Source organism: Microcebus murinus, chromosome 9 (genome assembly GCF_040939455.1).
Source record: "Microcebus murinus isolate Inina chromosome 9, M.murinus_Inina_mat1.0, whole genome shotgun sequence".
Taxonomy (NCBI): Eukaryota; Metazoa; Chordata; class Mammalia; order Primates; family Cheirogaleidae; genus Microcebus; species Microcebus murinus.
In genome coordinates, this window is record NC_134112.1 from 87,812,922 (window position 1) to 87,934,817 (window position 121,896).

A 121,896-nucleotide genomic window follows, 5' to 3' on the forward strand; every position below is an offset into this window, starting at 1 on the left:
TATCTAGAAATTAGATTCCTGCTAAGGAACTCTTATAATACTTCAAGGTTCAAATGTGAACTGATGGTATGAACTGTATGGTGAGAAAAATATCCCCAACTGTCTCATGCACAAGAGAATGTTTCTTTCTAGCCAGCCACCAGCCTCTGCGCATCCTTCTCTGCTAAGGATCAGATGGCTCTGCCTGAGACGCCTTCCTGGACTTTCTGTCAGCCTAGTGATTGATTATCCATCTTCATTACCTAATCAATTTGTGCACTGAAAGTAGGATGGATTCAGCAGTCAAAGGAAGAAGTGGAAACAAGTGGAACAAGGCCATCATCACTGGGGATGTGATATGACCTAGGTATAGGCTCTGTTTTAAGCAGCAGCATCCTAAGCCTATAGCAACCCCACTTGGCTGACCAAGTAGAGGGGCTTCTCTTCCTTTACTTCTACATACAGAGTGCTCTCAAACTCTAGAAACATTCTTTGCAAAGATGCAGAGAGAGAGATCAGCAGTCAAGTCATCCCCTCCTCTCAGATGCCTCCCCCCAAAAATAAAATAAAATGGTTTCATTAACACAAACAGCTATTTTTCCTTTGTCCCTTCCCAAATTGGATGATGTGGTGCTGTCCCCATGACTGAACACCTAGCGGGGCAGCAGTCTGAGAGGAAGGGTAGGGCTGAATGTCTATAAAACTGGGAAATAAAGCTTGAAAACTACGTCTGGTTGTGTTTCTCCAAAGAGCCAAAGCAACTGTAGAATGTTCAAGTCCAGTCAAAATGGAAGCTGAGAACTCAGCCCGGAGAAGGAGACTATTTTAATGCCACATAATTGGAAGAAACTATTGTCAAAAGAAAAGATTTGGGACCTCAATCATAGGTACTAAGGCTATTCCTTACTCTTAACAAATAACGACACTTGGTCTGTTTAAGGGGAAGAAAAAAAGAGAAAACAGAATGTAGAGAACATGCTGTGTTGTCCCTTATACTGCCCTAGAAATATTAGGAGGGGAAACTTAAAAGAGGAAGAGTCTAGGAAGGATGTGGGAGAGAGAAATGGACAGAAAGCCAGAATAGGATTTGGGAGAAGAAAACTTGTTGCAAGCCATTAAATACTCAAAGTGATTCTGTTTTAATTTTAAGGGTGATATTTCAAATAAGAACAAAAATAAGCAATGAGGCAAAAGAAATCTTAACAGATAGGTAAATTGTGGCTATATCAGGCATTCTTCCTTCATTCTGCTTTAGTGCATCACACTCGTCCCTTAGCCAGTTGTAATGGAACTGTTTGAGCATGTGTGTGTTTCTATTAGACTCAGACGCTCAGAAGCAGGTCACCTGCCCATCTGTCTCTCAGTTGTGCAGTGCCCGGCACCAGTAACTGCATGTTGTAGGAATAAATGACATGGCTATATAGAGGAGAATTAGTGTGCATACATCATCAAAGCTCCACCTGACGGCAAGAGTCTCCTGAGCTAGGAACTCAGACTCCTTTGAATAGCTTCAGTGACAAAGAGCTCATTACCTATAAAGACAATTTAAATTGTTGGGTAATTTAATTGGCTAATTTAACTACTCTCTTGGATAATTTAAATTACTAGAATATATTAAATTAAAATTCCCTTTCTTGAATCAGTTTTATCATATGAAACCAAATGGAATATGTCTACTGTGCAATCCCTATTTATAATCTAACTTCTGCCAGCATGTATTCTTTTTGTCATTATTATCATAAGCAATTTACAGATGCAGAAATTGAGGTTCAAATACATTAAATAACTTGCCCAAGGTCAGGCTGCCATGGCTATTCTGGGACTGGAACTCAGTTCTCTTTAATGTCATAATTTATGAGCATAACTGCTATGTTGTATTGAAAATAATTACAATTCCTTAAATAGGACCTTTTTACAAGTGGCTTATACAGCATTTACCATCTCAGAATTCTAACTGCATATACCATTTACTTTGTCAGTATGTCTCTCAAAATGCAGCACAAGAATCAACACAATGTTGTCCAGTTAGCATAGAGTACAGGAGACTATCATGAAATTTGATTTGGTCCTAAAAGGTCCAATTTCAGTAAACTAAAATTCTGTGGGTGTTATCAAACTTATATTTTGTGGTAAACAAAATTTCCAGATTATTTTTATATAAATTGCTTCAAAGAAATGTCTTCTCAATCCAGTCGTAACATGTATTATTTAAACGAAAATGCAGGATCATTTATCTTTGTTAAATGTTATCATTTTGGATTAGACCTGTCACAATCATTTCAAAACTTGATTCTGGCATCTATCATATTAGCTAGACTCCAAATTTTATGTCATCTGCAAATTTGATAGCCATGTTTTCTAAGCATTTAGTCATGTCATTGCTAAAATATTTAAAGGACAAATCACCAAGTTTAGCAATATTCTATTAGAAATGCCCTTGAATATAGAAAGAACTAAACATCTCTGAAGAAATTGCTCAACAGCTTGCAGGATAATAATTCTGACTATATTTCACCATATTACTAACCAGGAAATAAGACTAGCCTTTGTTTAAATGCCATGTAGAAATCATTATACTCTGCGTGTCAACCCTATCTAAACAGGCTAATTTGTTCTGACATATTCTTAATTGATGAATCTTATTGGCTCCTGATAATCACTTAATCTTTTCTACAGGTTCTGAAAGCATATAGTTAATAAGCCCTGGAGTTTCCAGGGAGCAAATGTCAGTGTGCTGGAGGAAAAGGAGAACATGAGTCTTTCAGTGGAAGAAATGATAAAAACACACGGCGATGTACTTTGTGGTACCTGTTTTTGACATTACATAATTGTCTCATTTTTCTCAGCAGGACATCCTGACCATTTCATCAACCTCACGACAAAATGTGCCTACATTTTATATGTTTAAATATTTTTGAAATTTTCTTATTATATAATGCATCATGTTGCAGTGCTTTGAAACTAGAAGATAGACTATGTGTAGAATTGTCATAGAAATAGTCTAAGTTCCTTGATATTGCCGAAGCCATTTGCCATTTGAAAGACATCTTGTCACTTCAAACCTTCCCGATAACTATCAGGTGTGATTATTCTCCAAAAAGATTAGCCTATCATCCTGTAGTAGCACTTGCTTTATTTAAAAATCTTTGTTATCTCTTACAATAAAGATTTTTTTTGAAGTTTCCTGTTGAAAAGGGTAAATTTAACCCAATATTTTACTTGACCCTTTACCAAGTAAAACTTGGTTTCAGCAGGCAGAGATTTGTATAAGTCCCCATTTTACATTTTATGGTTTAATTGATTTTAATCACATATGATTTAGCTATTTCAATCTGGTTTTTGATTCTTTTTAAACAGGCATTGGCCTTCTCTGAATCTCCTCCAGTCTCCAGGTTTACTGTACATTTCCTATGTTGACAAGGCATTCTTGAAGTGTTCTCCCGGTGGGGATGCACTGATAACTCGATATTTGCGTTTTCGCCCATGCAAGGGGAACGTGAATCTCAGTGCAGTTCCGTCAGGTTCCACATGATGGTGGCCTTGTCTCCACAAACCGGACTTCAGGTCCCTTTTATTAACCTCAATTTCAAGCCCGGTAATAAAGCAGCTGTCAACTTGCCAGAGCCCCTGTGAAATGTCTGAGGTTCCCAGCTTGGGCTCCACTCACCACCTGTGGCTGAGATGCAAGGATTGTGAGTATGAGGCCTGCAGAAGAGCAGTGGGAATACCTGAGCATTTTCAAATGCTTCTTATTTACCCAAATGTGTTTTGGTTTTGAGTTTTATTTTTCTGTTGAATATTTTTCCAACACAATTCAAATTCTGAAGATGAAGAATGGAGATGCATAGTGAAAATATAAATAATGTAAATGCTGTGTTCTATGTTATGTTGATAAGCCTTTACTTCTAATCATTTACATCTGTCTAGACCTGTGCTTTCCAATATAGTAGCCAACAAGCCACATGCTCTTGAGTACTTAAGATCTATAAGTACTGTGTAAGGTCTCTAAGCAATAAGAGTAAAATATACATGAGATTTCAAAGATTTAATATGAAAAAATAATATAAAATTATTTATACTTTAATATAAAAGGATAGAGCTTTGGGTTTTTGGGTCAAATATTTTATTAAAATTGATTTTGCCTATTACTTATTACTTTTTTAAAAAGTGGCTACCAGAAAATTTAAAATTATGTTACTTGTCTTTGTGATTCACATTATACTTCTACTGGACTGAGCTTGTACAGAAGAAGGCTAAACGATAGTGACTAAGCACTGATAATTTGTACATTCCTTTGCAATATTTCCTCACAAAATCTCTCAATTGTTCAGCATAGTTTTCAGAAATCTCAGGAAGCACTGGAGGCCTTGATATGGCTGTGACACAGACACATTTTAGTGGGGTTTAAAAGAAGAGCTTCCCGATCATCAGAATTTTGTGGAGAAAAATTTTTAATAGATCTCTGATTCCCTCTACAGATATTGATTCAATAAATATGGAATGACTGACATTTTATTCTTCTCAATTTTATTTTTCTTCATTTTTTCCTTCCTCTCCAATTTCACTTACCTATCACTGAAGAAGGGCAGATAGGGGAATGCCATGTTGTAAATACACTGATGTGAAAGAGACATAATTACTGGATAGCTAGAGCGAGATACGGGTTGAACGAGAGAGGATTGCAGGTTTCGATCTTTGGTCTTATTCCAGAGTTGCTCTGGCATTTCAGAGTAAGGCATATCCGATGGTCTGATCAGAATGGGGACATAACTAAAGAAACCAGCCAATTGAACGTAAGGTATAAGAGCTTGCTATATAACTATTAAAATTATATAAAATTTCTACTCACTATTTTGTTATCCTGGAAGTGATTATAAAATCAAGTACATTGGACACACTTTAGATTGGGGAGCCATCAAGTCCTTCCCCCCATTACTTAAACACATCTTTTCTACATTTTGAAGCTGATGAAGCTTCATTTGAGTTAAGCGTGCTTTCTTAGGAAAGACAGATGTCCTTGAAAAAGTAAAAGGAATTAATCTGAAGCAGCCAACAGACTATCACCTGTGGAAAAGAGGTGCCGGAATTCATTAGAGAATAGGAAGAATTAATAGGAAAATATAAAAGTTTAGCAGAATTGATCCACTTACTACCTGACATAGCCATTCACAATAGGGGTGCCTACTTCACATGTGCCAGACCTGTGCCAGATGTCAAGGCTAATATGAGAAAGAAAACAGTCTCTGCCTACTAGATGAGCCAAGTCACACACACACACACACACACACACACACACACACTGCTCTTTAACAGAAGATCACCAGATGACTGATGTTCAGAACACCATTTCTATTACTGTTGAACTTCATAACTTCTGAAAACATAATGAAAAGCAAATAATAACTATACCAATACTTTTTAAGCACCTACTATGCGTCACAAATAATGCTAACTGCTTTTCATAGGTTATTTCACAGGAATCCTTTGGGAGAGGTAATATTATTGTCACTATTATAGCTATGGAGAAACAGGTTCATTAAGCTTAAGTTCAAAGTCACACAAGAATTGCAAGGGATATGAGATATTAATTCAAGTTGTCTAGTGTCACTATTCCCAAATCCGTTGAAGATCATACAAAGAAAATACGTTTTCTTAGCTTCACAAAAAGCAAAATATCTTAATTACCCAAAATATAATCTCACTAAGCCTCTGAACAAATGGATCCTTACCTTGATAAATAATTGAATTGACTTCACAAAAAAATGAAAAAGAAAAACTCATCATCATTGTTTGCATATATTTGTCAGGTATGAGTTACTTCCAAATTATATGTCATTGGACCAAGTGCCACTTTACAATATATGTATCCCACAACTTTAGTCTAAAGACAAAGGTGTTAAGTTAACAAAGTTTTCTCCATTCCCTTACCTTTCTTTCTCTGCACCTGTATTCCTTCATTTGTATCATTTTCTGCTTCGAGAGGGGAAAATCACAATTGTAGGCTAGTCCAAGAACCCTGGCAAAAAAAGTAAATGTATTCAGCACTGGAATCTGGTAGGTACATAATAATACAACACAGAATGAGTAGGATAGTAACAATGGAAGGATGTACATCTCCTAGCTACAGAGACTGTGGTGTCTGAGACTGTGTGTGTGCACTTGATTCAGAGAACATCCTTTATTCCAGGCACAAGCCATTGCATCATCTATATTCTTCTAACTCTGCTTCATGAACTGTGGTAGGAGAAACCAAATGCATGGAAGGCAAGTGCTCTCTAAGAAAATGACACTCTTAATTTTTAATATATAGCTGATATGGACAGGGTGATATTCTTTATCCATCATGCTGGGCTTATATCTACCTTACTAGCTATAAGTATAATTAGATATTTTCACAATCACAGATGTCCATAGAACATCCCTGACACAAAACCCCATTTGTTCTAAAATAATTGTCCTCAAATAACAAAATTGAATTTATAGCTACTAATTCTCTTTTGATTCAATTATTCCAAGATAGGCCAGGACATCAATATTTTTTTGATTGAAATACTTGCTTGTTTGTGTTCTCTACATAATTACAATGACAATTATGCTTAAAGGCCTCAGGTTAAGACGAAAAAGAAAAATACACTTAATAAAACTCCAAAAAGTTATTTAGATGAAAATTAATTTTCTATTGCCTGAGGACCTCCAGTTTACATGGCAAACTAGGAACATATATAGTTGATCTTTATTATTCATGGGTTCTATAATTGTGAATTTGTCTACTTCCTGAAATTTATTTGTAAACCCCAAATAAATAATCACATAACTTTCACAGTCATGTCATAGATGTGCATGCTTAATGCAGTGAAAAATTTGGAAGACCCGACAGGCATGTCCCAAGCTGAGATAAGAAAAGGTGACACTTTGCCTTCTTGTTTTAACTCTTATGATAAAAAACAACTATCCTTTTCACAGTGCAGTTAGTGTCACATTTTTCACATATTTGTGTTTTTTCTTGGTGGTTTCACCATTTAAATGCCCCCTCCCACAGTGTTGAAGGGCTGTCTAGTGCTCTTAAGTATAAGAAGCGGTGGTGTGCCTTATGGAGAAAATATGTATGTCAGACAAGCTTTGTTCAAGCATGATAGTGCTCATTGAATCTGAGTTCAATGTTAATGAATCCCAATCCATATTGACTAAGGTGTCTTTGAAAAGAAACACATACAAAACAAGGTTATTTATTTATTGGCTGATAAAAATGTTGTGAACAGTGTCTCACTATAATCCAACTATATTTCCCCTAGGAGCAATGGTTTAGTAACTAATTCAGTGTCCATGGCAATAGTAGTATATAACTACCACAAATAATAAGAATTGACTGTATTTATCTCCCCATAGAAATCCAAATTTCCTTTAAAACAATAGAAAAATATACTTAAAAAACAAATTGAAGACGTCTAGGTATCTGAAGACATTGGCGGCTGGTTAGGTCCCCATCTCCTAATATTTCATCCACAAACCATATAGAAAAAAAAAAGGAGAAAAAAACTATACAATAAAATCTCTCAGCATAATTTGATCAAGATAATGCTCAAACTTAAAAATAATTGTAGGTAAAATATAACCAAATACCAACTCCCATAACCAATTTGTCATGTTCTTATCCTGCTGAAAGCTTTTTGTGTATCAGAGGCAGGCTAAGGAACACTATAGGGAAAAAAGGGACCTACTGGTGGACCTAAGCTTGAAGTAAGTCCACACTAACTTGAAAATATTTTTCAAAAAACATTCTGGTAGGTCAGGACAAGTTTACAAGGAAGAGACTTAAAAGTTGAAAAGAAGCAAAAGGGGACATTTTAGGGTATGGAAAGATAAAAGAATGTCAAACAACTAAAGAGCATGGAATCACTTTGCCACTAATACAAAATAAAATATCTATAAAAGAATTAGGACTTTGTTAAACTAAAAGATCACAGTGATCAAGAATGTTCTGAGGTTAAAATATACATGGGTGGCAAAGCTATAGCCAGAAGAAAATTATCTACACTAATACACAGTACCATTTGTCAAATGAGATGGGGAAGACAGAAAACAAACACACAAAAAAAGATGAGTAAAAGAGTCCACACGCATACATGGAAATTGTGTCTCCCACATTGGATTAACCACTTCGGTATGGCGCTCACCAGCCACAAAACCTTGCCCACAGCCGGCACTCATAGTCCACACAATAGTTTGTGCTGTGCATTGACCACGAACCCCTTTTGCTCTTATGTGATGAGGAAAGCTTTAAAGCACTGAAAGCTTGTTTTACTTTACAGGCAGCTTTACTTGTAATGTAAATCAGAATAGGTAACATATACATATATGTTTTCATTACGTTATTTTTAAATGTTCACAATTTTATTTTGATAAGTGAAAAATTAGAAAAGTCATATATCACAGCTGTCAGCTAAAGTCGACGCTCGGCTGTGCACCTTCATATCAAGGCTGTCGGCTAAAGTCGCTGTGCGCATTCATCTGTGGCTATCGGCTATAGTCGACACTCGTGCTGAAGTGGTTAAGAGACTGAGATCTGGGATGATTGTCTAAGCAAGTGGCTTCCCAATCATTCTTCATGTGTGAGTAAGTGAATGAAATTTTTCAAGCAAATCAATTCAATGTGGGGTGCCTGCATGAATAATTCCATTGTAAAAAAATCATGATGAACCTTCCTCATCTATCAACCTTATCTCAGAGCTTCCTACAGGCACACTGCAATCCCCAGTTAAACTCCATCTCTTGTTAATACCAGTCTTCTCTCTCTTTCTATTTCCCCACTTTTTGATCTCAGCATGCGAGACAAAGAAGTGTTAACCTGCTTGTTAAAAGTCAGGTCATGATTTCCCAGTAAGCCATGTTTCTTTTGTAAATTCAAAATTACAGACAAATTAAAAGTAATAGAAATAATTCTTTAAAATTTGCTTCCCAAGAACTTTGTGTGTTATTCAGGTTTTGTCTGACTAAGGTAAATTATAGTGGAAATTTATCACCCATAAACAGACCATGCATTTCTATTAGATCCAACAAAGACTCTACTATAGATTTTTCAGAAATCTTTTAATATTTTTAATTCATATTGAACTTGTTTTCATTTAAAATCCCTAGGGTTCTAATTAATTTTTATATATCAGTAGCTGTTAGAGCTAGATTTTCTATTTTATACTCATGAAATTGATTTTTTTAGAAATAATAAATGCTTTTCTATTTATTTGCAGTGTTCACTTACATAATTTCTTGACTCTGCCTAAACTGACAGGCAGTTTGCATTCCTACCTGCATTATTTTCCTACCTGGTATCTCTTCCTTCACACATCACTGACAGATCAATTTTTCTAAAACTCCCACTTTGATCATGCCATTCCCCTGCTTACAATTATTATACTTAATAACATTCTACTGTTTAGTGCATGGTATCTACACTCCTCAGGCGACACATCAAAACACTCCATAATCAGTTAAAGTCTAATTTTCTAATGCTATTTTCCATTTCTCCTCTGCAAAAATTTTGTGCTCTGGACAAACTAGCTTGAATATGATCACCAAAATACATCTTTTTGCCTCTGCTGAACTCTGCTCTTCTATTTTGTTGCTTTTTTTTTAAATTTTTTGCTATTTTTAATGTTTTAATTGGGAAAAAATTTTAAAAGTTTAGAAAAGTTGTAAGAGTGGTACTAAGAACACTAATACAGCCTTTAGCCTAGATTTATCTATTGTTAATAATTTTCTGTATTTACTTTTTCATTTTTCTCAATAAATCTGACCCACTTTCTGTTTTTATAAATAAAAAGAAATGCTTCTTATTCAATTGAATTTTTTTACTTTGAGAAAATTATAGATTCATATGAACTTTTAAGAAATTATACAAGGATATACATGTACCCTTTACCTTGGTTTCCTCAACAGTAACATCTTGCAAATCTATACTATAATACAGCAAACATGATACTAACTCTGCTATAGTCAAGATGCAGAATACTGCATCACCACAAAGATCCCTCATATTGACTTTCTATAGCCATGACCATTTCCCATGTGCTGCTACCTCCTCCTTAACCAATTCATACTATCGTTTGCCTTCTTTTTCTATAATTTTGTCTTTACCAGAATGTTTACAAATAGACTTATACAGTATACAAACTTTTGGTGTTGGCTGTTTTCCCTCAACATAACTCACTGGAGATTCATCAAGGTTGAATTATTGCATGTAGCAATAATTTATTATGCTTAACTTCTGAGTAGTATTTGACGGTATGAGGGTACAGCCATTTATTGATTCACCTGTTGAAAAACATCTGGATTGCTTCCGGTTTGAGCTATTACAAATGAAGCACCTATGAACATTCATATACAAGTTTTTATGTGAATATAGGTCTTAATTCCTCTATAATAAATAGTTAGAAATGTAATTGCTGGGTTGCAGGGTAGTTTCATATTTAGTTTTTTTAAACAACTGCCTGTTTTCCAGAGTGGTTGTAACATTTATTACAATTTTATTAACAATGTATGAATGATCCAGTTTCTCTGCTTTCTTACTAGCATTTAGTATTATCACTATTTTCTATTTTAGTCATTCTGATAAGTGTGTAATGATATCTCATTTGTGATTTCAACTTATATTTCCCTGATGCCTAGTGATGAATATTTTTCATGTGCTTATTTACCATCTGTAAAAATCCTCTGTAGTGAAATCTCTTCATTTCTTTTGTCCATTGTCTAATTGGATTGTTTGCTTCTTCATTGTTGACTTTTGAAAGTTTTTAAAAAATATATTACAGATGTTAGAAATAAGATAAACACAAAGAGATCTACACCTAGACATAGTATAATTAAAATTGCTGAAAGCCAAATCAAAGAGAAAATATTGAAAAGCAGCAAAAGAAAAATGACTTGTTATATACAAAGGAATCCTAATAAAATTAACAGCAGACTCCTCATATTCAAAATACTAAAAGAAAAAACTGTCAACCAACAATTTTACATTTAGCAACATTTTCAAAAATGAAAGCAAAATAAAGACAATCGCAGATAAACAAGAACCAAGAGAATTTGTTGTTAGCAGAACTATCTCTTAAGAAATACTGAAGAAAGTTGTTTAAACTAAAAGCACGCAACACCAGGCAGTAATTCAAATCCATAGAGGAAAAAACAGAGTAAACTGGTAAAGATAATTATGTAATTAAAAGAAAGTATATTCTCCTGCCTCAACAGTATTAAATTAGAAATTAATTCCAGAAAGAAATCTGAGTAATTTATAAACACGTGAAACTTAAACTCCTACATAACAAATGGACCAAAGAAAAAGTCAAAAAGAATTTAGAAAATACTCTGAAATGAAAGAAAATGAAGACATAGGACCAGAAACTTAAGGGATGGGACAGAAGCAGTGCTTGGAGTGAAATCTATGAATCTATACTTAAGTCACAAAAGACCATATACTGTATAATTACATTTTATAAAATGTCCCAAATCTAGATTAGTGGCTGCCTATGGCTGGGAGAGTGGGAATATTGTGAGTAATTGGTGAATGACTGTTTATGGGTATATGGTTTCAATATTTTGGGGTGATGGAGATATTCTAAACTTTGTGTTAGTGTTTTCACAACCCTGTGAACATACCAAAAAAAACTAAGTTGATTCATACATTTTAAATGAATAAATTATAATAGTAATACTTATATTTTAATGAAACTCTTATGTACAAAAAATAATTTGGGCATATATTTGTGAGTTTATTTCTGGGTTTTCTGTTCATCTTCTCTTCCATTGATCTATATGTCTATTTACCAATACCATATAGTCTTGATTACTGTAGATTAATAATATATCCTTAAATTGGGTGGAGTGATTCTTCTCATTTTATTCTTCTTTGCCACAAAAAAAAAAATTTTACCTAATCTAATTGCTTTGTCTTTCCATATACATTTTAAGATAATCTTGCCTATATCTACAAAAAATATTTCTGGAACTTTGATGAAAATTTCATTAAACATGCATATTAATTTGGGAAGAATTAATATCTTTACTATATTGAATTCTCCATTCCATAAATACAGTATGTTTCTCCATTTATTTCTTATTTTATTTCTTTCGTCATTGTTTTATGACACATACAAGTTTGCAGCATACAGGTCTTATATATCCTTTGTTAGATTTATACCTAAGAATTTCATTTTGCTAAGTTATTGCAAATGATATTGTAGGATGCAGGTTGGTATACTTTGTTAGCAGCCTTGCAAGCATGCAAGTCAGTGCTCCCCACTTATTTGCTTGTATGAGTGAGGAGTGTGGTAGGGCCAGAGTGTTTTCAGTGGTGTTTGACTAGAGTAGAGCTGTTACTGTCCAAAAGTTTTCTGTTTGGTTAGGCCTCCCTGCTCCTGGTCCTTTAGCTATAGAGAGCAAGCTTTTGGTGGATTTTTTTTTAATCTACACTCACTGGTGCTTCCAGATTGCTGGCTTCATTAGCTCCAAGTCTAGAATATACAAGAAAATAGAAAACCCACAAAAGTCACCACTGTGTTGTTCTTCAAATGCTGAGGTTTGCTTTCTCTCCATTTTTCAAAGTCTTCTTATATTTGTTTTATGTATCATTTTCTTATTTTTTCATTTTACTTAGTTAGGGGATTAGGAGAAAGTACATCTAATCCAGCTTCCCAGAATTGGAAGTAAAATATAAGGCTTTATTAGAACAACACTGCTCATTCATTTACATATTTTCTATGACTTTTCACAGTACAAGGCAGAGTACATCAAGAGCAACAGAGATCATAAGACCTGAAAATCCAAAATATTTATCCTTTTTTCCTTTATAGAAAATAATTGTCAATTCCTACTTTATGCAATAGTTTTCATGTATGTTACATCTACATTTATTACAAGCTCTATAAGACAATGTTTTTTTATTTTAAAAATAATATATTTTTTAATTAAGAGGAATAATAGTCCTTTATATTTCCCCCAATATTTATCATTCCTAATGCTTTTTATTCCTTTTTTCTTCCTTCATGAAGATCCAGATTTTGATATGGTATCATTTTATTTCATCCTGAAGTCCTTCCTTTAGCATAGTTTATGGTGAAATCACCCCCCTCTCTCTCTCCTTTCCTAACTTGAATATCTATTTATTTTATTTCTACTCTTGAAGGATACTTTTGACAATTATAATATTCTGGGTTATATTTTTCTTTCTGTCAGCATTTTAAAAATGTTTTCCACTGTCTTCTGGCCTCCATGTAGTCAGATGGGAAGCCAGTGGACATTGGAATACTTATTTCCCTGTATGTAACATTATTTTCCTCTGCCTGCTATCAATGTGTTCTGTCATTGGGTTTCCCTAGATTTAATATAATGTACTTAGCAGTGGTTTTCTTCATCTTCATCCTGACTGGAGTTCACTCAACTTCTAAAATTAGAACAAGAAATCACAAAAAATAAATTTGTAACAACAAATTGCAGAATTTTTACAGCAATTTAAAATTTTGTTTCTTCATTATTCTTTTTCTCTTCCCTTTCTAGAACTTCAATTTAATATATGTTAGGCATTTGATGTTGTCCCACAAATGCTGGACAATCTTTTTTCCTTAGTTTTTCAGATAATTTATAATGATCTGTCTTCAAAGCACAATCTCTTTGCTCTATTTTCTCCATATTTTTGTTAATCCTATACAGTAAAATTTTTATTTCAATGAATGCATTTTTAAGTTATATTTTTCCACATTCTATTTTATTGCAAACATTTCCCTTTATAACCATGAGTTAGTCATAATCACCTTGAAATCTGTCTCTTTCTGAGAAAGACAAATATCACATATTCTCACTCACATATGGGAGAATATTACATATATTATAATATATAATATATATTAATAAAAATTAAAAATCTGTTTAGTGCTATTAATAATTCCAATATTTGGGTGGTATTGATACTGTTCTCTGTTGATGGTCTTTTTGTTTGAGAATGAGTCATAATTTTTTCCATTCTTTGAATATCAAGTAATTTTAAAATTCTTTTCCTGGGCATTGTGTTATGAAAAGATTCTGTTATATTGCCCCAATAACTGTTTTTTGTTGTCGTTTATAAACTTTTGTAGACAATTTTTTGTAGACAATTATCCTGATTGGACTCAAACTGCCAACTCTTGGGTGGCATGTGACATCCTAGTACAGTTATTTGAAAGTTTTGATGGGCTTTTAGTCTATCCAATACATGTATGAGTCAAGTGTCAGGGATTTGGGCAGATTTTACACAAAGCTTGGAATCTGCTTTCACTGTTTCTCTCTTTTCTAGGATTCTTCCCTCATTATCTATCCATTGGCTGTGGTTCCCCTTAACTCCTTAGACTAAAACGACTTTAGATTTTCTAGCAAAGATCTTGCCATTCTGCATGGTAAAGACATGACCTAACCTAAGGCTAGAAACCATAAAAAATTGTTAGCTAGTGATTTATCTATTTTGATTATTTTTAAAAACAGGATTTTATTTATTAATTTGATTTGAAGTTTTTCTGTTCTCCACTCTTTTTTTTTTTTTTTCTTTTTGCCCCAGACAAGGTCTCCCTCTGTTACCCAGGCTAGAGTGTAATAATAGCTTAATGTAACCTCAACCTCCTGGGCTCCAGCTATCCTTTTGCCTCAGCCTCCTGAGAAGCTGGGACTACAGGCATGCACCACCATGCCCAGCTAATTTTTTAATTTTCTATAGAGACAGGGTCTCACTAAGTTGCTCAGGCTGGTCTCAAACTCCTGGCCTAAAGTGTGTCTCCTGGCTTGACTTCCCAAAGTGCTGGGATTATTTATAGGCATGAGCTACCATGCCTAACCTCACTCTTTTTTTTATTGTTTAATTTTTCCTTCCTTGTGCTTTCTTTTGTTTTATTTTTGTTTTTTTAAGTATTGATAATTTATTTTTACTTTTTTTACTTTTATTGCTATAATTTGACATTGTTATGCATTTTCCTTTGATTGCCACTTTCACAGTATCCCATAGAGTTTGATATATAGGATTCTTATTTTCATTATTTTTTGAAATAACTTAAAATTCTGACATTTGTATCCTTTCATTCAAGAGTTGTTTCATAAAAAGTTGAATTTCCATGTAGGAGGATGTTTTTAATTTTTAGTTTGTAATATTCCTATTTTATAAAAACTAATGATGATTTTTGTTATATGAGCAATTTTTAAAAATGTTCCAACTGTTTCTAAGAGGATATTTTCTCTATTATCATTATATAACATCTATATGTTTGTACATATCTGAAAAATTCTACTTTATTGATTGTATTATTTAGATGATTTTTATAACCTCGTTTATTTTTATGTCCACTTGTCTTCTTTTATATTGAGAATGGAGTATTGAATCCCAAATTTATTAATGAGTTTTTATCTATGAACCCTTTCATCTCATGTTGTGTCTGTTTTATATTTTGGTTGTTCTGGTTTTTGGCAGATAAGTATTTATAATAGCTGTTATATCTGTGGTTCTTTGAAATGTGGATTTTAGTATTAAATATATATTGTGAAATTTGTTTTTAACATTTAAAATATGTTATTCTTTGTCTTCTTTAATACGTTTTAATTTAAGTTCTACCTTGTTATCAGGATTGCAAAAGCACTGCTGTCTTATTTTTTCCTTTTTCTGTCAAATCTTTGTACACACATTTAGTACTAACCTTTTGGAAACACTGTGATTTAGGTGTATTTCCTGTATAGAACATAGGGTAGAATTTGGATTTGTGTGCCAATTCTGTATTATTTTTTTTAAGGACTGAAAAAATATAACTATAAATACATTTCACTATGGAAAAATCCAGTTTTCCTAGCACCATTTTGAAGAGACTGTCCTTTCCCCACTGCATGTCCTTGGCAACTTTTTGAAGATAAGTTTGCTATAAATGTATAAATATTTCTGGGTTCTCCATTCTGTTCCATTGGTCTACATGTTTGTTTTTATGCCAATCCATGCTGTTTTGGTTACTACAGGTCTCTAATATAAAGTCAGGTAATGTGATGCTTCCAGTTTCATTCTTTTTGCTCAGGATGGCTTTGGAGTTTGGTATTTATTCTAATCTTCGTAGTCTGGGCTTGTTTGAACCCATCCTTCTTGAGAAGGCTTTCCAAATATTCAAAGGGAATTGAGTGTTATGATCTAAGTGTTTGATCACTTTGGTATCAGCCCTGGGGGTACCCCAAGCCCAGAAGTGCTGTGACTCCTGGAGACTCCTGGTGGAACTTGGGTAAGATACAGGCGAATTACCTGGATTACCAGGCCAAGTCTCTCTCTTCCCTCACTCTCTGTACTGCACTGCTGGAGTTGGGGAAGGAATGACATGGGCACTCCCTCATGGCCACCACAGCTGGGAGTGTGTCAGGTTACACCTGAAGCCAGCCCAGCCTCTCTCAAAGTCTGTGGTGACTGGGGATGCCCAGCTACCTCTCATATTTATTCAAAGCCCAAGGACTCTTTAACCAGCAGGTAGTGAATCTGGCCTGGACTGTGTCCTTTCCTTCAAAACCTTCTACCCAAGGGTGGGTCTGTAAGCAATACCTAGAAACTAAAGCCTGGAACCGGGGGCTTCAGGAGTCTGCTTGGTACTTTATTTTATTGTGGCTGAATTGCTATCCAAGCTGCCAAACAAAGTCCCCTGAACTCTTTTCCTTTTCCCACGTGGGAGACGGGTCTCCCAGAGCTGTACTGCCTGGAGTTGGGGGAGGGGTGACACAGGCACTGACTTGATCTCAGCTGCTGGTGTTTCACCGGGTGTTGTGCACCCCACTGGTTCGGAGCACCCACCTGCTCCAAGCCAGCACAGCTGCAGAACTTGACCAAGGATTGTAGTCTCTGTGGCTCCACTGCGCTATGAATTTATTCCTGGCCCCAGGCCACTTTCTGTCAGCCGGTGGCAAGGCTGCCTGGATCTCTGGTTTCTAGCGCTAAGGTAGAGGGTTTCCCTCTGGCCAGGCTGGTCTAAACGCTTTCTCCATAGGCACCGGCAGAATTCTGCCCTAAGCTGTGATCCCCTGTGACAGGGAGGCCCTGAGTCCCGCCGCCAAGTCCCACAGTCACTTCGCTGTCCCCTCCCCCACACACGCATTCTCTCTTCACCTGGCGCTGGGGCCATGACGCAGCTGGGGGTGGGGGAGGGGGGCGTAGGCGACACAAGACTGTCTTCCTGCCCTCTTCAGTGTCTCTTTCCTTCGTAAAATGTTAAAACCAGGTACTGTGATCACTTACGTGATTTTTGGTTCTTCTGCGGGAGCTTTCTTGCATAGATAGTTGTTTAATTTGGTGTTTACGCAGAGAGCTCAACGCAGGAGGCTTCTATTCCGCCATCTTGCCTTGCCCCCTCTCGCGAGCACCTGTATTCTTTAACAATTCTTCAGGTGCTTAGTACGTATGGAAGGATCTCCGAAATTGTGTCCATCGGGCAACAAAAGGTAAAAGGAAATAAATCTGCCTGTGCTACACATTCTCCATCTCTTTTCTACTAATTTTTCCTTCTCAAATTGAAATTTAAGGTAGCCCAAAAATGGTCAGATACTTTGATAACGACACAGTCCATTCACATATTTTCTGTGAACCTTTCTAAAATTCATATAAATACTACAAGAAGTATCATTCCAGTCTTGAAGATTTTTCTTGGTATATAAGAAATCTCCTCCTCTTATTTATCATCTTGTAGTCTGTCTTTTCTCTGTATTCTCATAAAATGTTAGAAGTGGGGCTTCTTTCAGAAGGTTATTAAAGTTTGTTTTTGCTGTCCACTTGCCGGTAATGAGATTTCCTGGCGATTTAATTTTGATGTGTTTCCTAATTTGGATTTAATTCTCTTCATCCCAATGGATATCAGAATAAAGAACTACAGATTACTGTGAATGTGTACTGTAACTATGAAACTGATGATATTTTAAATAATTTAATATAGAGCACTTTCTACTCTGGTAATTTTAATGACCTATATCAACTGTAGGAATTTCAAAAATAGTTCCATGAAACAGAATTATTGCTTGGAAAAGGCAAGCTGTGTGCTATAAATTATCCCTTGGGCAGCATTACATTGGTTAGTATTCCATGACCCCAGCTGGCTCAAAGTTTGAATTATCAGCATACAAATATTGGACACATACAGCAGGTAAATTCACATTAATCTGTTACAGAGCTGACATGTAAAACCATGATCTCTGTGTATTAATTTATAGTAAATAAAAATAACTGTATTTGGGCCTGCAATGCTCACTTAGAGAAGGCATTGATTTTCTTCCTATGTAGAGACCTAAACGGGGTATACATATATTCTCCTTGAGATCAGTACCGTCAAGTCAGAGGGTATGAATGAGCAGGTGTTTTGCTGAAGACTCTCTTGAGCATGCTCATGTTTGTGCTGCAATATGGGCTACTACAACTCTCCCTTCCCTAAACTCACATCCTTTCTCCCCTCCCTCTCATACTCTAGCCCACCACCACCCCTGTTCCTAGTTCTAATTGGCACATCCCTGTTTGGTAATTCTGTGACATTAATACCTTGTACCACTCAATTCCTTGATCTAACAGCCATTCTTCCTTTTAAGTTGCATTTTCATGTGACCTATTAAGCATTGATTTTGTAGATTCACTTTCAAAAGGTAATCCATTTCCTGTTAAAATGTACTTCCAGACTCTTGGAGATAGCCTCTCTGTAGACTCCAACTACTGACAATAGGTAAAAATCAAACTTAATTAATCAGAAATTGAAATGTGGTAACTTTAAATCTGAAAAGAGAAACATATTTATGAATTGTGAAGTGGAGTTTATTATGATAGTTGGCCATTAAAGGAGCTGAGTTCAAGGCAGATGTCAAAGAAAACATCTTGATGACTCTTGTGAATAACCTGACTACTTTTTAAGTACCACACACATATTATCAACACAAAACAAGAAACAGTAGAGTATAAAAAGTGAGAAAGCAATGTTAGAAAAAAATTTCCCACAAGAGTGTTAATTTATAATGAGAAAATAATGATATCTCAGGCAGGAATAATTATTTTGGCATAAAATTAATTTTCTCTCTCCTATAGAGATTAATATCTACTTTTTCAGACTAATCTTACTCAACACAGAGACAGTATCTGTGGACTCCTTAAAGTCTCATTGGTACCATGGGCCATCAGAGCCTGGGAGAATATCTGTGACTTCTGTTTCAGAGAAGAAAGATTCCTAAGTGGGAGAATCTCAGCAACAGGAATTGGATGTTAAATACAAAAACACACATTGAGGAGAAAAGTAAAAAATGGGACTATTTACTTATTATTCCATTTAATATTTCAATAGAATTTTTACTATTTCTTTGGACTTCTAGCATCCTCTAGACTTAAAAATCTCATAGACCTAGTCAAATACATGAACATGGGGCAAGTAATCTTTAATAGTCCTAAATGTCCTGAATGTCCAACTCAGCTACCTAAGTTTATTATTATTTATTTGCATACATATTTTTTATTTCTTTATTTTTCCAATTTTACTACTTTAATCTCAATGTGATACTATTGTATATTTTGAGAAACCTGGGATGGGAGTAATCACACAATATAGAAAAAGAAATAATTGTAAAGTATGACTTGATGTAAAGGTTATGAAAACTTCTGAAACTTCTTTCCTTTCATATTATAAAAAAACACATTTCCCCAATTTCTAAAAATTATTATTTTGAGTGGAAATAATCTTGGATCTTAGCTATTAATACTTTGCCTCTATCTTATAAAAGACTATCTACAAGATGCAAAGAGGCTTGGAAAATAAGTTTATTTTTTATTTTTTCCATATCAATAGTATGAAATAGTGTAAAAATTAGTCAAGTCTATACTTATATCTTAGGAAAATTTAGAAGTTTAACAACAGCAAGCATTGAAAAATACAAGGGATAATGGAAATTGCCATATTTTATCAGTGGAGATGTAAATTTTGTACAACAAATCTGTATGAATTTATGGCAATTTGTTTTACTTTAGAGTGGTAGATATCCTCACAAGCCCCTTACCATTAGATCCCTAGAAATCTTCACTGAAGTGTCAGTTCCCTGAATTTCCATAGGGTTTACCTTCCACTCTCTGGATTACAAGTGTCTTACCAAGGTTTCTCACATCCTAGCCACCTTTTGTTCATCCTGCCTGATTTGCTTGATATCATTGATATAATAGTTTGGGTTTGATGTTCTGTTGGATATCTAGGTAGTCCAAATTTCTTCATGCTGTGACAAAGAGTGAGGCAAAACTATAAGAGTGTCTATTCCACAAACCCAAACTGTCTCTGATCCTTTATTCTAATTGAAATCAAAAAGAGCACATTTGCCAAATCAGTGGCTGGTATAATGTAGCTGAGGCATCATTAATCTTCTCTACCTATGATACCGGGTCTGGCACTGTAGCTGCAATTGGGGCTTCTTGCAGTACTCTACAGTAATGTTTCAAAATGCTTTCATTCTGTAGCAGGGCAGACTGTCAAATTAAAGAGACAGGCTTGGGACCACTAACACATCTTTCAGGTTTATAATGGCGGTGGTAATCTCCAACCATCCACCCTAAGAATGTGACTCTGGTCTTGATTAGCTGTGTTGGTTGTGGTGGGAGGGTAGTTTCAGAGGTTTCCTATAATAACTTTTACTTGAGGCTAATGACCCAAATGGGGGTTACTCTAATTGCTAAGGATATTGATTTCTCCATTCTGGGACTGAGAAAGTGACCACTGGGTTGGTCTGTAGATGGAATAAGCCATCTGTGACCTGGACTTTATCCAGGGCACCATTTTTTACTGGTTCTTGTTTGTCCCAACTTAAGCAGGAGGCCGTGATGATGTTGGGTCTCAAGCTATCCATGCCAAGTCAGACATTTTATTCACTGTTTCCCAAATGCCTATGTATTCTTTTTTCTCCAGAATGTAGTCACCTTTTTGAGTGTCTATAGATCCATCTGGGAAAGGATTAAAGGAATCACTATAGTCTCTTCTTGCAAAGTCTTTCCTTCCAGTGACCTGAACACCTTTTTCAGTCATTGGATTTCAAACTTAAAAAGTAGTTCAGATTTAGGAATTGAGCAAGGAATCATAACTATTTTGGGGGGACAGGGGGGACAAACACCTCAGCTTCCTGGTCTTCTATTCTTACCTTTTCCGGTTGTAAATGTTCAGCATCGCTGATATTGGCTGCTTTGCCTTACTCTTTTGTCTCTAGTAACACCAGACTCCATTAACCATTTGCTAACCTCTCTGAAGGTAGAGTCCAATTGTCCGATCCTCACACCCTCCTGGTCACTAAGGAAATTGCAGCCTCCGAGCTTTGGCTTTTGAGCATGAACACTAGCTGAATTTTTCAGTGAAGCTGGTGTTCATCTTACCAGTACATTCCTGATGGCCTTGGTGAATGGCATGTCCCCTGGGCCCAAAGTGTAACATAATCTCCTGGTGGATTTTCCGGTCTCATGCAGCAGACCCATTTCAGCATGCCCACTTCTCTATGCCTTCCAATATTTTCTTTACCGTTTGACTGAAAATGCAGCCATTTTTACTCCACTCAATGTGAATCATTTCTTTCTGCAGCTTTCTAAGAGCCCCATTTAACAGCGGGTTTGGTTCATGTGATTCTTGCCAGAATGTTAAATCCTGTGTCCCAAGAAAGTGCCCCCAAGTCAAAGACTTGAAATCTTGTTTATCTAGTGTTACCTTAAAACACAGTATCTGAGCAGAACATTTTCACACATAGCACCATATACAGACCATTGTTTCAATTTATATATCACATCCTACGGTTGCCAGGTAAAATGTAGGACGTGCAGTTAAGTTTAAATTTTGGCTAATCAATGAATATTTTCTTGAGTATAAGTATATTCATGCAACATTTGAGACATATTTATACTGAAATGCTCATTCATTATTTCTCTGAAATCAAAATTTAACGGGGAATCCCATACTTTATTTGCTAAATCTGGTACCTTATGTTTCCTAGAATTCAGTGCTAAAATTCCACAGGTATGATTCCTTAGCTAAGCTTTTAAAAAGCCATCCCAAATGTTTATTGGGCCAGCAGCTTCAGATAATACTATATAGGACCAGTGTATCCTGTAGTGATTTCCCTATTACAATGCCTTTTTTACTGAAAATTGGGTCCCCTGTTTGAGGTAATAATCTAAGAATTGTCAGTAAATCTGGTACTCTGTGATCCCTTGCATAACGGAGGGTGACAGCACAGGTAAGTTCATATCTAGAATATGAATCAACCTGAATAAGGATGACTTTGCTGCGTTCTCCAGAATGCCCTGTTGCAATATGATCTGGCTGGATATATATGTCCATGGAGAATATTTTGGGAAAATGCATATAAAAATGTTAACATTGACTCAAAAATATTAAAAGGTTGTTAATTTTTTTCCTAATATATTTTCATTTTGTTAGATTCATTAAAAATAAATGAGAGCAGAGCTTCCACTAAGAATCTAATTCATGTCTATAATTTTTTAGGGAGTTTTTCTTTATCTTGTTTCCCTAGTCTACAATTCCTGAATTAACAAGGTGAAACAAAAGATGGTTGTTATTTTATTGTAATAAGAATTTCATGGTTTTTGCCTCATCATTGAAGCAAAGACAATTTATTTTTAGAAAAAGAAAACTTTTCATAATAAAGCATAAACTTTTAATACAATAAAAAACATAATGCTCCAAAATTCATAGCTGCTATTAATATATTATATGCATTAATGTGTGTTAATGTATAAGTTACTTCCAAGGTATAATTGATGGCTGACACTTATACATTTCACCTGCAGAAGTGTGTGGAGGTTTCATAGTCTTATTTTGTGTTATTGCTATTACTCAACTTAATAACTTCCAATGTAAATTTACATGTGAATAGCAGAATAGAGCCCAGTGGTCTTTATTTAAGAATGGCTAAATACTAAGTATTTATATAGCTTTCAGTTTATATAGCTTTTATTTCACATAATAGTGAGTGAAAAAGTGACTAAAATGTAATTATTGATACAGTTCTTATGTTGTTCAGTATTGAGTATCTTTGGACAAGTTACTTTATCTCTGCATTTTAATTTACTTAATTAGAAAATGAAGCTGTTAATAGCCCTCATCTCTTAGAATTACGAGAATTAAAGAGATAATCCACAATAAGTACTTATAACAGAGTTTTGAAAATAATAGGCACTCTATAAAGCTGTTATTATAAATATTATTTCTTTCTAAGTGTTCTAAATTTTTAAAATCCATTATAGAATTTGATTTATAGAAAAGGAAAAATATTGTTATTAACAATATTAATTAACAATATCTTATTTAGTTTATTTAATATTATCAATATCCATCTGGGAAAAATTGTCACATCTGTGAATATACATAATATATAATTGTAACTCACTTTCTATATATTTTAAAAGGCTGAGCATGGAAAATGTTATCAGAAGTGAAAATTAAGCAACAAGATAGTGAAGTCTAAGAACTGTCAGATGGGGAATGGAGTTTGGAATCTAGTTCTATCGACCCCTAAATTAGAACCAGAATTTTGGTTTTAGCATTCCTCACTATTTTTTCCATCAAATTAGTTCTTCAACAATTTCCAGGTAGCTCCATGCATTAGCTAGGAGCATTAGCTAGGATTCATGCATTAGCTAGGATTCTTAAGTAATTGGTGTCTAGGACAGTTCCTATTGTTGTATGTATGAATAAGATTAAGAATTTTTACATCCCCTTTTTCTATTGTTTTCTTTACTCTCTCTTTTTGTCCATATTCATGTCACTAAAAGGAAGTCCCCTATCTCAGCACATACCTGAAGATGAAGGTGGCAACTTCAAGAAGGTAGGGAAGATTCAGAATGGCTGAAATCTGGAAGCAGAGATCTCCACATGTAGACAAGAGTTGCCAAAAGGAAGGAAAGGAAAGGTAGGTAATGGAGGAAAGACAGAGCTTCAGAAGGTACTGTGGGAGGAAAGACCAGCAGAGCAGACAAAACCCCGAACCCAGCAGCCAAAAAATACAGGAGGAGTAGGCCAGAGTTTAGCCAGAACCTGATATGAAGAAAGTGCAGCAGAAAGTGAAAATGTTTGCTGAAATGTAGTCAGGAGACATGGCAGCAGGTATTCTAAGATGAGGCAAAAAGGAGTGGAGATATACTCTGGCCTAGAGATTTGATTTGCATCACACAAGTCTGCCCAGGTGTGATAAGGGATTCAGAGAAAGATTGCACCTGGGATGGTGATTGTGTGTTGGTGGAGGATGGATTGAAAGAAGATGAACAGAGCCCAGTCTTAAAGTGGCTAGAATATTGGGCCGACTAGGAAAAAGTTAATTAAGAACAGGGTAGTAAAGGGTAACAAGCTGGAAACTTTATCTCAGGTAGAAGACATGACCCTAATTCTTACTCCTGGAGCATAACGTGAACATGGCAGAAGGCTGACTTGGTACTCAATTTCCTATCAAATTAGATCACCTTAACTAGCGGAGGAGAGAATGGCTCACAAAGCCCATATTGGGACTGAGTCTGCTAGTCTAGGTGACCTGATTTATGTTAATAAGAATGAAGGGGTGTGAAGGCAGGGAACCAGGAAGTGTATGACAACTTGTCAACTCTCTGAATCGGCTTCACTCTCTGAGCAATAGTCACTCAACACATGAAGCAAAATGTGTTATTAAGTCAGACCTCTTTGGATCACAAAGAAGATAGTAAGGCAACAGTAATAGAAGCAGAGAAAAAGCAATAATCAAGTGAAAAAATAATTGGGTTGCCTGAGGCAAATTATATGACAGATCCAAATGGCCCTCATTATTTCTCAGCTGGAAAATTCCAATAATTTCCTAAATTGCCTTCCCATCTTAAGTGCCACACTATTCAAATTTATATTATAAGCCATTTCCAGGTGACAGACTAAAATGTTTCAAGTGTAAACATTGTCACTCACTTCAGTCTTCTTGGTGGAAATACTAACAACTCTTCATTGCTTAATAAGCTCTTTCTCTTTGCATTCAAATTTCTGTACAGTTTAGTTCCAAACCATGCCAATGCTTCTTTCCTGGTACTTATTTTTCAATATTTTAATATTGAACATTTAAAATAATTAAAATATTTAATATTTGAATACTTTGTTTTGAATATTTCCTTCTTATTTCTAACAAGTATGCCCTTCTTCAAGGACTTGCTTATTTAACTGTCCATGTGATTCTGGTGGGCCGCCAATCTGAAGACCATGAATTTTTAACAACAGGGGTGCCACATAGCCCAAGTTAGGCCAACCAGAGTCCCTTTCCCTTTCCCAGGAGGAATGTCCCAAGAATGCAAGGACGCACAGGGATCAAAATTGGTTGGAACTGGGTTGTGTGAGAAACGCTTGTGATCCTCAGATGTTCAGAGAACCTGTGTCTTTCATCATTCTTAATGTTCTGAATCTTCTATCTTTCCCTGGGCTCTTCTACTCAACACTTAGAGCTACCTAATATCCTTTTAAGAAAATCCTTTACACACACACACACACACACACACATACACACACACACACACACACACTGTTAGGTTTAAGAATAGTAGTAGTTTCTATTGTTCACAACCAAAGAATGCTAACCTAATAGTAAAGGGCTGATAGGTGAAGAAGATTAGGAAAAGATTAGAAAAATCCTCGGGAATTATTAGCATATGTACAATTAATCATCAAGCTAAAATGTCGTAAAATGCAATAGGACATTAATATTTTAAATTAGGAAATTAAGAGGCCAGAATACACAGTGGAAAGCTGATAAATAAGGTTGTTGACTGGGCCACCTGGAATTCTGAGGATGAAATTCTTAGAACTAGTAGGTATAGCAATAGATGGATAAATTAAACTGAAGTTGCTCCTCTTTGTAGGTTATATATGGACTTTCTATCTAATATTGAAAAATTCATATTTTCACTGATAGGGCATTACCTATTAGAGAAATTTTACTATGATCACTAATAAAAATTTGCATATATTCTCAAAATGATTAATCCTAAGTAGTGCTCCTCCATACCCAGTCAACATGTGAAATACAAGGGAGATAGAATGGAGATTGAAAAAGACAAAGATTGTTCATAACACTGGTAGTTACTGATATAGAAATAAGAGATAGTGATTGAATATAACTGACAAGTCCAAGGATAAGGACACCAAGGATTATTTTTTCTACAAGGCAAGAAAAAAAAATGTTTAGGAGTAGTTTGTTTAATTCTGAAATTCACTTGTAAAATTTTATATGAAAGTCACCATGTTACATTATCCTATAGGTCAGGGAGTAGCGTACACTTCATTTTATCGTCATTAAAAAGAGACAAAATTTCCATATTCATTGAATCCTATGACCCATGGGCATCATATGAGAAAAATATTTACAATTACAGCTTCCATGGTAGAAAAAAATAATAATGGTGACAAGAATAAAGTCTTCAAGAGCAGCTCAATTTACATTTTTCATTTTCTTTTAAAAAAGTAGTGTGGTACCTGTTTTTTTCTTTTTTTTTCAGAACGATTATCAGGCAAAAATGACTACATTCAAAGCATAGAACTTTATAACTTAGAAGTCTGAAATTTGTGTCACTCATTGCAAATATCTCAATCTGTTAATCATTCACAGTAAGAGAGGCATTCATGTAATTCTTTAAGAACCAAGATATTTGAAGCTTTCCCCATATTTGATGGATGTGACAATCAAAAAAGAAAAAATCACTCTGAGGTTAGTTTATTTCATGCAACATTTGTAACTCCACTAAGAGCAAATAGAGTGTGTGTGGATACAATCTCTATATCTGTGCATTCCCTAAGGCATTCCTCTATCCCCAGGAGTTGAGAGATATGATGTCAGGATTTTCCATGTTTTTGTTCTCTAACAAGGTATATGGCTCATACTGCATTTTCAAAGAACAAAAGAAAATATATGGTGATAATCTAGATATATAATATCCTTAGACAACCCCACGACTAACTTAATACAATAGTTGTAATGGATATATGCATAAGAAATGCATCAATGTTATACTCGTTAAGATTTTGTTCTTTTAAAAAATATCACTTTATAGAAGTTAGATATTGGGGCTAATTGTTTTTCCTTTTTAAATAATAATGATTTTCAAAGTAAGTCTGCTTTCCTCATTTACGTTGAAATATTCCTAAATTACATTATTTTACCTGTGATTCCAACCGGATGGAGCTTTTTTACTTTACTTTTGGTGTTTTGCTTAGAAGAACAAAAGATTGGGAAAAGCAGATATGGCAGGGGATGGGAGGAGTGATTTCTAAGATTAAAATATGTTTTTCTCTGTTTAAAAATACTCCATATCTTTTATTTCTAGGGGAATTAGAATCCACATAAGTCTGAAGTAGGTATTACCTGCTGGATGCTTAGAATAGCATTCTGCCCCTTTCTCCTCGTATTAATGTATTCCAAGGCTACGTAACGTTTTAAAAGTAGATTGAATACTTTGACGTTCTATATCCAAGGATGGTGATCTGCCTTATTATTTTTGGAGAGGATTGAGAGGAAAAGCCTCTTTATTTTACTCTGTTAAAAAAACTCCATGACTAAAGGTTTATAAAGTTATAATTTTTTATATTTAGGAACTACTTTAAAATAATTCAAGTTGTAAAAGATGGTGATTCCTCTTACCTCATTCAGTGCTTCCTAAGGCATACTTACCTCTGTTCTTCATTTAAAGAAGTTGTAAAATGATTAAGACTTTCAGGACTATGGAGCCAGAAATTAAATATGGAAAAAAGATGTGTAACTCTTACTCTCAGAGAGATGTCTGTCTCTCCAAAGAGGAGACTGTAGCCTTTCCTTTCTCAATAAGACTTCTTATGGTCAAATGAAAATTATTTAACTTTTTTGTTCCTACATCTTCCTACCTACCCAATTTGGTAGAATTTCCCTTGATAAATATTCAGAGCATTGAACTCTGAGTTCCACTTCTACAGAGTTAGCAAGATGTTAGGAGTCATTGCAGGAACATATGAAGTCAAAATGTCTTTATCCAATGTCCTCTTCTTCACAACCTATGCAGGAGAATGTGACAGCTTCATTTATTCAAGATAAACTGGAAAGTCTATCAGAGTACAAGTGTGAGGGACGCAACACTGAGGAGAACAAGGACACTTTCTAATCAGTGAAGGTTTTTTCTTGCCTGCGTCTTGGTGAGGTAGCTTTGCATCCCTCTAATTATTAGATGGAAAGTTTGTCTTTACTCCAAGGCCATTTAAAGAAATACAGGTGAGTTCTTTGCATTTTTCTTCCCTTCCTCAGGATTTAATGAACTTGGGGTAAGCTTAATAAAATCCTGAACACCTGGGAAGAGACAGTTTGCTCGGGTACACTATGAAGTGTCTGGTGACAATCTGTTTATTTCCTATTTGTGAGAATCAGTGATTTTTTGAACTTGTCCTTTTGCATTTACGTTTCAATGCTTTCATGTGATTTAGCAAGAGATGTTTGGGCAAGATCTTTAAGAGACTTAGAGGAAGTTGAATTTCATACCGTATGCAAGGAAGATTAGCATTCCAATCTTTGCTTTAAAGGAGAATCACAGAGTTATTATAGAGTTTGCTAAGTATCACAGGTGACACACAGAGAAATCTTGCACTTTTGGCTTCCTGCCATGTCCTATGAATAAGGAAGTATGTCATGGTTATTTACAGGACTTTATCCTTTGAGAGATTTTATTCTAGTTCACCTTAACTTATTACTGATTCATGGGCTGATGTTTTGGGCTAAATGATGATGGAGGAGCAATATTAGCTGTGAGGCTGGCAAAATCTGCTGCACACTCTTCCATCATCTCACCCTTTTGGAACTTTGCTGTCAAAAAATCCACTCAAGACACTGCCTTTCTTTTATCTCTTCCATCCATTCCCATGAGTACTTTTTCCTATTAAGGTCAGCTGGTAAAAGGACTGCATCTACTATTCATGTGCAAAAGTGCACATGAATGTCATTTGCACTTTACAAGGTACTGTGTTTTTATTAAATACCAGTCCATCAAATGCCTTGAAGTTCATCTCTTTTTCTATTCCCGACTGGCAGTTGGCTTCAACTTAGAGGGTAGAAATGGACCTACTCAGCATTCCTGGCTCAAGGAGTCTTAGACTAGACGGCAAAAGTAGTTTAGCTGCCAAGACCCTTTGGCCACTTCGTCAGAACAGCATGTAATTATCTACTTAAGAGCTACCCCGGGGTATGTTGAAACCATCATTTCTAAATGTGGACTTATAATTATCTCGGTAGATAGGTGTTTATTTATTGAGTCTTACCCCTTTAGAATTTGAGGTGACTATGCAAGTGAAATACTTTGAAGCTAATTCCAGCCAATTTCCTGAGACTTTATTTCTCTGAATAATAGAAGCACAGACTTGTTTAAAGACTGTGCATAGAGTCCAGCAGATAAGAAAGTTGTACAGATAGATAGTCTTTAGTATGCATAGTATAAAAACAAAGTGGGAATTCTTGGTTTATGGAAACTAAACACAAACTACCATTTGCATATTGTTACTATGATCCTGACTTGGACTGCTGCTAGCCCAAACTTCTTCAATATAAGAAGAGCATTTTCCCATGAAACCCTAGACTACTTTGGAACTTTTGTTGAATTCAGTAGCAGCAGCCTAGCCTACTAAATACCAATAGAAAGTACAAACAAACATACAAAAACTGTGTGTAACATTTGTGTCAGAGTGATTTAACTAGTTTGTATGATAAATTCTCACTGCTTATATGTTGAATGGCTGAGAGTAGGTAATAGAAGGAAGAGGGTTACACTATCAAATTATTACACACAAAAGCAACTTTTTTTCAACATCACCTTGATTTATTTTCCTAGTATTTTTTTTCCCTCAGATGGAAAAATAATTTCATCAAGAAAACAAATGTTTCTGCCAACGTGAAGGAATTTCATGTTTTAATGCTTTCATTTAAAAAAAATCGACATTAAACTAGGGCATGCTCTGCCTCCTCCCCCCACCCACCCCACCATTTTGTTGACAACATTTTTTTTAATCCATTGGCAGAAAACAAGATATTTTTTCTCAAATAGAGTGATAATATTTTATTGCTGCTTGGTTTAGTAGATATTTTTCTCAATTGGGAAAAAAATTCTAGGTGAAAAAATGTACTTAACAAGAAGTAGTTTACATGGTCATAACATTTAAATTGCTGCCAAAAGAAACAAATGTAAAAAAAAAAAAAAAGTAAATGTAAAATATCACATAACTTCAAAAAACTTACCTCAATTGTCTATCATTTATCATGTGCTATAAGTCAACTTCCTAAATAAGATTACAGTCCTTTATTATAAGCCTCTAGTGATACTATGGTATACATTTAAAAAATGCTACTACAAAAATTTTCTTTTCTTTTTGTTTTTGCCTATTGTGTACTTAGCTATCGATAATTTTTGAATAAAAAGCCTACAGTGGTATAAATGCAATAGTTAAGTGATCCTGTTTGCTGATGTCCTTTTCATGCTCCACAGAGGTGGCATCTTTAATCCAGCATCTTCTCCTGTTTCTTGCCTTCCTTTTTCTTCTTCTTAGATTCTGCTACAATTAAAAAGAAAGAGAAAGAGAAAAATAAATGTTAAGTTCTAAGCTGCAGGGAGGAAATAGCCACTTTTCTCATAATTGGCCAGGAATGAAAAGATTAGATGGATAGGCAAGTTGCTTGCTATTGGCAGTTCTGTTGGTAAGTTGAGAAAAAACTGTGTGCCTGTGTGTGTGTGTGTGTGTGTGTGTGTGTGTGTGTGTGTCTGCTTTTGCCAAGAGAGTGCCCATGAGAGTAGGCAGGAGGAACACATTCTACCTGTGCGAATATCAATAAATGCCTGGTATCTTATTGGTTGCCTTCATTTGATGTGCAAAATATTGTCTTGGGGTCCTACTTAGAGCAGAACTACAACAGGCATTCCTTAGAGAGTTACTCAGATCATTGCTCAGTGGAGAGCTACAAGAGCTTTGCTTGCCCCCTCACTTCCCACATTCCCGTTCCATGAGACTGCTTATTAGCATATTTTCTGAGCAAACAATTTCATAGTCTTCCATGCTGGGTCTGCCTCTGCTTATGTATCTGGGCAGCTATTTATCTTGGGAGGACTGGTTACGAACCACATGCGCTCTGTCTGGAACTTTACCTAGACGGACTCCTAGTCTTGGGTGAAGCAAATGGAATATGCCAACCTGGGCTAAACTAGATAAATAAATCACTGAAGATTTAATTCAAAAGACTCCATTCTTTTCCATTCAATCATCTTGCTGCCTCTACTTTCCTAATAGGAGAATGAAATAAATAATAGGACACATCTAATTTGGCTCAAAGATGACAACGATTAGAATCGCTGGGCTGGCAAGTGAGAGAATATTGTTAAATATTTCTAACCACTTCCTCCATTTGGTTGATAGGAGTGGTAGAAACATACAGGTTAAGTACAGCCTCTGGAGCCAGTCTGCCAAAGTTTTAATCCTGCCTGCATCACTAAATTACCAGGAGACTTTGGAAAAGCTAATTAATGTATTTGTGTCTCATATTACTCGCTTTTAAATGGGCATATAAATAGTAACCTATCATATCATAGTAACCATACAGTTTATTTCCAAATAAAATGAGTTCTATAAAATCCACTGAGAACAGAATGTGATACAATAGAATGTACTTAAGAAAGGTTATCAGTTATCATTAGTGTGATAACAGGCGAAGAACAAGAGGTCATTAATCTCTATAATTAAAATTGTTTATCATCACCAAGACATTGACTGAGCAGGTCAACTAATGTGCTAAGCAACAGAGGATCACTGGGACATGAACAATGACCAACAAGGATCAGGGCATTGCTCGTTGGAGCATGGCGCCTGTGTCCAAGAGGGCCGTAAGACCTGTGATGAGAGAAGACGTGATATGATGCCAACCAGAAATGTTGTATTAACACATTCCCAGCTCATATTCAAACAGAGCTGGAAACTTTTCCATTCTTATACACTATCCTCAGTAACTCTTAAAGTAGGTCTCAAAGTCCATGACACACTAGGCAAAGTAGTATTTCTGTTTACTGAAATTTTCCTAAGCTTCCTTTACTCAAGTTTTGAGGGTGTATCATATGTAATTGGGTCAGCAGTTTCTAAGCTTCTGCTAAATTTTTGTCCCAAAATTTATTCATTCTGTTCATGCCTATCCTCAGCTTTCCTCATTTCTATACTGAAAGATTTAATCATGTTTTCATAAATGTCCCTTTCTTTCAACCTATGAAAGGGGAGATAACACAGAATTTCCAAATCAAAGATACCTGTAAGGTCAAAGAAGATATTCTGTTTAATTTCTCAACAAATAGCCAGTGTCTGAACATTTAATAATTCCCAGACTTTGGTTGACATTATAAGCAATAGCTGTATATTAGGATGGAATCCTCAGGGAACAATCCAGGAGGTCAACTGAGACGGACCTACCTCTGGCTTCTCTGGTCTCAGTTTCCTCATATCCCTTACAGGGGAACCCTCAGTATTTGTAAACTTTAGATCTCCAGTAGTGCAAATGTTTGTGGCAGTAATTTTCTTACTTTGACTAGCATGTCCCTATTTCATACATAAGTCTGAGTAGATGCCATACTAATCAGGTTTTTGTATCCATTTATTTCATAAAAATTAAAGTTATTCTGAATATTGGACACTATTTGATCTATCAAAAGTAGATTTGTCCATTTCAAGGAACACTTCAGGTAATGGGCATCTTTCCCCAAATTCTCCTCGATAAAGGTAAGAATACACCCTCTCTCTGTTACTGGAGCCTGACATTTATTCTTTCTTTATTAATTGACAGCATTCCAAATACCAGGAAATCAACCACTGGCCTATTAATCTGCCCAATGACAATCAACTGAATTTCCTGACACTACCAGCCAGTCATCACAGCATTGCAGACACGCTGCAGGCCTTGAGTCCACTCTGGGGTCAGTCTAAATAGAAATATGGGGAGTCTTCAGTAAACAGCAATGGAAAGAGGGAAGAATTTGCATTTGTAATAAGGTCAATTTGATTTGTCACATAAAAAGTGTCTGAATTTTTGCAAATAAAATCAGGTCAGTAATACTGCTTCCCATCTGAAGCAGTTTTTTTCTGACTTTTATGTACATTTAACTGACAGAATAAATGAACTTTGTCACTGCTTTCTCCGTGGCTTCAAAAATATAACAACCTCTCAATCTTTACCTAGTATACATGAAGCATTTAAAAGAGTATTTGGAATCTATGCTCTAGAAAGAACCTGGACCAACTCCGTTATGTAACAGATGAATAAAGAGAAACATTCAGATCACCTCCCTTTACTTCAGTCTTCATACTTAACGCTCATTTCAATTACCCAAGAACATCCTTTTCTCTCTCTCTCTCTAGTCTTTGGCCTTTAAACCCACTCTTCATTCCATCGACCCCACACTTTCACTACTACCTTTGTCCTGGTAGTGCCTCCCATCCTTCAGGTACCAGCTTTGACATCACTCCTTATTTGTTGACCTCTCGGTTGAGTTAGCTTTTCCCTTTACTTCTCTTATGAGAACCCTTAGCTCTACTATTGTAACTGCCACCAAAGTATAAGCTGTGAGAGCGCAGAATCTCTACTCAGTGTTGTATCTCCAACCCATAACACAGTGCCTTGTGTATAGTAACTAATGAGTAAATCTTTAGCGAAATAAATGGATCCATAACATGACAAGAACACATCTCGCCCATCTTCCTTATGGAGGTTCCTTGAAACCCTCTTTGCTTCTTTTCTTCTCAGCCTTTACACATTATGTTCTCTCTGCCTGCCTGAGTGTTTTTCCTCCTGCCATCCCAACTTTGCTCAACAAACACCTACCCATCCTTAAGATTTAGGCTCAATTTTACTTCCCCAGGGAAGCCCTCCCAGAACTCCCAGACTAAGCAGGTTCCACTCACAGACTCTCCCATTGTGCCTCTCATTGTATTTTCCAAAATTATAACTGAACTTTAATTTTGTTCCTGATTATTTAAGATACATCTTCCCCTTCCTACGAGGGTGGAGACCATATCTGTCTTTTGCATCTGTATTTTCAGTGCCTGATACATGACAAGTGCTTATGAAATACTGGTTGCATGCAGAGTAAATAAATACTTGAATGGGAAATAAAAATAGTTAACTATTACTGTATAGAAAAGTAGTATCTCTCAAGGAAAGTAAGGAGTGAAAATTCAATCAGAATCTTGCCATATTTAAGTCTACCTTTAAAAACGAAAATTTTATGAAGAAATTACTAACACACATACATGAAATTTATCTACATTTCTTACCAATTGTTTTTATCTTTAAAATAAAGGTCTGAATGAACTCTGTAGGTAAAACTAATGTCCCATTTTAGTGGCCTTTCAAGGTTACAGGGAAAGGAATGTTTACAATGAGCATGAGATTACAAATTGGCCGGGTGCTATCACTGGGTAAAACCAAGTGCTTTGTGTTGAAGTCACAGAGCAGCTACTATGGAAGGTTTTGAGCACAACAGAATCCCCACCCTGATGTGAAACAGCAGGGCACCTTAGTTCACACTGAACAGAGCAGAACTAGGGAAGGAAGTATACACATGCCACACATCAAATAACACCCCAGGCTACAGGTCCTTCTTCCCCACCTGGATCGAGACTGCAAAGCAGAAATGGCTGCAAACAGGAAAGGAACCATTGTCAAAACATGACAGCAAAGGGCACCTGCCTGAGAGGTGCCTTGTTCTGTTCCTACCAGGACATCTTACTACACTGGAATCTTACAGCTGTGCCTTTGGTATGTTTTAACTTCCCAGGTTTGCAAACATTCATCTTTTCTTTGGCCCATTTTTGAGTTGATAGAGGATAGTATTCTTTATTATTGGGATATAAAGATCAGAGAGGATGTTAGGTGTGAAAAACTTTGTATTATTTGAATAGAAATAGATTGTTTTGCTTAAGATAGGTTTGAAAGTGTTTGGAAAGTCCTAAGACTTTCCTAAGAAAAAAATACCCTGGAAAGGATTCAGGCTTCTATCTTATTTTAGAATATTACAGGGATATAAATGTTTAGGTTATATATTGCCTTTGCCCCACCTGAGACAGAGCTACAAGTATGTCCATCCCCCAGACAGTGCACACTGCACCCATTAGGTGTGAATATACCCATCTCCTCCTCCCCTCACCCACCTGCCTGACACCCAATGAATGTTACTACCATATGTGCACATATGTGATCAATTAGTACCAATTTGATGGTGAATATATGTGGTGCTTGTTTTTCCATTCTTATGAAACTTCACTTAGTAGAATGGGCTCCAGCTCTATGCAGGATAACACAACAGGTGCTAGTTCACCATTGCTTTTTGTGGCTGATTAGTACTCCATGGCAGGAGTCCTCAAACTACGGCCCTCGGGCCACATGCGGCCCTCTGAGGACATTTATCCAGCCCACCAGGTGTTTTTGCCACTGCTGCCTGTCCTGCTTAGCAGCCAACTCATCTCAGGCCCACAGTGCGCATGTGTGGAATGTGCGCCACACTCTCCAACTGTCTGAGGGACAGTGAACTAGCCCCTGTTTAAAAAGTTTGAGGACCCCTGCTCCATGGTATACAATACCACATTTTATTAATCCACTTATGCGTTGATAGGCACTTGGGTTGTTTCCACATCTTTGCAATTGTTAATTGTGCTTCTATAAACAATTGGGTGCAGATGTCTTTTTTATAGAATTTCTTTTTTTCCTTTTGGTAGATGCTCAGTAATGGGATTGCTGGATCAAATGGTAGATCTACTTTTAGCTGCTCCAAATCAGGACATTTTTAAAGCTCCAGATATGTATTGGCAAATTTATTTCTTGAACGGAAGTACTAATTTAAATTTTTTTTAGTAATTTATATGAGAGTCTATCACAGCAAACTTACTCTCAAAAGGCAAATAATCAAACAACATGCAACATCTTTTTTCCATCTTTTCAGAGGCCTTTTACGAACAGGATTGCCATGCAGTTGGTACAAGTAAACATCTACTCCCATTCTCAATATTAGGAAAATCTGGGAGAAATAGGGTTGAGACAAAGACATCAATTTAAAATTTTTTCAAAGACCTTGAAGGGAGATTTTTTCCCAAGAAGTAGAAGGGTTGAAAATTCTGGAATAAGCTTGTCTCTTTCTCTTAGTAAAAGGTATTGCTTTGATTACTTGTTTTTAGATTGTCTGTTGCTGTGTATACAGAAAAACTAAAAAGAAAATTAGGAGATCAAATGATTGAGGATTAAGGGGATCCCAGATTTTAAATAAAGTGAGTCAGTCTCTGCTTGCTACTAACTTAAATAAAGTAACTTTGGGTCATTAAAGCAATGGGAAGCAACACTGATTAGAATAGTAATATGAGATTTGCCCCTTCTAAGAGGTAGAATTTATATTAGAAGGAGGCTAAAAACACTCAGAAATGCACATTGCAGATTCAGAGGTCAAAGAAGCCAGCAGGACAGAAACAGCTGGAGGCATGCCGTAGAGATAACTCAAAGTTCACTTTTGGAAACTTGTTTAAGTAAATCACAAGAACTCATTAAAGGAAAAGGATTATATCACTGTCAAACAGTACTATCACAACGTAAATATGTCCAAAAGCCTGGATATCACCAAGATCCTTTTAATGCTTTGTGAACCTATTTAAAAGTAACTCGCTTGTGCTTAAGAATTAGCTGCCTAGATACCTAGAAATACCCAATCCCTCAACCCAAGCCAGCTGTGCCTCAGAACTGATAATAAGCCTTGTCAAATTGTGAAATGTACAACTCAGTGATCCAGGTATTAGGATCCAGGTACAAGTTGGCTAGCTTCCTAACATGGCACCATTCATTCAATTTCCAAGTATTTCCATTTAAATTGGAGTAGCATATATTCAGTGCACAATGCAAGAAGACATTTCTATTTAAAAATCCAAAGTATAATCTTTTAAAAATTTGCTCAAAATATTAACAGATAAAGTTCAGTCCAATACTTATGTAATAATTTTGTTGTCTCTTCTTTGACTTTTTAATTATAGTACCACTTGCTCCATTTCATCAGTTATGGACTGGATGCATTGACATCATGTATGGAATTCATATACACATACATGCACACACAGAACTTCCCCTCAGTGCTACCCACATGCTGGTACCTCTCTGTCTCCATACCTGTTCTTTCCCTCACTGTCCACCTTCCTTTTCACTCACCAACTCTCTATTTCATAACAGTACCTCCTGCTAGTGCTTAACTATCTGCCCTTCTGCACCCGTTTGCTTTCTGACGCCAAGTATATGTGAATAAAAGACTGTGTACATCTGTGTCTAGACATAGACTAAACACGTCTGGACCCTTTCAGGAACCTCTGTTTTGCCCCCCTTCGTTTGGGGGTTGGTCCAGCATTTAACTGCATGTCCTCAAAATAGGAAGTTCAGCTGTAAAAGCGCTAGTGAATAAAGTTGGTTTAAGTGAAGATTTAGTGGAGGAGAGGAGGAAATTATTTCATCAACCACACAGAGAAAAATTAATAAAAGTCCCAAATATGTCAGTTATTTTTCAAAGCAACTCACCCAACATCAGTAGACTAATTCCTCTCCCCACTCCTCCCTATCCACTTTTCAGCCTCTTTCCCCTCCTGTCTCTCCATTTCCCCTTCTTTTGGGGAACTGGACACAAGTGAGTGTGTTGGGGTCTCTTAGTGATCTGCCCTCTCTATATACATGTGTGTACATACATATATACATGTGTATGTACATGTGTGTACACACATACACACATACATATATATGTATACTAGGTACTATTTTTAGCTCAATACATCTGTGTCATCCTTATTTATTAGCTACACCTATTTAGACACATACACATACAGACACATACACTGAAAGCCATAGATGGGAAATTAATACTTGGGTTCCTTCTTTTCAGCAAAATCTTCTGCCCTTCCTCAATCTGTAGGCCACTCTCAAGACCTTGCACTTCTTGACTATGACATCCCCACACCACACAGATTCACTGACTTCTTCCACTCCCAAACAGGAAAGAATAACAACTATCTCCAGGACATTCAAATGTTTAAGCGCTTATTCCTGCAGTAATTAGGGCACAGGTAGAAAATATGCCTTAGTATGAAATATTATGAATTATATCATTAGCTTTTGTCATAATTGAAATATATTATTATAATCAGTAATAAGTAATTCGCACTTAACACATCATTATTTTCTACTATATCTGATGTTTACTGTAATATAGTATGACCATGCTACTGGGAAATCAAATTATGATTTATAGAAAAGGAGGACAGCTTGAACTCTAGAATATTTAAAATTTCAGTAGATATACCTTCATAAATCTTTCTTGTTTGCTCCCGAGTGAATTTTTTTTTTTTTTGCTTCAAAAAAGACAGAAATAGAGATAGAATCAATGGGTTAAAATGTGTCTCTCCTAAATATTCATGCTGAAGTCCTATCCCCATACTTCAGAGTGTGAACATATTTGGAGGTAAAGTCTTTACAAAGACGATTAAGTTAAAATGCACTCATCAAGGTGGGCCCTAATCCAGTCTGATTGGCGTTCTTACAAAAACAGGAAATTTGAACACAGGCACATACAGTGAGGACATAAGGAGAAGACAACCCTCCATAAGCCAAGAAGAGAGGCCTCACAAGATAACAACCCTGCCCACACCTTGATCTCGAACTCCCAGCCTCCTGAGCTGTGAGAAAATAAGTTTCTGTTCTTTAAGCTACTGAATCTGTAGTACTTTGGTGAGGGCATCCCTAGCAAACTAATACATCCATGAATTAGATTGCAGTCTATATTTCACTTTTGTAGATTTTTTCAAAGCATCCCCATCAGCTATAGAAGTGTAAAATGCATTTGAGTTTTTTATTTGTCCTCCAGAATTAAAGAAAAGTTTTAAATTTTAAATCACTTAATGATGTGACTTTGGTACTATGTAGGATTTTACATGTCCTAATGGTTTCACAAATGCTGATTGCATTAATCCTTTCACACACCTCCACACCTGTCCTCCCAGTCCTAAGCAGGTGAGCTAGGTTTCCCCACCACGTGATTCCCCACCACCTAATGCTTTCTCCCACCCCCACAGGCCCAGAGCTCTGTCTACAGTAGCAGCAGCAAAGGGTAGATCCAAAGACCTTTCCCTGTACTTCTCTACATTTCCTTTTTAGTTGTGGGGTTTTTTTTTAGGTTTACTGCAGAGTATTATGGGGGTACAAAAGTTTTGGTTACATAAATTGCTTTTGTACAATTTAAGTCAAAGTTATAAGTGTGCCCATCACCCAGATACTGTGCATTGTACCAATTAGGTGTGAATTTACTCATCCCCTCTTCTGCCCTCCCACCTGCTTGATTTCCAATGAGTTTTATTTCCATATGTGCACAGAAGTGTTGTTTAATTAGTTCTAATTTAATGGTGAGTACATGTGGTGTTTGTTTTTCCATTCTGGTGATACTTCACTTACAAGAATGGTCTTCAGTTCCATCCAGGTTAGTACAAGCGGTATTAGTTCACCATGGCACAAGAATAGAGACATAGACCAATGGAACAGAACTGAAAACCCAGATATAAAACCATCCTCGTATAGCCATCTGATCTTTGGCAAAGCAGACAAAAACATATGCTAGAGAAAGAATCCCTGTTCAATAAATGATGCTGGGAAAACTGGATAGCCACATGTAGAAGACTGAAACCAGGACCCACACATCTCACCACTCACAAAAATTAATTCATGATGGATAAGACTCTTAAACCTAAGGCATGAAACTATAAGAATTCTAGAAGAAAATGTTGGAAAAACTCTTATAGACATCAGCCTGACAAAGAATTTATGAAGAAGATCCCAAAAGCAGTCACAGCAACAACAAAAATAAATAAATGGGACCTGATCAAATTCTCTACATATTTTAGACGGCAGTCTTCATAGCAGCTTAATTTATTATTCTTGTGCATCTGGGTGAATATCTGAAAATAATGTTTTCTGTTTTCTATAGAATGAAAATGATTTCAAAAGCCTCACGAGAGAGTGCTGTGAATGCGTTAACCTGCAGTAACTATCTAGGCCTTGCCTCCTGAGTGCACGAGCGATAGGACACCAGGAAGATGTGCACCTGCTTCTTGCCTTTCGGATTCCTGATGAGTACAAGTATCATTTACTACTCTAGAAAAAACCTTTGTTTTTTCTTTTCATGGCTTCTGTGCACTGAGCAACAGCCAGCCTGCTCTGATTTCCCTGTAGGTTCCCAGAGGCTTTGCATCAGTGCTGAACTGGGTGGAGTCACTGGGACTGTGCCCAGTGTTCCCACCGGCAGTGCCTGTTACCAGGACAGCCATAGCTTGGATGCTGGAGCAGGACCGGAGTCACTATGAATCTCCCAGCGGAGAGAAGACAATCCTGAATCCAGCACAGGGTCCAGCCCGGGAGGTCAATGGGTATAACAGGGTCCTTGGCACTGCTCCCTCTTACTCTCAAGGAATGTAGCCCCATGAAAGGACCCCAGCTTGGGAAATGCAGCACCAAAATGTATCACTCGATTTCAATGCAATTATTTATAAAAAAGACAAGCTTGGGCCAGAAATTATCTGACAAGGACACAATCACAAATTACCCCAAATATGTTTGTATGAATGTTTTAGGATTATCATGGAAACAAAAAACAAATTATTCATTTCTTTTTCAATAGTGAAAGAGATCCTTCAGGGTGCACTCAGTTTGGGAAGCACTGGTGTAATAGAAAACAACTCTGGAAAGGGACTGCCCTGATTTCAAGTTCAAGTCTGACCACCAACTAGCTGGGTGACCTTGTGTAAGTTGCCACGTTAGTGTCCTAGTTTGCAAAATGTGAATAAAACTTCCTCAGGCTGCTGTGAGGAGTCAGTGAGATAATGCATTCTAAGGGATTAGTATAATGTCTATCATATCATAAATAATAGGCTACTTTTACAATGCTTAATAAATGACAATAGCTACATCTTTAAACACAAGTAGAAATCCTCAATTCAGAAGTTAGAAGGGGAAAATGCAAAAGCTTCAGGAGGTAAAAGAAAAAAGTGCGTCCCTCAACCCAGTAACTAATTAGTGTGAACACTGTTCTATTATGCAGCCTTCCTTAATACTAATTATTATATAGATGTTTTGTGTGTGCACAGCTAATGAGCCTCAGAGCTTGGAATTTACCCACGGAGATGAAAGCAGGCACACAGTGTGAAGTAAGCCCTACAAATATTTATAGTTCCTAGTTCTCACATCTGCCCTGGCAATTAGGACCCCAAATTCCTTAATAGGGATAGGAGTAAAACACCCACATGACTCATATTCCAGGTGAGCTCCTTGTACTTTAACAGAGATTTCTCTGTACGTTTTTGAAGCCAGTGAATGAATGATGAGTCCTGGTGAACCAGACAAAGACAATTTAGTTGGATACATCATTTATAAATTCATTCAAGTCAGTATTCTTCACTGAGTTTCTCTCATGGACTAGGGACTGTGAGATTTAGTAATTTTCAAAGGTGAATAAGACGTGACTTGCAAAGTTTCCCTGTGAGGAGAGGCAGCCTGGCATAATGAAAGCCTTATCAGAGGCGTGAAACCTCTTACAGAAAGCAGTGACTTAATACTTGGGAAGGGATTCTGGCGTGTTTTAACACTGATCTCTTTTCTAGTCCTTGAGCAAAACAAGCTCTTTCCAGTCTCGGGGACTTTGCACTTCATTCATTTGGAACACTAGTATGGCTAGCCCCTTCTCTCCCTCCGAGACCAACATCAAAAGTTAACTTCTCCAGGATGCTTTCTCTAGTCACTCTGACTTCCTCTCCAAATCACTCTATCACTTGACTTTGTTTAGTTTTTCAAGTTGTTTATTCCAATATGTACTTACCATTTTCATTATTATTTATTTCTTTTGGTCTTCATTGTCAACCCACCACCATTCCCCCTGGAACATAGCAGCAAGAAGGAAGGAAATGCCTTTGTCTAAAATCACTAGCACTTAACATACTGTGTGATCCACTGCATGCTCTTAACAGATTTTATAAATAAATGGATGAATTAGAAATTGTGCCAAAGGTCTCTCCACTTCTCTTTTCCATAGCATTTATCACTTTGTGTGGTACATTGGGATTTATCCCTCTGCTTCTCCTAATGCACTCACTATAAGACCATTAAGGTCACTCACTTATCCCTAGTGCTAACTCTAGCATTTAATACCTGCTCAGTAAATATTTGTTGAATGAACAAGCTAGGTTTTACAGAAAGAGCAAGAATATATGAAGAATAGAAGAAGGAAAACAGTTCCAGGTTTCAAGGACTACTGGTGCAGAGAAAAGGACACATAAGAAATCCCAGCCCACTCAGCTATCTCTGGGAGTTTGGTGTATCTGGGGCAGAGTCTATGAGCAATGTCTGGAGCAAGGGTCAGTCAAGAGCCTAGTCAGGATGGTACATGAGCAAGATACCCCACTAAAGAGTCAGGATAGCTCTGAAATTCACTACCTTTCCTGGATAAAAAACGTACATAAGCTGCAAGGTACAGATGCAGGGGAAGGAGCTCTGTGTACCACAAAAGATCTAGAGTCAGACTGCCTTGGATTCAAGTGCTGGCCCCCTGCTTATTAGCTGTGTTACCTATATAGGCATCTAACTTATCTAAAGCCTCAGTTTCCTCATATGTAAAATTAGGGATGATAATAGTAACTATTTCATAGAGTTTTTGTGAATATTAAATAACACCATGTATAAGCAATGTCCTAAACTTCACTCAAAACACACTGGGCTCTCAACAAACATGAAGTGTAATTACTATTGCTGTAATCACCATAATTCTTTTGCCTGAAAAGGTGCTAAAAGAAACACTCACTTTAAAAAATTCATTTGGAAGGAAGGAAATAGTCTTTAAAATACTGCATAATTACCAAGTATTTTTACCTATAGTTCTTCATTTTGTCTTTGCAAAGACACTGTGATATATTCATTGTCAACTCTAATTTAGAGAAGACAAAACAGGTTATCGTTCTAATAAGAAAAGGGCAGAATTAGATCTTCCCACTTCAAGTTCAGTATCATGGATACAAAATAAAATATAGGTGTTAAAAGACATTTCCACAAGCAGGAAAAAAAAAAAAAAGAAAGAAAGAAAGCTCTTGAGACCAAACTGAGTAGGATTGTTTCTCTCTGATCAAGAAGAACAGAATTCCCACAAGGCACCCCATGCTGCCTCGGCTGGTCAAATGCAAGGGCGGTAATCTGCAACCTTGTCAGGGGGTCTCCGCGGGGAGGGAGCCTGTCTTGGACCAGCCTGTGGTGGGATTCTGCCCCTTCACCTCTCTCAACACAGTTAAAAGTCTCCCAGCCTCGCAAAGCCCATCCACACAGTGTTGCCATGCTCATGCCTAAAGGATGTCAGCGCCCAGAACACAGAAAGAAATGTTGGGGAACTTCTTTTATCTTTAAAAGAACTAACAAAAGAATCCATTTAGCAGGGGAGAGAATTGAGAATGCTGGGAATATCACTTTACTGACCCCATTTTCCCATTTAATAATCAGCTGCCAAAAGCTGTGTCCTGCACACAGTTGAGTCTTGCACTTCAACAGTTGCCGTCCTTTTGATCTTTAAAGATGAATTGTCAAACTTAAGAGAGGGCTAGGCAACTTTCCAAAAAAGAGCAGCAAGACGGCAAAACTTTTCGAAATAGCTGGGAAGAAAGAAAAGCAATTGGGGTTATCATGAGGGGGAAACTTAACAAGGGTCTGGTAATAGAGTATAGACGGGTATGCACAGCAGGAGGGGCTGACATTCATTCCCTGAACCTCCTGTAGCTCAGACATCCCTCTGTGTGTTTCTACCTCTGCCTGTCCCAGAAATCATGCGAGAATGTCCCTCGTATAGACAAACTTTTAGATAAATGTGAAAACCATGCTGGCTTATCAGTACCAAAAGGAGCTTGACAATATCTCTTCTTTAAGCAATGTATTTAAAAAGCAACAACTAATAATTGACAGGTGAACTATAACCCAAGATCCTAGAATGTTCCAAGATGATCATTGGGCAATGTGACCTGTGGCCCCAGGGAAAATCTCAGCTCATGCTGGAGCCTCCTGCACAAGCCCCAGCTTCAGCCAAGTCCAGCAACTCCCAGAAGCCTGCTCCACGGGCTGCACCCCCTCACACAGATGGGACTGCTATAGCACCCCCAAAGATGGGCCTGTCCTGGCAGGACCACCTGTCCCAGTTGTCTTCTAATTCTAGTGTGCCCATTGTCTAAGGAGACCACTGAGAAACATTCATTTGGGGCTTGGAGGGGAGTTATTTGCCCCCTAAAGAGTTCTCCACTCTGACATTTTATACAGTGCTAGCAGTAGAGACTGACTCTCATTTCCCCTTTCCTCATGGTTCACTGAACAATTATCCCTGTAGGAAAAAAAGGAAAAAGAAAAAGACTGGTAGCTCCAAAAAGGAGAGACCTAACTCTCTCTACAGTGGGGTAGTCACTGTCCCAACATACGATTACTCTTGGCAACTTTTCCTCCAGGGAGTAGCACCAATGCCTCGTCCAGCTCCCTAGCAGAGGGGGGTGAGTCCAACACTGCACTCCATCCCGTGCCGACATTCCTGCACACTCGGTGGCAGTTAGCTCTCTACATACCAATTCAAGACCCTTTCAGCTTCCTTCTTGTGTCTAGAGGTAGAGTCTGGGAAGTCAAAGACACGTTTCCCAGACTCCCTTGCGGCAGGATCAATCTGAGACTTAGCTTCTATCAAGCAATCACACCTAAAAGAGACAGGGAGGTAGAAGTGACAAACTAGAAATAGGTGCCAAATTTGAGGAGAATGACCACTTCCACAAGAAAGGAGATGGAAGTGTCTGTTTTTGGGGAGACATCTGTGGTGGTGTTTCCAGTGTTCGATTTTTAGCATTTTATATGCTGAGCAGTGGGCAATTTCGGCAGAAGGATTTCTGCCAGATGAGTAACATGTGTGTGATTAGATATTTCTCCTGGATCTGTTGCCTTTGGCTGCATTATTCCTGGCCTTGCAGAATCCAAGCCAGATCCTCTGGCCTCCTGGAGATTCTTTGAACCATATAATATCTTGAATAAAACTTTCTGCTTAACTAGCTAGAGTGGATCTTGCTGCATCCAAATACCCTGACAGATACACAGTTTTAATTAATTAAATCAATCTTACTTAATTAAACTCTTAATCTCTTCTTCTAAGAAATTAAAATCACAAGTGTCCAACACAATTGTTCACCAATTTATTATTCCTGCTACACTCAGGTCACTGTCAAGCAAATTGGTCAAGCAATGATCCTTCCCCAGAGTAACACTGCCTCTATCCTATGTTCCAAATATGCACCCTTCACTTCTTATGTCTCTATAAGAATAACAATACTTCCTCTTCTTCCCAGTATATAATACAGAAGTGGATGGCTACAAGCTCTCCTCAATTGAAGTGGGTTCCGACACAAGAGAATCTTCAGGTAAGGATTTCCAACTTGACATCCATTATCATTGAAATTGTGGACTGAGGCTAGAGTGTAGAATTTGCACAATATAGACATAGTAATAGGGAGAACTGCTTCTATGCCTCTAGAGCTAATGCTATTAGACTGGACTGTGATGAATTTTAAGGCCATTTTAAAACAAAGTAAGTGAGATATTTAGTAATTTCCCAGCATTTGGATGGCAACGCCAGCTATTAAGCCTCCCTCCACCTCCTAGCCAAGTCTTTTAATCTGTTAGCCTCATTATTAGTAATCAAGTCACAAAGATATTCTCCAGCCTCCCCTCAATTTATCACTGGATAACCACAGCCTTACTAACATCTTTATGCTCCATTCTAAAATTTAAGGAGCATATTTTTCATACTGAAAATCAGGCAGTTTGCATATTAATTCACTATCATTTTCCAAAACAAATGAGGTCAGAAACCTAGCAAAGGAGTTCTATAAAACAAATAAACAAACAAAACCCAAACAAATGAACAAGAGAGCCTGATCTTCTATTTGATAAGAATCACAGTGAAAGAAGAATAAGGTACTTTCTGGCTCTGAGCTCAGTGCCCAGGTTATATGAAATGCAGTCATGTGCCCCAGGCAACGTTTTAGTCAGTGAAGGATCTGTGGTCCCATAAAAATATAATGGAGGTGACAAACTCCTATCACTTATTGATGTTTTAGGGCAACCCATTACTCACATGTTTACAGTGATGCTTATGTAAACAAATCTGTGCTGGCAGTCATATGAAAGTGTAGCACACACACTGTAGCATACAGTATAAACATACAATTGGTATGAAAATAAATGTTACTGGTTTATGTATTTACTATACTATAATTTTACTGTCATTTTAGAATATACTCCTTCTACTTACTAAAAAGAAAATTAACCATAAAATACCCTCAGGCAGGCCCTTCAGGAGGCATTCCAGAAGAAGGCATTGTTATCACAGAAGATGACAGCTCCATGCAGGTCATTGCCCCTGAAGACCTTCCAGTGGGACAAGATGTGGAGGTGGAAGACAGTGATATTGACGATCCTGACTCTGTGTAGGCCTACGCTAATGTGTGTGTTTGTGTCTTACTTTTTAACAAAAAGTTATAAAAGTAAAAAATAAAAATTGAAAAATTGTAATAGAAAAAAGCTTATAGAACCAGAATATAGAGAAAGAAAACATATTTTGGTACTGCTGTATGATGCATTAGTGTTTAAGCTAAGTGTTACTACAAAGAAGTAAAAAAAAAATTAAAATTTATAATGTAAAAAAGGTTACAATAAGCGAAGGTTAATGTATTATTGAAGAAAGAAAAATATTTTTTCACAAATTTAGTGAAGCCTAAGTGTACAGTATTTATAAAGTTTATGATAGTGAACAGTATAATGTCCTAGACCTTCACATTCACTCACCACTCACTCAGTGATTTACCTAGAGCAACTTGCAGTTTTGCAAGCTCCATTCTTGGGAAGTGTCCATTTTTTTCTTTTATACCATATTTTTATTGTACCTTTCTATGTTTAGATACACAAATACTGTTGTGTTGCAGTTGGCTGCAATATTCAGTACAGTAACATGATGTACAGGTTTATAGCCTAGGATCCAAAGGCTATATACCACATCCACAGCCTCCGTGTGCAGTAGGCTATACCACCTAGGTTTATGTGAGTACACTCTACAATGTTCACATAATGACTAAGTCATGCAAGGATGTATTTCTCAGAAGTATTCCCTTCATCAAGCGACTCATGACTGTAATTAAACTTATATTTGAATAATTACTAAATTTCCTCAAGACCACAATAGCCTATTCTGTTTTTGTTGTTTTTTGTTTTTGGAAACTCTAACAGCTATAAATAGTCTCTTTCCTATAATTCTGTTTGAAATAAGGCAAAATCATAGCATCAAAAGAGAACAAAACCTGGAACTGACTCCACTACTATACAACAGGATGGACATGGATAAGTCATAGATTTTTTTTTTGTCTCATTTGTTACATGAAGGTCAGTTCAGATAATAGGCAAGGTCCCCAAAAAGCTCTACCATTTAAAGATTCTAGACATAAAAATGTATCTAATTTGACCAAAATTTCATGAGTTTATAATACCAAGAAGCAGCATGGTGCACTTGGAAAGGCAATGGGTCTTTAGTGTCAGTCTGGCTTTGAATTAGAATTCTGGTTCTACCACTTACAAGCTGTGAAACCTACCGAAAGTTGCTTAACCTTTCTCAGCCTATGCTTTTTTATATATCAAGTAGGATAAATAAAATTTACTGCATAGAGTTGCTCTGATACTTAAATTAACTGATGAGGAGCTCCAATCCCAATTCAAAATTAGTGAGTTCCCTACTTCTCTCTATCCTCTTCATGCACTGAATTAAAATGAGAAAGCATTGATGACTTATTCTTTCCTGAATGAGGGAAGGAAAACAATTTATGATTGTATCACTTTGAGACAAGTTTAGTTAAATGACTTCTTTACTGTGGTTTCCACCAGTCTTTGGTGGATTTAGTTAGGAAAATCTTTTTCCATTTAGCATTTATTTATTACACAAATATTTATTCTGCGCCCACTATGTGCTACTCCTTGTTCTGTGCACAGGGGATAGAGTAGAGAACAGAATAGGCCAGGTCCCTGTGCTCCTGGAATGTATAATCTGGTGGACATCTTCCAGAACAGTCTTAGAAATAATGTTGTAGAAAATGTCTTCTCCCATTCAGCCTATCAGTATTGGGCTTTCCAGAGTTCACCTTTTCCCATTTCAAAGGAAAATAAAACCCATGGAGGTTAATTCATACCCATATGTGATTTAGGTGAAGATTCACCAGAGTACAAAAGTGAACATGGGTTTAGAGTTAGCCAAATCTTGACTCTGATAGTTATTAGAGATATGCCATTGGGCAAAGAAATTAACCAGTGTTCCTCAGTTTCCCTTATAGTAATATTTACCTGCAAAAATATACAGGTGTTATGATTTACTATAAGTAAAACACCTAGAGCAATGCATAAGAGTAGAAACAGAATGATGATAATGATGACACAGATTCCATTTTATTATTATTTGCTTTTCCATTGATCAGAGGAAAATGAGCTATCCTAAGGTTAGTGACTCACAAAGGAAAAGCTATTATATCCATTCTGGATTATGTGGAAAAAAATAAGACAGAAATGTATACAACTCACATATGATACTTATTATATTTTATTTAAACTATGAAAAATATGTGATGAAACATGTGTCTGTTCCATTAAGAAAATCTCTCCAACACATTTTCCTGGCTCAACTCCTACAATAAGATTAGCCTTTATGCAGAGTGTCTAGTGTCAAAATAGCATTTATAAAACCATCCACTGTTGAGATGGCAAAGATGGGATAGTTTTAACAAAGGTATGATATGCATAAAGAGAAGTCTTCATTTTAATGACCTATAAATTGCATAACTGGTAGTTTGAAATATAGAGCTCACTTGGGGTAATCCCATTTCCAATTAATTCTATACCTTAATTCTTTATATGCATAAAAGTACAGAATGCCTATCCACTTGAAATATTTTTACTGCCATTTAAAAAGCTGAAAGTCTGAAACAAACTTTTAACCTTCATTAAATATTATTAGATAAGAAAATGTGAAAAAGTGAAATATTCACCAGTCCAATTAAAAGGAAGACTCCACTTAATGTATCTACCGAATATACTTAGGGATCTTTCTTAATCAAGTCTCCTGATTTGCCCTATTTATTCTAAACTTTTCGACATTTTCCATATTCACCCAGCCCCATTCTTTCCCACCTAATCACTTTCCCATTTTTTTATCTGAATTCATTAAGCTGCTGCTTCTCTCTTTCATAGAAGATAACAAGGACAGTGCATGTGTGTGTGTATGTGTGTTTTATGTGCATGCGTGCGTTGTCTCTTTCCAATGGATTTCACACCAGAGCAGTAGTTCTCAATTTTGGCTGCATCTTGAAACCCTCTAAGGAGAATTTAAAATTTTAAAACTACTGATACCAATTTAGTTGGTCTGGGTTATGCCTGAGCACCGGGATTTTTTTAAGTTCCCACCGAATATTCTAATGTGAAGCCCAACTTGAGCACTCCTGTGCTAGAATGTGGAAACTTCCTTAATTTCTTTTCCTTTCCATTCTATATTTATGCTGAATATTTTGGTTCTACAGCTCAGTTAAAAATAAATTATTCTAAAGACTGTATCTCTGAGTTCTTCCATTTTTGGAAATGTTTCACTTAGTAGATATGGCTACTGATCTTGGCTAGATCCATGTGGTTGTCTCAGGACAAGTGACATTTGCAAAGCTGGCACAAGCACTCAAGTGCAGGCCCACTCATGCCTTCCAAAAACACACTACAACAAGCAGAGGTTTCGGTGATCTGGAAAGGGCAGCCTAAATCCTAGATCCATCATCTGCAGTCCAGCCCATACCTGACCATCCTTAAGTTGGCATTTCCATGGATGACTCCATCAGAGCCCAAAAGGCAGGGCCTGTGAAAAGAGTCCTGTCTGACCACCAGCAGCAAACCAGCCAATCCTTGGCCTCTGGGGATATATATATATATATTTTCCTATTTTCAACTATCATGAGAATTTACTACATGGTTATTTTCCTGAGTTTCTCCTCATAATTTCTCTGGCAATGTTAATTTTCATGTCCATTTTAGACCTCAAATATTAGTACAGGTCAAATGGGTATTTTAATTTAGAGTTCACTGAGTCCCATTGTAATAGTTGGCTATGGCTGCCATAACAAAGTACCACAGAGTTGGTGGCTTAAGCAAGAGAATTGATTTTCTCACAGTTCTGGAAGCTAGAAGTGTGAGATCCAGGTGTCAACAGGGCTGATTTCTTCTGAGGCCTTCTTTTTGGCTTGTAGATGGCCATCTTGTCCCTGTCTCTATAAGGTCCTCCCTCGATGTGTGCCTGTGTCCTAATCTTCTCTTGTGATAAGGACACCAGCCATGCTGGATTAGGGCCCTCCTATATCACTGCATTTTACCTTAATTACCTCTTTATAGACCCAGTCTCCACATTCTGAGGTAGTAGGGGTTAGGACTTAAACATATGAATTTGGGGGAACACAACTCAGCCCATAACACCCATGAAATAAAAGAATTTAATCCCTCCTTGACTTCCCTTAGCTTGGATCCTTGACTTCCCTTAGCTTGGATTCTATTTGTATATAAAAAAAAACTATAGCCATGACAGATCTCCACAATTTTAAAATTATGTGATGAACGTAGTTGGTAAGCTAATCCAACTCAAAAAATATCAAGACTCTGAAAGAAGTATAAGAAATACAGAACCTATCAAGTTATGCAGTAGAGAAAGGGACAATGTAAAATAACTTTCCTGATTTTGTGAAAACTATATTTCATATAATCAGTGAGAGGCTTGACTTAAAATTTTCTGCTTCATAAACATTATAAGTTTGTTTATCTTGTCAGCATGTAGCTCCAACTTAGAGTTTGGAATATACAGTTGCCCTAGAATAATTGTCTTAATTGGCATATTTTGCTAAATTATTAGTGTTAGGAGTCTGTCCCAATTCCCCCATCTATGCAGAGGATTTCAATTTGAACTCATAGCTTACCTGCTTAAAGGTACTTTTGTGATGCTGAATATATGGAACTTCTCAATTGCTTTCTTAAGGTAATTCACCTAAGATTTCCTTCTGGAAAATGTGGGTTTCCACGTGTGAAGATCTTGCCTGATTCTATCAATTTATTAAAATTGTGGTGTAACAGCAGGGACCTACCTTGAGGTTTGGGCTTGGTCACTTTGCCACAGGGCTTGGAAATGGTGACAGTCTTCTGGCAGTCAGCATTGTGGAGGGCTCGCTTCAGACTTCCGGTTCTAGTCTTCAAGGCCGTATTCAGGTCACATTCTCCCCAGGCCTGGAACTGGTATTTGCACTCCGCTAAAGGCAGGGTAGAACCAAACAGAAATTTTTTTAAAGATCCTATTGTACTGCCATGATAATAAAGGCATGCTTTTATTTTTAAGTTTTTCCATTGATATATTATTAATTGTAAATTCATGTGAAGTTATAAGAAATAATACGAAGAGTGCATGTCTGTGTGTATTTTATTTTGTGCAATTTTATCACATGTGCAGATGCATATGACCATGATCGGTATTAAAACACAGAGCAGTTCCAGCACAAGGGTCACTTGGATCATCTTTTATAACCATGGCCTCGCCACCTTCCTCCCTTTCTACCCCCTTAGTCTCTGGCAATCCCTAGTCAGTTCTCCAGCTCTGTGATTTTGCCATCTTAAGCATGTTACATAAATGGAATTATAGAATATGTAAACTTCTGAGATCAGCTTTTTTTACTTAGCATAATTTCCTGGAGATCCATCCAAGTTGTGTGTATCAATAGTCTGTTTCTTTTTACTGCCGAGTAGAAGTCCATGGTATGGATATAGCACATTCATCAGTTGAAGGAAATCTGGGTGGTTTCCAGTTTGGGGCTATTACAAATAAAACTGCTATATATATTCATGTACATATTTTTGTGGAAACATAAGTTTTTATTTCTCTGGGATAAATGCCCAACAAACTGCTGGGTTCCATGGTAAACACATGTTTAATTTAGTAAAAAAAAAAACAAAAAACCTGCCATACTTTTATCCAGAGTGGCTGTACCACTTTACATTTCCACTAGCAATGCATGAGTGATCTAGTTTCTCTGCATCCTTGCATCATTTTGGTATTATGACTAGTTTTTATTCTAGCCACTTTGATAGGTATATAGTGATATCTCATTATGATTTTAACTTCCATTTACCTAATGAGGAAAAGACATTAAATGTATTGTAAGGTATGTATGTGCCACCTATCTACCTCTTGATAAAATAACTAATAATGTCTTTCCCCACTTTCATATTGGATTGTCAGTTTTTTCACTATAGAGTTTTGATAGCTCTTTAATAGTCTAGATGTGAATCCTTTAAGATAGACCTTTTAAGCTTTTTGTAAGTATATCTTTAAGGTGCACCTATACAATTTAAAATCAAATGTATCTGAACTCCATCATGCCTCCATAGAACTTATCTCCATTAAAAAATGGAGATATACCCAAAAGGTTATAGAGGAGGAAAAAAGATACATGTGTGTATATTTACTGTTCTTCACTTGCCTACAGACCATACTGCATTTCTGCAGAATGCAGATAGGACACTAGGAGTATCATGTCTTACCATGGCTAAGAAAGACCAGAAAGTCTGGCATATGGAAGAAAGAGGTTATCTGGGGCTTTAACAGTAGGTTTAAAATTGAAAATGTTAAGAAATCCTGTCTCAAATAGATCAATCAGGCCAGCATGAGGCTAACAGTAATAACTGAGAGAAAAATCTATAAAAAGTGGCTGTGAGCAGCTGTGCTGGATCCAATAAGTAAATCTGTGAACCTGTGCAGGGGGTAGGAGGGATCAAAAGGCAAAAACAGGGACATGGAAAAGGAGGAGAATGAATAAGAAAAGGGGAGAGGAAAATAAAAGGAACATAGAAGTAGAAGAAGGAAAGGAGAGAAGATAGATCAATGAACATTATTAGGAGGAATCAAGAGTATATTTTATGTCCCTCCTGGTATGAGAATGGTATGAAATCATTCTCAACCAGGAATGATTTTGACCCTCAGGGAACACTTGGCCATAAATATCTGGAGACATTTTTAGTTTACACAACTGGTGGGAATGAGGAGTGCCACAGGAAACTAGGGAGTAGAAGCCAGGGAATGCTGCTAAGTACCCTACAATGAGGAAGACATCCTTCACAACAAAGAATTCCCTGTCCTGAAATGTCACCAGTGCCGAGGTTGAGAAACCCTGGGGTTAGGCAAGATGTCTGGCAGCTTTGTGTCTGATAAAGTAAATTTATTTAAAACATAAAGTACTCAACCTTGAAAAGACATTTGGTTGAACATTGGAGAATTACTTCAGAGTAGGACATTAAATCAGTAGAACAACAGAATGAGACTTACCTCCAAATTGCTTTTTCCAGTTGCAAGGGATCTTACACCTCTGGGTCTTCATGGTTTGTTTGCACTCAGCTCCAGTCCGGGTGCCCTCCCGTGTGCCCAGCCCACAATCCCCGCTGGTGGGCACACACACACTCCACTGCCATTCTCCACAGTCAGACTTCTTCGCTTTTTTTTCTACAAGGAAGAAAGAAAAAACAACACTCAGAAAATTCCGGAACTCCTAGTTCATCCCTGAGCACTTTAATTGTAGGGCCTGTGCTTTTTACCTCTATCCTTTCTGTCCAGTAAATAGTAGGAACATGGCAGATGTTAGCCAAATGTTTGAGTCAGTGAATAATCAAGAGAGGAGAGAAAGAAAACAGAGGAAGGAGCTAGAATGAACATTAACTTAGTTCTTACTATGTGCTAGAGACTATGCTAAACGATTGACTGGCATCTCTTAGAAGCAAACATTTCTGCAAAAAAACAGATGGTCAAAAACAATTAAGCCTTTGAAAGGAGAAAACACTCTACTGGAGGTAACAGTTGTCAGACTGGCCATTTCAATACAAGGTGATATTCCTTCTGTCTTGTAGATGGAAGGGCATAATTGAAATATGGTGGATCACGGACTTAAACAGACTCCCAGTTCCACAGCCTACTTAGGACTTTGGGAGTGGCATGGGGAAGGTGCTTTGTCCTCTCCAGGCTTCAGTTTCCCCCTTTATAAATCTGAGATTTAAAAACAAAAAACAAACAAACAAAAAAACTTGCACTGAGGAAGAAAGATAACATAAGTAAAGCATCCGATTTCTGGTGAATGTTCTATATATAGTAGCCACTAACTTGATCATTATGTTAATGACCACCATCATCTCAACTCCAGGACTTATATTGGGAGAAAAATATGAGGGGATTTCTCTTAGGTCTCTCTAAATAATTAGGGGGGAAATGGAGGGAGGGAGGGAGAGAAGCAAGGAAGGAAGGAAGAGGTAGTTGGGATAGATGGACATAAATCAAGAAGCATTTTGCCTTCTCAGTCCTACTGCTTACCTGGTTTCTCCTTCTTCCCTGCTTCAGCAGTGTCCACAGCTGCCAAAATGAAAATGAATGCCAAGAAGGCAGCTGCGAATTTCCGTCGCTGCTGCTGGTACTGTTGAGACAGCATTCTAGGAATAAACAGAGAAAGAAAAGAAGGTTGCATTAACCTAAGTCTGGGAGCAAGACTCATTGAACTCCCTGATGAAGGGTTCTAGTTTCCATTTCTGGAATGTTAGATTTCAGCAAGATTCATATCAATTGTCTTGGGCAGAATTTTATCTTTTCTCACCAACAGCCACTGAAACACTCAAACAAGCTTTTCTGTAATCAGTCACATATTCACAGTTCTCCACATAAGATTTTGCAACCATTTGCCAAGTACGACTCGGGAATAATGGAAGTGAAAGAATTTTGAAGGCACATATTTGAGCACACTCCTAGAGGAGTGAAGCTGACAGCATCACTTGGTAATAACAACTACAGCCATCTTCAAAATTCACGACGATTCCTAGAAACAACCATGATGTTGCAGCCCACAGGGTTAATTTGAATGGATATGATGAATAGAGTATCCATACAAGTATATGTTTATTGTTTATCTTTAGATGCATTCATAATGACCAATATCTCTGGTTTTCTAATCATTTCCCATGATCGTTACTATCATTTTATCATTATTCTATTATTTATCAATCTACAGGAGAGTGAAGCCCAGAATAGAGCTGGCACGCTTGTGATATATATCAAATGCACTTAGACATTCACATGTGCTAAAGATCCTCTAATTCTAGTGTACAAAAGCCTTTACACTCACTCATAATTTGAAATTTTCTGTATTTGATGTGAATTGAAATCCCAAGACAGCACTAGAGAGATTCTCCTAGAACTGGAATCCACTCAGGACAGCCTAGTGCCATGGTTGGACCATTGGCTTAGATCCCTACAGTCTCACAGAAGCAGGCATTATGTTATGATGGAATCTGTTGCTAAATCAGCAACTCACTTTGGCCTTTTTGAGCAGCTTTGTTTGAACACCAAGCCGAGAAATGAAGAAGTCCCAAGTACATGTGTATATAACCTCAGGTGTGCCCTGCTTAGAACACAGAAATGAATTCAACAGTGTTCCATCTCTGATTTTCACAAAGTATGTATCAATTAATCAAGTAGGGAATTTATTTAAGTTTGGATGACTCAATGTCTCAAAAAAAGGGAACTTTCAGGCTGAAATATGCCAGGTGCATTGTGGCACCTGCTCGAGAAGTGTGATACTCTAGGACATTTGCCCTAGGCCTTCATTGACCAATTTTTAGAGTCTATACTTATAGCTGGGTCTGTACTGGGGAATGGGAATATGAGAAATGGATGTGATACAGCCCTCTCCCTAAAAGCTCTTGGTCTGATTTGGAAAAAAACAGATAAAAGTATTATGATTCACTGTGGCAAATATGAAAAATTATACACCCAGTGCTATCTGAGTACGTAAGCCCAAGTGATAATTTTCCTTAGCAGGATTGAAAGTGATAAAGGGTTGGAAAATATTTTTTATCAGCTTTTTGAAAATAAAAAGCAGTTGAAGTCTTCTGAGTGAAAAAGGGAGGCAATGAAGGAAACTTCAGGCAGAAGGGACCACCATGTAAGCAAATAGGTGGAAGTGGTGTTTACAAAATATTTAGTGACAAAATGTTGTTGGCGTATACAGTGTACAGTAACAAGTGACAGTGGATGGACCTCAACAGAACGAGGAAATGAGCTAATCCTGGGAGCTGTAAGGGAGAGAGACAAAGCCACTAAGTAGGGTGGTGAAGAGGCAACAAAAGACCATGAAGAGTGTAAAAGGCGACACACACGTTGTGTCAACATGGCTAAAACTGGACTTCCCCACCAAGGGGTCAGCCGCCATAGTCAATAGTTCTTCGAGATATCCTTTATATAGTACTTTAGTTATTATTTGTTTGCTTTTGCTTTTATTTTTATCAGTTTTGTGGGTGTTGGGTATTTCAGTTCACTTTTGGATGTTTATTATAAAAATACTACAATTAGGAGCTCTAAGACTCCAAAATTTCAGACACACACACACACACACACAAATTCCCTCTGATTTTCACTAGAAAATCAAAATTGTGTTAAAGCAGTGATTTGTAGAGCACTGGTATTTCCACACGGGGCATCAAGGGCTGCCGCGCTGCACTGGGAGGGTCCTGAGCGGGGCGCCTACATCCCCTCCAGGGTTCTCCTGTCCTTACCTCAGCTGCCACCAGACCAGCTCCTCTTTAATTATGGTGCTTATTGACTTCCTTGTAATATCTTATTTACGAAAAAAGAAAAATAAGTTTAAAAGCCACTGATCCAGCTAATATCAGAATCTATCCAGTAGGGAATATGCAATAACATACAACAATATCTCTTAAAAAGGTAGAAGAGGGAAAATGCCCCAAGGCTGGTGATATAAACATGAGATATATTTTGAGTATGCAAAATGCCTTGCTATGATAGGTACTCGATATTTGTAGAATTCTATTTTAAAATATGAATTGTATAAGTGCATATTTTAAGTACTCTATATTTTACAATAGAGTCTGAAATGATATTATTCTCTTATCAAAGATCAAACACATAGCCTGACGAGTATGATTATAATTATGAGGAATATAGGACATAAAATATAAAGTATTAGAAATAAATATTAGCACTGTAGAAAGAGAAAAGGGTTTGAAGTCAGTCAAAATTTTTCCACATTGGCTTCATCACTTATATCTCTGATCTTGACAAAGTAGTCAATCTCTTTTACTGTCGGTAACCTCCTCCATGAAAACTTGGAGTTTTATTATGCAGGCTCACATTTGTTTAAAAATGACAATGAGATAACATATAAAATGCCCGGCATCTTGCCAGGAACATATTAGGTCCTCCTTTAGTGGCAGCTCATGTGGTTCCTAAAGGAAGACAGTAGAGGTGGAAGAGTGAATATCTTTCTGAAAAAATACTGGAGGCAGTCTCATAAAGAGGATGGTGGCAATGCAACCTTTTCAGATGGTTTGGATTTGGATAATTAAGTCTTGAGTCACAAGTATTTCCGATGGAAGAAACAGAATTAGCCAAATTTTGAGGTGCAAGATCAAGAGACCAATTTGAAGTAAATAGTTCAATTTAGTAGTAAAAGGAGAAAGTGTAGTATGGATAAGCTGAAGCCACAGCAGGCAAAGCTTTGAAATCATGATCAGTATCAGTGAATATTTAGCAACCACCTACTATATGCAAGATAATATCCTAAGTTATAAGGAAGACTCAAATGGGAATTATATATAATATTGTGAACTGTGCAAGACTACAGACACATTAAGGAGACCAAGGCAATGAGAGTATACACCGTATTTTTATGTGAGATATAAAAACACTGTAACTAAAAATGTTTATGATAAAAAAGAGTCTAATATTCTTGCCAAAATCTCTTGTGGAAAATTAAAAGGAGACTTCTCAATTTTTGGCAGTAAAAACTAAAAGAAACCTTCTGTATTGGCAAACTGAACTAGTTTCTCAAAGCAAAAACCTCTGGTATTAACAAGTCATGGATAAATGCCTGATCTTGACTAAAACACAAACCCCTGCTCATTCAGCCTAGCTCAGTAAGAAACCACATTTAAAACTGTATAGCTCTCAGCTTCAAATAAAAAGGTATTTCTGTCAATATTGCGTACACTTCTAAAACAAATCACATCTTTATACACTTCTGAAACAAATCAGTACAGCTTTATTAACTACTGAGTTTAGATGGCATTTCTAATAACTGGTGGTTTATTTGTTTAGATGAAGTGACTCGGTTAAAAATATAATTAACAAAGCAGCATGCAGATTTTCAGGTTCACTGGCATACCACTAAGCAAATAGAGAGAGTCCCACATGTTATGTAGCTGGGGGGAGGTAAAGGATAGATAATGTATGGCTGCCCCTGGCTATGTGTGGGAGGGAGGGATGTCTCAGAGCAGCTTCAAGCACCAATTCAGAGAGGCAGATCTCCAACCTTTGCCAGAGGTCCAACTCCTAATGAAAGTGCCCCATCTGGGAAGTAAGAATTTTGAAGAGGGACTAAATTTGTTGATTGGCCTATTACAAAGGATTAAATTTGTACCAGAAAAGACATTGATTATTGCAGGACGATTCCCTGGATGGCCTTAAAAACACAGCCCTCACACCTTTCTCTATTTGTAGTCCAGAAATAACTGTGCTGGGAATAATAATAAATGTGCTGGGAATGCAACATCCTGAGTTAAAAAGGAACTGATCAGAACAGCCCAGGCTCTGTTCCCATCTCTCCTGGAACAGGATGTCCTACAACACCTTCGCCCAGAGGTTCCAGCTGCCCATGGGTATACAACCATTCTCGGGTGGTCTTTTGGGGTCCCTCTGCTCCCATGCAACATGGGCACATGTAGATGACACACCATCTGCCTTGGGTAGCTATTTCGTGAGCTTTGGGGGCCTGGCTTGCCATGAACTCTAGGGTTCTGTTGTCTCTTGATCCCTCTGTGAGTAGGATAGCTGCTTTGCTTAACCTGTGTGAGTGTTCTGTCTCACCAGACTCGGGCAAATTGATTGACGCTGGTGCATGATATTGGTGAATTGTTTCGTGTCCTCTGATGAGACATGTACCGGCACACAGTGAACCCGATTCACAATTATTGCTTTCAACAGTGAAAAAAATCACAGAACACCTTTACCCAGTAAAATTTGATTATGTCCAAAAGTCTGAAAGTCTGTACCAGTTTTCTATATTTGATACTTAGAATTAATAAAGAGCCTTCAAGGAATAGGATTCTATTTACAATTCAATGGAATCCTCAAAAAATTACCAGAATTAATAAGTGAGTTTAGTAATGCCATAGGAACAAAATCAGTATATAAATATCAATTATATAAGTGTATATTTGCAAAATGTCATCTACTGAGAGTTCGATCAGTTCCATCTGTAGTTCTTTAGGTGCCTTCATGATATCAACTAGGTGAGGCTGAAGTGCTAATTTGAGTGTGATGTCAATGATTCTCAAAGTCAGTGAACCTTTCATTGTATTCTCCAATTAACAGGTCTATAATAGCTGCGTATTCTTCAAATGATTTGCATATAACATCCTGCTAATCAATGATCTTTGTTAACTGGGGAAAATGTTCATCTGAAATTTTCTTTTGAAGAAGTATTTTGAAAAAAGATAGCTTCTTTTGAAATGCTTGGATTTTTACTACATATAATATATAGACTTAGTTTTACCTTGCAAAGAAATAAAAATATTCAAGTCATTTTTGGTTGACATATCACACAGAAATGCTGCATTCCTACAGAAATCTTCTTTCAATAATACACATTGCTGATTCAGTTCTTCATAAAATTTAACTATGTGTTCTCACAGAGATAAAATTTTGGCTAACACCTGTCCCTAAAGTGTAGCCAATACACTTTAGAATGAATGATATGGGAAATCCACGCTGAAAACCTCATTGTTCAACTTTAGCATGTTATGAACTAATGATGCCATGTTGCATTTGCATGAATAATTTGTTGCAAAGTGTCACTTAAAATACTAGCTTTAGCACAGAGATTTTGCTGACGCGAGATACAACGAAAAGAAGTGAGAGTATCTGGATCTGTTAATACTTTTTTTTATCCTGTGCAATAAACCCTTCACATTTTCCTGTCATGGAAGGTACACTATCTGTACATACACCCACTAGATTTACCAAATTCAGTCCAACGTCATATTTATCTTGAAAGTTGTTGAAGATATCTATTCCTCATGTTCAGTTTGCAAGAGTGCCCAAAGCGAGTAACTCTTTATAGCAAAAAAAAAAAAAAAAAAAAATCTTTTGTTATGACCTAAATGAAGTATAAAACTTGTACCAAGTTAGTAGTATTAGTTGATTCATCCAAAGTGATTGAATAATATTAATATATATTTTCCTTTTGAAGTATTGTATGAAGTTTTTCTGTTAAGTTGAAGGCTAATTCATGTTGCTAATCAGTTATGGCTCTCCTTGAAAGAAGCAGTTGTTTGTACTTTATGTGTCGTCCGGGTCTACAACTTTGACAATGCATTCTTTCACAATTTCTACAACACTGAATGGCTTCCCCTTTTGCTCAAGTTGCTTCAGTGGCATTATTTCCAGGTCTTATTGCTGCTTAAAAGAATTGTCTTTGCTTTTGCTTTTCATCTTTTAATTTCTGTAATACAATCATTTGCATCTCTCCCTCTAATCAATATTTGTGGTCCTTATGAGTGTCACAATGCTGATGAGGATTGAATTTGTTTGATGTTGATATTTCAGTATCACAAAGCAAGCAAATTGTCTTATCTTTAGCAAAAATAAGATATTATAATTCTCAATCCTCATTAAAAAATCTATTTTCTTCCTTCACTGTTCTCTTGGTTTTATTTGATACAATGGGCTGTTAAGCAAACAGAATTAAAAAGCACTAGACAGAAACAATTACTAATTTAAGATAGCACTGGTGTAAAATCTTTCTGGCCAAGGGATATCCTGTGTGACCCAGCCAACTTATTATGTTAGAAGAGTCTCATAAATATTGCGTGTGAAATAATAAAAGGCTTTGGGAGTGGATACAGTGTAAGGGACAAGACTCTGTCCAAGAGTCAACAGCCTGCTGGTATCACTCGAAAGGATGCAATTACAATGACACTTCTCAGAAATAGAATACCACGTGACTCTTTCGGATAATTTGGGTTAGAATATCGAAGCTTTTATTCATAAAAGAAAAATAAATAAGAGACCATCTCATTGCTCTTGATTGTGATTCATGGAGTTCTAGGAACTAGCTACTGTGGATTTTTATAAAGCTCTAAATATGACACATATACCTGTCATTGGAACCCCTTGCTATATAGAGTGCTGCTCTGAGGACCAGCAGCATCTGCATCACCTAGGTGCTTCTTAGAAACGTAGACTGTCATTCAATCCAGCAATCCCACCACTGGAGATCTACTCAAAGGAAAAGAAGTCAACTTATAAAAATGACGTCTGTACCCATATGTGTGTGCCAGCAAAATTCACAGATATGAAAAGCAAAGATATGAAAGCAAACCAAGTGCCAACCAACGAAAGATGGGATAAAGTATGATATATATATATATATATATATATATATACACTCACACATCATATATATATGATATATACCATATATATCCACATACCATATATCATATAGTATATATATATCATAGAATACTACTCAGCCATCAAAAAGAATGAAATAATGTCTCTTGCAACAATTTGGATGGAACTGGGGGACATTATTCTAGGGAAGTAACCTAGGAACAAGGAACCAAGTATTGCATGTTCTCACTACTATTATTACTACTATTACTTAGCTCTAAGTGGGAGCTAAGCAATGGGTATATATAGCCATATAGAGTGACTTAACGGACACTGGAGGCTCAGAAGGCAGCGGGGATACAGGATGAAAAACTATCTCTTGGGTACAATGTACACTATTTAGGTGATGGGTGTATTAAAATCCTAGACTTTTCCACCATACATTTCAGCCATGTAACAAAAAACCACTTGTACTCTTTAAATTCTATTTAAATAGAGAATGAGAAAGAGAGAGAGAAAGAAATGCAGATTCTCAAGCTGTACCCTAGAACTTTTGAACTAATATTTACATTTTTACATGATTAAGATCCCCAGGCAAACTCTGATGCACACAAAAGATTAAGAAACACTTCTCAACTGCAATGTCTCTAAAAATAAAAAATTAAATATTTGGTAATTATTATTTGATTACTTATTTGATTTACATATAGTCCAACTTCTTCTGGTAAGTGTTTAAGGCAGCTTTTAAAGATACACACTCTAGAAAAATTAAAAAGTAAAAATTTAAAAAAAAACAAGGGAAAATAAGAGTAGAGAAACACAATAACCATCATGTATTAAAGGCTTTGTGTATGCTAAGAGCTTTAACAACTTTAGAAGGCAGTCAATATTATTCTAATTTTTCAGGTGAGGAAAATATAAGAAAATTGAGATACATTGTCCAAGATCACACAGTGTTAGAAGTAGGGTTTGAACCCAGACCTGCTTAACACCAAAGTAGAACTGTGCTCTTAATCACAAAGTTAAAAAGTAAGGTTAAAATATAAAATGCCTGTTACATATTTAAATATATTTACCCTACATTTGGCTCTAAACTTTCTAGAAGCTGATGTGAAGAGAGAATATAAGTGAATGTAACATTCAGAGGTCTGTTTTTAATTCTCTATCGTAATTTTATTTATGTGGTAGAAAAGAGCTATCACTTTTTTTTTTAGAGAGCTATAAACATCCTTGTGAAAGTATGAGTTTTGTAAAAGCTCAACAAACTGAAATGTATAGCATGGGTTCAAGGTCCTGTTTCTCAGCTAGTATGTTTATGAAGTCTATTCAGAGAGTTCTTAATATCATAGTATAATCTTATAGACACTTCAAGTGGATGACTGATAATTTATTATTCTGATGTAGAAAATGTGGAGAGGGGTAGGTGGACAAGTGGTAGCACTGAAGTAAAAAAGAGGGTCAGGAACTAATCCCTTTCATTGACCGCTATTTTATCACTGGCCATTGGGAAGAGTGTCTAGTACCATAGGCTTTTGGGAGGTCTTTAAAAATCTTTGAAATATGAAAAAAAAAAAAAAAAAGATGTGACTAAAAAAAGAAAATAGAAGCAATCGAAATTACTGTTTAATAATGGCTACATAACAAAGCATTATCTCAATTTCATAAGTATTTAATATTTTTGAAATTCACTATATTTGAAAGCCATCTTTAGATTAGATTGTCTCACTTTGCAAGAATCCTTCAAAATGCTTAGTGACGCTCCACAAATGAGTCACTTGAAGACAAATAATTTTCAAAAGCAAAATTACAAATAATTTTTACCCCACAAATGTGTGTGTGTGTGTAGATGGAGATATATATATATAAAAAACCTGAAAAAAATATTAGAAGTCCCTGCCCTTAACAAAGGTATCCAAGGTAGACAGAGCTCCTAGTTTCTCCTCTATCGTTTGGGCCCCATCCTACTGTAGAGCACAGCAGGAACTACCAAATGGCCTGAAGGCTACCCCCTTCAACCCCCCCCTCCAATGATGTAAAATCCCTTCCCACACAGTTCCCACACAGTTCCCACACTGCTAAGAAGTGTGCAGATTGGGGGGGGGGGCACTGCAAGGTAAAGATGAGATGTGTATTTTCTTGGTTTAGCTGGCAAAAGCTGGGTTATTAATGCCTGGTTCCATACCAGGAACAAAACCCTAGAATAATCAAACAATTGCCCAGGAAGCCATTTGGACTGAAGTTAGCCTCTCCTTCAAGAACGGAAGAGCTGAACTTGCCAGCTTTGATTTGCACGGCTTTCAGCTACTATTTCCAGCCAATTCAGTTCATACAACTCCAGCTTTCATTTAGGGCTGAGCTCATTGACTAAAAAAATAAAGAAGAACTGAAAAAAGAAGAAAAAAACCAAGAAAAGGAATCAAGGAAAGGCTTCATTGGTTATGCAGAGTGTTGCTTTGGGAAAGAGGAAAATGTTGTTAGAAGCCTGGCAAACTTACTTCATTAAGGGACCTAGTGACATCTTCTAAAACCAGAACATTACATCAGGTTAGTTTGAAACATCAAGTGGCCTTGAAATTTGGTCAGGCTACCCCATCCCTATCCATGTGGTTGCCACATTCTTTGCATTCCTCATCATACTTTTAACAATGGTGAAAACTTCCTTACTAAAAAAATATGCTAAAAGAAATGTTACTTATTAGAAATTAGAAACCCTGGAATCAGGGATGGTGATTCCAACCACTCACCCTGTCCTCTAAGAGCCCATTTTCTTTTTCTGCCTATATCATCAATTGAACCTCATTTCCACCATACTCCTCTCTCTTAGATATAGTCCCAATCTCCTTTCACTTAGTGATCCACTGAACATGGTATCAATAAATGAATGTGAATATGAACATTAGATTTCACAGTGGTGTGTGACAATCAATTGCTTCTTATCCTTCAAAGATCTTCTAAAGTTCTGCAGAGTTTCTATGTCAAAGAGAGAGGTTGTTCAATTCGCTTTTCCTTCCTTTCTTTAGGAGCACCAAATGCCCTCAACTCACTGACCTTCCTCTCCATTCTAGAATTAATTAGCCTAAGAACTAAAACTACCATTGAAATGTATCAGTGAAACTAAGAGATCAAAATGGTTTGGTCGTGCCAAACAAACCTTATTTAGTTCTGTGAGAAAAAAATGGCTAATAATCGTGATTTTATTGACATAGATTATCTTGGTTTCAGGAAATTATTTGACAAATATTCTGAAAACATACTGCTAACAAGGTGAAGTTTGAGCTAGACAATAACATTAGGAGGTGAATACACTGTTAGATGACTACATTTCAGAGAAGTCAACTTGGAGAGATGCCTGTAAGAAATAAACAGAAGATTCCCTCCCTAACCTGTTCTATAAAATACATTATTAATAATTAGAATAAAAACATCTAAAGGATTCTAGTTCAACGTACAGGCTACTTAAAATTGAAATAAATGTGAAATTATATTGGTGATAGAATCAAGATTCATTATATTCTCAATGGAACACAATATTGACTTGAAATAAATTAATTAGAATTTTACAATAACTGTAAACATCTTGCATTCGAATGCATTTAAATCAATAAGTTAAAATAAGTAATAGAAGATAACTTGTTTCATAGTAGTTCATAGGATACAGTGAATATTTTACTTGACCACAAGCTTAATATATATAAATGGTAAATATAATTTTTAAAAAAGTAATGAAAAAATTAGAACATTCCATTTTTGAGAAGCTCAAATTGTCAGAAAATTTTTCCTTATAGTGAGCTGGAATCTCAATGTAGGTTTCATTTAGTTTTTCTCAGAGAGAAATGGGGTTGAATTCCTGGCAACTCATACCTAGACAATAGGATACAGAATTAACTCTGATTATAATGTGTCTGATGCAACGATGACAGCAGGGAGCAACAATCAAATAGATTAGAGACTTACTTTGAAGTTGCAAATTTTAACTGGATTTAAAGTAGTTGCTAACCTAGATCATATTTTCTTAAGACCATACAATAACATCTTTTTTAAATGAGAGTATAAATCCAGCAATTTCACATATCTTAAAAACTGTATCCTATGTAATCTTTCTACCTCTATGTCCAGTAAAGTGCCTAGTCACCTGGCAAATAAGGCATGAATGAATGGATAAATAAAATTGAAAAGACTGACCGCCAAACCCAATCAAACAATACCTCACAGTTGATACCCTTAGGATATTAGCCATTATCTTTTGAATTTGATGTATAATTCTGCAGTCTTGGCTATCGGGTTTTCAAGTCTATAGGAAATTGGAAGAAAAAGAAGTGTTATGGCCAAATATATTTGTATCAGCATAAAAATAAAGGAAAATACAGGGAAGTTATTTTTTAAGCCATATGCATATAGTTTAGAGTCATTTATGGTAGAGTCAAATAACACCCAATAACTCAGTTTACCCTGATGGGAGCACCCACAGACTTCACAGTATTGGTATGCACCAAGATAGCTAAGATCATCAAGTTATATTTCTATGGTATTATGTGATCATCAATATAGGAAAGTATGTGCAATATCTTTTATAAGACTATATGTATAAAGTTTATTAATTGAAAAAAAGTTCAATTAATTGAAAATAGGATTCCCTCATGTCATCAGCTTCCAGCAAGAGATCTTTTCTTATGAGGGAATCCTATTTTCACCTCAATCGTCCTAACACCTCATGGTGGCAGAATATCATATCCAATTTATGACTATATAAACCAAATTAACACACAAATGGTAACCAGGATAAAAGTGAGCCAGTCTACTCTTCAAGCCAGTCTACTCTTTTGTTTTGTCACATAATTATTCATTTAGAATGAACAAATTTATGGTGTGAAGTCATACTAAATAACAGGTACTAGGCTTGGTGACACAAATGTAGACATAAGCAATTCTCTTGAGAAAACAAGACACATAAACATTTAGGAGAGTTTTAGAATGAGTTACAAATCAGAAGGTACCATGCATATGGTACTAAACTTTCTTCATTTGAGTGTATTTCCATACTTAGTTGGACTAAATAAGCCTTAACTACTTTTCAACCCCCAAATGGTATGATTCTATCTTGCTCAATTCCCCAAAATCACTGTGAAATAAACATGGCAGGAATTGTTAATTTGCAGTTAATAGACTATGAAATTGAAGATTTAATAGATTACATAACTTGCTCCAAACCACAGAGCTAGTTAATAGTGAAGCCAGATAAGAAGTTAACTTTGAGTCCTAATTAATTATTCTATTAATTATATAATGCCTCTCATTCATGTTTTATGATAGGAAATCATCAGCTATCCCATTTCATAGGTTAAAATCTCATTTTGGTGGTATGTTTTTACAAAGCAGCACATTGAATAAATGAGACTTATTCCCCAAATGATGTAATATTTGGTGTTTGACTAGTTAATTTTTTTTTCTGCTGCTTCTCTTGGCATTTCACATGCACAATTTATGAGCTATTTCACTGTTACCTCTACTTATAAGTACTTCTTTCACATAACTGCTGTTTTCAGAAGACTTGTAAAAAGTAATTTAAGTGGCTCAAACCTGATTACTATGTATATTTAAAGCTTATCAGCTATTGTTGGTATGACATGGAATTCTTTTCTGCTTAAGATCACTCAGGATGTGATCTAAGTACAATCTATACATGTTTTCAGAGAATTTTAGAAAAGGGAATGAACTTAAATTGGTCCCTAAGTTCCTAATCCATCAAGCAGAATTTATTTAGTTCTGGTTTATGTACAAGACCATATGGATAAATGAAATAAATATAATATATGACCCCCTCATCCATAAAGAACTTAAACTAAAACTTGAAAGTTTTCATAAAAATTTAAATGATGGTGTCTATGCTCGACATGACAAAATGTTCCATAAAATTAAAAGTCTTACAAATCCATGATGATCTCGCCTCAGTTTGAACTCTCTCACTGATTACTTGATGACAATAAAAGATCTGATATTCTCTGTCCAAAAAAAGAAAAGAAAAAGCTTACATTGTACATGCTCTCAAAAGATATATAAGTGCAGTTCATTCTGAAGCCAGGTTGATCTATTAAATTACTTCTTTTCTTTAATAAAGATTTTTCCAGATATAAAAAGTACATATGATAATTATTGTCAACTGTTGATTTCCCCCTGGAAGACCAGTCAGAAAACTCTATTGACTAAGCAAAGCTAATGTTACTAAACTACTGCAATAAGGAAGAGTATTACTTGATTGCATTGTAGTGTCTCGAAGGAGTAGTTTGAGCAGAATATTTACAGGGCTTTGGGGTCAGGTCTCAAGTGATATAAGGCGTATCTTTCAAGGTAGGGAATTGATTGGGATTCAGCAAAGTTTATATTAGTTTAGTGAGGCAAAGGTCTTAAAGTTAGTCTTGGTAAGTGGACTGCTGTTTACCCAGGAAAGCAATCGATTGTTCTAATAGGAGAACAATTTACCCTGATGAGTTAATTGGTTTGGATATATTAGCTTTCAGGAATTTTATGAAGCAACAAACTTATGCTTTGGTTTTACCGCCTTATCTTCCTGGCCAAATATTTCCTAGAATAATGAGAGAAACTTGGGAGCTCTAACTGGATTTAATCTCGGTGTTGCTCCTCAGGTGCCACGTGACATGGAGCATGCCTTGACCACCTGCTTCTCTCACATGTTAAACGTGATTTGTGATTATTGTTTATGCTTTCAAGGATATCTGACCACATTCTAAGGGCATCCAGTGAAATTATCACACCCTTCTGTTATCATATGTATTTATTTAATTTTATCTAAAGGTAAACGTGTTTTTAAATTTCACATTGGGACTTAAAATCAAAGAATAAATATTTGCATAGAGATGGAAAGACATTTATTTGGAGGGAAAAACTGTTATCTGGAGTTCGGAAAGTTCTTGAAAACTAAAATTATATATACTTTATTCATTAATAATGACATTATTATGGTATATCGCTTTCAGTAAAAGTAATAGAAGAGCAGAATTAGCTCTTCTCCTGGATAGTAGACTTAATTTTAAAAGGCCAAGAGGAGAAAATATTATAAATCTGAAAATAACATAAACCTCCCCACCTAATAATAATATAACCTCCCCGTTGAAACAATATTAAGATTACTATTTATTTTGCATTTTCATGAAGGTGCGTATATATGCACTTATATTCTTATTTAATAGTCACAATGATCTTATAAAATGGGTGGTATTATCACCATTTCACAGGTAGAAAAACAGAATAAAACAAGTGAAGCATGTTGCTCAACTCATATAGGTAGTGGTAAAAGCAAGATTTGAACTTGGTGTATCTGATTTCTCAGCCTCTTCTCTTAGGATTGATACGAGGAGGAAGCCTGGCTGTTATCATGAAATGAGAACCTTGGTATTGACATGTGATCTCCCAGCTCCCTAGAGCTTGAACTTAATGACTCTCACACTGGAGGTCTCTTTTTTTCATAGGGAGTGTACAGTTCTGTGAATCACTGGAAGAGAACAACCTTGGCTTTCATGTGTGTGGTATGCAGAATTCTAAGATGCCCCCAAGAACACACACTTAGTCATTCACTTAGTCTCCTAGTCATTCACACAACCACGAATCTAAGTGTGGCTGTAAAGGGTTCACAGATGCAATTAATGACCCAAATAGTCAGAGTTAAAACAGGGAGATCATCTGAGTGGGCCTGACCTAATTACATGAGGCTATTTAATCTGAGTCTTGTGGTCAGAGACAGAAGAAATCAGAAATATGAAATGTGGGAGGGATTTTGGCCTAAGAAAACTTTTTCTACTTGCTTTGAGATGCAGGGATCACACAGCAAGGAACACCAACAGTCCCTGGGAACTGAGTGGCCCCAACCAGAGAGCCAGTAAGGAAACAGGGACCTCGTCCCTACAAGTGTAAGGAACAGAATATGATTGACAATCTGAATTATCTTGGAAGGGGATTCTTCCCCAAAATCTCCAGAAAGAAACAACCCAGCCAACATCCTAACTTCAGTTTCTAGAACCCTAGGAGAGAACCAAACTGCATCATACTCGACCTTCTCATTTGTAGAACTGTGAACTAATAAGTGGGTATTGTTTTAAGCCATTATGTTTATAGTAAATTATTATATGGCAATAGAAAACAAGGGGGAGTCTAAATACTTTTATAAAACAAGACTGTTAACCTTTTATTATGACTTTAATGGATTGCTTCAGTTTAACTTGAAAATGAGCTTGCATTATCTGTAAATAGTGTAATCAATTCTCCACAAACATACACTTGCAAGAAAATATCAATGGTGTATAAATAAGTAGCAGGTCTATCAAATCCCTCTGGTCATACGATCATGTGAACTTTAAAAAAAATAATGATTGTATTAAAAATGGTATGTAAATACTGTTTTAGAGTGTTCAATGTACTTATACATTGTATCATTTTAAAACTTTTAAAACCTATTAAAATAGACAAATAATAATTATTATCTCTCTTTACAGCATAAGAAATGAATATGTAGAGAAGACAAGTGATTAACTCAAGACCAACCACAAGAATTTGGGGGATTTGGTGGGGTGTCTCATAGATGACAATCGAGGTCTTTTGATTTCTCTCGAAACCACATTTCATTTTTAGGGCTGACCTAAAATATTCTGGTAAAACATGAAATTATGTTTCCCTTTCCTCCTCTCTTCCTATTTCAAGAAATAAAAAAATAACTAGAATGTATTATACTTGGAATAATTTTTTTTCTTTTTACATCAAACATTTCCATCCCTTACACAATGTGGAAAATTTTTAAAGTTATTTTTTTTAAAAAAAGCATTCAAACTGGTTGTGTGAAAGTTTGAACTTAATTTCAAAATAATTGAAGCTATATGATGATATATAATAAATCCCATAACCAACGTGGGATTTATTAAATACATCTATAAAATAGAATTCTATATAGGCTTTAAAGTGTGATTTATAGGTATCCACATAAAAAGTTGTGATATATATTTATTCATATGAGAAGTTAATTCTATTTGTATACTGCAAACCCATTTTGTAAAAAAAAAATACATATGCATATATAACATACTCACACACATGTAAATACCATTTTTTTGACAGAGGTTATCTGTGGAAAGTGGGGCTTTTTAATTTCCTTTTAATATTTTTCTAAATTTTCTGCATTTTTATAAATACCATATTCTATAGTATATGTTTATTGTCAGAAAAACTGACACTCAAGTCATTGTTCACAAAATAATTATGTTGAAACTGTCCCTCAGTCTAGTTCTATCAAACCAATGTGGTTATTATTAAATATGCAAGAGTCTATATGAAGGTTGAGAATGAAACAGAGGGAGGCTTTCATCTCTATCACATCACTATTTCTTCCCATGAAGGTGGCTGGGCACCTGGACATCACATGTGGACATTTGCAGCTTTCATGACCAGTGCTTACAGGTCTCTCACTGTCCTCAACCACCAGGTAGTTTTGACGTAAGTAACAGTACCAATTAACATCCCCATCAGCATCTCAGATTTCATCATGTCCTCGGGGCACCAAGGTAAGCCTCAGAGAACACTTAGTTCCTCTACATAAGTGCTGACGCCATGTTTTCAAAAGCCCAGCTGAAGTCAGTTGAGGGGAATTTTCTTGCCTCACTTTCTACTTCATGGACTGTAAAAATGCCAGACTCAATTTTTAAGTCCAGAGTTGTTGAAACCTATAAAGTTCTAGCCAGAGGCAGTAAGATAAAAATGACTGTGGGTTCTTTTGACACATTTAAGAAGTATGTAGGTGTAACCTGGCCAGCCGTTCAACCGCCCAGCCTTATTGGGGGTACGTCCTTTGCCATCCTCTACTAGTAACCCAAGGTCATTCACTCCCTGTGTTCCTTTATGGCTGAAGAAGAAAACTAGGATTTGGATAAAGCATGAGAAAACTTCAGTCTTTGACCTGAACCAATGAAAGTACACATGAATTTTGTAGGTTCAAGTCCACTGCCACTGATGGAAAATACAGGTGACCCTCAGTATTCATGGGGGATTGGTTCCAGGACCCATGGATACCAAAACCCAGGAATGTTCAAGTCCCTTATATAGAAATGATATAGTATTTGCATATAACCCATGCATATCCTCACATATACTCCAAATCATCTCTAGATTGTTTAGAATATCTGACACAATGTAAATGCTATATAAATAGTAGTTAATATTATACTAGTTTAGGGAAAAATGAGAGGGAAAAAATGTCTGTACATGTTTGGTGCAGATGCAGCCATCCATTTTTATTTCTTAATTATTTTCAATCTGCTGTTGGTTGAATCCATACATGTGGAACCCACAAACAGGGAAGGTCAACTGTATCCCATTTGGGGTCAAATGGGTGGGTGAGTTCTGGAATGTTGGTGGGGTCATCTTCAAAAAGGAAAAAAGTGTAATAGAATGTGGAATAAAAAATATTTAAACATTTGAAAAAGAAAAAACTTAATCCTTAGTCCTAACACCTTATCAAAAATGTTTTAATTTCTAATTACCTTCAATCCTTTACTCACGTGCATATTTGTTAGTGCATAGTTGCCATCTCATGATACTCATCATTTTGCATTCTTCTTCTCAAACTTTAACAAGCCTTAATTATTTCCCCATGCTTTTATGCAGTGTCTAATTTCTATTTTAATTGGCTGCATAATTCCTACCAAGCAGATGTACTACAATTTGGCATGCCCATTGTTCCTTCCCCTTTCACCAACTTCCAAAAATTAACATTCTTGCCTAAACATTAGACAAAGTAGGCGGCACAGCCATATTGCTCAGCGCATGTGCTTCGAACTAGTTCTACATACCACATTCCACACCCCTGGATGGTTTTATTTTCCTAGAGCTATTCTTGGTCTTCTTCTTCTTTTTTTTTTTTTTTTTTTTTGAGACAAAGACTTTGTCACTCAGGTTAGAGTGCAGTGGCACCCTCATAGCTCACTGCAACTTTAAACTCTTGGGCTCAAGCAATCCTCCTGCCTTAGCATCCAAAATAGCTGAGACTACAAGGCACATGCCACCACACCTGGCTAATTTTTCTATTTTGTGTGGAGACAGGACCTCACTCTTGCGCAGGCTGGTCTTAAACTGCTGGCCTCAAATGATCCTCCCGCCTCGGCCTCCCAGAATGCTAGGATTACAGGCGTGAGCCACTGCACCAGCCCCATTCCTGGTCTTCCAAATAAGTTAATATAAACTGGGTCTTGTGATGAAGCTAAATGCCAGAGTTTGCTTAGACCTAAGATTGCTTAATGTTCAAGTTGGTACACAAGAAAGAAGAGGTGGAACCCATAAATAGATGGAGTGGAACCAGCTCCTACTTCCTGACTCATGGGACTAGAAATAGGGACATGAAACTAGTGTGCGCTGGTGTGGGGAAGGCATTCTTCCACCTCCCAGCAGAGCAACTATATACTGAGAAAGAATCAAAACCCAAGCATCCGTAAATACCTTTAGAAGCCATTCATCATTCAATTAATAAAGTTTCTGGGCTAGCATACTTGAAATGCCAGTAATTAGGGTGGAATTACTAGTGCAAGGTGCTGAGGAAGACAGGCCTATTTTATCTTGGGAAGTGAAGTTCTGGATGATTCTCCCATACACAGCATCACGAAGGTGGAAAACTGATGTCCTGACTTTACCTTTTTTAAAAATAAGCTTTTTTTTTTTTTTAGAACAGTTTTAGATTCACAGCAAAACTGAGTGGAAAGTACAGAGATTTCCCATATGCCCCCACAGATGAATAGCTTCCATCCTTACCAACATGCCCGGCCGGTGTGGTACATTTGTTACAATTGACGAACCTGCACTAACACATTATTATCACCCAGAGTCCATAGTTTATACTGGGGTTCACTCTTGGTGTTGTACATTTCTACTGGTTTGGACAAATGTGCAATGACATGTATCTATAAAGTTCTGTATAGCACCACACGGAATAGCTTACTGCCCTGAACATTCTTTGTGTTATAACCTTACTTTTTAAAGTGAAAGATTTATTATGGAAGTAGAGATTACGTTAAGAAAGGGTAGAACACTGAATCTTATTAGTTGTAACTATCATCTTGTAGTTATAACAGTTAAAAAGCTTTCATCTTAGAATTTACAGATAAAACAACAAAATGCTTAGGATTTGTTTTAAAATACTTAAGGAAAAGAAAAGTTTTGGTGTACCATAAAAGCAAAACATGTTGACAGAGTATTACAAATATAGTTTGCATCTACTCTTATACATTTACTTACAGTTTTCCTGCCTTCCCCCTCTTTATTTCACTTCCTAGAAATAAATAACCCTCATATTTAGATACAAATTCAGATATATAAGGGCTTCCATATTTGTAGACTAGGTGCAAATTGATTTTTTAAATTGTTGCTGTCATTATTTTTACAGCTTAGTTGAAGGGAGTTCTTCCTTCTAGCTATGAGTTTGGGTGTTGAACACAGTCTGCTTAGGTCCTAAAAAGGGCTGTTTATGGCCAATAGTGTCCTTACACAAAATTTAAGATGGTACCTCTTCCTCCAGATGAACACAAGCCCATAGTAAGTATTAGTGAGCGTATATTTTTCTCCTTATTCTCCCCCTGGCTTGGTACCTTTGTACCAAGACTATGGCAAGTCATGATGTGAATTGCCAAGATTCACATCATGACTTGCCATAGTCTTAGTCCTGAACTTTTAAATTTCCTTTTAAAATTTAGACTCTGGCTGTTTTGCTTGGCAGCCAAGTATCTAGTCAGAAGCCAAATTAAGATCACTTGCTCCCTCCGGGGACATCTCCTGTCCCACCAAGAGTTTGGCCTGTTAGCAAATTCCTCTGCCGTCCACCTCAGCCACCAGAAAGCAGGCCAAGCTGCAGTTTCTGAACAGCCCAGTGTCTACTGCGTCTTGAACTTCTCCTCTCGGTGCTTCTAGCTGTGCGCCCTTGTGGCGCTGTGCATTTGTACATTTGTGGGAAGGTAAGCAGGGCAGATCAAAATGGATGCCATTCCCATTAGCCAAGTTGCTTGGGGTGGTGATAAAAGTAACCGTTTTGATTAAGTAAGTACGGGATTAGATGTGGATGTAAGATCCCTCTGCTGTTTCATTTTTTTAATAAGGTGACCAGCAGAATTTTAAATCAGAACTCAAGCTTTCAGAGAGCTTACAAAACAATAACAAAAGAAATAAAATGAGTGTTCCAGGTCATCTATCTGGTGGTTTACGTTGGTGACAGAGTCAGTCTTGTATCCCAACAATCCAGACCTCTTCTGTCTGACACAGTAGCCGCCAGCCACTGTGGCTATTGAGCAAAGGAAATGTGAGTAGTCGGGATTGAGATGTGCTGTAAGTATGAAATGCTTAGGTCTTAGTGTGAACAGAAAGAGTATAAAAATATATCAAATATCGTAATCTCATTGATTCAATCAGCCATTACAAATAGAGCAATGAGTCACATGGCCTTGGCCTTCGTAGAACTTTGACTTTCACATGAATACTTTGACTATATATTTGATACACTCAGAGCAGACGTCACTGTAGCTCTGATGCAACATCAAAGCCACGATGTGAGCTACAGGTACATTACCAGTTACTGCCTGGAAAAGGTCAGAGCCTCGTTGTTCAATAAAATAGCCGCTAGTCCCACGTGACTAGTGAACACCTGAAATATAGCCAGTCTGAATTGAGATGTGCTGTCAGTATAAAATACACACAGAATTTCAAAGATAGTATAAAAAACATATAAAGTATCTAATTTGTATTTTTATAGTGATTACATAGTGAAATATTTTGTATATACTGGATTATATTTAATATATTATTAAAATTAATTTTATGTTTATTTTTACTTTTTTTCATGTGGCTATAAGAAAGCTAAGATTACATATGTGGCACACAGTATATTTATATTGGCCAGACCTTCTCTAGACTAGTTTTTTCCACTTCATTGGTGCCAATAGCCACACCGAATGGAGCTTTTCCCTCCAGGAAGCTGTGAAGCAAATTGATGAGGGACTTAAATCTGGCTGGGGAGCTAGAAGGTGCCTCAGTCCCTGTCCCCCACCTTTTCTGTTTGAAGGGTCACTGTACCTTGAGTGATTCAAACTCTAGGTAGCATGACGCTGTGGAGACGCAGTAGATGTTAACAGGAAACCTGATTCCTCTGGTCTCAGAGTTCTTACTTCATGAAAAATCAAGAACAAATCATGAGATCTTGTGGAAGTTCCATCTCTTTAAGTATAAATAGAAAAAGAATATGTCTTCTCTAGTTCATATAATATTGTAGCAAGTAAAATAAATACATGTGAAATCGCTTGATAAACTGTAAACCATATTGCCACTGTCATCATTTATAATAATCATCAAATACTTCTATAAGCAATCAAGGAAAATTGTGAGAGGTAAACAATTAAAACACCATCATCCTAGGGAAATTCCAAAATCAACAATTCAAACAGAAATATTAAAATACTAATGTATAAAAAGGAAGGTTAGAGTAGAGGCATGTTAAAGAGTAGAGACAATTGGTTTTAGAGCTCATATCTCCAAAGGAGATCACTTTGATATTACTTGCCTTTCCAGTGAATATTCTCTTATAAGATCCATTAAAACACTACTGGTTAAGCATAAAAGCTTCACCCCATTTATATTGTGGTCAATTGTTTGAGTACTTCTGTGGTGACAGGGGTTGGTGGGTAGGACTCTGATTTCATACTGCGTAAGTTGACACTTGTTGAAACAGAGGGGACTCTGTACAATCTCCGGTTTAGCGATACCAGGCACCACACCACTTAGCCCGTAATTCCTATTGGCCGAACACAGAGGCATGATTATTTTTCTGGGTATCTAAACTGATGCTAACTTTCCTGGTTCTCCATCAGACCCCGAAAATCAAGGCAGATCAGATGGCCTCAGTAGTCTTAATTTGGTGGTGCTTGTATTATAGTAGGGGAAGCTTGTTATAGGGTAGAAAGTTGAGCTATTTTATGCTTACTTGACTATACAAAAGATGCAAAAAATATTCCAAGTCAGTGCTAATTTAAGTCAGCAAATATATTTTCCAATGTGCTTGACAAAGAGGCTGATGCCACAGGGAAATGCATAGAATTGAAAGAAATAGACTTTGCCCAAAGAAGCTTCCATAAAAGGCAGACAGATAAAATAATATTGAATTTTTTTTAAATAACGCACGTTATAAAACAGAGCAGGACCATTTTCCCCAAAGAATCTGCACGCATCACTTCCTGCATGTGAGCATGGTTAGGTTTGGTTTGGGTGTGGCTTTGTGGCATAAAAGGGCATGGGGCCTTCCACAGGTGGAGGTGGGAAAACCACAGCAGAGACTGCAGACAGGGTGAGTGAATCTTTCTGAATGGAGGGGATCTCTCATTAGCAGCACAGGGAGAAGAATCTCAGCAGGAAGCAGATGGCATCCTCACACGGATTCCTTGAGGAGAGTTTAACGAATGCATTATTTAAAGACATGTGAGGAGAGCTAAGGAACACCACGGAGAGATGGGGAAGCATCCTAAGATGAGCAATGGGTGAAAGGTTTTGCTGTCTTTAGGTATGAGGTGGAAGATGGAAGGGGTGATTGTCAGAACCCAGAGCGAGGAGGAGAGAGCAGCCTGAAGAACCACCTTTAAAAGCAGTCAGGGTGGGAGGGACATGAACAGCCCAACACGTTTGTTTCCAGCACTTGGTCTCCTGCTAGTGCCTCCACTGGCTAAAGCCAAGCAGAAGCCAGATGGCAAAGAAATCTATTGCTTTCCATAAGGTTCAGCTTCCCAGTACTCAGGGCAGAATAGAGGAGCCAGGAGAGCTGAGCTGGGAATGTGAACAGAATATATCCAGAAGAGCTGATGAGTTAGGGCAACAGGATACCCAAGGGGCCAGAAGCTTGCCAATGGTGGGCAAGAACAGGGAAATGCTTACAAGAGCTGTTTGCTGTCTACACCCACAAACACTGTCACAAACTTGCTCTGAATCTACCTCCTATCGTCCAACGGCGGAGATAGCGCACACTGCAGAAAGCAAAGAACTGTCCCAAGCAGCTAACCTACTGAGTTCCCACATGAAGAACCTAAATCAAGGATTAAGGAGCAGGAATGGATATGACAGAGGTCCACGTGCAATGTTCAGAGTGCACAGAATTCTTAAAAATAAAAACATTATTGTTTCTAATCTTGAATTTTCTACAATCCTGAGATTTGTGTTAATCCAAATTTTGATTAAATTTTGATTGAACTAATCTCCAAGTCTGTATTCATTAGCGGAGTAAATATGCTTTTGATTGTCTTTTTCTTGACTCAGCCAGGTATTGACCTGAACTGTCCAAAAGCTTATTTAGTCTCTGATTAGACATTAAACAGAAAAAAAGTATCCTAGTCATTTAATATAGTAGTTTCTTTAACATGGAAAATTATTTTTTTTTTCAAATTTCCTGATGCTTCCATATGTTTTAATATAAAAGCACTGATAATTAAAGAATTATAAACCCCTTATTAAAATTCATGTTTTTATGTTTTTATTCATGTTTTAAAATGCATAGCCACTGAGCGGCAGATCGCTGAGACACAGGGAGATTTGGTCAAGATTCTGTACACACTCTCGGGGGCTCAGCACCCCGTATTGAGAACAGATTGTTTCCATAGAGGCCCTACTTTATTCCTAGCTCTGTTGCCTGTAACTATTGTAAAGCGGGACTATTTCCTGCCTTCCTGCCCCAAATAGCAGGAAGCATCCAGCTCTGTCAACTGGCTTTGCTCATGGCACCAACTCTCAGCAGGGGTTAGAGTTCCCTGCCAGGAATTTCGGAAAAAGTAACTCTGTTTTGGTTTCTTATTCAGAGCTCAGCTTGTGAGCAAAGAAACGGAGCAAGATCTATAATATATCCAGGCATTCAGGAGAAATGACATGACTTCAGTTCAGGTTAACAGCACCGGAGCCCAGGCAAGACAACGGACATTTCTCTCCGTGTGCTCTGTCCGAGTCATTGTGGGATCAGTTCTAGGTACGTCTCGGTGAGCCTCGGACTAATCAGAAGCAACTGGGGGACTCTAGAGAGTGTCTTATTCGGTACTGATGGCAAAGAGAGTATTCACTGCCCTGGGGCTTAATAAAAACTTGCACTGAGCCTTCCTGCATGTTTCCTATATGGGTCCATACGACTTGCTGTGGGCATTTCCAGTCAGAACACTATTTACCCACAATATGTCTATCCCTGCTCCAAGCTTTGGAAGCCCCTGCCGTATTCAGGCATCCTGTGCCCAAAGTGGATGCCTTCTAACTATAAGAAAACTTCCAATTATTATAGCTAACATTAAATGGATTTTTTTGTTGTTATTTATTGTTTTGTTGTTTTTTTGTGTTTTGTTTTTGGCTCTGGACATACTACTAAACGCTGTGTGTGCTGCTAGTTCAGTTAATCTTTACCATAACCCCACCAGGGGGTGACTGTTTGCATATGGGAAAACCGAGTTTTCAAAAGACCAAGTCATCAAGCAATGTTCATAAGGAGCAGAGCCAGGGCCCGAAGTTGGGAATGCCACATTATCCCCCCACAAGGTCCACCGTAGCCCTCCATGCAGGACAAAGAGAAGTGTTCCCGATGACACCACCAAATGTGATGGACAGTTAATTCCAAAAGGGAGGCAGAAAACGTTGGTGCTACTAAAAACCATGCTCTCGTGTGAAAATAACACTTCCATCCAACACACAATCGATTGTTAACCTTTAACGGAGAATCTGACTCCTCATCCCTGTTCCTGCCCTTGTGAAAGGACAAATATCAAAGAAATGGGACACTTCTGTTTTTTGCTTCGCTGCCTGAGAATCAGCCCTGAAGCATTAACTCTTTCACCAGAGACCCTGTCCTCCCCTCCTAGAATCATGGTGGCCCCCAAGTCAAAGGTATCTCTCATTAAAAAGGCCAGGGAAGCCCCAAATTCTATCACACATGCCAAATCCTCAAAAGTCCTCTTCATTGAGTCTAAGTTTAAAATCCTCATGGACAGCCCAAGATGAGGTAACTGCCACATGTGTGGGAACAATGTCACTTCTACTTTTAAAACACCAGTCCCCTGTCTTTCTCAACAGAAAGACAGATGATTGGAAGATGGAATGAACATTGGGATTACATTAAAATTCATGATTTAACATTGTTATATCTTTTACCCGGTCTGACTCAGAATTTTGTGAGCATCAGAGTAGCCTTAGGGCCTAAGGACAGGTGTTTGATCCCAGCAGTATAATTTGAAAAGCATAAAAATTCATCAGCTCTTTCAAATGAACTTATTTTTTTTCTTTCATTTCTTCATGCATTCATTCTTATGAATATGTATCAAGTGCATCATAGGTGTCAGCCAAGGTGCCAGAGACCAGAGTCACAGAGCAAAACATGGCATGGCACGTGTCCTCAAGATCATCACAGCCTAGTAGAGGAACCTGAAAAACAAGGTGACAATGGTGTAGAGGATATTGGGGCACTATGGGAAAAGACAAGAGCAAGGACTTAACTCTTCCTTGGGATTCAGGGGTGGGTTCGGGAAGGATTTTCAGATAAAATTTTCAGGAAGGCCTGGTGGAACTTGGAGGCAGTGAGCCGGCCTCAGTTGATCTAACTGCAGAGACAGAGGCATTTGGGTGTCAAGGACCTACCCAGTCCAGCGGGTCCCCCAACCAGTAAGGGGGGACTATGGAGTTTTGGAAAAGAATGTTGCAAAGAGCACAAAGGCAGATCTGTGTCTCAAATTCTCTGCACAGGCCTTTGATTTTCCCCTGAATCCACCCTGCTTCTGCCCTGAGGAACTCTAACTCCAATTTCTGAGCACTGTCTTGTCCAGCTGAAGCTTCCATTTTCAAAATCCCACTCTGAATATGGTATGAAGTTTATTCAGCCTACTCTGCCATCTTACTAGGGATTAGGCTTTTTATGTTTTAATCCTTCCACCTACACCTTAAGTTGAACTCTCATTCATTCCCTATTCTTAATGTCACACAAACAGGCTTCTAAAGAATGTGTTGGATAATTACAAAGAAGTCAGGCCTGGGTTCTAGAGAGAGAAAATATAAAGGATACGGTACAATATTTGGTAAAACATGGCTTTTGAAAGCAACATTCTTATATGACTGGGGTCTCCTAAACAATAACATGAAGATTCACAATACGTATCAGAAAAAAAAAAAATGAATCAAGGCAATTCAGGGCATAGAGTCGACACATGAAACTAAAGCAGAAATCCAGGAGAAGACTGCCATGGGGGGGGGGCACTCAGGAGCTGCTCATGGACCTTCACTAGAAATGCCCACAAGTCCATCTGGAAGGAGACAGCAATGAGAGATGTCATAGTGCTGAAGTTGAACCAGCCTACAGCAAGATTGGACTAGATGTTTAAAAAGAGAGAGGAGTAACGAGCATATTTGGTCAATTCAGATAGAGAAGTAACACTTGGAAGGGAAGCTTCCCCCTAGGATGCCAAGACAGACTGAGAATTGTGTATATAAAGTCGACAAAAATGTACAGCAACCCTATTTGGTGCGGAACATTGAAGTTTGAGTTCTGGATTCCCATGGTAAAGAACCAATAAGCTCCTTTACAGATGCCGAATTGGAAGAACTCTAGGACCTCAGATTAAGGTCAACAAATGAACAAATAACCATACTAACAGTTTTCTTGTCCTCTGGACTCAATAGAAAAAGTATGTTTTATCCTTTTTTAAAAATTAACATCATAATTTAAAAATGTATCCTAGCATTCCTGTGAAGATTAAGATCTACCAAGGTTGAGATAACCCCAAACCTCGTTATTCTTGCATGTCAAAACTTCAGGATAATAATTACAATGTTAATATTTGTCTTTTAAAAGTTCTAGTACTTTATTATTTTTGTTGTTTAATTTTTCAAATATTAAATACAAAGGCATCTTTTTATGAAGTAAATATTATAAAACTTATGTCTGTGTAAAATAAAAAATTACGTGGAGATTTAAGAGAAGTATGTATGATAAAGAAAAAAAAGTAAAGCCTAAAAATCTTCAAATTTAGATAGTAATTTATGGTTTACAAAGAACATTGTACATAATTTCTTATTTGATCCCAACCATTTTTTGAAGCAAGCAGAGTCATTGGTGTTATCCCCATTTTCCAGAAGTGAAACCCAATCCTCAGAGATGCTGAATGCCATCAAGAATGTGACACAGCTAATAAGAAACAAAACAGAGACAATAAACCATGTCCTCTGATTCCTAATTACCAAACTGCTGGAATGTTGTCATTATGGTAACATAATATTTAAGCACTGGTAAATGGAAGAATTTGGTTGTTTTTAAAATGAAAATACAAAGTTCTCGGCATCAAGTAAAATTCCATAAAAAAAAAATGCATATAGAAAGGCCAGATAAAGCAAAGGAAGGAAATCAAAGAATGGATGCCAAGGAGTTGGGTTTCCCACCGACGTTGACCAAATATCACAGGGAGTTTTACTAGGCAGTCAGCACCCTCCTCCTCAACTTGCTCTGGGGTGTTCTCCAGGTTAACATTTGTGACAAGGAATGTCAGGAGTTATCTGATATTTTTGTTGCTGTTGTGTAATGAAATTTGGTTAAGAAAAATGCAATTGTGGACTCCAGCTTATACTCACCTGATGATTTTTATCATTTTAAGGCATTTCCATTTGAATTATCTCATTTTATTGTGTAGGTAGATGGTTGGAACAAATAGGATGTGCCATGTAATGGGAGGATACAGTTGCATTTATAACTCAAAATAACTCAAAAACGAATCAGTTCAGCTCTGCTCTTCTTGTACTAAATGTATAAATGTAAACTGTGTGTGATTTAGTTCCTTCATGAAACAATAAGTATTACTTGTATGGTCTCAAAGAGAAAGCACTTGATGTTCATGTTTATTCATTGTATAGCATTTATTGTAATCATATCAATAAGGCACTGTTTCTATGGGCCAGCTGCATGAGGCATGGAAATGCTTTGTTTTGTAACACTTTCACTGTATTTTTTTTCTATTGTCATAATGGAATTTTGTTATATATGGCTCTGAATTCTACTAAGTGTTTCAGAGTTGGAGAGCTTATTTGCAAGACTTATTCCCCCTTTACTTTCTCTGTCCAATGACATTAGTTTACAAAACAAGTTGCAAACCAGAATCACCAGTTATGGAAGCCAGGAAGAAAAATTTTTGATTCTCAGATGATTCTGATGAGCTATCGAATTTTAAAAGGACTGTTCTATGTAACATTCTTTTATGTTATTGTAGACTCGGGTTGGACTATTATCATATTATTAAAATAGAAACCTGTTGTCAGATAAAACTAGAAGCCTAATCACATGAAAACTTCTCTCAGTATGACTTTCAAGTTGTATGGGAATCATGTGATATAAATCAAGTAATACATAGCATATAAAAGTGCTTAAGATGCTTGAAAAACTTTTAAATTCCCTTTTTTTCATCATGCATCCTTTGTACATACAATTATTAAACACTACAGAGGTCTGTGATATGGGCATAAAGGCAAATAAAATGGAGAAGAAGCCCTTAAAAATTCAGTAGGAAAATTATAATTTGGTTTTAATGTTAATCCATTCCTCATCAAAATTATATTTAGGGTGTTAAAACAGCACATATGAGTGGAAAAACAAGCATATCTCATTCATTGACTTTCTATAGAAACTTTTAAAACTTTTAAACTATTTCTATAGAACTTTTAAACTTTAGTTATGAGACAATCACTAAGATCAGCTAAGCATAAGTGCATATATAATGGTATAAAAGGATACAAATAACCTCCTGAGTACTGGTCTTGCAAAGTCTCTAAGAAGTGACAATAAATTTCACATGTAGCATACTCCACCAAAAAAAAAGCTTTGATGTTGCACAATAGTTTTCCACCTAATTAAATTGTTTTAAGTAATGTTGCCTATAAGGTAGGGAAGCTGTAATCTTCTGTACGTAGACTGCATGATCTATCCCTAGTCCGACACTTTAGAAAATATGCAAAGTGGTTCAAAGCATAAAGATTGTCATATGGAGTCACCAAACACTACCTTAAAGAACACTGCAAACATCAACTGACCCCAAGATTTGCATTCCTCCCCTTTTCTCTGATCTTTTCCTCCTTTTTCTCCTCCTTCCCTTTGCTTTCAGATTTCTGACAGCCAAGTACTTGCACAGTTACTTTGGGTTACAATATGTTATCCCCGGTGGAAATCAGAAGCTTTAATTCAAAAGGTGGCCACTCTTGACCTCTGACCCTGGTGCCTCCCACCCTGCTGCTCTCTTCCACTCTCTGTCTCCATGGAACTGAATAGCCAAGTGGAAAAATGGGAGCAGGCAAAGTCTATAGCTATTCATAGACCACCCCACAACCCCTCCCCATCAAAAACAGAAGAGAGAGAGAGAGAGAGATGAATGAAACTCATTCATCAATAAGCAGGAGATGAAGAAGAAAGCCCTAGTGGCTGAAAGACAAACTAAGAAACGGGAAGGGCAAAAGAAAAGGAATGCCAGGGAAAGAACTGAGAGGAGTAAGGAAGTTAGTGTGGAGTGCAAGTTGCAAGCTCTCAAACATAAAAACTCAGAAGATGAAAAAAAAAAAAAAAAAAGCAACATTGTACATCTTCCCAAATTGGGTTATCTATAAGGGACAACTGTTTCAAAAACAAATGCCTATTACTTGTATCACAACTTCCTAAGACAAAAGAGTGCACCTAGAAGAGAATCAAAAGGAAAAGATGTAGAGCCTCTGGGATCGTCCCTTCTTTAACCATCTTGGTGGCACAGTTTGGGATCTGAGACAAGCAAACAAGGCACTTGCTCAGAGAGTCAGGACCTGGAACTCCTGTAGAATCCAACACTCATCCAGAGGAAATGTTTGTACACACCAGAGAGAAAGTTATAGTGGAAATGTTATTTAGACCACTCATATAGTCACTCTGTATGTCAACAAGCACGGTTGAGCAATCTGATGTGCCCAGAATCAAACCACAACAGAAGAAAGTGACTCAAATCAGAATGGACAATGTTGTCATGGTCAACCACCCTGGTAAAACAGAGCCGGACACACAAAGGGTATTTCCTCTCAGTTTAAAAACATCAGATATGGAGGGAAAATCAGCATTAAATTCAGATCAACCTCAAACTGAGTAGAGTTCAATAATTCCATGGCATGCACCATATATTCCCCTACCCTACAAGATGTAAACGTTCTCTAATGTATTAAACATATATGTAAAAATCTGTTTTGTTTTTATCATATGAATGCCCTGAGATCTCCAATGAGTTTTCATTCCATGTGAATCAAAGTAACCACCACGTTTCAGATCAAATATGCAGGGGCAGGAAGATGTCAGTATCACCTTTCAGACCATTCCTCTGTCACCAAGAGGACATCACCTACACCATTATAGCTGATGAAGACTGATCTTGCAGGAAATAAAGTCCCCCTACTTCCTCACTGACATATTTCAGCTACTTTCAAATAGAATTCTAAATTATTTCACCAGGAAATGTGGCATTAGTCCCAAATATCTGTTGGTACTTTCCCTTTTATTCATTTCTACTGATACTTTCTGACTACATTTTCTAGAACTGTCAGATTTCAAGCATAAGAACATGTGTGAAGGAGGTGATTTATTATGATTGAAAAAAAAAATAAAGAAGCTGCCAGATTGGCAAATTCACATGAGCTCGAGTCAAGTGGAAACCTCATGGACTTCAAGCATACACAGTTACCACCATCTGGGGCAGCGACCTTGAGCATCTCTTGAATTCACAAAATGGGATACAGAAAAGAGTGTGGAAGAATCCCTCACAGAAGAAATAATCAGAGACTCCATCCATTGTCACCATGCTATAAGAAGGAAACTAATATGAACCTGCAGCAATATGTTTGTGATTACACTGTCCCTACACTGCTTCCTCACCTCCTCCCCATGTAATTCTACAAATTCCCATGAAAAGAACCAAAACAGGGGACTCAAATGTAGAGGCAAGGTGGATTCAACTCCTTCTGGGGCTCTGCCAGACTCTCATTAGGTCCTGGACATGTGAGCCAATGCTGATTTCCATGGCTGATCTACCCTAAATCTGCCCTTCCTGAAACACTAGCCTTTGTCCTTCTAGTCACCATCTTTAAATGGGGATTTGGGTGAAAGCAATACCAAAGGGACCGTCATTATTCACCCATTATTATGAAATTGATGGGCTCTAAGTCTTTCTGGCTAAAAGCTCTGACAGGGTGAGGTCACATTGGATTGCAGAATCATTGCTTTCCCTGGTAAATCGGGTTACAAATGAGAACTGGAGTTGGGAGGGAGGGTAGGAAGGAGGATAAAGAAAGAGTGTTTTTCCTCAAATTCACCTCACTTTATGCTAGAGTGAGAGGCCATCCATACTCACGAAAGGCTAATTATATAAATCAGATGCCCTGGCTGAGTTTCCAACCCCCTGGGAGCAGGGAGAGCTAGGAATAAATGAGGTCTTCTAAGAAATGAAAGAAACCCTTTGAAAAAATGCCAAAGCCAATACAGCTTAACTCACCAATTTTTTTTTTTATAGGAATAGAAAAATCTGGGCCAAGGATAACAAAAATAGCTGAGTTTTCATCTTCTAGCAGATTTGGAAATGTATTCACAATTTATTTATCTCCTTGCTAGTATTTACTTATCTTTACTTTGCATCACTAAATATGACAACTCTTGAGCTAAATACATTCTCAAAATGAAATCTGACTTACTGTTTTAGAAAGATCACATCCACGTTAGGACAGCATGATAGTAAGCCATTGTTAGGGAGCCAGGGCTAAATGCAGTGGGGAAAATTACAGCACTGGAAACAGGGATATATGTCCCCCTCTAGAGCTGGCTTTACCACTCCCTGGCACACAACCCTGGACAGTCACTTCACTTTCCAGGGCTTCAGACTCCTCATATGAAAATAATGGGTTTGATGCACGCTAGCAACTAGCACCCCTTGGCGTGTTCCAATTTTCCATACATGCCACAAGCAGTCAATGCTCAATTGAAACACTAAAATGTAATCCAGATATCAGTGGTGTACGTGGCAGCTACTTGGAATATCAGATCTAAAGTTTGGGCTTTGGTCCATTTTGACATTGTATCTTCCCTGTGGATAGTCTCAGCCTCCATGAAAGTTCACTCTTGTCCTTGTTCCTCCTCGCTAACAGTGCCTCATGCTGGGCCCACTGAGGTGCAGCATCTGAGAGCTGTCGAATTCCTGACAATGCAAGTGCCTTTTCAGGGCAGGACAGGAAAGGCACTTATTTATATCGTGCTAGTAAACAGACCACTCAGGGAATTCCTGGTACCCATTTGCTAGAATAAATCATCACACGCATTTTTGAATGAAATGGCCACTTATAGTTGTTTTAAGAATGCCTCTAATTGGATGGGGAGCTGACTTATTCATACTGATTTTTTCATTCCAACAATCCATTTTTTGTAATTTTTATTTCTGACCACAACCAGCTCATTAAAATTCATTCTTGCTGGATTAAGAACTCAGACTAAATACATCTATGACTCTCTATAGACATATGTATTATATATGTATATATATTTTATGTGGGTAATTCTGGTTGGTGTTTTCTGTAGGTGATATGGCTTATAATTCTGAGATTAGAGCTGATGGTATACTTTAACATATGCAAACCAATACCACCAGCACTGCCCAATAGAAAGGAATGCTGAAAAATTTGCCCAAAGTCACTAATGAGGGGCAGAGGCAGAAGGTAGCCTTGAACACCTCTGCCAACCCCCACAGCTGTTCCTACTGCTGCCCTTGTTTCATGCAGAATGCCATGGGTTGGAGTAGAAGGATATTATAAGATTCCCCATGTTCTTTGGAATTGAGAAACAGTTTCGTCTGTCCATGGAATCTCTAAAGCATCTAGAATTATATTTTCTGTCCTCTTTCATCCAAAGAAAAGGATACAGAATCCCTACTGAGGGACACACCTGTGTCTTTGCAATCTTGCTCCCTCTAACTTGCTTTTCTTACAGCCTGTAACTTTACCTAGTCTAGGAGGAGGAAGAATCACCTCTCACTGAGCCGATTCATTGTTTATTATTATGAATTTTGTGCTCTGAGTCCCCTATGGCTTTGGAGGCTCCGAAATTGATTGCTACTCAAAAGTCATGAATTTTTTTCTCTTTTCCTGTGCTCCACTATAATCATTCTCTCTTGAGAGGTACATTATGGTTTTGTCTACTTGCTCAGAGGAAGAAAGGTTATAGGAAAACTGGATTTACTAGTAGGAAAACAAAATCAGTACAGAATGAACCCTACCATTTAACATCACTATGTCACAGAAATATAAACATACATACCTACTACCAGCGGTGACTAGTTTCTCAATTCAGATGACCAAAATTTATTAAGACCACTTGAGGGATTAGCTATCTGCCTTATGGTAGATTATGCAGGGTGCTGGGGTTCAGAGCTTGATAGGGCAAATTTTTGGTACAGATATCATGGTAAGGACTACACTGAGGTGATCTGGTAATAATCATAGTCTATAGCCTAAGATATGGTGAGGATTAAAACCTTTATGTAGGCAAATAATGACAAGATGGATGTTTTGGGCCCAATCTTCATCTTGTCACCTCTCTCCAGCACATTGGCTCTCAGTAAGTTCCCTGAAGCATAAATACTTCTAGGAATTGTAAAGATTAAGCAGAAGCAAAAAGATTTTTTTTTTTTTTTTTTTTGTAGAGCCAGGGTCTCACTATGTTGCTCAGGCTGGTCTCGAACTCTGGGATTCAAGTGATCCTCCTGCCTTAGCTTCCCAAAGCACTGGGATTACAGGCGTGAGCTGCTGCACCCAGCCAGAGCAAGAAGATTTGAATCAAGTAGATAAATCCAAACATACTGGATTGCTCTGAATTTTCTGAGATTGACTTTTTGACACCTGAGGAGCTTAAATGAGAGTTAAGTTACCTCTAGACCTAAGAGGCTGACTTATTCTAACAGTTCAAATGACCATATGAAGCAGGGACTGAAAGAGAAAATGAGAAGGATGTGATCTGAAGTACACACTGGAATTGATCCTAGAGCAAGTGTGAGGGTTGAGTTCCAGACCACAGCAATAAAATAAATAATTTCAATATAGCAAGGCCACACAAATGTGTTTGGTTTCCCAGTGCATATAAAAGTTATGTTTACACTATACAGTAGTCTATTCAGTGTGCAATAGCATTATGTCTAAAAAAATGTATATACCTTCATTTAAAAATAACTTATTAGTAAAAAATGCTAATGATCATCTGAGCTTTTGGCAAGTTGCAATGTTTTTTGCTGGCAGAAGGTTGTGCCTTAATGTTGACAGCTGCTGATTGATCGGGGTGGTGGTTGCTGAGGCTGGAATGGCTGAGACAATTGCTTAACATAAGACAACAATGAAGTTTGCCACATTGATCTATTCTTCCTTTCATAAAAGATTTCTCCGTGACCAGGTGATGCTGTTTGATATCATCTTACCCACAGTGGAACTTCCTTCACAAGTGGAATCAAGCCTCTCAAACCCTACTGCTGCTTTATCAGCTGAATGTACGTAACATTCCAAATCCTTTGTTGCCATTTCAACAATGTTCACAGCATCTTCCCCAGGAGTTGATTCCATCTTAAGAAACCACTTTCTTTGTTCATCCATAAAAAGCAACTCTTCATCTATTCAAGTTTTATTACAAGATTGCAGCAATTCAGTCCCATCTTCAGGCTCCACTTCTAATTCTAGTTCTCTTGCTATTTCCACCAAATCTGCAGTTACTTCCACTACTTAAATCTTGAACCCCTCGAAGTCATCCATGAAGGTTGGAATCAACTTCTTTCAAACTGTTAATGTTGATATTTTGATGTCTTCCCATAAATCATGTATGTTCTTAATGGTATGTGGAATAGTAAATACTTTCCAGAAGGTTTTTGATTTATTTTGTCCATATCCATCAGAGAAATCACTGTCTACAGCAGATATAGCCTTACAAAATGTATTTCTTAAGTGAGTAACACTTCAAAGTTGAATTCTTCCTTAATCCATGGGCTATAGAATGAAGGCATGGAAACAGTATTAATCTCCTGATACACTTCCATCATATCTCTTCAGTGACCAGGTACATAGGTGCAGCCTAAGTGAGCAGTAATATTTTGAAAGAAATCTTTTTTCCTGAGCAGTAGGTCTCAAAGTGAGCTTAAAATATAGATAAACCATGTTCTAAACAGATATGCTCTTATCCAGGCTTTGTTGTTCCATTTATAGAGCACGGATAAAATAGATTTAGCGTAATTTTCAAGGGCTCTGGGATGTTTAGAATGGTTATAAGCATTAGCTTCAAATTAAGGTCACCAGCTGCATTAGCCCCAAAGAAGGAAGTCATCTTGTCCTTTGAGAGGCCAGGCAATGACGACTTCTCTCTAGCATGGCATCTTCTTCCAACAGAAGACTGTTTAGTCTACATTGAAAATCTGTTGTGTAGTGCAGCCATCTTCATCAATGATCTGAGCTAGATCCTTTGGACAACCAGCTGCAGTTTCTGCATCAGCACTTGCTGCTTCACCTTGCACTTTTACGTTATAGAGACAGCTTCTTTTCTTAAACCTCATGAATCAACTTCTAGTAGCTTCAAACTTTTCTTCTGCAGCTTCTTCACCTTTCTCAGCCTTCACAGAATTGAAGAGTGTTAGAGCCTTACCCTGTTTCAGGCTTTGGTTTAGGGAATGTTGTGGCTGGTTTGATCTTCTATCCAGACCACTCAAACTTTCTTTATGTCAGCAATAAGGCTATTTCACTTTCTTATCACTCATGTGTTTACTACAGTAGCACTTTTGATTTCCTTCAAGAACTATTTCTTTGCATTCACAACTTGGCTGTTTGGCACAAAAGGCCCAACTTTCACCCTATCTCAGTTTTTGACATGCCTTCCTCACCAAGCTTAGTCATTTCTAGCTTTTGATTTAAAGCAAGAGATATGTGACTCTTCCTTTCACTTGAACACTTAGAAGGCAATGTAGGGTTATTAATTTGGCCTAATTTTAATATTGTTGTGTATTAGGGAATAAGGATACCTGAGGAGAGGGAGAGAAACGGCAGAATGGCAGATCAATGGAGCAGTCAGAGCACACACATTTATAGATTAAGTTCGCATATGGCGGGGTTCATGGCACCCCAAAACAATTGCAATAGTAACATTAAAGATCACTGATCACAGATCACCATAGCAGATATAATAATAATGAAAAAGTTTGAAATATTGAGAAAATTACCAAAATGTTACACAGAGACATGAAGTGAGCACATGCTGTTTGAAAAAAATGGTACTGATAGACTTGCTCCGCACAGAGTTGCCACAAAGCTTCAATTTGTAGATAACACAGTATCTGAGAAGTGCAGTTAAGCAAAGTGCAATAAAATGAGGAATGCCCGTATACCATCAATGGGCCATGTTGTACAAGGGTGGATGGACCAGGTTTTAGGACACAGGTGGCAATTCCTAAGCTCTAAGGAATCTGTAAACCCTATCTGTCATTGCCAATATGGGAGAATTATGATGTCTTGCCATTTAAAGGACAGGATATTAATTATTGTTGCATTTTAGTGCCAATAACAAAGCCAATTTTTTAATTATACGCTTGTAATCATTCTCCAGCAAAAATGAATATAAATGGGGATGTGCAGCAATGAGGCAGCCAAATGAATCCATTCATTGCTCTTTTGGGAGTTTCCATAGCGCACATTTCTTAGAGCAATTTTGCTTAAGGGGGCTTTATTTGCTTTTCTGCCAGTGACAGAGAGCAGGTGAGAGAGACAAGGAGATAAGCAGTGGAAACCTGCTAAAATGAGAAATAGAAGATGCTCAAAGACAAACTACCTGGCTGGATCATTTGTCTAGGAGGTTTATTCCGCCCATTTGCTTCCTTTATCTGATGCTTAGTTGCAATCTCCTCAGTTTCTGAGCCACACTCTTTAACTCAGCTTTGAGATTCTATTTAATTATCTATCTTTTGGAAAATTGTTGCTATTTATTTTTTTACCACTCCTCCACCCCTCCCTCAAACCTATTAAAAAATATGAAGCTATTAACCACTGGAGAGATTTTCAATATCCAAGAGTAGAGAAAAAATTAAGAGAAGGAGAAGGCTAGAAAATACCATTTTTTAATGAAAATTGAAAAATCTTGCATTTTGAATAGAGTTATATTCTATTTAAAATAACTTACTGTAAAGCAAATGTATAAAACATATAAATTGGGAAGTGAAAGGATAAGTTGATATTAAAAGTACTTCAAACTAATTCACTACTCTTTATCTACCACACAGGACTGTTGCGTTCATCAAATGAAAAAATATTGAACATAATAAAAACCATGAAATAATTTTATATATTTCTATAAATGTTTATATAATATAGTTAATATTTTACATACTGTGTAAAGTGTCATTTATAATGTGATACTGTTACAAAATACTTCTAGGTGCTTCCCTGTACCTGGTAACCTGTCTTTTTCTCCCTTCTGGTTCCCCATCCCTAACCCACCTCACTGAAGCTGAGCCCTCCAGGTTGGCCCCACTCCCCACATATGTCTCCAAAGAGACATTTTGCTGAGAGCCTCTGACTGCCCCATCTCCATGTCTATGTCATGTTTTGGCTGCCTCAACATCCACCCCAACTCTCTTTTAGCAAGTGGAAAATGGAAAGCAAAAAGCAGAAAGAAAAACAAAACACATTTTTAAGACAACAACAACTAAATAACAAGTGTATTCCCCAGCCTACCTTAGAGCTATTTTGGAGCTGAGTTAGGGGATTGCCAGTCGGAAAAACTCATAAGAGATCTGAGTCATTAGGGGACACAGGCAGGCTGTGTGGCATTAGGTATGCAGGTGAGGAGTGTGGCTGGTGACAGCAGCTGTGTTAGTGGCCTTCTGATTCCCCCAGGTTTCCTGATTCCCTTCCTCCCGGTTCACAATAGAAATGGCAGGGCGCTGGAGCCAGCAGCTACTCAGCAGCTCCCTGGATCTAAACTTTCTCTTCGTGGCAGAGGCAGCAACTCCCATAGTCACCCAGCTCTGTAGTGCGTTTTAGGAGCCGTTCCTAGAAGTTCAGCATAGAATTCATTCATTCAGCTACGCCAGTAATTGGGTGAGCTATCTCTGTCCCTTAATCAATCTCTCACTGCTTAATCTAGCCAGAGAGGATTTTGTTGTTTGGAAAAAACAAAACAAAACAAAAAAAACCTATACTAACTACTCACTCTTTCTCTTATTATCAAATGCTCTCTCAGCCCAGCCCCTTTCATAACTGTCAAAGAATGAAATAAAGTCTCACTAACATTTTTTTTATTTCAATTCATACATGAGTAACTATTCCGAAAATTATGAGGCAAGGTCCTCTCTATCTCCTACAAGGTTATGAAATCTAATGTACTAAAGTTATCGTATCTGTTGGATTAAGAAGCTTCATTTCATCCACTTAGGAACGCAAAAGAACCTCTACTCTCTCGGAATTTAATATCTCCCCGGTACCGGATATTCACATGCATAGCCCGCCTGGACGGGGCCAGAGGCAGCTTTACTATTCAGCCTTTTTAATCAGCTACTGGGTTATGAGCAGGAGCTGAGAAATCACATTTGGAAAGAAGAGTAAAGTTTCACTTATTTATTTTTATGTATTCATTATTTTATTTTCATCTGTTCTTCTATTATTGAGAGAGAGATCCATTAGTTAGCTTCTAGGCAATGAGCAGGACTGGACTATCCCATTAGAAAGGCAGAATAAAGTACCTTTGGGACTCACTAAAGCTCATTTTTAAACCATGAAGAACAGCCAAAATGTTCAGAGGATGGTATAACGCCCTAAAAGATGCAACTCCAAGGCAGGCTCTCCAGCACTGGGTGCACGTGGAGTACTCTATTAATTGAAGCAGATTCAGCAGTATCTTGGCTCATTATTCTTTTCTATGTGTATTAATCTACTTTGCTTCATGCATGGGACATGACTAAGAGTCACCAATGGCGTACCCACAGTTAATGTAATGTGGACATGTATAAAAATATTTATAGCACAATGCAAAATACACATTCCAGAAGGAAGTGAAAAGTGCTGTACAAGTACAGACTGTCTCACAAGATTGGGTAGGATTATACATCAAGGGAAATTTTATATATATGCAGTATACATTATACCTATTTTGAAGTTATTACCTCTCAGGTCCAAACCCATCCTTCTATATGCCACTGCTTTGGGATGCTAGATGATCCCTCAGTGTTTTATTTTAGTTACTTAATAACTTTATATATTGTTAATTTGTGTTCAGGCTCTCTGTTAAAATAATCAGTGTGGTTTATTTTTTGGCTGTTCCTGACTTACAGAAATTGGTAGCAGGCATGAGGTCAGGAATCAGATCCTTCTAGATGAAACTGAGGAATTGGTTTTGTTGTGTCCTTGGACGTGAACACGGTGATGGGCTCCTTGCCAGTGGAAAATAGAATGCTAATAATTATGCAATGCAATGGTATCACCATTAATCAAATGAACACCTGCGGTTGATTGTGATAAATTACCTACTGAGGAAAGTGCCTTAAGAGCCCAGATGGCTGCTGTCCTAGACCATTATGGAAGTGATGATGACTATGAAGACTGTGGTGTAGGGTAGATTCTTCTAAATACCCTGGGAAGCTCATAGTAAGAACTAGCAAACTGAAGTCTAAATTCTTATCACAAATCACAGAAGAGAACTTATGAGGCAGCCCTAAATGAATCTCATCTCTTGTGACCTCTGAGCTGATATTGTTGAATATCAAGTATGGCACTTAAGAGCATGTGTTGCAGAATTAAAAACTAAGTTGACGGTATAGTTTCAACCAATTCTCTCACATCCAAGTGAGGACATTGTTTGGAAAGAGAGTTCCTGAAACTTGGAAAGGAGAGACCTTGTTGGATTTCAACAGCACTTGGGCTCTGAAGCCTCTGAGTTTCCCTCTAGTACTCTTAATTGACAGCCTAACCTGGAGCCAATTGGCAACAGAAATGTGATCTGCAGTGTCCCACGCCAGCATTACAGGGTAGAGTACAGAAGGGTGGGTTTGGAGCTGAGATCAAGACTGTAGTATCTAGCACATGCATGCATCTAAATTGTACAGGTTCTGGGAAGCAGCATTATGTGCTGGAATGACCTAGTTATGCAGATCTGTGATCCTTAGTCCCCGCCCTTGTTTCCATGTTTGCATATTGAAAATGCAATACTATACTAGATTGGTAGCCTCATTTTAAGTAGCAAAAACTTCCTATCAAATAAAACCATGTATAAAACTCCAATATATAAAACAGATAAAAATAAGCTGCTATGATTATATCTTGTACCAAATTGGGGGACCTCTTCTTGCCTACTGCATCTACTTTGAGGCACCTCTTCAAGGTTCTGAGGCTCTACTGAATGTAGTCGGCACACCTCACTGATTCTGAGATTCTCTCTTCATGTCTAAAGTACTTGTCCTCTGACCACCAGCATCACCATCATCTGGGGACTTGTTAGAATGTAAAATTCTCAGGACTCTGAACTCCAACTGCATCAGCTCAACTCTCAATCTCATCACTCCTTGCTATGTAAGCCTGGAGCAAGGTGCTGAACCTACACCTCAATTTCCACCCTGAAATTTTGATCTTGAGGGCATCCTCCATATTAAGGGAACACAAATCTTATTAGAAAGTCCCTTTGGAGGACAAACAAGTGTTCCTGAGAAATTAAGAGTGAAGCATTTTCCATGACTATGTATGTCAAATGATGCAATGGAAGAGAATTTTATAAAGAGAGACCAAGGTCACTGTTCATTAATAATAAGGGCCTCACGTCTTTCGAACAGGAGGGGGCTGATTTTGAAAATGACCAGCATCAGATACCAGGGAATCAAGTGGTCCCAAAAGAGAGCAGAGGGCACTTTCTTTGCCATAGAAAATGGCCAGGCAATTCAGCAAGAACATAAGCAGGGGAGGGAAGGCCTCCTGGGGAGTGTCGGGTTGCAGACTGGGCTCCTAGAGTGTTATGTTTCCAGCAAATGAGCCAGCTGCCAAGTTTGGCAAGCATCATAAATCTCTAAGAACAGGGCTGCACTCATGAGGTAGCCCAGGTGTTTGGCCATCAAGGGTGTGGAAATATGCAAGGCCAGCAGTGCCTGTGCCAAATGGGTCACAGCCGCTCCTCTGTGCTGGAGTTTCCCAGGCCCCTGAGTGGAACTGCTCACAATTACCTTCTTCGTCTGTCCCCAAGCCTGGCCTGCCTTTGGAGGTAGGGTTCCTCTCAGGTTGGCGGGCTCTCGCTTTCTCTCCTTCTCTCTCGCCCTTTCATTTTCACACATGTGCGCAATCTCAATCAGAAATCACACCAGTCTCCCAGAGCGTTTCCGAGACTGTGTTAGTGAATCCATCACTCGGGCTGTCAGGCTTGGTGAACAGAGGCCTGGGGAGTCGGGGAGAGCAGGGGTTGGGCATGCCCGTCCAGGCTCTGCTTCCTCTCCTCCTTGTAGCTGTCTCCAGATTAGGGGAGCTTTTGTCATTCTATCTTTTGAAATCCTCAGTGCAGAAATCAGAAGACAAGTTTCAGGGTTTTTTTTTCTTATGCAGTTAGTGAGGGTCAACTTTAAATATCAAGAATTTTATACATGGTCAAGCATCTCAAGAATCATAATTTCTTCTTTAAATTTTCTAACTGAGCAGTGGGTGTGAGCATGTGGGTAAAGAGCATGGGAGAAAGCCCAGAGGACCCAATGTGGCAATCCCAGTTCCGCTAGCCTCCTGACCACATGCATGGGAGCCCCATCTTTGGGAAACCCTCTAGACTTTAGAAATTTACTGCCTTCCTGTTCATCTCAGAAACTTCAAAATGTTCCAATCCCACATCAAAAAACATACTGTGATGAGAAAGCATGTGTTTATTTTCTTTCTGTCTCTGGATTTTATAGGGCCTTCTGGAGAGAATACCTTACTTAAATATGGAGAAATAATTATAGATAGGACACTCAATATGCAAACAATGCTGCCTTGCAGGGTATCGTGCTATATTCAGGGGAAAAGGCACAGTCCCTCCCTCAAATAGTTTATAGCCTTCCCAGGAAGAAGGTGAATCCACTGAGACAGGAGTGACCAGGACATACGAATGAGGGTCAGGATAAGCAAGGGCCCTGGGAACTCAAGAACTGGATGTCTGGATGAACAGAGGGCTTAAGGGAGGTTTTCTGAACCAGATGGACTTGAGCCTTTCTTCAAAAAACTGATCTAGTGGTAGAGAAACCACTGGAAAAGAAGCTATGAGATAGACCAAGTATGTCAGCATTTGGTCCTTCCCATGCTGGGCCCTGATAGTAACTCCAGCAATTCCAGAGACTTCTAAGGATAGGGAAGTCAGATAGAATTCTACAGATTCTTCCATGTAGTATTTTATCATCTGTGGCTCACGTTCAATATTAACTTTCTGTGTTCTTTGGGTCCATCATATGTAGCTTTAAGAGAACAAATGGTAGGCTCTAAGTTTCATTTAACTTCGTATTCCCAGGCCTTTCAGACCAGATACAGCAGTGTCTGTGCTATGAATGAATAAGTAAGTGAACAACGACCATGGGCCTTTTGGGAAAGGTGTGATCCTGCTCTCCCATCTTTCTGGGTGTTTGCCTTCATGCACTGTGAGGTTATAAACAGAGCACGGGTTTTACAGTCAGACAACCTGAGTTCAAATCTTGCCTTTGTCAATTACCACCTGGACTTTGAGAAATCAGCTTAACCTGCCTGAGACTTCAGTTTCCTTATTTGTAAAATGGGATAGTAATGCTTCAGGTGAGATAAGGGATGAGAAAGCAGTAAGCAAAGCACTCAACACAATACGCAGAATTAACACCCTCCCAACACCCACATTTCCTCATTTTCTCACTGGCATTTCAGAGACTTGTGTTATGTGTCTCTCCCTTTCTACATTACCATAGAAAGAAAGTCTCTGATCTATCTATCTACCAGCTGTTCTCCTTAGATCAGTCCACCCCAATAGTATCGAAGTTACTAATTTCTAGTAATATTTCATAACTGCTGAATATGTTCTAGAGTAATATAAACACTTGCTTTCAAAATGTTTATCTTTGAAACCCAAAGACCTCCAGCAATTTATTTAACATCCCTCGACCTCAATTTCCTCATCTGTAAAATGGAATTAATTAGTTTCTACACCTTACAGATTTCTTATGAGTATTGAGTCATACACACAAAGCATTTGTCAGAGTTTCTAGCTTTGAAAATGTTAGATAGTACAAAAGAGTGGCTTTTATTCCCTTCCATATGTTCTCAGGAAGCTTAAGTCTCCAAAGAGGGCACGACTTTAACTCCCACAACCTGAGAGTTCTTTGGGGAGTATTTCCTTAAAACTTGACATTGAATCAAGGCGCTCCAAGGGACTGAAAGCAAACATCTCTGTCATTTCACCAAGACCACAATCCTCCCCATTCAGCTCCGAGATCTCTCTTGACTGTTCAAATTCGTCCGTAGGCACTGAATTGGAGAACCCAAGACTCCTCCCCTGTGGAGTTTTGTTTCCCATTTTATCAGAATCTGACTGAGTCTCAGAGTGTTCACAAAGGTATTCAAACCTGAGCAGATGAGGAGCAGGACTGACTGCCAAGACTTGGGGCCCAGAGGCTGGGGACAAGACCCGTGCTGTCTGTTGCTGGAATGGCCGGGCAGGCTGCCGACTCTCCATTTCACACAGTTTTGCTGGGACTCCTTGGCACTGTGGTTTTGCACACTTAGGACAGCATTTAAGTAGCTTACAGTGTGACATGCAAGGGCCGAAGGGGATAAGTGGTCTAGGTCAGTCTTTCAAGCCCATGGTCAATACCACTGCTCTTCTCAGAAGCCCTCTCTGTACACAGCCCACTAATTAGGGGTCTGCAAGTCTTTAATCTGTTCCCACCATGTTACAAAAGGCAGGAAGCAAATCCCTCCCTCTTTCTTGCTGCAAAACTCCCTTCAACAATATGTATCTGCTCAATAAGTGCTTTCTAGTTTTGAAGACATACACATACGCACGTCTATTTAAATGGCAACCATTGAGCACTCTCAATTTTGTTATTACTACTTTATACCAGGGGAAAATAAAAGTCTTCCTACTTTTTCTCTTTCTACTCATCTTTTACCATAATCCACTCACACATTCCCATGCATCCCTCTTCCTATTGCTTACACTCACTCCTTACCTGGTAGAAGGAATAAGAACCACATGTGGGACTATAAAATCTTTCCCTAAATACAATATTTTAGTGTCAAATGTAAAATGAAGAGTACATTTTCTAACTATCCTATCCACTATAGTCCTAATGCAACCATGACTTGATCATTTCACATTTACAGGAAATTTAATGCTGCTGTTTTTCTCTTAAAATTTAATAAATGTCCTTGCATGTAATACCTTTCCTACACATATGTAGTGATTGTATTTATTGTAGAGATTAGGAATACTTTTACACCAAGGTAAACTTAAAGCTATTGTTGAGGGAGATTAAGGGGTGGGGTGGGGAGAAATTCCCTGAAAGGTGTTTAAACAGGAGACAGAGAACTAAAGCAGGATTCAGAATTATAGAAATTATAAAAAAATTATAGAAAAAAATTAGAGAATTATAGAAATTATAGAAAAAAATTATAGAAAAAAATTATAGAAAATTATAGAATTATAGAATTATAGAAAAAAATTATAGAAATTATAGAAAAAAAATTATAGAAAAAAAAATATATATATAGCTCTGGCTACTGAATACAGAAAAAAATAAACTTTATAACACTGTAGAGGTTTTTTTCCAAGTTTGCATTCTGTGCTTTCCCTTGATGTTCTGACATTAACTTATCAACTGCATTTATTCCTAACAACAGTTGCCTTACAGAAACCAGACCTCTGCCTTCTCTGCTCCTGTAGCTCACTGTCAACCTGCCCCACAGGACACCTTGTTATTCCTCTTCACACATCTTGGTGTGGTGGCTATTCATCTCACAGAGCAAGCTGGGATTGGGAGAGCCCTCTGTGTTATCACTTCTGGATTTATTTTCACAGCCTCAAAGTGAGCTTTGGGGTAAACTGTATGTGCTATAATGAATATTCAGTAATGTGCTTTGTGCCCACAGGTGTCCCATTCAGAGCATCCGGGCTAACGGACAGTTAAGGGAACAACCCGACAGCCCGACAGCTGTCAGGGCTCCCTTGCTATTGCCAACTTGTTTCCATGCTCCGGGCTGTGCTGAATTATAAAACACATGCAACAGCTAAACAAGCAAAGGAGCTGCGTGTTCACCAAACTCTCTCTCCTCTAAACTCTAAGGTTAATACCATTTATCAAACTTGCTCGTGGGCAGGTTTTATACCTGCTCACAGCCTGGCGAAGAATCAAAGAGATGTTTGCTTTGTAAGAATAAAATCCTTTAAAAAACCAAATATGGTTTGGATTTGTCTTTGGCTTTAAAAATAGCTTTTAAAACAAATACTTTTACATAAATTTCTCTCCCATACAGTTCACATTTCATATTTCATCACTTAAAATGGTAATCTAATGTCTTTATTCATGCTCACATGCTAATTGCAAAATTAATTAGTGACACTGATGCCCAGTTCTCAAATGGGTGATCAAAGATACTTTGTATATGGATTTACAATTTCTCTATAACAATGTTATTTTTGCTTGGTACTGACTAAAGCTCAAATGGCTTTCCTTTTGTTTAATCAACACCAGAACATGGTTTCCCCTTCTAATCCCAATACTCTTTGATATTCATTTCTCAGTTGAGCTATGGCCACAGTCTTTGGAATTCAAACATATGGCTCCATAGTTAAATACATGTAAATGACAAAAACAAAATATTGTTTAATGCTTAAATTATGGAAGAAAAGTTCTCATGGCCTTGAATCAAAATTCTATTTATAAATTATTAGCTTATTTGTTTTACTTAAAAATAGGGTATGTGACTAGAATAAGTAAAATGTTATGTTTAATATTAACAATGATTTAATTTTTATAAATATGTTGTACTACAAGTCACAAAATAAGAAATTTTGACCTAATCACTGAACGTGTATGACATAGGCTTAGTTGTTTTATCCCAGCCCAAGAACAAAAACATGTTTGGTTGAAAGCCAGACGTCTTTCCTGACACCCTCTTCCTAAACCACCCCCCCCACACATACACAATCATTTTCCATCCCCTTGCCCTCTTTTACATTCTTCATAACCTTTACTACTAAAATTTCATCTGCTTATTTGCTTTCCATTTGTTGAGAATGAAAGCTCAATGGAAGCAGATATTTTTTAGGTTTTTACCCATTTGTTGTCAGAGTTTAAAAGAATAGTATATGGACATTCCATAATATTCAATGAGTAAATAAATGGATAGATGTTTTCAATTGGTGACCTCTAAGCCTACTTTAAAAGTGCAAAACATATAATCTCACATAGCTATTTTTCATGAGTTATGTATGGACAGATATTTATAGGCAGCCCTTATTTTGCACAGAAGTTTAGAACCATAAAAATGGCCCTATCAGCTGAAACCATGGAAAGCAACCTTAATAATCAATGGGGAAAAGTATGATCATTCCATGACCTTTTAAAATTGTTGTCCAATCATTATAAACTCTCTTACACTCATTTATAAATGTATAGGGAAATTAAAACATAGCAAAACTGATATGTACTTAGTATATTCTCATATAAAACATTAGATGTTTTGAGGTTTAAAGTGTTGTTTGGCATTTCTTTTAAAATACTTAGCAAGAGTAGTTTTAACAGCCTGCTTTCTTTCTTATAGTACATAATACAATACAGAACAAGCACCTTTTCTATGCCTTGGCAAATTGTCATACACCTTTCTAGGTTTGAATTAGCTTCAAACATTTTAGTCTTCTTTCCATGTTGTAAAATAGATCTGAGAATGCCATTAAAGAGAGTCAATTCCAATGGAACAGCTTTACCCTTTTTGTCATATCTGCTTCCCTCATCTATGTTGATGAATTTGCCTTCACTTAGTGCCTTTGGCTGCACATGAAGAGTCTCTCAAGAGGGAGCAGCATCAATGTCCCCACCTTCATTTACTTGTTCTCTGATTCCATTTGTGTTTGATTTGAGTTTCACTTCCAGTGTTAATTTACTTCCCATTTCTTGCCTGCACTTTCATCTTTGTTGGCTTTCTTCTTTGGATTACCTAGTTTTGAAAAATATCTTGTGGGTTTATCACTGTGATACAAGGAGTCTTGTCAACAAAACTGTATGCCTTGGTGTCTGTGCCTAGAGTGAACAACACATTCCCAGTGACCATCGACAGACAGACTATGAAGAAGCAATATGGTTGGTCACTGGCTATAAAGTGCATCTGTCACGTATATAGTGATTTGAAGACTGAGTAGCCAGCAAATGAAATTTGTACATTACTTTTAGTTAATGTACTAAATTTTAAACCATGTTGTCAGGGCACTGGTATTAATTTAACTGGGGTAAAGTGAAGACTTCTGGTAATTAAAAATTTCATTTCTCTGCCAGACTTTCATATGCCCTCTGAATACCTTTATGTATGCAGAAGCTACTTTCAAAACATGGAAAACTGGCTTTTCACCCTTGGAAGTCGCATATTAAAAATAAAGAGAAACTGCACTTTCTTAATGTTTTCCCCTTGGAAATAATATGCTGTCTCTTAGACAGCAGATTCTTAGCCACAGCCATAACGTGGGTTTAGGAAAACAAAATACTATACTTGTATAGTTTTAAACTTAACATTTACTAGCCAGGATCAGAAATGCTTAAATCAATGGCTTCAAACTTCATCATGTATTAGAGTCAGCACAAGGGCTTGTTAGGACACAGACTACTGGCCCGCCCTCAGAGTCTGAGGTGCTAAACTGAGAATTTACATTTCTAATGAGCTCCTAGGTGAAGCTGATGCTGAAGATGCAGGAACCACATTTTGAGAAGCAACAAATTCAACACAATCAGAAGAGTATTCCATAGGAGAGAGGAAAGAATCCAGAGCTCAAAATCTGGCAAGTGCACAGACACTGAATCAAAGGGCCCAGCTGGATCTTAGAGATCTTTTAGTGTAGCCCCCTGTTTTACAAGCGAGGAAATTAGAAATTGATTATTAAAATTGCAAGTGATTTGATTAAAATATATAGTTATCCAGTTGTAGAGTCTAGCCCAGAATCTAGACTCTATTCCAACAAACTCTGGAAGACTGCTAGTGTCATAACAGACTCTATTTTCAATAGATATATGCTGAATATATTACACACACACACACACACACACACGGATGTGCACACTTCATAATGCATGAAAGTAGTCCTGTGGCCTCCTGAAAAATTAACATCCCTATGCTTGGGGCTGTGGCACTCAGTAGTCCCGTAGACCTGTAGTCCCAGCTACAAAAGAGACTGAGGCAGAAGGCTTGCTTGAGCCCAGGAGTGTGAGACTGTAGTGCACTATGGTGGTGCCTGTGAACAGCCACTGCACTCGAACCTGGGCAACACAATGGGGCCCCCATCTCTAATAAACAAAAATAAAAATTTTCAAGCCATTATCCAAAAATTCTGATTGCATGGGTGGAAGATGAGGCAATTTTAGACTGCAGCCCCATGAGATTCCAAAGAATAGGTAAACTGTTATTAAGGGACAATGCTCTAGAATTATGTAAGCCAAAATTTTAAGCCACAGAATGTATACACAGGAAAGAACAGAATGACAGCCCTTTTTAGAATTTCTTTTACAAAACACTTTCACAGGCTATGACAATTCCCCTAAAAAATCCTATGCAGTAGCTGAGGCAACTGTCACTCTCCCTTCTTGAAGAAACCTTGGGCAAGTCTCCTCCATTCTTGGAACCTCCTCGTCACCTGTAGTGAGGGCAGTAATATTAAAATGGATCTCATAGAATTGTTTTGAGGATCGAATAAGGTAACAGTATGAATGCAATTTGCAAATAGTAAATATTACATGCATATTAGTTAATGTTATTACAGAAAACCCTAAACAGAGTAAGATTTGTTTTTTTTTTAATGTCAAGAGGTTTACCTGCACATAAAGGAGTTTTATTTGTATTGTAATAGGTTCATCCTGGTAGAACCTTCCTGATTGGTCAAAGGAACCAAAGGCGGAAAAGCCTCAATGAAATCACAAGATTTTACTCTCCCAGGCCCCAAATTACCTGGGCCAGGAATTGCTGCCCAAACCCTAATCTGGAGCAACATTAAACATAGTATATCCTGAGTTAAATGGCGTTCTTAGAAAATTATCTTGTCTAATCTCTGCCCCCAAGACATTTCCTGCCTCTTCTGACTTACAGTTAAATTGGGAATTGGAAGCCAGACAATTTTTACTTCCTGAGTTTTCTTTTCTTTTAGCAAAGCTGAAAAAATAATTTTTAAGCAACAAAAATGAAAATGATCCATTTATCCTCAACTCTGCCCTCACTATGAAGGAGGATCCCTGGAGCGGGATAAAGAAAATACAGAGAAGGAAGGGAGGGTCTTCACATCCCAGCAGGGCACCAGGAGGAGGACGTGCTGATCAGAGGTGGCAAGAAGCAACCCTGTTACCAAATACCTTCCCAGGACAGGACCCCTTTCAACAATGAGCAAAGACACTGTTTCTGTCTCTAATGGTGGCCCAGTACTCTGTTTTTCTCTGCATATTTTAATCAAGATTTATGCACCCATAACAATCTGGCTTTCACTGTCTCTCTGGCCTTGAGCTTCATCTCTTCCACTGGCCGTAGAAGCAATGACTCTGCGTATGACTGGCAGGTCATTCATTTGAGCATAGGAAAATGAGTAGTTACAAAGAGCCGGCATCTGTATGTGGGTAAACCAGTACACAGCTAAAATGAGGTTGCTCAAACCACAGAAGGCTCTTCTAGGCCAACTGGCATTCTTCAAAGATGTGGTTTCAAACCATTCCATGTGCATGTGAAATGTCTAGAACTGATTCTGGAGGTTTCTTGAAAGCTGATGCAAAGGTTCCAAGGAACCCTTAAGGTAAAAAGCAAAGTAATAAAAAATATTTCCCAGAACAAAACATTATTAACTTGATCTTAACCACATTCTAGTGAAAGTATATTGCAAAAGCTCCTGGGGAGGAAGGTAGAGTAATGGGCCTGGAAATTTAGCCTCCAGATGGGAGCCAGATTACCACTGACCAAGGGCCACCCACATGCCTACTGCTCTTTGAAGGGCTTCCCAGGCACTGGGCATGCCCGGAGGTCAGAGAGAGATCTCAGAAGCCTGCACCTAGCTCATGCTCAATTCTGAGGATAATGCTGTCTCTCCACAATTCCTTCAGGCCTGGAACACCCACTTCTTCCTCCAAATCAGCTCTTCCTCTAGTTTCCCCTTTCTATTAATGGCACTAGAATTCTTCCAAATAGATGGATTCCAATATCTCATCTTTCACTCACTCTCATGCACCCACCCTTCATCATAATGTCTGGACTCCAGATAGCTTTTATTTTCACTCATAGCATCTCCAGAAAGGATCCCTCCTAACTATCTATTTAGGCATCAGCAATTCATTCACCCATTCATTTGTTATTGTGCAAAGCACTGGACTAAGAGATCCCTAGTAAAGTAGGGAGAGAGTCATTTAAAGTACTTGTTATGTGACAAAAATGAAGGATTCGCATCGCTGCCTCTACCTAGAACTCATACTTTCTTCCTCATATTCTTCAATCATAAAACACAAGTCAGAGACACTTCCTCCTGAAAGCCTCTCCTGAATCCACCCTCAGCTGGCTTGGGTGTCTCTTCTACAGGCTTTCAAAAATGCCCATCCTGACCATTGCACCGATGAGCTGTGTATGTGGCAGCTGCTCTCCCCGGCTGGACTGTGCGACTTGGGGAAGGGACTGTGTCATATTCATCCTGTATTCTTGGTACTGAACATAGAGCCTGGCATATCGTGTCCACTGCACATTTTTAAATGCATATATGAATGAATGAATGAATGAATGAATGAATGAATGAATGAATAACTATAAAAGCAAAACCAGGCAAAGTTGTGGAACAGAAAAAGGGGTAAGTATTCATTTTAACTAGGGAAATAAAGACAATTTTCATGGAGGAGATGGTATTTAAGCAAAGCATTGAAGCGTGAACAGGATTTCCAGAATTTAAAAAGATCAAGGGCTTGGGAGGAGGGGTGGTACACAGAGGATTACTTTTTAAAACCTAACTGATTCTCTCCACCTCTAATCTGTTACTTCTCTAAAAAATGATCTTTTGTATACCTTACTTTTACTGACTTTTTTCTTCCCTGTTGTGGAGAACCTTCAGCAATTCCTTACTATCTAACACAATAAAATTTAGGCAGGTTAACTAGTGCTGAAAGGGTCTTGCTATTATTCCCAACTTTTTTCCCTATAACCCTAACTTCCACCTTCTGGTCACTTGCTCTCAGCACAGATCAGCCCATCTGTTCTCTGGCCTCCGATGTCTTGTTTTACATCCTCTCTTTGACTTTCCTCTTTTCTCATCCCTCACCTGGGATGCTTCTCTCCTGCCTTTCTGCCACACACAGCACAACCCTGTCTGCGAAAATCCACCTCCTACATGCGACTTCCCTTTTGCACTCCACGTCTTCCTTCCCTGCAAAACTTGACTGAACCCCTCTTATATCATTTCATCACATTTTCTAACTGCGAGTTTACTTCGATCCTCTTATGGGGACCCAACTAAGGTACCCACAGGCCAGGATCACGGACAGTGTCCTGATGCCACATGCACAGTGTCTCAGACAAATATTCTGGCAAATAAAACCCTTGAGAGCTGAAGCACTCCCCTAAGGATATATGAGGGGTTCCTTGCTCTGGGCAGACACCTTGTTATTCAGCTACCAGAGGATAGAAAGTACTTACAGATTTAATATTTAATTCAGTGACAAGAACTAAAATGTCTATTATCAGTTTGGTCAAGAAATCACTGGCTTTGTTTATGTCATGAAATAAAAACATCCTACTTCCCTGTTTCATCGATAGAATTATAGTTATAATTCTTTTCACCACTTCCATGCATCCAGACTTATTTTTTTAACTGCGTGACCAGCCCTTTAAGATAGATGCATTGCTTTCACTGCTTTTGCTCCTGTGACCGAGGGGTTCCTGCATGTCTTCCAGCCTTCCAGGTTTTGCCCCCCATTGAACCACATCAATAAGGGGCTCAAACCTGAATCATAAAAAGACCTTTCGAGGGACAGAGGCTCCGCGCTCCATGTAAAGGAGTGACCTCCGCCCGCACAACAGGCTGCAGGGCATGGAGAATCCACCACCTAACCTTTCCCAGCCGCTGCTCTTCTGCGTCCCACTGTTGGATGTCCAAGCTTGACAGCGAATGCTTTCCAATGGGAAACTGTAGCAGGAGTTTTTTTTCCCCATCCTTTGGTCCCTATTGTATGTTCAGCTGCGCTGGAGCTAGCTGCTAATCAAAGCCAGAGACTCTCATACACAAACAAACCCCTCATTGTGGCCTCCCCCAGAGCTGGGACACAGCAAGCCAACAAACAATTTAGTCAGGTGATAGCAGGCTGGAGGAACAGACAGAGCCGCCCCTAGACCCCCTCCCTCCTGCTTGCACGCTGGCCGGTCCCCTTCCCCAGCCCGGGCACGTTGAACCACCAGGCCAGGCAATCTGATGCTTGAAAAAACAACGGGAATGAAACAATACACAGTAATATGCAATCACGGCGGGATAGTCTAACAACGGCATTCTTTATCCAAGGGGCCGTATTCTTCTGATTGTAATGAGGTAGAAATAGATGGCTTAGTGTGAGAGCGTATTCCTCCATGCTGGCTGGGGGAAAGAAAGGAATGAACCAAAGTATCTTCAAAGACTCACTGGGCCCTTGTGTCGGATACGGGGATAGAGGTAGAAGAGCATGTTGTTGTTGAGCTTTGTGTTTAGAAATATCTGGGCTGCAGTCTCAATTCTACTTCTTGCTGGTTTGTAATCCTGGGCAAGTTACTATTTGAGACTCAGTTCCCTCATTTAGGATAGGGCCGTTGGCAGCATTTAACCCAGCAGAGAATATAAAGTTCTAGTACTGCGCTGCCCACCACATAGAAAGCACTTGATAAATGTTAGCTATTATTAGTAATGTTGGTGAATTGTGCTCAGGAAAAAAAGAAGGATAAAAATAGTAAGAAAAGCAAGCAGGACTTCAGCTTCTAGAAGTAGCTAGTGATAAGGGACAAAGTCTCCTCCTTGCCCCTGGCAGCTCCCAGGAGCAATACCTTGGAAGGGCTACCGGGTCTTGGATTCTGACTCCCTGCCGTGGATCCTCAGAACACAGCAAGGGAAGTGGGGATGCCAATGGCTAGCGTGAAGGTGGGGTAGAAGACATGTCTTCATACGATAGCAGGAGACTGGGCTCCAGGTACCAAAGCACTGATGATGGGAATATCCTCTAAGTACAAAGGATAGAACAGAAAAAAAAAAAAAGCTGGACATGCCAAAAAAAGTGATTTCTCACGTCTCATGGCACAAGTTTGGCTAGGGCAGCCAGTTAATAGCAAATCTTGCTGGGGTTGGTGGAGGACTAGAGGTGGGAGGAGGGAGGGGTAGAAGCTAGGTACAATTTATTCCAGTGTTATGCAACAACAAACATGGATTGAGCGCATACTACCAGCCAGTTGCTATTCAGGCAGTTGTAAAGTGAAAGAACTAAACACAACTAGGTAGCAATACAGTAGGAGCAATGAGGTTCAGCAGCAAGATACGTGGACACTAAAACTCATAATCAATACAGTGATTTCCTTCAAATATAAAAGGCCGGTGATGCAAGATGACTTAGCAATTGAAGTAGCTTTCTATGGACCTCCAAATGGAAATCATGCCAGTAGATGTGATCTTGAAAGATGCATTATAAGACCTAAAGATTTCTTTAGAAAACACCAGTTAATATTTCTACGCCTATTCTTTCTAATATGTACCTTAAATGTCCCTCAGTTGCACATGATCCTCCTTACTGGGTATTCCCTCATCTTCATTTCAGTAGAAGTCACAGTTATTGGATATACCACATGATTAGTCCATACTTCTTTGCCAGATTTCTCTCCTCTTCCAGTTCAAAGACTTCGTGGCTTCTCTGTGGGTCTAAATGACACTCCAATCTCACTGCAGTATTATGGGACATAATATTAATAGATATAAACATCTAAACATTCTCAAGAAACAAAGTGTGATTTTGCTAAAATGCCAAGAATAGAGATAAACAATCCCATGGCACGTTAGATGAGCAACAAAATCTATTCCTGTTTATGGAAAACAGCCTCTAATACTAAGGCTGTCCTCACTGGAGAATCATTAAAACTGCTTTAAGAAGAGAAGTTATGTCTTTTCCTGTCCTATACTTCTTCTCAATTTCTGTTGCTCAAGTTCTAACGGATGACAAAGATGAAACTGCCTATACCTTGGCATGAACTTGGAAATCAGCTAAGGAAGGAGATGAGAAGAAGAAAAGAGAATGATGTTCTTCAAAATAAAATTGGACTTTTTTTTTCCCCAGGGGCTCAATAAAACTTTTAATTACACTACACAGACTTCGTACAGTGTAACAGTGAACGTTCACTGTTATATTCACAAAGAAGAGTCCATTTTATCGAATGTGAAGAGAGTCTGCATTTTCATTCCCCTGTCCCTTAATACTCGAATCAGTTTTCCTGTCTTGCCCAATGTTCAGGAGTTTCTTGTGGTTTTGGTTACCGACCAATACATCAAACATTCTGGCTGCTTTGGCCTCCAGTTTTGGGAGAACACAAGTCCACTGTCCCATCCACACCAAGAAATGTTCTAATCAAACACAATCCCAATCCCTAAACTATCAGATGGGAAAGTAGGAGCCAAGAGTCTTTAATTATACACACATCATAATTTAAAACTATGTGTGTCCACTCTGTTTTGAGGGGTCAAAATAAAATAAATAAAACTGTTTAGAAATACCCAAGGCTAAACTTTTTCTAAATTGAAACAAGATGTTCGATGTTACATATTACAGCGGGTAAACAGCAGTTAAGGCAGAAAACCAACCCAGGAAGCTAGAAGGCATGAGTGCAGCTAAACTCTGGGCTGATGGGACCCCGTTGTGCTCCAGCCATGAAGGGAGCCTCTTCCGGGTGGGGAGGACACTGATGGAAACAATGAGCGAGAGGGTGGGCAGCCCAGCCCGATGAAAGAGTTGACTCCAGGAACCAGACTGCCCAACTTAGGGGCCTGCATCCAGGATTGCTCAGGTCCTATTTCAGGCAGGAACTCTTCACTCTCAGCTGATAGTGCTTTGATCTTCAAACACTTCTCTTAAGAAGAGCAAGGAGGGGACAGGGTTGCCCCACAGAGCCAGATTGACTACATGGGATTATTATGGCAAGAGGCACCTGGACCCCAGGAGATGTAGAAAGCCAACAAGGCAAATCCACCCCAGAGAAATCCCCTAAGGAACATGACCACTGCCAGGTGGCCCAAAGGACCCAGTAGCCCCTTCATGGTGGAGGAAACCCTGATGCTATCTCATAGAATTTTCTATGAGGTCTGAAGTTTCCCTTTCCAGGTATGGGGCTGCTTTTCTTGGATGTTTTCCCTAAGGCCTCAGTTCAAGTTCGCTGCTATTTTTCGTCTTCTTGGTCCTGCTGTCTTTGAAGTTAAAGGCTCTCTTGTTTAACCTCTTGCAAGAGAACATCACTGGATGAGAAGTTACGAACCCACTGAGTTAGCCTGCTTTTAGGAAATGTAGATCCATTTAGATAGAAATTGGTAGAAATCCACCTCTACCCATTTATTCCTACCAAATTGCTTTCAGTCTACTTCTCCAAACCAAATTCATTTATGACAGCCTTGAAGTGCATCTTTCAAAATCCCCAGATATCACATATCAGAAGGCAAACTCTGTGGTTCCCTAACCATCAGACTAAACCCACTATTGGAAAAGGCTAAAAATCACTTCAGGCTAAACTTGGTGGGAATACTAATACTGGCATGGACGCCAAAAGCGTTTGACTCTCACCCCTGCTCTGTGATCAGAAATGTGGGTCTCAAACCCACATTGGATCTGACTCACTTTAAACTAGAGCCAATTGTTCACTAGTCATTCCAAATAATAATAGAATAAATAACTCCCCGAAGGGTGCCAATTCCTGGAGCAACATGCATCAAAGAGGTTCGCTGGTCCTGCAGTGTGGCAGGCCCATTCCCCTGGGTCCCAGAGCAGCTCACAAGTTTCCTTGCCTCCTGGGACCAGCAACGGGGTTAGATCAGACCTGGGTGGGACCAGGCAGCTGTGTCTTCCCAGGGGAGGCCTTTACCCCTGGATATATGGAAGGGTCCTCTAGGGTAAGAATGAAAGGCAATGTGTACTCAGCTTGGCCTTGAATTGCCCACAGTAAGTTACTCAGGATTATTCATTCCCATCCAAACAACACATCCTTTGCTGGGACAAAGATTTCCGTTTATTTGTTTTCTTCATGGGATATTTGTTTGTTTGCATTTTTTCCAGTTCCTGCTCTTTAATGAGAGTCCATAGGATTAATTTACTTAGCTTTTTTTATGATTCCAATTTACCCGTATCAAGCTAAATAAATTGAATTTCCATCTTAATTGGCTCATTTAGCAGAAACGAACGCACATGTTAACATGCATATAGCTGTTAAAAATATTTCATGCATCAATTATAATGCTGATAAGCAGGACATTCAATTATGCATACAACTTTTAAAAAATTACATCAGAAAACAACAAAGGCATATCCAAGTGCTAATAGTGGTACCAATTTTGAGGATTATGAGTGAGTTTTTTTGAAAAATTTGAATATCTTGTACCATGAACATATATTTTTCTAGAATGAAAAAAACAATGTGTTTCTTCAGGTAGATTTGTGTTTTCCCAATAACAAACATGATAATAAAAAGATTTCATTATTTTTCATATGGTTATAATTAATCAACCTTTTCACAAGTTTGACATGCACTGAGCTACAGTTGAGACTCTGCATATTCCCAGAGACATTATACAATAATGAAATGTATATTGTAAATAAGAAAAGAGGATGGGAACAAGGGCCTTATTTTATTGTTTCAAGCACATACACCTGTTAAAAATAATCTAATAAACTATCTGCTTTCTTTCTTATTGCAGCTTCAGGCTTCTCATTTGAACCCCTTGGAACATATCTCAAGAAATGCATTGCACACAGACGGCAAAATTTTTTATAATCATATTTTTTGAAGAATTGACCCTTGAAATCAGGCTCTTCCAAGTTGCAAGATATTTTTTAAGCCAAAGATCTGATGTTCTTATGCTCAAAAATGAAGGCCATTTTATGTTAAAACCTCAGAGATGATTCTGGTCTTATGAACAACGATCCCACGTCTAGATCTTGAAAATGCTGCATTCTCAGCAAATAAGAAAGGGCATTATGAAAATATTGTTCAAAAGTTTTGTATGGCTGGTGCTATAGTTTGGATGTTTATCCTCTTCAAATCTCTTGCTGAAATCTGATCCCCAATATTGGAGGTAGGTCTAATGGAAGGTGTTTGGGTCATTGGGGGAGGATCCCTCGTGAACAGATTAATGTCCTCCCTGGTGGGGGAGGGGATGAGTGAGTTCTCACCCCATTATTTCTCATGAGAGCTGGTTGTTCAAAAAAGCCCGGCACCCCCCAACCTTGCTTCCTCTTTCACTATGTGATGGTGGCTCCATTTCACCTTCTGCCATGAATGGAAGCAGTCCAAGGCTTCACCAGATGCCCAGTCTTGAACCATCCAGCCAGCAGAATTGAGAGCCAAATAAACCTTTATTTTTTCTTATAAATTACTCAGCCTCAGGTATTCCTTTATAGGCAACACAAAATGGACTAAGACAGCTTCCATCTGTTCTAGCCTGAGTGAAGATTTTCTCTGTTACCTAAAATTGTTACCAACATATGTTCCTTATTGATTAAACTTGGGCTCTGAGCCAGCTCTGCCCTGGCTCTGGGCAGACCAATGTCTTTGAGAAAGTCACATAGATCTGTATTCTTCCCCGTGACAGTATGGAAGGGGTCGCTCAAATGGAGTGATAGACATTACAACCCTAAAGGGAATACTCTAATGTTAAGAAAACATATTATAGTATATCCTTTTCATATTAAGAATGATGTTTCCTAAACACTTTTCACTAGCTTTTATGGCAAGTTAGGTAAGCAACATTTGGGTCACTGAAGTACCGGCAAAGAGGCGGCCTAAGTGCCACACCTGGCTGGGGGCTTTTGTGCTTAAGGGAGCTTCAGTCAATTCAATAGCAAATCAGGTGGCGACTGCACATTTCTTTCATAAATAACCTAACTTTGTAAATATTATTTGGACATCAAGATATAATTGTGTGCAGCTTTTTCATGTAGCACAAAGCATTACTGCCAATGACCCTCATAGTTATTTTATTTAAGCTGTGGATACTATGATTGGAGAGTTCTGATTCCTCTCCTGCTCCCTCCAGTTGGCTGAACTACTAAAGTTCCAGGGGTCCTCAAACTATGGCCTACATGCAGCCCGCTAGCCGAGGACATTTATCCGGCCCACCAGGTGTTTTTGCTGCAGCTGCCTGTCCTGCTTAGCAGCCGACTCGTCCCAGACCCACAGTGCGTATGTGTGGAACGTGCGCCGCACTCTCCAATGGCCCTCCAATGGTGTGAGGGACGGTGACCTGGCCCCCTGTTTAAAAAGTTTGATGACCCCTGTAACTATTACGACTTGCTACTCAAAGTGAGGTCCCTAAACCAGCAGCACTGCTGTGACCTGGGAACTGGGTAGAAATGTAGACTCTGAGAGTCCACTGGAGACCTACTCAACCAGAATCTGCATTTTGGCAGCAATTGAAAAATTTGCTGTGTATCCTTTAAGACACTTGAGAAGCAACTGTAATATCACATTTAGTAAAAGAAGTCGTGACTGTTTAAATTAGCCTTATTTAGGATTGCCTTCTCACTTTTTTTTTTTTTTTACTATGACTCACATTTTCTTTTCTTCATTCCTGTCACACATCTTTCCTCCTCCTCACTCCATCAGGTCAAACTTACCTTCAGGCATCTTAGGCAATCTCTAGGTGTCCTGAGAAAAGGACAATGACAGCAGCAGAAGTGGGAAAGAAGAAAGGGAGAAGTTGTCCCACTGACTTTTTTCATAGCAGTTCATGTTTTGCATAACAGTGTACGGTTTATAAATGCTGCATCGTGACCATTTACCTTCACCACCAACCTGTGAGGTGGGGATAGCAGCTAACATCATCATTTCCAACTGAGAACTGAAAATCCAAAGGTTTCAGGAGATTCAGTGACACATTCAGCACCCCACACCAGAAAACAGGCAGAACCGTGGAAAAGTGCTGGTTCCTGTATCAGAAACTTGATTCCTTCCTCTGGACTGAAACCTCCTCCATCAGCAGGGATCAGAGAAGACATGGATGTAAGCATCACTAAGGTCAGCAATGAGGTGGCTGCACCTTTCATGGGAGTCCCCGGTATGCAAAATGCTCTCCTAGACCTTAGGAGAAAGGTCAAGGTCAAATAGTCTGAATTGGCAATTTTATATGCCATACACCCCCAGGCCTTGAGCATAATCATATGTTCTATTTGTTTCTTTTCAGAAACAAAAGTTTTCAATTTGCATTTAGAAAGAAGCGACAGAATGGTCTGAGAGGAGCAGACCTCTCAGAGGAGAGGAGAGGAGAGCCCTTTTAAGAAGCAGGCAGTTTCACCTAGGTTTCCTCTTGTATGTGTACTGGAGAAGCCAACTGGGCATGAGAAATAAGAGAGGACTTGCACTTGGTGCTGCTTCACCATAATCCTCATTTTCATCATCCTCATCAAACACTTCCAGCCATCAGACTTCAGTGTTCAGTATTTCTCATTTACTTGCTCAATCAACATTCATATGTCAACCCCAGAAGGTAAGTCTGTGCCCCCATGTTAGAGATAAGGAAACTGAAACGAGAAAGACCACAATATTTGCTCATGGTCCCTCAGCTAGTAAGAAATGTAGCTAGTGGTTTATACTGTGACTTCTTTGACCTTGGGGCTCATCTGTTGGGCCATTAGGGCTACAGTTTCTAATGGATCCTCGGTATCCAGATGCCCTGTCAGCTGTCCAGGTACCTTGATCCTACCTCTTAAATCAGAACCTCTGAAGATGGGCCCCAGGCATGTGGCATATGGACATGGCTCCAGTTAATCTGATCGACATTGAAGACGGAACCACTGCTCTAGGTTGTTTGGCCTCTTACTGTATATACACTGGATTTTAGGTTTGATGTGAGAGGCAACTGGGAGATAAGAACAATTTATTAGCTAAAGAAAGCGATAACATTAGAGAGGCGAAAACTCAAACTAGTAATTGTAAGACTTTTTTTCATATCTCTACGTCATTTAATGAGGCCACCTTAACTTCTCTAAGCCTGAGTTTCTGTAACAATTTTTAAAAATCCTACTCAGTCTACCTGAGTAGACTAGTTATAACAATATCATGAAAAAATAAGTGTGAAAAATTCTGAAAAGTGAAGTCCTTATACCTACATGGGGGTTATAATGAAAATAATACTTCAAGTGATCCATCTTGTAGCTTTGAATAATATGGTTTGTTAAAGAAGGGGTAGGGGTTTTTCTCTCCATTCTGGAAGTAGCCTTGAGTCAGAAACCATGAAAAGTTTAAAGTGATCAAGGTGTAGTATGATTAGGAAGACATGCCAGAAAACTGGCCAGCCTATGTGACTTTGAGAATGAAGGAAGTGAAGGAAAGAGACCTGGAGAGGTCTCTGGAGGTTTGAGGTTGAGAATGAGGGTGCTTGGCCTGAAACAGGAAATTGATACCAGGTCATTTTTAGTAAGGCAAGGGGATCAGCTGTAGCAGACAGACAACCAAGGTGATTGGATCATGATGGGCAAAGAGAATGAATGGTATTTTTTGACACATTCACCAGACATTTATTGGGTATCGCCAATGGTTCTATGCCAAATATTCTAGGGTTCTTGAGATGAATGAGAGGGGGTGCATGGTGGGGTGGAGCTGGTATTAATGGTAAGTCATTATGAGAAAGGAAGAGCTGCAATTACTGCAAGGAATGATGGGAAGGCTTAAAAGAAAATAGGAGGGGAGGAGTACAGCTCCACCTAGATGGAGGATTTGCCTCGGAAACCTATGGTTCCACCAAGCTCTGATTCATTTGCAATTTCACTGAAATTCCACTGCTGGAGTGGAAGGATTTGCTTTCTTTCCCCCCATGTAAATGTTTTCACCGAAGGACAGTCACCTCGTGTCTAGTATAAATTTTCCTGAAAAGGACTTCTAGGGGGAGGTGCCATGCCTATAAAATTATATTTATTCTAAATAAACTCAGAGTAACTTCTTAAGAAGATATCACTTCCAATAATTTTTTCTGCTCTATTAGGTCGCATATGTGAAACAAAAACCTGAAGGAATTGAGAGTTCAATTTCTCTTCCAGAATAAACCACATTAAAGCAACAAAAAAATAATGCTTTTGAAATAAATATTGAGTACCATTTAGTCTTTAGTACATTCCACTTTGCTTTTTCTCATAAAAATGTGATCCCCTTGTTACTGGAACTGATTAGGACAAAAATCACACATATCTTACTCTAACTTATGCTGCAGTAATTAGTGTTTTCATGTTCTTACATATACATTGGGTAGACCATAAGCTGGCTGAAGACATATTTATCGTCTCAGCCCCTATCACGCTACCTGACATGTAGTATGGCAGTCACTATCATAGAAGTCTGTTAAGGATAAAAATAAAATAACGAGTCCTTTACTTCAATCTCCTTCCCCAAATACAGTTGTGCCCAAATTATTCCCTTCAGTATTTATTTAAATAAAAATAAAAATGTGAATATACAGCACAATAGAGAGAATGAGGAGATCTGAGAGTTCTCCCAGTGAAACTTGGAGTTGAAGCTCAAAGAAGAGTTGTGACAATATCGAGGCGTTTTAAGAAAGAGAGAGAGAAAATTGAAATATTTGGAAATGAATTTCCACATTTGGAAATTGAGGGAGAAAAAGAAAAAAAAAGATGGAAAAAGTGAACAAAAAAATTTGGAAAAAATTAAGGTACTAATGATATGACAAAAAGGAAGAAAAACATGAAGCCATTGGTTTGATGGAATGACCTGTGACTTTTAAAGTATTTTTTTCCAGAGATAGGTGGGCGTATAATGGATTTTAATTGTTTGAGATCTCCTTTAAATACATGTCTAACAAAGAATGTCACAAGTTAGTACCACTTACCAAACACAAAGTGTTTAAAGTTGTAAAACTGTGAATACCTACAGAAAAGAAACCATGTTGTATTTCTTAAATATGCTACATTGTCCAGCACAGTATTAGGCATCCAACATACACATAATAAATATTGTTACATTGACTGGCTATCGCAGGAAGAATTGTATTGCAGGGGCAGGACCCAGAAGTGTGTGATGGAGGTGAGTAACTCTGGCTGTGCCCCCACATTGAAGTTGGGGAGCTGAAAGGAGAATTAAGTCAATATTAGTTGCAGCGATGAAAGCATAAGCTGATCTTAGCCAGGGTCTGAATCAGAAAAAGGAAAAATCTGGTTGAGTAGGTAGAGAGCTCACTGGTGCTGAAAACAGATTTGAGTGGACCAGGTCAGAAAAATGTCAAAATGTCAGCTAGCAAGGTCCAACTTTCCATGAATGCCAAGATATGGGCAGACATTCCTGAAATATATGCAATCATATAAGGAGGGAATTGGGCAAGACATCCTAAGACCTGTGGGATGGGACATAATAGCAACTGGATTAATAAAATAATAGCAACTGGATTAATAACTGGATACTAAACTATTAATATTTTATTAATAAAACTGGATTAATAAAAGGATTATTAATTAATAATTAAGAAATGAGAGTGAGGAAGGGGAAATTGGTAAGTGTAAATGTTGCAAGAAATAGAAACAAAGGGTTTATAGACAGGGCATACTATTTGTGTTTTAAAATGATGTTTTGGTTTTCACTAAGAAAGCAAGTCTTAGAATCAAGATTCCAATTATCAGTTACAATGACTCACTTCTTTCAATATTAATATATTGCAATAAGATTTTTTGGGTTATACTATGTATGAAGTTAAAAAATGTAAGAATTCTGCTTTTAGAAAACTTACCAGAACATTTTTTTTCCAATCTGAGATGTCACTTTCTCTAAACCTACTATCAAGATATGGCTCAAAAAATAAAGCTCAGTAGAAGAAATTAATTTTTATTTCTCAAAATATCTTTAGCATGGATGATTCACTGTATTCCTTGCCTACCCGTAAAAAATAGGGATTTGTGGTGAATGTGATCTACGTAATTAAATCCACAACATTATCACAATTATGATACCCTCGGATAATGTTTCATCATAGCCACGCTTTTAAGCCATCACACCAGAACTTTTTACATCTTATTTACTAAATGCTAAAATAGGGAGAAAAAAAGGCTTGTTATATTTTACAATCTTGAAATATTGTAATGACACCATGAAAACTAGGCCACGTAGAAGACTGGCTTGAAGTAGATGGGAAAATGGCCAGTCTGTGGAAACCTGAATTGGCCATAAACATCAAGAATGGAGGACAACTTTCCAAACTGAGGCCATGGCCCCAGTTCCACTCAAGCCAATTGACTTTGGATGGAAAAACGCAGGTCCAGCTCACAAAAAGAAGGTCCATATCTGAATATTATTTTACCTCCCCTCCCAGGGCAATGATGTGGCCTTGTGGCAGGAGGAGACAAAAACTCTTTGATTGTTCATCAGAACAGCAGCCAGAGGAGAAATCATTCCTCACCCATATGGAGAAGGCCAACTCAGCATCATCAGCAAAGTGGCAGAAACAAAGGTTGGAGAGCTCCACTCAGCCTGATGCTCCGGGACAAGCAGACCTTAAACCTTAAACTGAGCTGAGACGCACTCATGGGTAGAATTCACCTGCACTCTGCTCACTCTGGGCAGTTTCAATTTGGACATTACCTTCAGGAGAGAAGTCGAGGACAACTTTGTTCATCACTATGCCACCAGATTAAAAAGTGTAAGTGTTTAAGAGAACTGGAATTTGTGTTCTGAATTCTGACTTCTGGCCCTTAATCTATCACTGACTTATCACACCATTTTGAACAAGCCAGCTAAACTCAATTCCCTGGGAAAACTTTGAATAGTAATAAAAACACCACATCAACAATAGGAATATAATTAGAATTCACGTAAGAATGTCATGTAAGTGAGAAAGCATGCGTATCCTCAAAGGGAAATTAAACATTTAAACTTAAAATATTTTATTTCTAATATTGATTTTTAAAAAAGCAATTAAACTATCTGGGGATCTTATTTCTCTCATGTTATTTTCAATAACCAGGTTTTGTGAAAATTCAAACAAAGCCATTGGCTTTACTGGAATTAAAAAAAACAAAATGCCCGTTAAAAAGCAACGCAGGTCTTGCTACGTGTTGCTATGTGTGAAGACCTAATAAGACCTAACATGCAAAAATTCAATAAATTACTAAATTTATTATTCCAAATCTCATGGAAAGAAGTGTAGGAAAACAGAGAATTATATATAATACACATGCCACATTAGACTCTGTAGTTAAATATATTTTATTATTCTCGTTCTCCATAATACCTCATTTAAAGTCAGATAATTAAAAAGTCATGTATTAACAGCAGTTTCATTTCTCTCACAGCTCAAGCTTCGAGAACATAACACATTTGTACCCATAAGCAAACAGCTGGAACACAGCACCTGATGTGGTATGTGCTTAAGGTGGGTGTTCCTTATAGAGGCTTTTCCCTAAATGAGGGGAAAAATGTCCTAAAGAGAGTCTGTTGAGCAGAGGCAGAGGTACCTTCAATTTAAAGTACAATTAGAGAACCTAAAGCACAAAAGTTCCTTAAAGCGCAAAAGAATGGCATTAAAGTTTTTAAAAAATAAAACACTTTTTTTAAATTTCATCTTCTAATTTAAATGAGAAAGTGTAACTATTGACAGTCTGAAATAACTCAAGTCCCAAAGGAGGCAAAAAGATAAATATCCACTTTAATTTCCTTTGAATTTAACTAAATTATAAATGTTTCTAATGATTTGGTCTTTAAAGTGCATAATTTACATACAAAGGAGCACAATGAAGATGAAAACTACAAGAGCTTTTTTTTTTTCTGTTAGGAAACTTCTCTTTTGTTTCACTCCCATTACCTTTTGATATTTCAACATATCAATTCATTCCCAGATAATCAAAGCACTAAAATGGGCTCTGCTGTTTCAATTCCACATTTGCCTAGGATCATCGAATTGCTTCATTATGTTATTAGTTCAAAAGCTCTTTTTGGTAGTTCCTAAATCTCCTCCCAGGCCCTTCACTCACTCACTCACTCACTCACTCACTCACTCACACACTCACACACACTCGCACGCACACACACTCCACCCCTTTCTCAAGCTGCTGATAACCCTTAAAATGAGAGATGCTAAAGGACTAGAACTTTGAAATTCCCTCACATTGTCTCCTCTTAGACCCCACCACCCCAATACCATTTTCTCATTGTATCCCCAAACTTCCAAAGCAGCTCTTAACAAAGACAGGGGTGAGTTAACAATAGAGTGTAAGTAAACTATGTGTGCTCTTGCGTTTGTGTGTGTGTGGTGTTGTATTACTGAGAAAGGTTTTGCGTGTGTGTGTGTGTGTGTGTGTGTGTGTGTGTGTGTGTTAAGGAGAGAGGAAGTTTAAAGTTTTGTGTATTAAGGAAGCTGAATACATTCCTCTCAAAAAATATTGTCTTAACTTGTCAGAAACAAGAACTCAGAAACTGTAAGAACCTGGCAAATTAGTAACCACTATAGCCCAGGTTTAAGTGGGTGAAATTAAAAGTTTAAGTGCCAGTGTGCAGGGCAGTTCTTAAAATTAGCATTCAAATGAGAGACTGCATTCAAGGTGTGTCTTTTATACTTCGGACTTAACCATTTCTGGAACCATTGCTGGGTTGTCAGGCAGGGCAAGGAGTGCCAGCAAAGATGCTCAATGTCAGCTAGCGCCGGCAGGAACAAGCTCCCACATCTTACCTAGAGATGCCAGCCCCAGTCATCAAGCCCTGGGGCGTTCAATCAGAGAACCAGAGAGAGGATGAGAAAAGGAGAACTGCTTGTTCAGGCTGCCTTACTGTCTCTCTGCACTACCCAGCCTGTACAGACACACCTACTACAGCTCCAGGTAGTACAAAGAGCAAAGCTACACTCTCCAGCCCAGCCTGGCGTGTCGTGCAGCTAGAGCTGGAACCCCGTCCACATGCACGCTTAACATCACAAAAGCATTTTTCCATCCACTCACCTAAGCACACCCGAACTAACCTGACCCGACTCCCCCCAGATCTGCGTCCGTTTGCCCCCGGAGCAAGCCAGTTTCCAAAGCAGTCCTGTCTGCAAAGACACGAGGCGGCGCCCCCCCCGCCCCCCCATCCAACCCCAGCATCTGCGGCCACCGGAGTGAAGCCTGACTGGCCGGCGACCCCGCGGAGCAGGCGCGCGCTCCCTCTCACCTACTTGGAGCCGCGGTGTCCTCTCGGGCTCGGGCTGCGCGTGTGGCGAGGGCAGGTCCGCAGCGGCGCGTCCAGGTCCCGGTCTCGGAGGCTCCCGCCCGGCGGCCGCGGCTGTCCCCGCCTGCTGGACCGAGGACTCACTGGCCTCCTTCTCCCCCTGTCTCCACTTTGGGTTTCCCTGCGCTCCCGGGCTCTGTTGGCGGGATTTTCGGACTGGAAGGCGGGGAACCTGAGCCTGCCTCGGACTCAATTAAGCCCTGCCGGGGAGGGAGCGGAAGGGAAGCGGAGCAGGGGAGGGAGGAGGGGAGCGGGCAGGGCGGACGCGGGCCGGGCGCGGGGGGAGCGCGCCGCGCGCCAGCTGATCGGGAAGCTTATTAAAAGCAGGATACTCCGGGGGCAGCCTCTCCCCGCGGAGCAAGAAAACGGATTTGAACCAAGGGGCCAGGGATGGAGCATTGTTTTGTTTTTTAGCAGACAGACGGACTGTGTGTATTTCTTTTCCAAACTCTATGCATGGTCTGTTCTTCAGTTGGGTACATACTATCTCAAAGGGACAACTGATGGCATTTTAGATTACAGTTGGGGCCCCACGCAATTCTTTA

General features: G+C 37.9%; 1 protein-coding gene and 1 non-coding gene across 6 annotated transcripts; one reads left to right on the forward strand and one right to left on the reverse strand.

Moving 5' to 3' along the window:
* Positions 1-29,811: 29,811 nt before the first annotated feature.
* On the reverse strand, positions 29,812-121,592 carry PTN (pleiotrophin). Of its 5 annotated transcripts, XM_076006638.1 has the most exons (7): positions 121,299-121,592; positions 67,574-67,647; positions 65,854-65,939; positions 54,560-54,675; positions 53,528-53,701; positions 51,300-51,461; positions 29,812-30,563 (listed from the first exon to the last, which is right to left on the reverse strand). In XM_076006638.1, exons 3-7 carry the CDS (start codon positions 65,883-65,885, stop codon positions 30,508-30,510), a joined length of 540 nt encoding a protein of 179 aa, XP_075862753.1. In that variant the 5' UTR covers positions 65,886-65,939; positions 67,574-67,647; positions 121,299-121,592; the 3' UTR covers positions 29,812-30,507. The 5 variants fall into 5 exon arrangements, with proteins under 5 accessions (XP_075862753.1, XP_020145297.1, XP_012600193.1 ...); XM_020289708.2 differs by lacking the exons at positions 65,854-65,939; positions 67,574-67,647 and having other exon boundaries at positions 121,295-121,592; XM_012744739.2 differs by lacking the exons at positions 65,854-65,939; positions 67,574-67,647 and having other exon boundaries at positions 121,299-121,591.
* On the forward strand, positions 67,572-67,648 carry LOC142873190 (small nucleolar RNA SNORD81). The gene has a single exon (XR_012921233.1). It is a non-coding gene; the product is annotated as a small nucleolar RNA SNORD81 (small nucleolar RNA).
* Positions 121,593-121,896: the final 304 nt, after the last annotated feature.

Bases quoted from the DNA above. Each gene is read 5' to 3' on its own strand.
- PTN (XM_076006638.1), bottom strand. From the start codon at position 65,885: ATGGCTAATATCCTAAGGGTATCAACTGTGAG. The intron at 53,702-54,559 runs GTAAGCAGTAGG...TCTTCCTTGTAG, and splicing joins AGGGAAGAAGGAGAAACCAG to AAAAAAAAGCGAAGAAGTCT. The intron at 51,462-53,527 runs GTAAGTCTCATT...CCCTGCCTTTAG, and splicing joins CTGGAAAAAGCAATTTGGAG to CGGAGTGCAAATACCAGTTC.